The sequence below is a fragment of the Temnothorax nylanderi genome, unplaced genomic scaffold (genome assembly GCF_030848795.1).
Source record: "Temnothorax nylanderi isolate EJ_2023f unplaced genomic scaffold, tnyl_v1.0 TNYL_tig0532_pilon, whole genome shotgun sequence".
In the NCBI taxonomy this organism is placed as follows: Eukaryota; Metazoa; Arthropoda; class Insecta; order Hymenoptera; family Formicidae; genus Temnothorax; species Temnothorax nylanderi.
In genome coordinates, this window is record NW_027249594.1 from 1 (window position 1) to 110,000 (window position 110,000).

At 35.8% G+C, this 110,000-nt stretch overlaps 3 protein-coding genes and 3 long non-coding RNA genes across 12 annotated transcripts; 2 read left to right on the forward strand and 4 right to left on the reverse strand.

Moving 5' to 3' along the window:
• Window positions 1-31: 31 nt before the first annotated feature.
• On the forward strand, window positions 32-2,743 carry LOC139783699 (uncharacterized). Its single transcript, XR_011721349.1, has 2 exons — window positions 32-179; window positions 2,427-2,743. It is a non-coding gene; the product is annotated as an uncharacterized lncRNA (long non-coding RNA).
• An 18,073-nt stretch (window positions 2,744-20,816) lies between these two features.
• LOC139783698 (uncharacterized) lies at window positions 20,817-66,046 on the reverse strand. 6 transcript variants are annotated; one of them, XM_071722842.1, is made up of 6 exons: window positions 65,433-66,046; window positions 65,016-65,156; window positions 64,703-64,771; window positions 63,023-63,115; window positions 35,805-38,494; window positions 33,774-35,736 (listed from the first exon to the last, which is right to left on the reverse strand). In XM_071722842.1, exon 6 carries the CDS (start codon window positions 35,691-35,693, stop codon window positions 34,953-34,955), a length of 741 nt encoding a protein of 246 aa, XP_071578943.1. In that variant the 5' UTR covers window positions 35,694-35,736; window positions 35,805-38,494; window positions 63,023-63,115; window positions 64,703-64,771; window positions 65,016-65,156; window positions 65,433-66,046; the 3' UTR covers window positions 33,774-34,952. The 6 variants fall into 6 exon arrangements, 3 of the variants coding, with proteins under 3 accessions (XP_071578945.1, XP_071578943.1, XP_071578944.1); XM_071722844.1 differs by lacking the exons at window positions 33,774-35,736; window positions 35,805-38,494 and adding an exon at window positions 20,817-25,110; XR_011721346.1 differs by having other exon boundaries at window positions 33,774-35,977.
• A 3,170-nt stretch (window positions 66,047-69,216) lies between these two features.
• LOC139783700 (UDP-glycosyltransferase UGT5-like) lies at window positions 69,217-88,482 on the reverse strand. Its single transcript, XM_071722845.1, has 6 exons — window positions 88,191-88,482; window positions 87,750-87,980; window positions 83,363-83,779; window positions 70,776-70,998; window positions 69,981-70,200; window positions 69,217-69,718 (listed from the first exon to the last, which is right to left on the reverse strand). Exons 1-6 carry the CDS (start codon window positions 88,416-88,418, stop codon window positions 69,424-69,426), a joined length of 1,614 nt encoding a protein of 537 aa, XP_071578946.1. The 5' UTR covers window positions 88,419-88,482; the 3' UTR covers window positions 69,217-69,423.
• Window positions 74,924-80,373, reverse strand: LOC139783703 (uncharacterized). Its single transcript, XR_011721352.1, has 3 exons — window positions 77,624-80,373; window positions 77,376-77,391; window positions 74,924-74,997 (listed from the first exon to the last, which is right to left on the reverse strand). It is a non-coding gene; the product is annotated as an uncharacterized lncRNA (long non-coding RNA).
• Window positions 88,483-92,479: 3,997 nt separating the features above from the next.
• Window positions 92,480-95,695, forward strand: LOC139783701 (putative nuclease HARBI1). Its single transcript, XM_071722846.1, has 3 exons — window positions 92,480-92,954; window positions 94,369-94,606; window positions 94,680-95,695. The coding sequence occupies exons 1-3, from the start codon at window positions 92,578-92,580 to the stop codon at window positions 95,385-95,387; spliced, it is 1,323 nt and encodes a 440-aa protein (XP_071578947.1). The 5' UTR covers window positions 92,480-92,577; the 3' UTR covers window positions 95,388-95,695.
• Window positions 95,681-103,590, reverse strand: LOC139783702 (uncharacterized). 2 transcript variants are annotated; one of them, XR_011721351.1, is made up of 3 exons: window positions 103,093-103,590; window positions 102,894-103,018; window positions 95,681-96,215 (listed from the first exon to the last, which is right to left on the reverse strand). It is a non-coding gene; the product is annotated as an uncharacterized lncRNA (long non-coding RNA). The 2 variants fall into 2 exon arrangements; XR_011721350.1 differs by lacking the exons at window positions 102,894-103,018; window positions 103,093-103,590 and adding an exon at window positions 98,011-98,717.
• Between the last annotated feature and the right edge of the window lie 6,410 nt (window positions 103,591-110,000).

The window sequence follows — 110,000 nt, forward strand, 5'->3', positions numbered from 1 at the left end:
CGACCTAATAGCAGGGCGGGGTTGAGGGACAGTGATGGTAGAAATGGGATCCTGCGCGCGCATGCGCATACTCAGATCTTCCAACCGCGTACATACGTTAACGGTCCGACGGGCGCGCTACAGGCACGAACAGGCGCAGTTTTGGCGGGCAGATAGGAGCCATGAAAGGACGCGAGAAGGTAAGTAAATAATGTAATATTTATAGCAATAGTAGTAGTAGTAGTAGTAGTAGTAGTAGTAGTAGTAGTAGTAGTAATAGTGTATAGTGCAATATTAGCATTATTTTAATAATATGGAAGGAAATACTTCTAAAGGAGCCGTTAAGAAAGAGAGTAGTAGAAAGTTTAATTTTTCATGGCTAGATTTAGACATTTTTAAAGGATGGTTGGCTCCCCATTCCAATAATAATAAAGCCTTTTGTACTGCATGCCAAATTCCTATCACGTGTCACAAGTCATGTTTAATTAAACATTCAAAATCAGACAAACACGTGGAAAAGATAACTCAAAGCCTCAGTAATATCACTAATAACAATACCTGTAATTCGTCACTTTCACCTAAGGATAAAATAAAACGCGCCGAAATAAAATACTCAGCCTTTTTTGCAGAACATAGCGCCGCTTTTCAACTTTTAGACCATTTAATTCCTTTAATAAAAGATATTAACTTAGAGCCCGAACTTATGCAATCTCTTTCTCTAGGCCGTAAGAAATGTCAACAAATTGTCAAAAATGTAATTGCAAAACGCGAAACAGAAGAACTTACTAAAATTTTACAGACACATAAATTTTCAATTTTACTTGATGAAAGTACAGATATTGGAGATACAAAATTGCTTTGTTTATTGGTTAAATATGTTTCGCCTACAGATAAAAAAATAAAAACAAAATTACTTGAGTTAATATCATTAGATGCTAAAGATTGCAAAGCAAGTAAACTTTTTGAAACCTTTAAAATATTATTTGAAACAAAAGAAATTCCTTTAAAAAACATTGTTGGTATGGCTTGTGATAATGCTTCTGTTATGACAGGAGCTAATAATTCGTTTTTCTCGCGTTTAAAAACCGAAGCACCGGGTTTAATATTATTGAATTGCATCTGCCATTCATCTGCAATCATAGCCAGTAAAGCTTGTGAACAATTACCAAAATCGTGTGAACATTTAATTAGAGCTGTTGCTACATACATGTCCGGTAGTGCGAAGAGATGCGCAATTTTGGGCGAGTTTCAAGATTTTTTTAACGTTCAGAGACAAAAAATTCTTAAATTATCAACCACAAGATGGTTAGTGTTGCATAAATGCGTCGTAAGACTTCTCGATAATTGGGAAGTATTAAAACATTATTTCATGGTAGCCGTGCTAGAAGATAAATCACAATCCGCAGAAACTATTTTAACATATTTGAATGATAACACAATCAAAGCATATATATTATTTTTGAAATATTCCTTAAATTTCTTTAATTCTTTTAATGCTCTTTTTCAATCACGTGAACTTTTAATTCATAAATTATTTGTTAATTGCCAGACATTAGTTTCTCAGATAGCTGTCAATTTTATTACACCTGAGGCTTTGGATAATATCTCTTCACTTAATTTAGACGATGATACAAACATCCAAAATGTATATCTAGGATCCGACTGTGAAAAGTTTTTAAAAACAGAATGTGTAGACGTCGCGCAAGAAATTCGTGTTAGATGTTTGCAATTTTACAAAACGGCACTTAAAGAAATGCTTAAACGTTTTCCAACTAAAGATACCTTTTTCGAATATTTATCTTTTTTAGAACCGAAAATTGCACTTTATAACGAAAGTAGAATTAAAGTTAGAGATCTCTCGCATATTACAGCACAATTCGAAGGTGTCAATTTTTTAAATTTAGACTTTGAGTGGACAATTTTACCATCTAGATTTAGCAACGAAGAAAAGATTCAATTAGCTTCTTTGGAAGTTGATCAAATGTGGAAACAAATATTAGACCGTAAAGATTTTGATGGACAAAAATTATTTCCAGCTTTAGAATTATTAATTGAAATAATATTTTCTTTACCTCATTCTAATGCCGAAGCTGAGCGCATATTTTCAATGGTTACGGATATAAAAAATAAAAAACGAAATCGATTATTAAATGATGCTGTTTCCGCTATGTGTATAATCCGATCAAATTTTCAAGCCGAAAATATTAATTGTGTGACTTTTCAAGTCGATCCTACACATTTAAAATTACACAATAGTCAAAATTTGTACTCATATGTTAAAAAAACACGTGATAGTGCTTAAATTTATTTTTTATTTTTTGCATATTTTTTTCTTTTTTTTTGTGCAATAATTAAATTAGTTACATCTAGCCGAGATTTTCCTACTTATTGCTAGTCCTAATAATATTATCTTATTATATTGTACTAATAATTGTTTTGTTTTACAGATTATATTTATTCCATACGTAATATTATTATCTGGTGTTTTTTTAGTTTCGTTATAGATAAAATATGTAATTAATACAAGATATAATTTCTTTTTATCTTTTTTAAATTATATGTATTTGATTCTCAAGTAATGATTATTTATTTTACATATTAATTTTATATTTTAATTTGATTTGTGATAAACTTTTTATTTTGTACTTCTGTTATGTATGAATACTGGTAAGGTTTTTGGCAGTTTTCCTTACCCTTGCAACAAATGTTGGTATTCATTTAATAACTTCTGCCACATAAATTATTTGTTTTAAATTATACAAAACTTGTGTGTTTCTTTTTTACCTTCCCTTTTCAGAGCTTTTATTATTATAAAAGATAATGTTCTAAGAAATAAAGAATATTATGTATAAAAATAAATAAATATTTTTTTTAGTTTTTATACTTTACACATTACATTTATTTATATATTTTACTAATTATATTAATTATTTATAATGAGGAAATATTATTCGCCAGTGGAAAAATAACAGTAATAAGAATTCTTTGACTATAAATTCGAGTAATTTTCAAGTGTACATATTCTTACAAAGCATTCAATAGTCACGACAATGTAAAAAGAAAACGGAAATTGTTTACAATTACAAATAATTATAGTTAATAAAGGAAAGTCAAAAGTTACATGCTTTGTGCGTTGTAAAGAGATAGAACATGGTCAGTTATTAAAATGAGTAAAAATTGATTGTGTCAGGAAACACGTCTGCACACCACGGACAACACAATGAGCAATATGTAATAACAAAAATAGTTTATGACAAATAGAGGTTGCCTATGTAGAAGCTATTAACTTGTCATATATTGCTGTAAGATTTTCGGTGTCCTTTTGGAGGTTGATCGTCTGATTGTGTTTTTTAATTAAAAACATCTCTGCAATTTCTTTCTTTTTAATATGTTTTTCTTTATGTAAAATTTTTGTGTCAGACCAATTAAAATCGTGATTAAATTCGAGCCTGTGTTTACTTATTACTGAATGGTTGCTGACGTGCTTCCTTATATCAGATTTATGTTTTTTAATACGAGTTTCTAGGTGTCTCTTAGTTTGTCCTATATAAGTCGCGTCGCAGTCAGAACAATCGATTTTGTAAACTAATTCTATCTGTTTCATATCGTCAAGTCTGTCTTTTCCTCTTTTAATGACATTATTAAGCCTCTTAGGTACATTATAAACGACATCAAAGTCACGGTTATTTAGAATGTTACGGATACTTGCGCTGTAATTTTTTATGTAGGGAATGGTTCTAAATTTTCCCAAATTGTCGTTAATCGTATCATTAGTATCGTGTGTGGCATCGCGATAGTTAATGTCTTTAAATCGTTGGCTGACGAACCTGTTAATAACGTGTGTCGGGTAACAATTGTTTCGCAGGATTTCTTTTACAATTTCAATGGTCGTCGTATGAAACCTTTTGTCAGACAGTAAGACTGCACGATCCACCAAACCCGTGATTACATTTATTTTTTGATTTTCTGGATGATTCGACAAATAATTAATGTACCGTCCCGAGAAAGTTGGTTTACGATACCAATTTGTAATTAAATTATTGCCATTTCTGAGGACAGTAGTATCTAGGAAATTCAGCTCACTGTTATTTTTGATTTCGTAAGTGAATTTTAGTCGTGGGTGATAACTATTAAACACACTGAGTACTTCACTAATTTTCGTTCTTGAAATGATTGCAAATATGTCGTCAACATATCTGAGGAATATGGAGATTTTGAATTTTAAAATGCTGATGCAAGCTGTCTCTAAGTCATCCATGACTATGTCAGCAAGTATGGGTGAAAGTGGGGAACCCATAGGGCTGCCGAAGATTTGCTCATAAATCTGTCCATCAAAAATAAAATTTGTAGAACTCAAAATCAATTCTATGGCGTGTAGAAACTGCGACAGGCTAAATTTAGTTACCTGAGAGATATAATTTCATCTCTTTTCAATATCTTGTAACACTAATTCTACGGGAATATCGGTAAAAAGTGCCGTGACATCAAGTGAAACTAATACCTCGTTAGGTAAAATTGTGAGATTTTGGATTTTTTAGACAAATGACCAACTATCCTTAATGAAAGAGCCAGGTTTGGGAACAGACTTATGTAAAATTTCATGAAAGAAAGAAGCTATGTTGTATAACGGGCTACCAAGTGTTGATACAATAATACATAGTGGAGAACCGTTCTTATGTATCTTCGGCAACCCATAACACCGATTTGCGATCATTCCAAGAACGAAAATTGAAGTACTCAGTGTGTTTAATAGTTATCACCCACGACTAAAATTCACTTACGAAATCGAAAATAACAATGAGCTGAATTTCCTAGATACTACTGTCCTCAGAAATGGCAATAATTTAATTACAAATTGGTATCGTAAACCAACTTTCTCGGGACGGTACATTAATTATTTGTCGAATCATCCAGAAAATCAAAAAATAAATGTAATCACGGGTTTGGTGGATCGTGCAGTCTTACTGTCTGACAAAAGGTTTCATACGACGAACATTGAAATTGTAAAAGAAATCCTGCGAAACAATTGTTACCCGACACACGTTATTAACAGGTTCGTCAGCCAACGATTTAAAGACATTAACTATCGCGATACCACACACGATACTAATGATACGATTAACGACAATTTGGGAAAATTTATAACCATTCCCTACATAAAAAATTACAGCGCAAGTATCCGTAACATTCTAAATAACCGTGACTTTGATGTCGTTTATAATGTACCTAAGAGGCTTAATAATGTCATTAAAAGAGGAGAAGACAGACTTGACGATATGAAACAGATAGAATTAGTTTACAAAATCGATTGTTCTGACTGCGACGCGACTTATATAGGACAAACTAAGAGGCACCTAGAAACTCGTATTAAAAAACATAAATCTGATATAAGGAAGCACGTCAGCAACCATTCAGTAATAAGTAAACACAGGCTCGAATTTAATCACGATTTTAATTGGTCTGACACAAAAATTTTACATAAAGAAAAACATATTAAAAAGAAAGAAATTGCAGAGATGTTTTTAATTAAAAAACACAATCAGACGATCAACCTCCAAAAGGACACCGAAAATCTTACAGCAATATATGACAAGTTAATAGCGGCTACATAGGCAACTTCTATTTGTCATAAACTATTTTTGTTATTACATATTGCTCATTGTGTTATCCGTAACCGTGGTGTGCAGACGTGTTTCCTGACACAATCAATTTTTACTCATTTTAATAACTGACCATGTTCTATCTCTTTGCAACGCACAAAGCATGTAAGTTTTGACTTTCCTTTATTAACTATAATTATTTGTAATTGTAAACAATTTCCTTTTTCTTTTTAGTCATTACATGTGACATGCAGGGACATTGTAGTGACTATTGAATGCTTTTTAAGAATATGTACACTTGTAAAGGACTCGAATTAGAGTCGAAACGTCGTGTTGACTTTTAATTAAATTGCCAGTTATAGTCAAAGAATTCTTATTACTGTTAATTATTTATATGTATATATTTTTTATTTTATGCTAAATAATATTTAATTTTATATTTTGGATAATTATTATGATTATTTTCTTTTTAAGTCGTATATTTTAAATATTATACAATTTTATACATAAATAATAGTTGAGGGTCCATAAAATACCTTACTTTTCGCTACAGCACTGCTGTGATGACGTAATTTTCGTCATCGATGCGCGCGCAGGATCCCATTTCTACCATCACTGTGAGGGAGGGCAGCGCGGTACTTGGCGGGGTGACATGTGAATTATTAACTCAGTCAGTAACAATTAAAGAGCAACATTTATTAGGTAATAGAACAAGGGCCATGATGGCATTCACTAATAAGAAAAATGATGGCGCGGTTGATAACGCGGGCGTCAATTTCCAAATAACAAAACGATAGTAACTCAGACGCCAGAAAACACGGAGAATGAAGAAAATTTGTAAACGCGCGGAAGGCGTCGTTATTAAGCAAAATAATATCAGGAGAGATTCAAACTCACAAGATCGTCCAAGTCATATAAACTACGCAGGTAATAATAAGAGTATTAAACTGACGAATAATGTAGAACATCGGCGCACGTTATGACCGAATACGACATAATGAACGCGAAATAATAGCGTGAAATGCCGCGAAATGATAGTGCGCCACGCTCGGAGCGCGTGAACGCAAGGTCCAAACCCGTGCAGGGATTCTGTCACCAAACAATCTTAATCTAACGCAAGTAATAATCTTAATCTAACGCAGGGAATAATCTTAAACTAACGCAGAGAACGAACGTGACGCGAGTAATGTCCCAACGCAAGAGGGAACGAACGCAAGGTGTGATATCGCCGAGGATATCCTAACGCGAAGAATAAGGCGCCGAGGCGCTCGACGTAACGCGAAACACGATTCTAACGCGAGGAAGTATGCGGCATTACCGCAAGCAATACTATAACTAACGCGAAATTACCGATTTATCCTAACGCAGGAAACTGAGGTTAACGCAAGTGAGTCTGATCGAACGCAACACCCGCGATCGTCAGCGATCATCCAACGCGAAAAATGAAGCGCCGAGACACTTGGCATAACGCGAAATATTCAAATTAACGCGAGAAAGATTACGGAATTATCGCGAGTAATAACGAGACGCCATATTAGGTCGACGCGAATGGGATCTTAAGGCGAACAACATCCTAACGCGAATAATATCTCAACGCAGCCGATATCGCGAGGATAATCTAAGTGTCCGGACGCGAATTGCAAGTACGCAATCAAACCAACGCGAATAACCGTCTGATGCAATTAATATCGTGTGCGGAATCCAAGATTCGACCGGGCGAAATACTACGCACAACGAGACACGCGGTCGTGAACGCGAAGGGCGCGAGAAATGGCGTACTCGCGATATCGAACGTCGTCATTGACGCGCCTACCGCGATCTCCAGGAGTTCGTAGATTCCGATCGCGATCCCACGGCCACGAGACCATTCCGGTGCCCCTCGCTCTCGCTATCGATCGCTAAATACGCCTTGTCGGCGAATACGCTAATTATCGCGAATATTCCCGAGCGAGAGCGCGACCCGGGGAGCAGTGTCGTGGCTTTACATAGAACGTTACCGAGGCAACCTCACCGTGGGCTGATTCTCTCCCGAGGATCCTCGCCGTCGTCCCAAGGGTCGAGAAGATAGCTGCCGGGGTCGTATTAGACTCCGAATGCGACTCAAGTGCGAAGAGAGTACCGCGACTTAACTTCCGACGTGCGTCGGTTATCGAGGACGATCCAAGAATGCTCCCGAAATTTCGCTCGATGGCGGAATCGATAGCGCGCCCCACCCCGGGCGTACGCGGCTCCGCGACGTTGGAGCGCGGACCAATGAGGGGTGAGCTCGCAGGCTCGCAGTGGATTCTTGCGTAGGGCCGTGAATTACGGCTTTCCGCAGGGCGCTAAACGGCCCTTCGCTCGCGCGGCAATTTTTCCGGAATTCTTCCCGGCAGCGGACGGGACGTGTCTGCCTCCGCGTTCCTTCCTGTCGGTTCGGGAATGGTGGCCAACCATCCCGGGATCCGGTCAGTAGTGTGAGGAGGGCAGGTGAGCTGATTTCGCCCCGGCGTCCCGGGGCCCTGCCATTACGGGTCCGCCCGCCGCTGTGTCACGCGCCGCGCGCGTCTTCCTGCGCTCCGTCGCTCTCAGCGGCCCGCGAGTTATCGCTTCGATCCGCTTTTCGTCGTCCGATTTCTCGCCTTTGTCCCTTTCCGTCGACTCGGCTTCTGCTTCCTCTGCGTCCTCTCAGGAAACTCCGGGTCTCGGCTCGGTGAAGCGCCACGCAATAATACAAAATAAAAAAAAGGATTAGAATATCGTAACGCAATTATAATATGCCCCTGGAGATCTCGCATCGATTCGTTGAACCGTCCTCGGGCGTGAAAAAGGTCGCGAAACCCGCGCCTTGTGACGGCGGCGGGGCGCTGCAACGATGCAGCGAAACTGCAACGTCACAATACATAGTTTCATAACCGTAAAAAACCATTAAGAAACGTTTGAACAAAAATGTTTTTGAAACAATGATTTAAGAAATGTATTTTTTACATTTTTACAGTTAACAAAAATACCTATTTGTTAAATTTTTCCTTTTGTCCCCGCGGAAAACAGTTAAATATGAACTTTATATGGACCTTAATAAAATCTCCATTTAAATTTTATTTGATTTAAATTAATGCTGAATAACTGCATTAATATGGCTCATATTTGTTCTATATATAAAACTTAATTAAGAATATAAGAAGAAATGCCGATATACATTTCGATTAAAAATCTCGAACATATGAATACATGTCGTATATTCTTAATCGACGTGTATACTCGTACGTATGTTTCGTAGTATACAAAGTATATATACGTACTTCTTACAGTATCATTTCATCATCAAAATATTCGTATTTAATTTGGCTTAATAAAGATTTAATTAGCTAATATATTCAATTTAAATATTAATCTTATTGAAACCATATATGAAATTAATAAGTTGTACATTTTATTCAAATTTCATTAAATTCAAATAAAACTTTTATATGTTCTTAATATGTTGAATTCAAATAAGACCTTTATATGTTCTTAATAAGTTCTAAATCTAATTTAAATTTAATTAAATTCAAATAAGACCTTTATACGTTCTTAATGAGGCTTTTAAGGCACAGCGCGCGCGCACCTGGGGCTGGATCCTTGAATTTATTCGCAAGAAAAACGTATGCGGAAATTCTGCTCTTATAAAAAAGTTGCAAGTTGATTAACTAAAAGCCATGCGATCAACTTGCAACTTTTCTGTAAGAGTAGAATTTGCGCATACCTTTCTCTTGCGAATAAATTCAAAAATCCAGTCCCTGTTGTAGCTTGCCGAAATTTTGTGGTTTCAATCAACAGGCAATGTTTTTCAAACGTTTTGTAATATGTGTTTAAAACTGATTTTCAAATATTTTTCAAACGTTTAAAAAACATTGTCTGCTAATTAGGATAATAATGGGATTAGAGAATATGGTATCAACAGAGAATGAGTTATAAGATAAAAAAAAACGTTTATAAATTATAATTATTGTGTTTATATTGGTTTGCTTTAAATCCAGTGGTACAAAAAGAAGATAAGTAAACTTCTGATAAAATTAACGAAATGCGCAACACTTGCGCAGTAATCAAATACATAAAAACAAATATTAATCGCTAGCAACAAAAAGATTGATGCAGTTGCACAAAATATTAATCACCATAAAAACCAAGAATACAATTTGCTAGCTCAAAAGAATAAAAATAGAGACATTTTTTATATACTTAATCAAACTGAACCCTTATGGAAAAATACACTCAACTTTTGGTGTTAACCGTTAAAAAAACACCATAGAAAAACTCTTAAAGTTGGGTGTGATTTCGGACCAATTGAAGGTTAATCTTCAATTGGCGGTCCGAAATCACACCCAACTTTAAGAGTTTTTCTTCGGATGATGGTTAACCTTCAAGTGATAGTTAACCTTCAATTAATGATTAATCCTTAAAAAATGACGGTATAAACCCTAAAAATATGAACCCTCAAATGAAAGTAACAAATATGGCGTCCCAATGAGAATCTCTTAAGGAGGGTGGTTAGTCAAATCAATTTGATAAGAATTAGTTCAATGGAGAATATTCGTCTATGGGAATCTGTCGTCCATATATGCCAAAGTTGAAGATAATCGTCTGCATGGTTGTCGAGTAATTAATTATTGAAGTTATACTCTTGTCTCTCTCTTATACACGGGCGACACAGCAAAAATGTTACCTAACCTGTAATGTAACTGCTCGAAAGCATATTAAAAATGATAATAATTTAGTGAAAATAGGTGCAAATAACTCTTTACATATTTAGGAAAAACTTTCTCGAAGACTGAAATGATTCGTCTTTATAGTTATCAAGAAATTGTAAAAATAAAAAAAACAGGACCACATTTATTATTTCCACATTTCAATGTGGATAATAACGTATTTGGGTTTCAATTGTACAAACAACTCTTTTTAAACCTTAAGAAACAGCAATTAAATGCATTCCACATATTTATTTGCTAAAATTCGTTTATTTCACGCGACGAAAATCTAACCTATATGCTTTCCCCCTGCCGCGCCGCCTGCCTCGCACCGAGAACTAACCAACCTCCTTAAGAACTCCGCTCGCTGAACCGGATTCCTCGCCTCGATCCTCCCTCTCGGACGCTAGCTGCCGCAGCTCTCCCTTTCCTGGCGGTGAGCTCTCCCTGGTGATCCGACTCTCGCTCGGTTAGTCTCCAGAACACGCGCCGCAACGATCAATCCGTCAAAAAAGAAATAACGGACTCGACACGTTCGAAGAAACGCAAGCAAGTGCGGCCATGACACCTAACGAGTGAGGAAGGAGGCGGGGGCTCTTTGAGAGTGGCGACTCGCGCGTCGCGCCATCTAATGTGAAACGATCGGGCGTTGTAAAACGCGAAAAGAATTCGAGCGCAATATCTGAACAAATTATTTAATTTTTAATAAGTCCAATTATTAATATTTATTTTCATAATTGAACTTATTTTTTATTTTGATAAATGTAAATACAAATATCTTATTGTATTAATATTCAATATTAATAATTTAATTAGTTGCTTAATTTAACTTCTTGTTTAATAAATGAGCGGATGTAGTACTGAAAATGTACCTATTATATAATATTTTAATTTTCAAAATTGTCAAATTACAAACAGGAATTTTGTTGTGACTTTTACAGTTATAAAGTAACTATTTAATGGAAATGGAAGCCTAAAAAAATTAATATTGTAACGCAATTATTATAATGCTCAAATTATAAAATATTTACATTATCCATGTCTGCCAATACAATATAATTTTTTATTCATATTGCATTCTATATAATGGCAATGTTATTATATATTTGACAGGCAAATCAAAATAGCTTTGAATCGATATCGAAATGATGAAATATCCATGTCTTAACAGAAAATACATAATTTGCCTGTTTTTCGATACATATATATTTAAAATGATTAAAAACCCACATAGCATGCATATCAAAAAGACGTCCCGAAGATATCCCGAGAAGATATCCTATCTCCTAAATATATCTTCGGGATATCTTCTGGACGTCTTTTTGATATGCATGCTATGTGGGAAGCCAATGACCTACATAGCTAAAACTGAAATTATAAAATATATGTACGATGTAGACAGTATAAAATAATTAACATAATTAAACATGCAGATTTGTGGTTGATAATGACAAAATTCAATAATAAACCTATAACCTAACAGATTACAACGCAAGACTAACATAACTCGCAGGTTTATTAAAATCTTATGAATCACAATTTTTGATTAAATATGAATATATGATGGGTCAATGGGAACACTTTCAATTAAATAAAAATTTAATTTGGGTGTTAATTAACCCTTAAATGCCACACCTCTCAAGAATCTCGTAAATGACACATGGGGTCTAAAAGACCCCAGCATGAAAAATGTCTCCTTACTTATTGATTTTTTGATATTTAGTTATGAAAATTATTTTCAATGTTGTTCAAGGCTTAGAAAAGAGAATAAAATGCTTATATTCTTAAAATTTCAATTTCAACATAGTAGGGGAGACCGGGGCCTAACCGTCGCCGGGGTCTAAACGTCAAATCAAATATCTCGGAACCTGTATATTGTGCGAACTCGCTATTAACGTTGTAAACGCTGCTTATGGTACCCATGTAACCAACGGAGTTTCGGCAGGTTATCTGCCGTGTTATGATTTTTACGAGGGCAAACGTGTTTTCGGAAGGTGAAAGTGAAATTTTCTGCGCGTGGAAATTTTGTAATATCTGCAATAATATTTGCTCTCCAAATCTCAAAGTACATGATTATAAAGAGTAATGCATGCTGAACACGAATCCAGTGTAGTTTTTTCATTATCGTTGATGTCTAATATTTCGTGGGCGATCAAACCTGAAACTTGTGCTTGGGGCCTATCCGTCAGTAAGCACCCGGGATTTATCCGTCAGTCTCGTCACTGTGGCGCGCCGGGCGCACGACTTCGGCTCACGGCGATTTCAGGTTAGGTTTCCCTCGAGCGTGATTCTGTCTTCCCTTGCACGTGCGTCAGTTTGTATAGGAGGGAAATAGTACGCACGTATCGTCGCAAAACGGGTGTTTTGGCCGACCGAAAAGATGGCGGACCGTTGTTTTTGAGATCGCTCGCGCTCACGGCACGTCGGCGAGGTACGGCGAGGCACGGCACGGCTCTGAGATCCCGCGATTTCCGCGCGAGAGTTGACATGCCGCGCGCGCGGTAGATCGTCGTTGTTGGTCGTTGTGTCAGTGACAGTCGCGCGTGCGACCGCATCGTCCAGCGTTCGCACGTCTCGGCGTCATTGTCGCCGGCGTTGTAGTGGTGGTGGTATCGGTGGTGGTCGTCATCGTCGTCGTCGTCGTCGTCGTCGTCGTCGTCGTCGCCGGCGTTGTAGTGGTGGTGGTGTCGGTGGTGGTCATCGTCGTCGTCGTCGTCGTGGTGGTCATCGTCGTCGTCGTCGTCGTCGTCGTCGTCGTCATCGTCGTCGTCGTGGTGGTCGTGGCCGTCGTCGTCGTCGTCGTCGTCGTCGTGGTGGTCGTGGCCGTCGTCGTCGGCGCGTCGAGGAATCGGCGCGAGGACGCCGTCGAGTCGGTAAAATGGTCGCGCTCCACCGCGAGCTTTTCTAACCCCCCTGTCGCTATTTATCGCTCCCCCGCGAGAAACGCGGCTTGATTAGGTTGCTCGAGGGTCCGCGCTGATCCTATGGCACCGGAACGCCGTCACGCGTGTTCCCCGTGGTTGCCCGCGTTGACAATATGACGTGCCGTTGGGGAGTTTACGATTTGGTTAACCTCTGTATTCACGTGCCTAAATTGTTTTATGGAATAAGTAAAACAATTATTTTTTAATAAATTTTTATATTTTTCTCTTAAAAAACAATTATTAACATGTATCCTATCATTTTTCGGGCTTAGATGTATGTATATGTGTTGAAAATGCAGTGTGACGGATAAACCCTGGGGGGGTGACGGTTAAACCCCGGCATTTTTGAGATTTCAATTTTTGCACCGTTGTCGTTTTTGCTCTATACCGGTTAAACAAAGCGACGTAGATAAAAATTTCCTTAATAAATTTTGTAGCTAAAGGTTCACTCTTTACAGTGGTATACCACATTTAACTTCAATTATTTATTTTCTTGTTAAAAATCGGCACCGAAAAAAAACTGACGGTTAGGCCCCGGTCTCCCCTATAAAAAATTAAGATCGCCAACAGTTAAAATGTTGGCTCCAAAATCAAAAAAATTAAAAATTATAAATAAATAAATATGAGCTCCATATTTGGCGGGAACATTTAAAAATATATCATTCTAAAGGGTCTGGGGTCCGCTGGACCCCGGGTGGCATTTAAGGGTTAAAATTTTATTTGTTTCAAATACAAATAAAATTTGAACTCAGGATGGTTAGATGCTTATTAAATATTAATATGATCCATATATGCGCCTGGACAAGTTAAATCCAATATCAAGATCTTATTTAAATTTAATTTTGATCCAAATTTGGAACATATTTAAATTTAATTACTTTTATATCCAATATTTGGTTTTTATTTGAGTTTAATTTCGTTTATATAAATGACTAATATAAACCATATTTAAAACATATTTAACTCTTTTCCGCGGGTCTTAAAGTTGGGTGTGATTTCGGACCGCCAATTGAAGATTAACCTTCAAATGATGGTTAATCTTCAATTGGTCCGAAATCACACCCAACTTTAAGAGTTTTTCTATGGTGTTTTTTTAACGGTTAACACCAAAAGTTGAGTGTATTTTTCCATAACGGTTCAGTTTGATTAAGTATATAAAAAATGTCTCTATTTTTATTCTTTTGAGCTAGCAAATTGTATTCTTGGTTTTTATGGTGATTAATATTTTGTGCAACTGCATCAATCTTTTTGTTGCTAGCGATTAATATTTGTTTTTATGTATTTGATTACTGCGCAAGTGTTGCGCATTTCGTTAATTTTATCAGAAGTTTACTTATCTTCTTTTTGTACCACTGGATTTAAAGCAAACCAATATAAACACAATAATTGTAATTTATAAACGTTTTTTTAATCTTATAACTCATTCTCTGTTGATACCATATTCTCTAATCCCATTATTATCCTAATTAGCAGACAATGTTTTTTAAACGTTTGAAAAATATTTGAAAATCAGTTTTAAACACATATTACAAAACGTTTGAAAAACATTGCCTGTTGATTGAAACCGCAAAATTTCGGCAAGCTACAACAGGGGCTGGATTTTTGAATTTATTCGCAAGAGAAAGGTATGCGCAAATTCTACTCTTACAGAAAAGTTGCAAGTTGATCGCATGGCTTTTAGTTAATCAACTTGCAACTTTTTTATAAGAGCAGAATTTCCGCATACGTTTTTCTTGCGAATAAATTCAAGGATCCAGCCCCAGGTGCGCGCGCGCTGTGCCTTAAAAGCCTCATTAAGAACGTATTTTGATGATGAAATGATACTGTAAGAAGTACGTATATATACTTTGTATACTACGAAACATACGTACGAGTATACACGTCGATTAAGAATATACGACATGTATTCATATGTTCGAGATTTTTAATCGAAATGTATATCGGCATTTCTTCTTATATTCTTAATTAAGTTTTATATATAGAACAAGTATGAGCCATATTAATGCAGTTATTCAGCATTAATTTAAATCAAATAAAATTTAAATGGAGATTTTATTAAAGTCCATATAAAGTTCATATTTAACTGTTTTCCGCGGGACGTGGTTTACTTTAATTCACTACCCGGACTTGCGGGCGTAATAAGAATACGGACCAACGCGGTTTGTGCTCGGATTGTCGACTGCCCGCCGCTTATCCGAAGGGCGGGCCTTTTATCGCTCGGAGGTACTTCCTCGTTGCCGACTCAGCTGTCAGCGCTTTAGCTTCCGGGCTCGGGTCAGTAGCCTAGCGACCTGGTGAAGTCCGGAATGCCACCTCAGGTGTGCCCGAGTGGAAATTTAACCTCGCCGGCATCCAGTCACCAACTAGCAATACTAGTTTCCATAACGCCCCTGTCCAGTAATGTAACGCTTAGTTGTCTCATAGCGAGGTTAGAAAAACTATCTAGTTACTAGATAGCATTGTTAGGCAGCTACTAGACAATTATAAATTGTTTTTACTAGGCTAGATTAAAAATATATAAAAAAATTAATTTTTAACTTTTTTTATTGTTACATTTTTGCTAGATAAAGTTTTGCTACAACATTATATTAAATTTTGTAAGTTAAAATTTCCATTTACCAAAGGGATTCGAACTTGGTACTGTTGTTGGGCGCCCCGCTGCTGATGGGTGTCAGTCGTTCACTCTATCCACTACGCTATCGAGTATTAGTAATAATTGAGTTTAAATTCTCCTTATATGTTATAACGTAATATAAAAAATACAAATCTGAAATTTTTTCAAATTGCTAAGCAATATTTAATACCTTAAATGCTCAATACTGGGCGATTGCCTAGCGCCAGCATGATAGTTATGAAAAAACTATTCAAGAATGACATAACCTCACTGTTCGAATGCTAACAAATTTTTCATTGGTAGTGGCTAGACAACGGCTGGCTAATTTTTTTAGCTGTAAAATCAGATTGGCTAGATCAATTTCCACTCAGGTTGCTATAAGTACACAAAAGTTAACTATCCTATTAATTGACTAATATGAATCATATAGGTCTTAATTCTTCTCAAAATCACATTCCAATATAATATAGAATGACAGTAGTGAAGACGCTATCAAGAATGACATAACCTCACTTTTCGAATGCTAACAAATTTTTAATTAGTAGTGGCTAGACAATAGCTGGCTAATTTTTTGAAAGTTTCCAGCGCCATCGATTTACCGTGCAGGGGCTAGAAAAGTACTAGACAGCGAAGTTATTCAATGACATAACCTCACTGTTCAAATGCTAACAAATTTTTAATTACTAGTAGCTAGACAACGGCTGGCTAATTTTTTGAAAGTTTCCAGCGCCATCTATTCTAATATTTACCGTGCAGGGGCTAGGAAAATACTAGACAGCGAAGAATTATTTATAAATTATAGCTAGTGCTAAGCTAGTCAATGGCTAGGTAACATATCTAGCCTGCGTGATTCAGCCATTAGCTGTAAACTCAGATTGGCTAGACCAATTTCCACTCGGGTGTTTGGCAATTGCCGGAACTTGCGATGGCAGCTCGATGTTGCAACCAGGTCAACTCGACTTTCGTCTTACAACACTTTCAAAATTATAATTTGCTTTATTTTATATATATTATATCTTTATATAAACTTATATAAACTTCGGATTAAGGGCGACCTCACCGATTTCAATGACCTTGATATATGTTGTCAAGGTCATGACCCCGAGTAACCTTCAGAAGGTTTTAGCCGTCGCTCGTTATTCGTTAAAAAGTTATTAACAAAAAAAAGTTTGGAAAATATAGCAGTTATTTTGAGTATTGGAAAGCATAAATGACTAATATATATGTCGAAATAGATCACGCATACACTTTCCACGCGAAACGAGGTGCCACATGGGTTCGTGGCGTGCTTTACAAGCTCGTTTATATATATACATAATGAAACATTATATATTCTCTTTTCGTAATTATGCAGTAATTTGGACCACCCTCCGATTGCAACCGCATGCTTCCCAGTCGCAAGCCCCATATAAAGGGTACCCTGAGGGTTCCTCCGTAGGGGAGAAGTCGGCGGCAGCAACGACGGGACGACCACTCAGAGGCACCAGGACCGAGCGGCAGCAGGATCACGCTGCAGAGGACCACCGTCACCGTATGCGAGACGGTGACGATGACGACGGGGCCACGAGTGGACGTGCCGGACGAGAGGGACGACTCCGAGGACTTCGAAAGTCCGACATCCGGGGAAGAGTCCCAGGTGGACGAGGCTAAGGCCATTGATTAGGCGCTACGTAGCGTGATGCGTTCCGAGGGCGGACTAATAAAGTTACGAACCCGCCCGGCGCCATAATGTAAGTTAGGATAAGCTCGCCTCGAAAACGAGGTCCGCTGGGCAGCGGCCCAGTCGGTAGGTTTAAGTTTATAACCGGTCCACAGTCTTACGTTTTCTTTGGCGCGTAGTGCGCGGCTTGGCCAATTAAAGTTTTATTTGGATTTGGATGCGCGTGGACCACGATCAGGCGCAAGATATTAAGGCCATAAGCCACACACAATCTTCAGAAAGACCGCCGCGGTCACGAGCTCGCAGAAAACGCATGGTAGAGTGATCATGACGGGAGACGCGGAACCGCGGACACTAACCGACGGGAGAGGCTCCTCTGCCACATCGCGGCAACGCGAGAAGCAGGCAGGATCAAACAGCATTGAGATCCGAGCAACCGGAGGCAAGATAGGATACCATGGTCACGGACAACCGAAGCGAATGGGATGAGCGACCCAGAAATCACATGGGCCGTACCGCGAGAGCGCAAAACACGGGCAGAGCGAAACCGCGACGCGATCCGACCACTAGGGGGTAAGATAGCGCCGCAACCGTCATCCGCGGGAAAAACCCTGCGCTGCCACACCCGGGGAACCTAGGACACCCGGGGGACCAGTCGCCGTCGCGATCCGACCCGCCGATCAAAAGATACGCGAACGTGGTAGGCGAAAACCCCATCCGGACGTCGGCTACGAGGACAAAGGCCGGAATCGGGGTAGTAGGGCTCGGATAAGTAGGCAACGGGGGTAGCCGTCATTGGCGGGCACCGCAAGAACGACCTAGACATCTTCTCCGGGAAGTTGACCCGGATCCCGATGTTTCGACACAGGAGAAGGCGTGCGCGCGGGTAGGCGTCCCGAAAATCCGAATTCTGTAAGTAGTGGAAAACCACTACCCGGGATATAATAAAGTCCATTGTCAACAAGGGTATGCGAGCGGAATTTTCCACCGCGAACATCTGGCGCGGCCAAAACAGACAAACACCAGATGTTACTGCGTCGTTGTCCGCATTCCTGAAAGAGAAAGCGGCCGAGGCGCGATGGAGGGGGAAAAGGACCGTGAGTGGGGAGCCTGCGAATGGAACATTACTCGAGGCAGTCTCTCGTGGGCGCTCGAAGGTAGAACATATTCTCGCGCGTATCTCTCGGCGTGTCGCGTAAAGTCCGTGACAACGTACCGAAATACGAATAGCAATTAACCTCAGCGTCCGAAACAAACGGGAACGCCCGCGAAACGCGTTACTTTCGCCGAAACGAAAGGCGAACGGTCATTGTGCACCGAAAACCGAAACTTCGCACCGTGCGAGACGTGCGACCGCCATTTTGTGCGGGTTTGATAATTGTGAACAAGCATCTGTGTGAAACGATAATAAATGAAGCAGCATTTATGAAAATAAATCCAAATTGTCGATTACTTACCTTATACTTACCTGGACACGGGAGTGTCGGCCATCTTCCATAGGCGTTGATCTGGATCGGAGATAGTCATCGTTGCTTCATCAGTGGGAGTCGGAGAAGAGGCAGCCGTCGCGAAATCCTGAAAAAAGGCGATATTAATTAAGTTAGTTTACCCCAACACTTATACTTACCGCGGTCAGCCATCTTGAATACTCGTTGACTGGGGCCAGCGAATGAGGGCGATGATCCACGATTGGGCGATGGAGATTGGGCAGCGACATCGTGATTCTGAAAATTAAGTGTAATTAAGTGGATAATCGACACTTCCTACGGTGGTCACCTAACTTCGTCCTTGGTTGACCTTGGCGAGCAACAAGCAGCTGGGATCTGAGGCCGGGCGATGGGGATGAGGCACCCATGGAGAAACGCTGAAATTTTCATTAGTTAAACCAGATAGCTTACCACTTCGTCAAGATACTTACCTTCTCGGTGGATAGAGGACAAACCGAGTGGCGACCGATGACTTAGAGGGCATAAAATAGCGTCCCGTGACCCAATGTTGTATTGTTCGGTTACACGATGACCTTGACCTTGACATATGTTGTCAAGGTCACCCTCTTGAGTGAAGGAGTGAAGGAGTGAAGAACCTTCAGAAGGTTTTAGTCGTCGCTCGTTTTTATTAAACAGTTATTAACAAAAAAAGTTTCGGAAATATAGCAGTTATTTTAAGTATTGAGAGGCACACTGAAAAAAAGCTGTTGCTTCAATTAAAGTGCTATCACGGGGTGCCAACAACATAAATAGTTTATTCAATTGTATTATTATTAGACCCAATATTTGGATTATTAAATCAATAATTAAATTATTGGTTTAATAATCCAGATATTGGGTCTAATAATAATCAATAATTAAATTATTGGTTTAATAATCCAGATATTGGGTCTAATAATAATACAATTGAATAAACTACTTATGTTTTTGGCACCCCGTGATAGCATTTTAATTGAAGCAACAGCTTTTTTTTCTTAGTGCATAAATGACTAATATTACGTCTTTTTTTTTAAGTAGAGAATATCTCGTTTCGCGTGAAAGTTGCTGCTTTACCAAAACACAACATTTAAAGCAGTAAATTGTTGATAAATTGAAGTTTTTTTGTTAAAGCAGAGAATACTTTATTTCGCGAGAAAGTCGCTGCTTTACCAAAACAAGTAAATTTTCTTCTGAAGTAGAGAATACTTTATTCGTTGTTCATTGTTCTTCACTAGAACTCCAGTAGAACAAACACTAGATGACATAAAATATGTGTATTCAGGAAATTAATAGAGAATATATAATGTTTCATTATGTATATATATAAACGAGCTTGTAAAGCACGCCACGAACCCATGTGGCACCTCGTTTCGCGTGGAAAGTGTATGCGTGAACTATTTCGACATATATATTAGTCATTTATGCCTTCCAATACTCAAAATAGCTGCTATATTTTCCAAACTTTTTTTTGTTAATAACTTTTTAACGAATAACGAGCGACGGCTAAAACCTTCTGAAGGTCACTCGGGGTCATGACCTTGACAATATATATCAAGGTCACTGAAATCGGTGAGGTCGCCCTTAATCCGAAGTTTTACCGAAAATTGAACGATTAAAAAAGTTACCATATAATAGTTATTTTTAATTCCAAGCATAATTGTGCTTATCGTAATAATAATAATTTTTTAATTATCTTGTACATAATTTAAAAAAATTTAATTGCGAATATTTACAACTCTTTATTTACATATACATATTCAATTGTTAAAGAGAAAAGAATACATATAAATTAAAAAATATAATTTTATAGCAGAATGTTTCAAAGATTAAACTTATTTCAATTATTACTATATGTATGTCTACCAGATTTTGTTATTTTAAATTGTCTTGTGTAAGCATTGAGTGTGATTTTGAATAATTTTAAAATTAATGATAAAATAAAAAAAAGATGGAACTGTACAATCTAATAGCTTATAGGCAAATTCAAATTAATACAATTAATACAACGTACCTGACACGCCAGACTTTAGATCAATAAATGATGTTAGTTAACTGACGTTAATACGACGTACCTGAGACGTCAGACTTTAGACCAATAAATGATGTTAGTTAACTGACGTTAATACGACGTACCTAAGACGTCAGACTTTAGACTAATAAAAGATGTTAGTTAACTGAGTTTAACACGACGTACCTGAGACGTCAGCCTTTAGACTAATAAAAGACGTTAGTTAACTGACTTTGACACGATGTATCTGGTTCGTCAGTTTGTAGACCAGTACCTTGCAGCCGCTCACTTCGGGGAAGCAGCCGAGAGCGGGTGACACTCTGCGGGAAACGCGTAAGAAAGCGGAGGTAACAACCGAGCCGACTTTCGACGGCTGTGGAAGCCCAGGCAGCCGCATGGGCGCACAAACTCGCGTATTCCATTATGTCCCGTTTAAGAAAAAACGACGCCTGCGCGACAGCAAACGCATCCGGTGCAAGATGAGAACAAATCGCCCGGCGAGCACGAAAGGGAGACTCGTCGTGAGGAGTGGGCGTCAAATCCAGGCAACCATTCGGATTATCCATTTCCCCTCAGATTGAGACTGCGCATTGCCCATATGGCTATTTCTTCTCTTATTAGCATTTAAGTATCGCGTTAGGCCCATATGGCCATACGGAGTTATAGACCCATTAATAATTGCGCGCGCGGCCCACGGGGCCAATCTAGGCTAAGTATTTGGTTGAGTAGACCGCTGACCGGTTGACACATTTAATTTTGACGGTTCACTGTTTTGGATAAGGTTTATTTTAACGCACAAAGGTCGGCGTGGTAGTTCGTGCGTATATTAGGTGAACCGCGATAATCTCCAGGAATAAAGGTTCGGAAGTCTATCGCCCGGACCTGGGACACACGACTACAAGGTCGACGTCGTCGGCAGATCACCAGTTCCATGGTGGAACGACTTCTCCGAGAATAAAGGGCCGGAACATAGTCTACGGGACCTGGTAAACACGCCCATAAGGTCGGTGTCGTCGGCAGGTCACGGGTTCTTTCGTGGAGCATCATCCACAAGAACAAAGGTCAAAAACCATATCCGAAGGACCTGGTAGACACCGAAATAGGGTCGGCGTCGTTGGCAGATAAGTGGTTCTCTTTTGGAACACCTCCCACGAGAACAAAGGTCGGAATCGTAACTCTCGGTACCTGGTAGGCGAGCCTATAAGGTCGGCGCCGTTGGCAGACAAGTGGTTCTCTTTTGGAACATCTTCCACGAGAACAAAGGTCGAAATCACAACTCTCGGTACCTGGTATTGTATAATAAAGTAATAATAAAATAAAAACCACAAAGTTAACTACAATATGTTTGTTTCGCAACTTTATAATTAAAGTGGTGAATTTATAGTATAAGTGGATGTAGTTGCGTGTGATTATAGTTTTATGATAACTATTTCATGCAATGTTATAGCTATCAAGAAGATATCATTACAAGATTTTTGAACACTTTAAAGATGTACCTGTTTGTTAAGTACAAGCTCACGCATGAGCCTGGCCTCGTGATTTAGATGAGGAAGTAACACAATGCTAGGAAATTTGATTAGTAGAGAGATTGTGTATTTCGATTTAGTTCGCAATTCAATGTACTTACTCGCAGAAAAGTAGTCGTATAATAAACATAAAGAGAGATATTCAGATATCATACATAAAAGTAAGTTGTATCAAATATAATGAAAAAGAAATCATTAGTAAAGAAACAATCCTTTCTTTCGAAATGTTTTAAGAAACACGTTGGAATTCACCACTGTAAACTTATATCCAACAAAAAGATTCTTTGGAAGAAAAGTATTATCTCTGAATGGTCATATATCGCCATTCGTAATTTAGTACAGTGTAGCTCAACTTAATTATATCAAAGAAAGAATCGTTTATATCAAACAAACATATGAAATATCATACAAGAGAATATTATCACACAAATACATGAAATAATCATTGAAGTAATGCGTCAACCTTCTTTTATTCATAACATAATCCTCATTGGCATAATAATAATCAATATAGAATTTATCTATTGAACCGTAAAGAGATTCTTTTCACGTGATTAAAGAATGAATAAAGACAAGATAAGTTGAATAACTTATTCTGACTAATAGTAATAATATGCCTCCATTTATAGATTGACACATTAATTCTGAAACAAAGAAACAATATGCAAAAGTAAGGAATCGCAGAATAGTTCGACTCAGATTACAATAGAATAATTATATCGTAAGATATTGTCGATACGTAATCGAACGATTATCTTAATGACGCAGAAAACGTTATGTATAACGTGTCTCGAGTGCTACGAATGCACATACAATATTGAATACAAGTAAAGAGTGTAATTACGCTTCTCGTTTATCTCCTAATTAAAGACTATCGAATGATACAAGAGCAAATGTAACGCAGAATTCAAAGAAAGTATAACTTTAGAAAGTAATCTCGAAAGAATGCACTTAGAGATTTACGATAGTCGTTCGTTATTGAAATGGTTGCAACCACACAAAAAGAGAGAATGTAAAGGAATCTATACTGAGCTCAGTTTTACTAATTAACTTAAGATTGAAATGTACATAGCATCTCTGTGATTGAGAATGCTTTCCTCTAGACGTTCTCGAGAACTCTGTAAGTGAAAGTGAAACTATGAAAGGACCGTAGATCCCTCGTGTGACGTTAGACGAATATCTATCGTCCTCTCTTAATAGATCGAATGAAGTTACCTTTTTGTAGAGGCTTTCCTTGAATAAGGAATCTCGTCAGTAATAGATGGTCTCAATGACCAAGCCCGAAGGCTCTCTCGAATTGTCCGTAATGGCGTCCTTTAGTCAAGCCCGAAAGGCTTTCTAGACTGTTCCACAATGGCGTCGCTTGCGCAAGTCGTCCTTCCTTCACGTATTTCAGGCAGAAGATTTGTTTCCTCTCGGTATATCTGGATGCCGATCGTTGAAGATATTAATTTTACCGGCTCGCGTATTACAGTCAGAATGACTCTACGGACTCGTCTCTATAAAAAACTCGATCGAAAGATCTCGAACTAACGAATGCAGCGAACGTAGTATATGAATACAACTGTACGAGACGATGGTCGGACGACGAATGCCCGCTCGTCGAGCTGCACGCACGTTCCGACACGCTTACGCATGCGTGGTATCACACATCCCGCCCGTGATCCGCTGCTGCGACGCAACGCTCTCTGCGCTTCGCGCGCATTGATACATGCATTCACTAACGAAAGTAGTAGCGGTATAACTGCCTCCATCTGTTGAGGCTTCGCAGATTTACATTTAACGCATCAATTACTAACAGACGTCAGCCTATACACAATCTCTCTCTTTCTATTTAACTTCTTTTTAAAATTCTACTTTATCTTTAAACACTGTTATAGACAAGTACAGTTAATAGGGAAGCAGAAGATCGTCACTGTTCACTGGATCATCAAAGTCAAGCAACACGGGCGCAGTACTGTACTAGGATGGGTGACCGCCTTGAAAGAGCGGGGCTTATATGCACATGATATGTAAAAAGAAACAGTTAAAAAAGCGTTTTTTTTTCATAGATAAAGTAAAAGAACGTTTTTTTTATAAACGTTTATCAAGTGGACATTTTGACATTTTAATTTCATAAAAAACATTGTAGATTAAAAAGTTGTAGTCTATTTGACGACATTTTATGGTCAGTCTTGTGACTAAACTGCCATTCCAAGATGACGTCCAATTGTTCAAAATCTGACGTACTTTTATTTCGTCCCGGCAACGTCATTAATTACGTATTAGTGACGTCAATATATGACGTCACGGAGATGAGACAAAAGTACGTCATTTTTACAGCACTTTGACGTCATTTTATAACGTCGCAATCGTCAGAACATAACCAAAAAATGACGTTAAATAGACGTCACCTTGCTACCTGGGATGTAGCATAAAACTAACTTATTTTATTTTTCGTACAAATATTTTATCTATTTCAATCATCCTGATTTGTGATTGTACCCGACTTAATTCTAACAATAAACTCACGTATTTGCATCTAGAGAGCCACTTTATCTATATATATAAAGACAAATGTCCTGACTGACTGACTGACTGACTGACTGACTGATTCATTCATCAACGCCCAGCCCAAACCCCTGAACCTAGAAACATGAAATTTGGAGAGTGTATTCCTCTCATAACGTAAGCACCCACTAAGAAGGGATTTTTAGAAATTCGTCTCCTAACGGGGTGAAAAGGGTTAAAATCTATTTACACGGATTCGTTAATATCTCTTAGGCTCGATGAGATATCTACTACTCATTCGTTTATAGTGGGCCGAATTTTTACCAAAAATATATGAAATAGGGGTAGAATTTCCCGGGGAGTGCCATGATGTGTATAGTTTTTCGTTACCGATTTTCTGGAAACTGGTTTTTTTAATTTTTTTAATTTTTCGAGAAATAATTGACCGAATCTCATTCGTTAGTGGACCGAATTTTTACCAAAAGTATATGAAATAGGGGTAAAATTTTCCGGGGAGTGCCATAATGTGTATAGTTTTTTGTTACCAATTTTCTGGAAACCGGTTTTTCTAATTTTTCTAATTTTTCTAATTTTTCGGGAAATAATTGACCGAATCTCAAAGAATTATGGATCAAACAGGGGTAGAATTTTCCGGGGAGCGCTATAAAGTGTATAATTTTACGTTACCCCGATCTTACTATATATATATATATATAGATATATCGTTGAAAGTTGCAGGGATTGATCTAAGTGAGGACTGTTTCTCACATGGGCAGTTCTACGTGGCCTGCTCCAGGGTGAGCTCACCCAGCAGCCTGGTGATCTAAACACCTGAGGGGAGAACCACTAATGTGGTCTACAAAGAGGTCCTTAAATAGAAAAAAAGGTCGTAGATATTTTTTGCGTGATTTTTTTCACTACAATCTTCTCTTTTTTATTTCTTTACCAAATCCCAGACAGCACACGGATATCCGATGGATATCCATAAGACGTCCTTTAAGGATATTAAGGATATCCATAGGCTATCTGTTTTACGTCCTTCGGATATCCTATGGACGTCCATGGTATATCTGTTTATGAAATTGGTGGACATGCTTATATCCCTAAAACATGTCCACGGGATATCCGATGGACGTCCTATGGACATCCAGAATTCTGATTTACATTAAAAGGATAAAAACAATGAAATATATAAATATTTTAAAATAATATATTTATTTTAAAAATTATATAAAGTATATAATATACAATTGAAATTTTAAGACTTCCTCGACTTCTTTACGGTTTTCTGCTACTTTACATAGTAGAGCACTTCCTAAATAGAAAAAAAAACACAATACAGACATAATTATATATTTGAAACATAACTATAGTAATTATATAAAGCGCCGACAATACACATAAAAATTTACAAATATAAATACATGTACTAATAGAAATCAATGCTACCCCTTATGAAAAAGTAGTACTGGTTTTAATACTGGAAAAAGTATTGTTGAAAGTACTGGAGACATAAGTACTCAAAGTACTACTAAATTCGACCATACAGACTTCGTCAGTACTCCTTCCCAGTACTCATCCAATACTCATTCAGTACTCCCTTCAGTACTTCCTCTAGTGTGTACTCCCTCCAGTACTCCCTCTAGTACTTTCTCCAGTATTTCCCCCAGTACTCCCACCAGTACTCCCTCCAGTACTCCCTCCAGTACTCCCTCCAGTACTCTTTTAGTACTTATCGAATAATCGTGGGATACTAACGTGTGGTACAGGCGCAGTAAGGGAGAGTGGGCACCCTTGAACCACGTTTTTTCAAATTACATTAGATTTTTAATAACTTCATTATAATATAAATGAGACTATTCGATGTTTAATATAATAAACTTTGTTTGTAAATGATTTAAGAAGTAAATTTTTAGAAATATTTTGTAAAAATAATGATATTTCGATGGGGTCGATTGAGCCATAGCGTAGGGTACACTGTGACATGTAATGTGAAAGGTAGGGTACCCTGTGACACGTAGAAGAGATCTGTTTAAGTCCTGTTTATTACAAATCTTTGGTCAATTGAAAAACCAAGACAGTGCTAGAGAACCAATTTATCAATAATCGTGTCATATTTGTTTCATCAGATGACCTAAGAAATTGAAAACTGAAAACAAAGTCCTATAACCTCACTTTTTGTCGTAACCTAGCAGAGATCAACGAATATTGCCTCACAGCGACTCGATTACATGTGATCTGTAACTAAAGGGTGAAAAAAAGAGAAAATGAAAGTGTGGATATGATTATCGATGGAAATTATTTCATTTTATAGGAAAATTTAGGCACTAACATTTACTATTCCGCGATCAAAACACACTACGGAAACTCGCGCTGTCACGTAGGTAGGTTAGATAGTTCTGTAAGCGTGGCACAGAGGACCCCATCAACCTGCGTCACATTGGACCCCACTGAACATCGATATTATTTATCGTAAATATTTCAGATACAGAACAATTAAACGTTTTTGTGCGCACGTTGGTATTGAACCTAGATCCCGACGAACGTTTTATGAATTTTTTTAAATTGTAGAATCCCTAGAAATCCATACATATCAAAAAGTTATGACAAGTAAAAATTTATTTTGCAAGGCTCCAATTACATATCTGCCTTTAACTAAAGTATATATGCTTATTTCGGCATAATTTTTGATGGAAGTTATATGTTTTGAAAACGAAAGTTTTCATACCCACCGTCACTATTTTGCAGAACGTTAATACAGAAAACTTGCACTGTCACATTGGACCCCGTGGCTCAAGGGAGCCCATTCTCCCCTACTTACGCAGTACTATCCAAGTAGAACAAAAAGTCAAGATGATATCAAAATAACTCTCATATTGATAGTTTAGTGTGTTAATTTAGTATTTTATTAATTTAGTATTTCCAAGATACGTTACGAAAAAGTAGTACTAGCAATCAGTACTCAGTTCTGAGTGATCAGTACTCGTAGTATTGACAGTATTAGTATGTTAATACTCATGAATATTGCAGAATGGTCAGTACTGTGCCTATTAGTTTTTTACAGTACTGGCAGTACTATCATGATAGTACTCCGAATATTAATCTGATAAAGTACTGACCACTTCAATACTTTGAAGTACTAATGAGTATTATTGCTTGTAGTACTGCCAGTACTGTAAGCACTGACAGACACAGTACTGACCATTCTGCAGTATTCATGAGTATTAACATACTAATACTCTCAATACTAGGAGTACTGATCACTCAGTACTGAGTACTGATTGCTAGTACTACTTTTTCGTAAGGGACAGCATATACATATTAGATCTTGTTACTGTTCATTCAGTTAACAAAAGGCAATGCTGACATACAAAAGAGATAGTATTTGAAAATGCGTTTTTATATATTTGATGTTATTCAACAAGAGAGCAATGCAGATGTAGTAGTACAAAATATTTCTGACTAAACTGTGAAATGTACTACGTTTAAGCGAGCGTTACTTCTGTAGTAACTTAAGATAATTGACTCATTTACGCAGAGTAAATTATCGTAAGTGACCACAAAACCCCGTTTACGCGGAATTATAACACAGTATGTCTCATGCCATGATTGAGATTAGGTTATTCGATCTTATTGATTGTGAAAGCTGCATAGCAAATATATAGGTTTTAATAGGTTACTCTCTTATATCATTTACGATATAAAGCCAACGGCACATAATACAATTTTTATATGTAAAAATGAAAAAGGATTACCTTTGATATAAACGTATTTGGCGTGAGAACACTGAGAACGTGAGATCACAGACCCCGGCCACAGAATAGAAGGTAAGCAGAAAGAGAACGCGATCGGAATTACATGCAGATGGCGTTGGCATAGAAGGATAGCATATGGACATACAAACTTGTCCATTTTGGGATATCCCTAAAGTGTCCACAAAGGTATATCCTATGGATAGCTTTATAAGGTCTTTGGATATCCCGACAAGAAATAGACATAAAACGGACATCCATAGGATATCCTGTGCTGTCTGGGATGTTATATTTTGAATTTTACTTCATCGTTTTTTCCACATCAACATGCTTTGCTTTATTCAATTTTATATATATTCTTTCTTTATTAGTTTTCATTTACTTTTGCAAATACTTTTGCGTAGCACTGTGTTATTATATCACAAAACTATAAATAACTTTAAACATCTATCATATGATCTCAAAGAATAGGCGCGCAATACAATTGAAGTTTATTAGAGTCAAAATGGATTTAAAGTAATTAAATACCGTAGCAAAGTACATAATTTAGCAAAATTTGTGTTTTTACACGTTTTCAAAAGACATTACGTTTGTCTTAGACGGTAAAAAATATAATGTTTGTAAGAGAGACAATAACATGTCTGTAAAAGACACCATGTCTGTAAGAAACACCATGTTTGTAAGAGACATCATGTCTGCAAGAGACACCATGTCTGTAAAAAATTCTGTCAGTAAGAAACACCATGTCTGTAAAAAAATCTGTGTCTGTAAGAGACCCCTTATGAAAAAGTAGTACTGGTTTTAATACTGGAAAAAGTATTGGTGAAAGTACTGGAGACATAAGTACTCAAAGTACTACTAAATTTGACCATACTGACTTCGTCAGTACTCCTTTCCAGTACTCATCCAATACTCATTCAGTACTCCCTCCAGTACTCCCTCCAGTACTTTCTCTAGTACTCCCCCCAGTACTCCCTCTAGTACTCTCCCCAGTGTACTCCCTCCAGTACTCCCTTCAGTACTCTTTTAGTACTTATCGAATACTCGTGGGATACTAACGTGTGGTACAGGCGCAGTAGGGGAGAGTGGGCACCCTTGAACCACGTTTTTTCAAATCACATTAAAAATGATTTTTAATAACTTCATTATAATATAAATGAGACTATTCGATGTTTAATATAATTAACTTTGTTTGTAAATGATTTAAGAAGTAAATTTTCAGAAATATTTTGCAAAAATAATGATATTTCAAAATGCTGCGTTTGTCACAGTGGACCCCACGTGTGGGGTCGATTGAGCCATAGCGTAGGGTACACTGTGACATGTAATGTGAAAGGTAGGGTACCCTGTGACACGTAGTCTATTAACTCTTCTCTCTAGAAAAAGGAAAAACCAAGACTGTGCTAGAGAACCAATTTATCAATAATCGTGTCATATTTGTTTCATCAGATGACCTAAGAAATTGAAAACTGAAAACAAAGCCCTATAACCTCACTTTTTGTCGTAACCTAGCAGAGATCAACGAATATTGCCTCACAGCGACTCGATTACATGTGATCTGTAAGTGAAGGGTGAAAAAAAGAGAAAATGAAAGTGTGGATATGATTATCGATGGAAATTATTTCATTTTATAGGAAAATTTAGGCACTAACATTTACTATTCCGCGATCGAAACACACTACGGAAACTCGCGCTGTCACGTAGGTAGGTTAGGTAGTTCTGTAAGCGTGGCACAGAGGACCCCATCAACCTGCGTCACATTGGACCCCACTGAACATCGATATTATTTATCGTAAATATTTCAGATACAGAACAATCAAACGTTTTTGTGCGCACGTTGGTATTGAACCTAGATCCCGACGAACGTCTTATGCATTTTTTTTAAATTGTAGAATCCCTAGAAATCCATATTATACATATCAAAAAGTTATGACAAGTAAAAATTTACTATGCAAGGCTCCAATTACATATCTGCCTTTAACTAAAGTATACATATATGCTTATTTCGGCATAATTTTTTGATGGAAGTTATATATGTATTGAAAACGAAAGTTTTCATACCCACCGTCACTATTTTGCAGAACGTTAATACAGAAAACTCGCACTGTCACATTGGACCCCGTGGCTCAAGGGAGTCCACTCTACCCTACTTGCGCAGTACTATCCAAGTAGAACAAAAAGTCAAGATGATATCAAAATAACGTCATATTGATAGTTTAGTATGTTAATTTAGTATTTTATTAATTTAATATTTCCAAGATACGTTACAAAAAAGTAGTACTAGCAATCAGTACTCGTAGTATTGACAGTATTAGTATGTTAATACTCATGAATATTGCAGAATGGTCAGTACTGTACGTGCTTATTAGTTCTTACAGTACTGGCAGTACTATCCTGATAGTACTCCGAATATTAATCTGATAAAGTACTGACCACTTTAATACTTTGAAGTACTAATGAGTATTATTGCTTGTAGTACTGCCAGTACTGTAAGCACTGACAGACACAGTACTGACCATTCTGCAGTATTCATGAGTATTAACATACTAATACTCTCAATACTACGAGTACTGATCACTCAGTACTGAGTACTGATTGCTAGTACTACTTTTTCGTAAGGGACTACCCGCCGCACGCGGAGCAATGCCGTAACTGGGGTAATTACAAACGGGTTTTGCCTATTGTTTAAAATTATAATTTATGAAACCATAACTTTGCGTAAAATTGTTTTATTAAAAAAAATAATTTGTTTTCCTTATTTTTAACTACAATCAATATTTATTGCAGATCAAACATTTCAAATTCAATGGATTATATTACGGATCCCTCTGCAGAATGTCAAAGTCAAGAACCACCTGATTTGCACGTTCAAATATGTGAGGAAACGTGTGAGAAAGCAGCTGCACTTGATGAGTAATTATTTACTTTGGTTATATTATAATTGCATCTTACCATTTAAATATATATATTGACTTTTCTCTATAAAAATAATTTACAACAGAGACATTTTTAATAATTCTATTTTTAATTGCACACATTTCAATGCAGACCAAGCACTTCAAGTTTAACTGATTACATTATGGATCCTTCAGAACATCAAAGTCAAGAACTACTTGGTTTTCCCTTTCAATCCTTTGAACAAACGACTGAAGAAAAATGTGCAATTGATTCGCTTTGCTCATATTATACAATGTAATAATATGCAATAAGTAAAATATTAACATTTCTGCATAATTTACAACAGTAATATTTTAAATAATTTTATTTTTAATTACACTGCACATTCTTTAATGCAGACTAAGCACTTCAAGTTCAACCGGTTATATCATTGGATCCTTTTGCAAAACATCAAAGTCAAGAACCACTTGGTTTTACCTTTCAATCCTTTGAACAAACGACGGAAGAAACAGGCACAGTTGATTCGCTTTACTCATATTATACAACGTAATGATATGCAATAAGTTAAATATTGATTTTCCTAATATAATTTAAAACTGTGACATTTTTAATAATTGCTCTTTCATTTTTATTTTTAATTACACCATAATTCAATGCAAAACAAACCCTTCATGTTCAACGGATTATGATATGGATCACTTTGTAGAACGTCAAAGTCAAGAATCACTTGGTGTGCCTATTCTGTCATTTGAAGAAATGAGAAAAATATTAGACGTACTTAATGAGTAATTATTCGTTTTGTTTATATTATACAATGTAATAACACCTCATTAGTAAAATTTTGACTTTTCTGCACGAGGATAATTTACAACTGTTATATTTTCAAAAATTACTTTTTCGTATCTATTTTTAATCACATCATATTTTAATGCAGATTTGTGTATTATTTGTAATAAGCATTTTAAAGTCAGAAACTGTTTCTCTCCGAAAAATGTTAAAGTCAAGAACAACCTGAATTGTCTGTGACCCTATTCCATAACTCTTAACGATAGTTGCATTATCGTTATATTATCGTTGCACAGTTTCTTTATTATATATAATATCTGCGCTACGCAAGTATAACGAAACTGCGTCGTTAAGAGTTACAGAATCAGACCCCTGATTCATTATTTAAACGAACGAGAAAATAAAACCAGGCGCACTTAATGAATAATTATTCGTCTTGTTTATATCTCTTATCTCTTATATATATAAAAATGAATGTATGTATGTATGTTTGTCCGCTATGCAAATCTACAATTTTTAAATTAGAACAACCAAATTTGGTACTATCTCATGATACTCTAACTTAGATCGTAGACGTATTTTGAGAACCGCATCATTACCGATTTTTTGGGAAACTCGTTCCAAAATTTTTTTAATGTTTGTCTGTCTGTCTGACTGCGAACTACTCATTCATTAATGGACCGTTTTTCTGGAAACCGATGCCAAAATTTGTCTAATTTTTCGAGAATGGTATCGATGGGTTTAATTTTTCATTAATGGACCGATTTTTTTGAAAAAATGTATATATGTTTGTCCGATATGCAAATGTACAGTTTTCAATCGAATCTTAAAGAATTATATATGAAACAGGGGTAGAATTTTCTGGGGATAGCAATAATGTGTATTATTTTTTGTTAGCGATTTTTTGGAAATCGGTTCCGAAATTTTTCGGGAAATATACATAATTTTTATGGTCCCTTTTTTTCAAAAAAAAGTTTCATTTTTGACAAAAATGTTTTTTTGGGAAACCGGTTCCAAAATTTTTCTAATGTCTGTCTGTCTGACCGCGAACTACTTATTTATTAATGGACCGATTTTCTGGAAACCGGTACCAAAATTTGTCTAATTTGTCGGGGATGGTGTCGATAAAGAATAAATTAATATGAGAAAATAAAAATAAAAATAAAAAAAATAAAAAAGGGGCCTTCATACAAAATTGTCTAAAAAAAGGTCCCTTAAAAAAAAAAAATTGGGGGTAAATGTTACTATTTGGAGAAAAAACATCGTCTACTGTCTAATAAATTAGCCCGTAGAGGGTTTTGGGAAGGGGTCGAAGCGAGGGGAAAAGGTCTGTTGGGAAAGAATGTTTATTAGCATCAGTTGCGTTTAGAATTTGATGATCAATTTAATTTGTGATATTATTCTACTCTCACAGTTTTTAAATTAGAACAACCAAATTTGGTATATTATCTCATGATACTCTAACTTAGACCGTAGAGGGTTTTGGGAAGGAGTCTGAGCCCGGAGACAAAGGGCTCCCATACAAAATTGTCTAAAAAAAGTCCCTTAAAAAAAAATTTTTTTGGGGGGTAAATATTACTATTCGGGGAAAAGAAGGAAGAGCTTTTGAGCCCGCGCGAAGCGCGGGCGAAAAAGCTAGTCATAAAATATAATGACATGTGTTATTATTGAAATATTTCTATTTAATTTTAAATTATCTTTCCCCGCACAAAAATAATTTACAACAGTAATATTCCAAATAATTCTATTTTTAATTACACGATTTTAATGCAGACCAAGCACTTTAAGTTCAACGGGTTATGATATAAATCCCTCTTCAGAAAGTTGAAGTCAAGAATCATCTGCAAAACATCAAAATCAAGAACTACCCGCTTTGCCATTTCAATAATTTGAACGAACGACGGAAGAAACAGGCGCACTATAGATTTGTTTTCCTCATACTCTCAACGGGATTTGCCCGTTCATTCATTTGAACAAATGAGAAAAGAAAGAGGCGCATTTGATGAGTAATTATTTGTTTTGTTTATATCATACAGTATAATGATATCCTAGTAGTTAATGTTGATTTTTTTTCGCACAAGGATATTTTACAACTGAAATATTTTAAATAAATATTCTTTCTTTTCTGCTTCTTAATGACACACCACGAAAATAATACTTTTACTTAACGGTTTAGTAATACATTATTAAAACATTCTAAATACTATTATAATTGAAACGTTTATCGCATGTTCTGTTTTTAATTATTATATTATTATTCGATAGCACTACAGCCCAGGGCAGGCCATGGCCTCCCGAATTTTGGACCTCCAAACGTCCCGGTTCCAGTTGTTCACTCGCAGCAGTGCCTTCGCGTCACCACACTGTCCTCTCATCTGTTCCTCGGTCTTCCCCTCGGGCGGCCTTCCAAAAATCTCGTCTCCAGCACCCTCTTTGGCATCCTCCCCTCATCCAGTCGTTGCACATGCCCGGCCCATCTGAACCTCATGAGGCCTATATATGTGGATAGTTCGGGTGCCCCATATAGCTGGTACAGTTCGTGGTTATATCTGATTCTCTACATGCCATCTTTCTGTGTCGGGCCGTAGATTCTTCTCAGGACTTTCCTTTCGAATGCATCCAAAGCGTTTGCACTCCTCTGCGTGATCGACCATCAGGCTTCGCATCCATACGTAGCCACTACGTATTAGCGTTTTGTAGAGCAAGATTTTTGTATCTCTGCGTACGTCTCTCGATTTCATTATTGGTAACAAGGAGAAGTACTCCCTGTTTGCCACCTTGATTCTTGCCTGGACCTCTCTGGCTTCGTTATTGTCTGAGGTGATTATTGAACTCAGATATTTGAACTCCTCTACATTTTCAAATGTATAGCTTCCAAAGTTAGCTCTATGCCTTGGTCCGCCTCCTCTTCTTGACATAATCATCATCTTGGTTTTGTCCTCATTCACCTGTAGTCCAATTCTCCCCGCTGCCTCCTCCAATCTTCTGAAGGTTTTATGGAGTTCCAAAAAGGATCTTGCGAGGCAGTCTATATCGTCCGCGTAGGCTGTCAGCTGCTTGGATCTGTAGCAAAGCTCACCATTGACGTCCACTTCCGTTTCCCGCACTACTCCTTCTAGTGCCAAATTAAAAAGCATAGGAGCCAGCCCGTCTCCCTGTTTCAGTCCTCTGTCGAAGGCGAATTCCGCCCCAAGGTCTCCCTGAATTCTGACCGCGCAGGGTGATGAGTTCATGGTTTTTTTTGTCAGCCTGACTAGCTTTGGTGGAATTCCCAGATCCAGCATCGTGGTGTATAGCTTTTCTCTGTCTATGCTATCGTAGGCTTGTCTGAAGTCAACAAAGAGTTGGTATACGTCGATGTTGTATTCCCAGCACTTCCTCAGGGTTTGCCTTACTGTGTGAAGTTGATCTATTGTTGATCTGTTGTTTCGGGAACCTGCCTGATATTCTCTGTTTTTAATTATGCCGCATTTTAATTTTGCCTCATACACAAATGTTCCGAGTACCCCGGAGTCAACAATATCTCTTGCAGATGCTCTTATGTCGAAACCATAGAGTTGAACATTACCTCCATATAAAGAACAAAAGAACTGCAGGTTTATCTAATTGTAAGCAAGCAACAAGACAAAGAAGCGTTGATGAGTACTTATTTGATTTACTCATTATATTATGCAGCTTATTTTACATGGCATTATGTTTCTTCTTCTCACAATAATAATAAATTTGAAAAATTATCTTGATTATAAAAATCTTTAATGAATTACTATAATACGAAAATAAGATTATGCAATGATGACAATGATGATAATAACGATGACAACTATAAATCTAAGAATAATAGTTTTTATTTTTATAGTTTTATAGTATGCATAAGGGTAATTAACTTTTCAAATATCGATTAATTTTGTCTTTTTTGACTCTCCAGTAGGAGAGACCGGGGCTCGTTGGCACAAGAGGCAAGTTAACAATGCGTTCCGTTTATGTATTTATAGCGAAAGAAACAATTGAAAAGTTATCACAAAATATCTCTTTTATGACATAGGTACTTTTGTACTTGTTGTTGCGCGCGCGTGAGACCTGTTTGAGCATGTGATTTGCTACTTACAATGCTGATAGAAGGTAGATATATATTTACATTAATATTTTTATGTTGAAAAAAGCTACATCTAAAATGGTTTACAATTGTTTTTCTGTAACAGCATTTTGCTATTCGATCATTACAAAATAACTTTAAAAGATATAATTTTTATCAAGAAGTACATATCTGTTACCCGTTTTGTGTTTCTATTACGTTTTTATTAATTTAACATGGACTTTTGTCGCATAGCCAACTTACCCTACTATCGGGGCAAGTTGGCTACAATCAAGCATGTTCGTATTTCACTTATTACAAAGAAACTATACAAGTATACAGAAGCGTTCCTAGCATGAAAATGTAGAGAAAGGTTCTCTCTATCATATCAGTACTGTTTAATCATGATAATTAGTTGTTTAAAAATTTAAATGCCAAAATTGTGAAAACAATGCCAACGAGCCTCGGTCTCCCCTAAGTGTGAATTTTACACGTAAAATGGCGCATGGGGATAAATTACACCCTACATGGCCTACATTATAAATATATGCCATAAATATTAAACTAATTAATATTTTTTTTTGTTTTCTGTTTAATATTGTTCATTGTTGCACACATCTTAAAGTACAATATATTAACAGGTACTTAAATTTTTTTTTTAATAGTCGGATCTGTACTGGAGGGTTAATTATTCTATATATAAGTACAAAATAAAGACCATTTTTAGATTAATGGACAGAATTGTTGCGGATTCCGATACATATTTGTAGACGAGCAATACCGACTCACGTAAACGAAATAAAGTCGAAACGGACGCTATTAACGAGTAATTATTCACCTTATGTGGCACAACACAAAGGGAAGAATATATTACGAATTTAATATGTATTGACTTTTTATATAAAATTTTCCCTTTATTTTTTGTAAAAAATTTATATAATTTAAATAAATTTAAACGTTAGGGTAAATATTTCTCTTTATACAGCCAGCCCCAAATGACTTTTGACTGACCTTAATGTTGACCTTGACCTTCAAGAAGTTTATTAAAAAGTTATTAATAAAAGAAGTTTGGAAACTGTAACATAGTTTTCTGACACTGACCACTTTTCCCTCCGATAAACAATTAATGAGATACCTATTGTAAGCTAAATATTGAAAAAGTTACCAAGTTTTCCTTAAATATCTCAAAAAGTATAAGGCAAATAAAAAAATGTTTTAGACAAAAGTTGTTCAAATTAATAAGTAGAAAAAGATAATACAATAAAAAATGAAAGTTTTAATTTAAAAAATTTAACTTGGGCCCTCCTGGGCCCAGCACGGCCCTTGGACCTAAAATCCAATAAGATCGTCTATTGGCTCCTTTTGAACCTTCTAACTTTTATTTTAAACATATTCTTCCAATAACCAATACTTTCTGAAATAATCGGCCGTTCCGTAACTTTTGGTACGCAAGGTATACGCCATCGCTAAATATGCTCATATCAAGGCAGTCTCTTTTATAAACTATACGTAAGAGAAGCATAAATTTAGTTTAAATATTTATTTGTATGACATTAATGTTACAGAAGCTTGAAATATTTACAAAAGTTATAAAATATTCTCTTCCTTTCTTTTTTTTCTCTCTTCCTTCTTTCCTCACTCATCAACTCCATTACGGATTATTGTCCATAAGTACATAATAGTGTTAAGTAACGCGTACAATTGTAATATTTTAAATAATTATTTTTTTTCTATTTTTAATTACACCACATTTCAATATAGACCAAGCACTTCAAGTTCAACGGGTTATGTTATGGACTCCTCTGCAGAATAATAATAGCAAGCGACCCGTAATAAGCAAACTCTACGGAGATCTTAAAATACTTTACAATTTTAAAGTTAAAAAACTTTATTAAAATTAGACGGAAATTTTTTAAATTTTTAAATCTTTTTCGAAACATATTTGTTTGCTTAAAGTTCTTTTCAAAGAACAGATGAAACTAGAACCACATACATTAGTATTATGCCGAATACCTATGTAAAATAAATTTTGAAGTAAATGTATGAAAATTTCTAAATAGTGTCTGTAACGATTAATCGACTTTAAAAAAATCTGAATATTTAGAAATATTTAGTTGTGACAAGAATTTTCGAAAATAGATTTTTTTTAATTGTCTAAATTAATTATTTGCAAACTAATTTTATTAAAACAAATTTTTCGAAAGCCGATTTTCGAAATTAAAATAATGATATTTTCATAATCAGTTTAAGCAATTTAATAGAGCGCAAATAATCTTAAACATAAATCTAATATATTAGAGATTATAATCGAATTTAATTTATGTAAAAACTTAATATAATGAATATTACTAACAATAAGGAGACTACATAATAGTAAATAAACTCACTTGAGCAATATATTCAGTGCGCAGAAAAAGAAAACTAATTTGCTTTATCGACAAGAGGAGGACGCGGTAGACTAATCTCAGTTTTAATCCGCTTACACGTAATGATCGAAAATAAGTTGATATGTGTCCGAGTGTTTCGTTCAATATGTCTTATAAATAATACTTTTTAATGTTTGACATTTTAAGTGATCGGTAGTGTAGTTTATAAGTCTTAAAGAAAGATGCTAGTAAACTGTTGTATAACGCACTTGGTGAGCGTAAGAGTAGCGAGAATGCAGGATCAATACACTGTTAATTTTTTTGTTATTTTTATTTCTTTCTTAACTATTTAATATATAGATATATATTATTTAATAGAAATAAACATTTGGCACTGACCAAGTGCACTATATGGCGTTGCTTGCTAGTGTGCGTCTTCTTCTTTAAAATTTATAATAACCGATCGCTTGAAATTTTAAACAGTAAAAAGTACTATTTATAGGGCACATTAAATGAAATACTTGAACACGGATCAATTTATTTTCAATATACAGGGTGGGACACATGGTGCACTTGCACATCTCGAAAATTTGTAAATTATAAGTTGTACGAAAAATTATTATGCACAAAAGTTGCGTGACCTCGGGGGGGTTATTATATAATGTATACATATTTTTATAAGTGGAGGCGGTTAAAAAATTTCAAGGTCAACTTCGTTTTTTTAATTGGAATATTATATTTTTTGTGCTACTGTTAGGGGGTCTATACACGTACGAGTTTGGCTCGCAAGTCCGGTTCGGCGAGCTTGATTCGCGACCCGGACTCGAACGTTTTTTTTACCACACACGAAAGGAAAATGTGCGAATTTGACTCATCTGACGCCGAGCCCGGCTCGTGACATCCCATAAGGTGAAAAATAAACGAAATCAGCCATCTCGATGGATATTTCACAGACTTTGTCAATCTCTTCAAGAAACTGGTAATGTTATCAAGCGTAATCGTATAAAAGCTGCTACCAGTGAAGAAAATACTGTTGCTGTCTTACAATTAGCAAACGTAATGTACACTCCGCATGTTGGCATACGAGAGATTGCAGTCAGGAATTAGTCAACGAAGTATACTCCGAATTCTTCACGCTCACAAATTTTATCCGTATCATCTATCACTTCACCAAGAGCTACATGGAACAGACTTTGAAAACCGTGTTCGATTTTGCTAGTGGTTTTTGCATCAAATGCAAAATAATGATCGTTTTTTAACGTTTTATTTACGGATGAAGCTACGTTTACCGATTACGGACAAGTTAATTTAAGAAACATGCACTATTGGGTATTAAAGAACTCACCACCCTCACTGGATGAGAGAAATTGATCACTAACGACGACGGAGCATTAACGTGTGGTGTGGCCATACTCGGCAATCAAATAATTTAACCATACTTTATTGATGAACAATTAACGAGACAAAAATACGCAATTTTTTTAACGGAGATCTTATACCAATTTTATTGGAGGATGTACCACTAAATATTTGTTTAAAAATGTGGTACATGCATGATGGTTGCCCTGCACATTACGCACGAGAGTCAAGAGAAGCGTTGCATAGACAATTTCCAAATCGATAGATAGGTCGTGATGGAGAATTTTTATGACCACTTCGTTCACCAGATCTAACGCCATTAGATTATTTTTTGTGAGGTACATTGAAAGATACAGTGTATCGTGAGCCACCCACAACGGTAGAGAATATGAAAGATCGAATTCTCAAAACGTACGTGCAATAGACTTAATTCAAAAACAATTAATTCAGAGTGCTGTTTCGTCATTGACTAACAGATTATCATTGATTAACAGTCATTGTATTAAAAATGTTAACGCGGGCACCAATTCGAACACCTAATTTTTAATATTTCGTTTAATTCATGCTGCAATATATTATTAAGTTAAATATACAAAAAACTCACTAACTTTATTAAAATATTAAAACAGAAGCTATTTGTCGTATGTTTTCTCTATATTTAAGATACGTGACACCCAATCTAGAAACATGTGACAACCAACCCTGGGTATGGGGTAAGTTGTCACATTTGCACGATTTTGCTTAGAATTAGATAACTTTTTTGTGTATAAATATAATATATGTAAGTCTAATATTTTTTTCTTATACTAAAGGATGTAGCTACATTATAAAGTGATAGATAATTGCTCGCCCAGATGGTAACTCATGGGCGACGCACGCATCGATCGATCGCTCTAGGACTCATACTGACAGACAATCGATAGACAATTGATTGATCGCTGTACCATTGTACATATCTTTGTGAGGCGCACGCGCTCTCTATATTCTCTTTGCCACGTGCCGCGAGCACTCCTGTATTACTTTCATTCTCACTGTGTCTTTTGTAAAGAGAGCCGTCGCCGACTGTATAGCAATAAATCTTTTCTTTTCTTTATACGCAAAACCGGCCTTACTTTTTCAATGGTTATGGGCCCAGGGCGTTCAGAAGCGTAGAGGAAAAGATCGAGACCCTTGGAAAGCTAGGGGCTAGAAGATTATTGCAGACGAGAAGAAAATTCTGGAAGAAGGATCTAGAATGGCGAGTATCACAGAGAGTAAGCGCGAAGCCTTGATTGAGAAGCTGTCCGACAGAAATTATCGGACATGGAAAATCGAGATGAAATGGTTCTTAAGAGGTAAAGGACTACTAGATTATGCACTCGGAAAGGTAGAGCTAGACGATCAGGCTACTCCAGCAGATAGAAAGGCACATTGAGCCAACGAGGATAAGGCGATGGCGGCCATAGGTTTGAACCTCGAAATAGACCAGCAGATACACATAGAAGATTGCCGGAGCGCATTCGAGGGGCATGGCAAACGCTCGAACAGATCCATGAACCTAAATCAAGAGTGAGAATCATGCAGCTGAAAAAGGCGTTCTATCACTTACAAATGAAAAGTGAGGAGCACATGTCTTCATATGTCGCGAGAGCGAAAATCGCAGCCACTAATCTCAGAGATGCGGGAGCTGAGGTAAAAGACGAAGATCTAGCATACGCATTATTAGCTGGACTCCCAGACAGCTATGAAAATCTGAACATGGCGCTAGCAAGCTTACCAGATGACAAATTTACGTCGGTGAAAGTTAAAAGAGTTCTGTTAGCGGAATACGATAGACGACAATCCAGACTTGACGATAAAACAGAATTGCCAAAGGAAGCGTTAGCCACGAACAAGAAAGCTGAAGAAAAAAGGGCCAGAAATGCAGGTAACGAGAAACTCAAATCGTTTACTTGTTTCAATTGCAGGAAAGTTGGTCACTTTGCAAGAGATTGTCGATCGAGGAAGGATGGAAACTACAAAAAACCCGGCACGAAACAGAAGAAAGACTATGATGCGTTCCTCATGTCCTTAAATGTCGACATCGAAGATGTATGGATCTTAGACAGCGGATGCACACACCACGTGTGTAAGCGACGAGATTGGTTCACAAACTTTCGAGAAATGGATTCCGAGGTAATTAATACGGCAGCAGACCCGAGCAAACAAAGCGGAGCAACACTACGAGCCAAAGGTATGGGTGATATTTTTCTAAAAACGTCCGTCGCCAATGTAGAGAAAGGTATAGTTCTACGAGACGTTTATTACGTTCCAAATGTTAGAAAGAATTTGATGTCCGTATCGCAAATAGAAAGAAAAGGGAAAGAGCTATTAATAAGGGACGGAAAAGTAAAAATTAGAAATATCGATACTAAGCAAGTCGTATGTGAAGCGTATAGGCAGAGTGACTTATATATACTAAAAGTCGAGATAGATCGAAATGTGCCGAAAGATATATTAAAGGAAGCTAATGCCGTAAAAATTGACGTTAACAATTTGTGGCACCGAAGATTTTGCCATGTTAATAATAATACATTAAAAAAATTAACGGATTGCGTTGCTGGATTAGATGATGCGAAGATGGATAAATATACGTGTGAGGAATGCTGTATTGGAAAGGCTACAAAGGTCGCGTGCAAGAAATTGAAATCAAGACAATCAAGAGACGTATGCGAACTAATCCATTCGGATTTATGTGGCCCTATGCCCGTAAAATCGATAGGTGGAAGTAGATACTTCGTAACTTTCACGGACGATTTTTCACGAAATGTTACAGTAATGTGTATAAAATCCAAGGAGGAGGTTAAAACTTGCATACAAAACTACATCGCTAGAGTAGAGCGCGAGAGAGATAGAAAGATAAAAAGATTTCAAACAGATAATGGCCTAGAATATTGTAACAGAGAATTGTCGACATTTTTTAAATCCGTAGGCATCAAGCATGAAAGGTCAAATGTCGAGACGCCACAAATGAATGGAGTCGCTGAAAGGATCAACAGGACCCTGTTAGACTTGACAAGATCAATGCTTAAATCGGCGTGCTTGCCACAAAGGTTCTGGGCTGAAGCGGTGACCACTGCAGCTTATATCAAGAATAGAGTATGCCATTCGACAATAAATGATCAAATCCCGTTCACAGTGTGGACCGAGAGAGTACCGAGCGTACGTCACCTAAAGGTTTACGGTTGCCTAGCCTACGCGCGACTACCCGATCAGGGACGAAAGAAGCTCGACGACAGAGCGGTCGAATGCATATTCGTTGGTTACGCTACCCAGACGAGGGGATACCGATTGTGGTGCCTGCAGAAACGGGATGTTATTGTGACAAAGCACGTTAAATTCGCTAAAGACAAAACGGGATACGAGTGGATTCACAAAACGACATCGCAAGCATTCAAATACAACGAAGTCTGGTCCGAAAATGATCATGATTCGACTACGGAAGAGGTAGAGCCCGCGCGGGAATTAAAATCCTCAGGTGGCCGAAAGAAAAGTCCGGCGGAACTATCCGAAAAATCCGAAGAAGAAACGTGGAGCGTCCCCGAGGAACAAGAGATAGTGGGGGTGCGAGATTCAGAGAAAACTCCGAGAGGTAGACCTAAGAAGAAAATTCGCAATCCGTATGGGAGAAAAGGGAAGCCTAAGAATAAAGAAATTTAACGCATACTTGATGACGAATACTCAACTGATCCGAGTGATGTAGAAGCAAACCTAATAGAGATAAACAAGCCGCAGAATATCAATGAAGCATTAACCTCTCCACAAGCCAAACATTGGAAACGCGCCATTAAAGAAGAATTGAGCAGTTTGATGCAGAGAAGAACATGGGAGACTACTCAATTGCCAGAAGGAAAGAGATGCGTCGGCAGCAGGTGGGTTTTCAAGTTGAAGACAGACGCTGACGGAAAAATCACGAGATATAAAGCTAGACTAGTAGCGCGAGGCTTCGCCCAAGAAAAGGGAATCGATTACAATGAGACATATTCACCCGTGGCAAACATCTCAGTAATCAGGCTATTACTAGCATTATCAGTCGAACATCAGTGGCACACGACGTCAAGAACGCATACTTGTACGGAAAACTACGAGAGGAAATTTATATGAGGTTGCCGTCCCTTTGCAACGTTGAGGAAGGAGAAGTAGTCAAGCTATTGCGTCCGATTTATGGGCTGAAGCAATCGGGAAGGAATTGGAACGAGGAGCTAGACGAATTTTTCACTAAGATGGGATTTGAGAGACTGAAATCATCAAATTGCACTTACCGAAAGGGATGGCAGTAAATGTCTAGATTAAGGGCGACCTCACCGATTTCAATGACCTTGATATATGTTGTCAAGGTCATGACCCCGAGTGACCTTCAGAAGGTTTTAGCCGTCGCTCGTTATTCGTTAAAAAGTTATTAACAAAAAAAAGTTTGGAAAATATAGCAGCTATTTTGAGTATTGGAAGGCATAAATGACTAATAAATTTAAAGCAGATAATACTTTATTTCGCGAGAAAGTCGCTGCTTTACCAAAACACAACATTTAAAGCAGTAAATTGTTGATAAATTGAAGTCTTTTTGTTAAAGCAGAGAATACTTTATTTCACGAGAAAGTCGCTGCTTTACCAAAACACAACATTTAAAGCAGTAAATTGTTGATAAATTGAAGTCTTTTTGTTAAAGCAGAGAATACTTTATTTCGCGAGAAAATCGCTGCTTTACCAAAACACAACATTTAAAGCAGTAAATTGTTGATAAATTGTATATTGAATATATGTGAGTATTGGAAGGCATAAATGACTAATATATATGTCGAAATAGTTCACGCATATACTTTCCACGCGAGACAAGTTGTCACATGGGTTCATGGCGCGCTTTATAAGCTCGTTTATTGTATATCGCCACAAATATTCACACAGATGATCGACTAACTTTAACTTCTTTAATACCACCTCTACTTAAACGAGCTTGTAAAGCGCGTCACGAACCCATGTGGCACCTCGTTTCGCGTGGAAAGTGTATGCGTGAACTATTTCGACATATATATTAGTCATTTATGCCTTCCAATACTCAAAATAGCTGCTATATTTTCCAAACCTTTTTTGTTAATAACTTTTTAAAGAATAACGAGCGACGGCTAAAACCTTCTGAAAATCACTCGGGGTCATGACCTTGACAACATATATCAAGGTCATTGAAATTGGTGAGGTCGCCCTTAATCCAGACATTTACCGGGATGGCTAATAGTCGTTGTATACGTAGACGATATCTTCATATTTGCAAAGAAATTCGATAAAATTATAGAAGCGGTTGAAACTATCGCCAAGAGATATGAAATAAAGGACCTTGGAGAAATACATTATGCAGTAGGAGTAAAGCTGGATCGGGAGAAAACTAATACCGTGAAATTAACTCAAAGAGCCTACATCGAATCAATATTAGAAAAGTACAACATGCAAGAGTGCAAAGGAGCATCAACACCATTGGACCCAGGGATGAAGATAAGCAAAAGAGATTGCCCAGAGACACATGAAGAAAGGGAGAAAATGTCGCATATACCATACAGAGAATTAATAGGATCATTGATGTATCTGGCGCAGTGTACGAGACCGGATATTGCCTTCGCAACTTCGAAACTATCGCAGTATAATTCTAATCCTGGAAATGTTCACTGGCATCAAGCAAAGCACGTTTTACGATATTTGAGCAAAACCAGGGATCTTGGAATAGTATACGAAGCTGGAGGTGAACGGAAGATCCGAGTATATTGCGACGCGGACTGGGCTGGAGACGTAGACGATAGACATTCCTATTCTGGAGTCGTGGTGATGATAGGAGGAAGCCTCATTCATTGGCGGTCGACGAAACAAAATTGCCTGTCATCCTCCACAATGGAGGCAGAATACGTAGCGCTGTCGAGTGGGGTCAAGGAAATAATATGGTTAAACATGTTTTTGTCTGAACTTAAACTTTGTAATTATTTCACAAGTTTCCAAATATTCTGTGACAATAGAGCAGCGATAGATTTCTCCAAAAGCAGGGTGGAGAAAAACCGAACAAAGCACATTGACATCTCCTACCACATGGTGAGAGAAAAGGTCGAGGATGGACTGTTGGAATTACTATATGTGCCATCCAGCGAGAATCCGGCGGATGTGATGACCAAGGGATTAAAACGGGTCGCTCATAATCACTGCATGAGAAGGATGGGTCTGGACTTCGCAAAGTGGGGGATTGATAGATAATTGCTCGCCCAGATGGTAACTCATGGGCGGCGCACGCATCGATCGATCGCTCTAGGACTCATACTGACAGACAATCGATAGACAATCGATTGATCGCTGTACCATTGTACCTTTGTGAGGCGCAAGCACTCTCTATATTCTCTTTGCCACGTGCCGCGAGCACTCCTGTATTACTTTCATTCTCACTGTGTCTTTTGTAAAGAGAGCCGTCGCCGACTGTATAGCAATAAATCTTTTCTTTTCTTTATACGCAAAACCGGCCTTGGATTTTCATAAAGTAGTAGGGTAGAGCGGGGTCAAAAGTAACAATTTGACTTTAGAACTTGATTGTGGAAGAACTATTACAGAAAAAGACAAATTCTTGATACCCTAAGTTAATGTGATCATTTCACTATATGGAAATCCTCCTATTTAAATCTTGTGATAAACCAAATAAGAATTATTAATCAAAAACATAAACGAGGGAAAATGTTACAATCGCCCCCGACTCCGGGTCGGTTGCAACACTATAGGAAATCGATAGTAACAGTTTTAAATAATCAAAATAAAAAATGTTTATTCAATAAAAAATAATAATTTTTCTTATATTAACAAAAACAAACTAAATGAATATTCATATTCTCAACAAAAGAAGTAAAATAAAATCTTATTCTATTAAAACATAACTTCTTTATATCAATTATAGAAAACATTAACTTTGTTCATTTAATTATAAACATTTTTTGTTCTTATATTTTTAAATGATAGGAACACAATGTCTTTAAGGACTACCCTTATGAAAAAGTAGTACTGGTTTTAATACTGGAAAAAGTATTGGTAAAAGTACTGGAGACATAAGTACTCAAAGTACTACTAAATTCGACCATACTGACTTCGTCAGTACTCCTTCCTAGTACTCATCCAATACTCATTCAGTGTGTACTCCCTCCAGTACTCCCTCCAGTACTTTCTCCAGTATTCCCCCCAGTACTCCCCCCAGTACTCCCTCCAGTACTCCCTCCAGTACTTCCACCAGTACTCCCTCCAGTACTCTTTTAGTACTTATCGAATAATCGTGGGATACTAACGTGTGGTACAGGCGCAGGGGAGAGTGGGCACCCTTGAACCACGTTTTTTCAAATCACATTAAAAATAATTTTTAATAACTTCATTATAATATAAATGACACTATTCGATGTTTAATATAATAAACTTTGTTTGTAAATGATTTAAGAAGTAAATTTTCAGAAATATTTTGCAAAAATAATGATTTTTCGAAATGCTGCGTTAGTCACAGTGGACCCCACGCGTGGGGTCGATTGAGCCATAGCGTAGGGTACACTGTGACATGTAATGTGAAAGGTAGGGTACCCTGTGACACGTAGAAGAGATCTGTTTAAATCTTGTTTATTACAAATCTTTGGTCAATTGAAAAACCAAGACTGTGCTAGAGAACCAATTTATCAATCGTGTCATATTTGTTTCATCAGATGACCTAAGAAATTGAAAACTGAAAACAAAGTCCTATAACCTCACTTTTTGTCGTAACCTAGCAGAGATCAACGAATATTGCCTCACAGCTACTCGATTACATGTGATCTGTAACTAAAGGGTGAAAAAAAGAGAAAATGAAAGTGTGGATATGATTATGGATGGAAATTATTTCATTTTATAGGAAAATTTAGGCATTAACATTTACTATTCCGCGATCGAAACACACTACGGAAATTCGCGCTGTCACGTAGGTAGGTTAGATAGTTCTGTAAGCGTGGCACAGAGGACCCCATCAACCTGCGTCACATTGGACCCCACTGAACATCGATATTATTTATCGTAAATATTTCAGATACAGAACAATTAAACGTTTTTGTGCGCACGTTGGTATTGAACCTAGAATCCCTAGAAATCCATACATATCAAAAAGTTATGACAAGTAAAAATTTATTTTGCAAGGCTCCAATTACATATCTGCCTTTAACTAAAGTATATATGCTTATTTCGGCATAATTTTTTGATGGAAGTTATATGTTTTGAAAACGAAAGTTTTCATACCCACCGTCACTATTTTACAGAACGTTAATACAGAAAACACGCACTGTCACATTAGACCCCGTGGCTCAAGGGAGCCCACTCTCCCCTACTTACGCAGTACTATCCAAGTAGAACAAAAAGTCAAGATGATATCAAAATAACGTCATATTGATAGTTTAGTGTGTTAATTTAGTATTTTATTAATTTAGTATTTCCAAGATACGTTACGAAGAAATAGTACTAGCAATCAGTACTCAGTAGTGAGTGATCAGTACTCGTAGTATTGACAGTATTAGTATGTTAATACTCATGAATATTGCAGAATGGTCAGTACTGTGCCTATTAGTTTCTTACAGTACTGGTGACATGATAGTACTCCAAATATTAATCTAATAAAGTACTGACCACTTAAATACCCTTACGAAAAAGTAGTACTAGCAATTAGTACTCAGTACTGAGTGATCAGTACTCGTAGTATTGAGAGTATTAGTATGTTAATACTCATGAATACTGCAGAATGGTCAGTACTGTGTCTGTCAGTGCTTACAGTACTGGCAGTACTACAAGCAATAATACTCATTAGTACTTCAAAGTATTGAAGTGGTCAGTACTTTATCAGATTAATATTCGGATTACTATCATGATAGTACTGCCAGTACTGTAAGAACTAATAGGCACAGTACTGATCATTCTGCAATATTCTTGAGTATTAACATACTAATACCCAATCAGCAGACAATGTTTTTTAAATGTGTTTTTAATATTTATTTTTTATTAATTATACACTTGTACAATTCATTGTAAAAATAATATTTATTTAATGTTTATTAAATATTTATTTCACATTGATTACACAGGCACACAAAATAAAAAAAGTGGTCTGTTCTTTTGACCAGACCCACCTATCTTTATGTATTTTGAGTGATGCGAAATTGAAAAAGGGTATCTTTGATGGTCCTCAAATTCGAACTCTTTTTCGAGACGAAAATTTCATTATACAGATGAATGACACTGAAAAAGCAGCGTGGCAAAGTTTCAGGAATGTATCTCAGAACTTTTTAGGAAATGAGAGGAGTGAGGATTACCAGATTTTGGTTGAAGAGTTGTTGAAAAATTTTAAAAAGTTAGGTTGCTTGATGAATCTCAAATTGCACTTCCTACATTCTCATCTTAACTACTTTCCTGAAAACCTTGGAGACTACAGTGAAGAACAAGGAGAACGATTCCATCAAGATATACGTGAAATGGAATTTCGATACCAAGGAAGATGGGATATCAACATGATGGCAGATTACTGTTGGACACTAAAGAGAGAAACGAATCAGAATGGGAAGAAGAGAAAGAGAAACCCACTGCATAGGTCATTCGAAGAGAAAAGAGTTCGCTACAGGAGAAAAACAGTATAAGAAGAACATCAAAGTAAACCTGATTCCGTACAATTTGTTTTGAAGTAATTCATATCCATGACATTTTTTTCTGGATTTTTTACTATTCACGATTTTCATTTTTTTTTTAATTTGTGATTTTGCCAAATTTTTTTAGTAATGGAGCTCAACAAACTTCAGATTCGGAATCAGCGCATTAAAATACAAAAGAAACACACTTGATCCAGGTCAGAATAAATTTTTCCGAATTTTCTCGCACTTGTTAACGTGATTTTTCGCAATTTTTAGCTATTTTTTGCGATTTACTCGAAATTTTGAGGGTGTTTTGGCTAAACGGACTTCAGATTCGGATTCAGCGCGTCAAAATACAAAAGAAACACACTTGATCCAGGTCAGAAAAAATTTTTCCGAATTTTCTCGCACTTGTTAACGTGATTTTTCGCAATTTTTAGCTATTTTTTGCGATTTACTCGAAATTTTGAGGGTGTTTGGGCTAAACGGACTTCAGATTCGGATTCAGCGCGTCAAAATACATAAAGATAGGTGGGTCTGGTCAAAAGAACAGACCACTTTTTTTATTTTGTGTGCCTGTGTTATTTATTTGAAGTAATAATTTAGAAAAAATATTTATTAAACGTTTATTTAACGTTTATTTAATATTTGTTTTACATTAGTAAGTTATTTGCAATAATAAGTTAAAAAAACATTTATTTAACATTTATTCGACATTAATTTAATATTTATTTTATATTAATTATTCATTTGCAATAATGATTTTAAAAAACATTTATTTAATATTTATTCGACATTAATTTAATATTTATGTTACATTAATTATTTATTTGCAATAATGATTTTAAAAAACGTTTATTTAACATTTATTCGATATTAATTTAATATTTATTTTACATTACTTATTTATTTGCAATAATAATTTAAAAAAACATTTGTATAATATTTATTCGACATTAATTTAATATCAAGAGACACGGTAGTGTCTCGTGCCAAGTACACGCGGAGCGAGACCGACCGTGACTCTTTTACGCGACGCGACGGGTTGCGAGTACCCGAGATGTTGAGATCTCGATAACGAGTGAACGGATCAAGTTCTAAGTAGGCTTGATCGATAGTTTGGGGTCGAAAAGGGGGGGGGGGTATCTCTTATAATATTTTCCGCTACGAGCCCTACGAGCGGAGATATTGCGACGAAAAGTCCAAATGTGTGAAAATTTTATTTAAGATACTCCTCCTCCTCCTAACGCCGACGTCTTATGACATATATATAATCAGAAATGTCACTTTCACTTTTTCGACGCTGGCGGCGCAGGTATCGCCAGTTTCGATATCGCGCGCGTATTTCGATCGATCTAGTAGGTAAATTAAATTAGGTCGATAGACTTATCGGTCAGGAGGAAGATTTCTATTTAGGTAAATTAGGTATATATATAATACATATTGAGTCAATTGCTTCATGTTTATCTGTAGAGATTTCGTATTTTTACATCGTATTACCACCGCTGCCGGAAAAGAAGGTTCTCTACGCTTGGCAGAAAGTGCCGCTAGGGAATTTTTAAGTCGATTCTTATGAATCAAGCTTGAATTCGATGTCTAGGTATCCTAGGTTGCCGATGACGAGGTCCAGATAGTGTGCTTCATAGTTTTCGGTGTCCAGGTGTAATAATACGTTGAATTCAATGTCTACGTGTCCCAGGTTGCCGATGACGAGGTCCACATAGTGCGCCCCGTAGTATTCGGTGTTTACGCGTATTAATACTTTGAATTTGATGTCCACGTGTCCCAGGTTGCCGATTGCGGGATCCAGATAGTGCGTTTCATAGTTTTCGGTGTCCAGGTGTAATCGTACGTTAAATTCGATGTCTAGGTGTTCCAGGTTGCCGATGACGAGGTCCACATAGTGCGCTCCGTAGTTTTCGGTGTCTACGTGTATTAATACCTTGAATTCGATGTCCACGTGTCCCAGGTTGCCGATGACGAGGTCCACATAGTGCGCTCCGTAGTTTTCGGTGTCCAGGTGTAATCGTACGTTGAATTCGATGTCTAGGTGTCCCAGGTTGCTGATGACGAGGTCCAGATAGTGCGCTCCGTAGTTTTCGGTGTCTACGTGTATTAATACCTTGAATTCGATGTCCACGTGTCCCAGGTTGCCGATGACGAGGTCCACATAGTGCGCTCCGTAGTTTTCGGTGTCCAGGTGTAATCGTACGTTGAATTCGATGTCTAGGTGTCCCAGGTTGCTGATGACGAGGTCCAGATAGTGCGCTCCGTAGTTTTCGGTGTCTACGTGTATTAATACCTTGAAATTGATGTCTACGTGTCCCAGGTTGCCGATGACGAGGTTCACATAGTGCGCTTTGTAGTTTTTGGTGTCTAGGTTTATTAATAACTTTAAATCTGAATGTAGGACACGTAGATATCGAATTCGAGGTATTAATACACGTAGACACCGAAAACTACGGAGCGCACTATCTGGAACCCGTCATCGGCAACCTGGAACACGTGGACATCGAATTCAAGGTATTAATATACCTGGACACCGAAAACTATGGAGCGCACTATGTGGACCTCGTTATCGGCAACCTGGGACACCTAGACATCAAATTCAAGCTTGATTCATAAGAATCGACTTAAAAATTCCCTAGCGGCAGAATTAAAATTATGTCATGACATAATAAAAATCCGCTGAATTAAAATTATGTCTAGACATAATAAAAATTGGACGAATAATAGTAACCTTTCGAAAGTAGAGGTTTTAAGCTTGAAATTTAAATTTTATTCATTTTTAACAAAGTTACCGCTGCTCGAATTTTGCCTATTTTTAAAGATAAATTTAGTGTTCCTTCAATTTTTGTGAGAAATGTATAATTTACTTTTACTTAAATATTATTAATTTTTATGTATTTGTTGTTATTGCTAATTTTGTGAATAATTAAAAAATAAAAAATAAAAATGTTTTGCAGATCCTTGCTTAACACTACAAAATAGGTGATATCAGTACAAAATTACCTTTTTCAAAAAAGGTAAAAAAAAGTGCCAAGTACACGCAATGTATTTTGTAAATTCAATCAAAAAATATCTCACAAAATTGTTTCACAAAAATTGTCTCACAAAATTGTCTCACAAAAATTGTCTCACAAAAATTGTCTCACAAAATTATTAAATTACAAAATTGTTATTTTATTCAATCCAAGTGATATCTACCTCGAAAAAACCTAAATAACAAGTGGTATCTATTTAAAAAAAAAATACGTGAAATCTTTTAATACTGCGCCAATTACAAAGAGAGAATATATATGGGACAATCCACGTCACTTTTACCCCCCATCTGTCCAAAATTGGTATGGACGGATTTTAATGACTAAGGGCGGAAAATGTTCGTCTTGAAAAGAGCTTTCGAAAGGCGTGTGGCATATATGCGCAATTCAACATGGCGTCATAGTTATGGCTGCTTAAAGGGATAAATTCAAAATTTCAGATCCAACATGGGCAGATAAAACGGTGAAAAGTAACTAAATTCACGTGAAACTCAGTATTTGGGGGATTTTGGGGTCGCTGATTACGAATCTGAACGTAAAATTGTGAAATTCAAAATGGCGGATGCAAATATGAGAAACGGACGAAAATTCCAGTAAATGATCTGAAAACTCTTACTGGAGGGTTTTTTGGGTCGCTGATCACGAATTTGTAGCTAATTTGTTAAAAAACAACAGAAAAACCGTGTTAATTGAAATTCTACTCTTAGCGTTACCCAGAGATGACGGCGTGGACGTGGTAGAAATTCATCTCCTAGAGTAGAATTTTAATTAACACGGTTTTTCTGTTGTTTTTTAACAAATTAGCTACAAATTCGTGATCAGCGACCCAAAAAACCCTCCAGTAAGAGTTTTCAGATCATTTACTGGAATTTTCGTCCGTTTCTCATATTTGCATCCGCCATTTTGAATTTCACAATTTTACGTTCAGATTCGTAATCAGCGACCCCAAAATCCCCCAAATACTGAGTTTCACATGAATTTAGTTACTTTTCACCGTTTTATCTGCCCATGTTGGATCTGAAATTTTGAATTTATCCCTTTAAGCAGCCATAACTATGACGCCATATTGAATTGCGCATATATGCCACACGCCTTTCGAAAGCTCTTTTCAAGACGAACATTTTCCGCCCTTAGTCATTAAAATCCGTCCATACCAATTTTGGACAGATGGGGGGTAAAAGTGACGTGGATTGTCCCATATATATATATATACCTTAACAAAATTATTATTATATCACGAAATTGCGTTACCAAACTCAATCCAAGTGATATATACCTTAACAAAATTATATCACAAAATTGTTTTACCTAACTCAACCTAAGTGATATGTTATTTCAAAAAAATATATGAAATCTTTAAATTACGCCAACTACAAAGAGAATATATATATCGCTTTGAAAAATAATTGTAGTGCAACTACTCTTAAAAAATAAAACAAAATTGTGTTACCTAACTCAACCCAAGTGGTATGTATCTTTGTATTCCTGAGGATCTTTCTATCAACCCAAGTGGTAGTAGTTTTAATTCTCCTTGATAAAATTATAATATTACAAAGAATCATTTAATCATTTTAATCACAAAGAATTAAAGAGGTAACATTATAAAATAAAAATATTTAATTAAAATAAAATAAATAAATTTTTCTTGTAAAAAACTTGGCGCTGCTTTTTTAAAGTTTATCCAGACAAATTTGCATCGCGCATAAACATAAGCGTAAGAAATTGATTGGTTCATATATATGTGCAAAAGGAAATAGACCAATCCATCTCTTTATGCATATGCTTATGCACCTATGCAAGTTTGTCTAGATTAATCTTAAAAAAGCAGCGCCAAGTTTTTTACAAGAAAAATTTATTTATTTTATTTTAATTAAATATTTTTATTTTATAATGTTACCTCTTTAATTGTTTGTGATTAAAATGATTAAATGATTCTTTGTAATATTATAATTTTATCAAGGAGAATTAAAACTACTACCACTTGGGTTGATAGAAAGATCCTCAGGAATACAAAGATACATACCACTTGGGTTGAGTTAGGTAACACAATTTTGTTTTATTTTTTAAGAGTAGTTGCACTACAATTATTTTTCAAAGCAATATATATATTCTCTTTGTAGTTGGCGTAATTTAAAGATTTCATATATTTTTTTGAAATAACATATCACTTAGGTTGAGTTAGGTAAAACAATTTTGTGATATAATTTTGTTAAGGTATATATCACTTGGATTGAGTTTGGTAACGCAATTTCGTGATATAATAATAATTTTGTTAAGGTATATATATATATATATATTCTCTCTTTGTAATTGGCGCAGTATTAAAAGATTTCACGTATTTTTTTTTTAAATAGATACCACTTGTTATTTAGGTTTTTTCGAGGTAGATATCACTTGGATTGAATAAAATAACAATTTTGTAATTTAATAATTTTGTGAGACAATTTTTGTGAGACAATTTTTGTGAGACAAATTTGTGAGACAATTTTTGTGAGACAATTTTGTGAGATAATTTTTCGATTGAATTTACAAAATACATTGCGTGTACTTGGCACTTTTTTTTACCTTTTTTGAAAAAGGTAATTTTGATTATTTTACATTACTCATTCATTTGCAATAATAATTTGAAAAAACATTTATTTAATATTTATTCGACATTAATTTAATATTTATTTTACATTACTCATTTATTTGCAATAATGATTCAAAAAAATATTTATTTAATATTTATTCGACATTATTTTAATTCTTCGAGTGGGTGTCGGCCACCCAGACAAAAATTCAGGCCCGATATTTTTAAGATAGGCTTTAATAATCAATGTCCCTCCTCCTAAGATCCCTATGTTTGAGTCCTTCTCTCGAAGATGCGTACAGAAAGGCTTTAAGCCATGTCAGTTATGTTTGATAAACATTCGAAAGTTATTATAGATTGTGACCACCCGGGATGTGACCTCGATCGGTGTATATTTCTTATCGCGACCAAAAATTACAACATTTTTGTTCATCAAGCATTTCGGGTTCTGCATATTTTATTTGAAACACCCTTTTAAGATGTTTCATGAATTTTTACGTGCACATAATTAAATTGGAAATATGAGACTGAATCCATCTGGGTGCCGACCATCCAGTGTGGTCAAGGCGTATTAAAAAAAGAGGTGTGGCCTCGGGAGGGTTAATATTTATTTTACATAAATTATTTATTTGCAATAATGAATTGAAAAAAACATTTATTTAACATTTATTCGACATTATTTTAATATTTATTTTACATTAACTATTTATTTGCCATAATGATTTGAAAAAACATTTATTTAACATTTATTCGACATTAATTTAATATTCATTTCACATTAATTATTCATTTGCAATAATGATTTGAAACAACGTTTATTTAACATTTATTCGACAGTAATGTAATATTTATTTTACATTAATTATTTATTTGCAATAATGATTTAAAGAAACATTTACTTAACATTTATTTAATATTAATTTAATATTTACTTCAAATATTATTTTATATTAATTATTTCATTATAAGAGATGTTTTATTATTTTTCTGTTGTCGTTTTGCTCTATAAATGCCGTTTCGTGGCAAATTTCCGCGTCACGTATCTATGTATATAAAGCTGATACATATATTACCCACTCGGCATGTTATGTTGCTGAAATATTGAAATATTCGGAAACAATGCAGAAACACTTCATTAACATCTCACTTGCAACTATGCATCTAAAATATTTCAAAAATGTACCTGCACCATGTTTTTTGCAATATTGCATTAACAATATGTCTGAAATCTTTCAGAAAGTTGTTTACAATATTTATAAGTTTCTGTAATATTGCAAAAAAAATGTAGCAGATGCAATATTTCAGAAACATTTCCAAAGCACTACAAAAGCACTATTACGTTTACTTTGCACGAATAATATTTCTGTAACATATCAAACGCAACACCGCATCTAAAATACCTGTGAAAAATCTCCGAAAGATTGCGTCGGTAATGAAAAATTGAATTGCAGGCAGTGAATTTTCTACAATATTTCGGGAGAAATATTGCAGATGCAATGGTTTAGAAACATTTCTGATACGTGATAAAACTATTATTACGTTTGCATTGCACGCGTTATATTTTTGAATATTTCACATACAACATTGCATTTGTAATATTTCCGAAAAGTTGCTGACAGACTTTAGAACTTATAAAAAATTAAATTTATTATTATATAATTATTGCATTTTTTCTCTTTTATTAAGAATTTTCTGATATTCCAAATTTTGTCATATGGCATTTTTAATATAAAATATAAAATATTTAATAATATTTAATATAAAATAATATTCGACGCTGACTGGCAAAAAAGATTTATTCGTATATCTGTATTGTTAATATTGTTATGCGATAGCTTTATGCTCACCAAAATAAGCAAGTATAAGAAAGAAAGAAGCGTCAGAGTCAGAGAATCACCACTACCCTGTTTGATCATCGATGTCAAGCGACAAGGCGCCGGTATACTACTTGGATGGGTGACCGGTTGAGAGAGCGGATTTCTTCGGACAAACGCGCGACGGCTATATGCACATATACGGCTTAATATATTTTTTTTGTTCCTGTAATAAAATATTTTATTTTTCACATATCAACAAATAGTTTTTGCGTCAGTAAGAAAATTTTGTTTGCTAATACGAAACATTTTTTTAGTGTAAAATGTATTTGAAACATCTCTGAAGTGTTTCCGCAATATTTCGTAGATATATTTGAGAAATACTTCATAACATTGCCGAAATCTTTCAGCATGGTCGCATTTGAAATAATTGCGGACATTGAAACATTGTCGAAATGATGTAGAAACGGTCATGAAAAATTTCTGAAATATTAATGAAAGATGTAATATTTCAAATGAAATTTTGCAGAAATGCCTCTGAAATATTACATGCCGAGTGGGTATATATGTATGTGTGTGTTCAGATATTGCGCTCGAATTCCTTCGCGTTTTGCAAACACCCGATCGTTTCATTCAGATGGCGCGACGCGTGAGTCGCCACTTTCAAAGCGTCCCCACCTCTTTCCTCGCTCTCGTTCAGTGTCATGGCCGCTCTTGCTGCGTTTCTTCGGACGAGACGAGTACGTTTTCCTTCTTTCGTAACTAATTGAGCTAAGCGGCACGTATTCTGGAGACCAACCAAGCGAGATTCGACTTCCCAAGGAGAACTCACCGCCAGGAAAAGGAGAGCTGCGGCAGCTCGCGTCCGAGAGGGAGGATTGAGGCGAGGAGTCCGGTCCAGCGAGCAGGGCCCTTCCGATATTTTCATTTGGGACGCCATATTGGAAGATCGACATTGATCGTAGTAGTACAAGGGGCTCTGCAAGGTTAATTCTCGTCTTGAGATCTTGGAATTGCTCTCATTCTTGTGGCTCTGGTTTATATTCTAGCCCTAGAATTGATCTCGTAGACAAATGCAGAGGCCCCCTCTCTTTTCTTTTCTTTTCTTTTCTTACTTTGATTTCATTGATTTCAATCAGTAATCCAGACTCCTTAATTCCGTCCTGTAAGATCTGGTTAATTCTCGTCTTGAGATCTTGGAATTGCTCTCATTCTTGTGGCTCTGGTTTATATTCTAGCCCTAATGTAATTTTAATATATGCATTACAATTTTACACTGTCAAATAATAAATAATATTGTTTGATAATAATAACAACAGTATAGATAATAGTAACAATTTTATTACTTGACTTATTTCATTCTATTTTTGACAACTCGTATATATGTTACGGGCAATTTGATAAATTGGGCATTATGCATAATGGCCGGGCAATATGCATAATTCCCAATTTGTTCGGTCAAAATGATTAATAGAGAAGAATTAATCAAATTGCCCGGTCATTATGCATATTTCCCAATGCTAAATGGTCATTTTGATAAATCACCTTATTTGAGTTAATTTTCCCGGCAATCTTAAGCCCCTTGCACAATAGACGATAGCGATAGCGATAGCGACAGCGACAATGTTGCCAACAAAGGTATAACCTACATAGGTTAGATGACGCGCTTTAAAAGTATTTAACTGTTTAAAGCGCGTCACTAACCTATGTACAAGTTTAGCGACAGAATAGTTGCTTTTTTCAAAGTCATCAGAAAATTTTTTCCACCGAAAGAGAATACAACCGACAATAAGTAATAATTAATCCGTATTTGATAAATAAAAAAACCAAATATCCGAGTTTAGTGTTTTTTTCTTATTTTCTTAACGATATCTTAACAAATTCTAGCGACCCCCAAATTTTATCAACAGTTTTGGATTCGAGGGGCAAAAATACATAGAATTTACCTCTTTTCAATTGATTTCTCGTTGGGGCCCTAATTGTAGACATTTACCGAAAGTTGAAATTATAGACAGACTGCCATTCTTTTAGAAAGATATTTTAATATGTTAATCACATTTCCCACTTGTCTGTGGGCATTATGCATAATGACCGGTCAGTTTGATTAATTTGAACATTTTGGCTTTTATTATTCAAATGTCCCGAAAGAAGCGGGAATTATGCATATTGCCCGGCCATTATGCATAATGACCGAATTAATCAAATTGCCCGTAACATATACATTAATTGTGGCTAAGGTCTATACTATGTCATAGTGTAGATCTTAGCTACATTTCTGGCAAGTCAGTCCAAAGTATGCGGCTTTGTTCTCTATCCTTTTTATCTGTAGCAATTTTATTTCTTTTTATTTTTTAATTATTTTTTATGTATTATTTCTTATGTATCAGGTTTCTGAAGAAGACTAAGTATATAAAGTCGAAACGTAAAACGTTAATTGTATTTAAAATTTGTTTAATTAAACGAGATTTTGTTTTTAAATTTAAGTTAATGACCTTTTTATAACTCGAGAAAATCAGCCAGCCTTCCTGCCTATAGTTTATTTTGTGCTGTTAGTTTTTTTTTATTTAGTTATATTTTTTTCCATTAACACATTTGTTATAGTGATTGTGCAGTAGAAAATCTGAAAAAATAAATGTTTTTAAAGAGTAAAGATAATATATATTTTGAAATCTATGTATTTTATGTAAACATAACATTTAAATTTATTTGCAGTTTATTTTAGAACATGCCAAAAAACACCGTTTCATAAGCTTTCCAAGAAAGTTAAAAAGCAGAAAGTGAATGTTGAAGTTGTAGAAGAACTCAATTCAACAGATTCTTTAATTGAATTCGATCAATCGCATATTCAGCAAGCACATGCTTCCGTTAAAAGCCAAAGTTCCGTAATACCAGATTTTCTTCATAATCAAAAAGAATCTGAACTTTCTCATTATTCTTAACTTTTTCATCATTCTGAACTTCCTCACCATTCTGAATTTTCTAATAATTCTGATCATTTTGAGTACTCTGAACACTTTGATTTCGAGAATAACGATAATTATAGAGATATATTTAACATTAACAGACACACCGGCAACAATAACGAGGCTCATTCAGATGACAACGATGATAACTCTGAAAACTACGAGAATAGTGATGAGAACAATGAAAACCAAAAGAACGATGAGGAAAAAAATTTCCCATAAAGATATTTTACATGGGATATACTGTCCAGCTCTTGTTCATTTACGTAAGGTTAACATTTTCGGGTTTATCTACATGGGATTTCGGAGAGTAAAAGGTGACGCGTGACAAATATATAAAGATAAATATATTACATATAAAAGAAAAAAAAATATATAAATATCTATATATAAATAATATATAGATATTTGTATAGAAATATATTCAAATAAAATAATGAGAAAAATAAAATTTTAACATTTATTTTTTTAATTTTAATAAAGTACTTTGTTGTTTTAAAGCCTATCAATGAGCACACAATTAAGTTTATAAATAAAAAATGTTTCTTAACATTTATAAAACGTTTATTTTAGATTTTAAAAATAATTGTTTCACATTTGAAAGGTTGTTTAAATGTTTGAAACATCTTACGTTTGAAAAATGTTCTTTTAATACGAATACTAAGATTTTTATACAACTAATAATATTAATATATAAAAAAACAATTTTAAGATGTTTTTCAAATATTAAAAAAAAACTTTTTAAATGTGAAAGAAATATTTATTCAAATCTTAAATTAACGTTTTTCAAACGTTAAAAAAACATTTTAGAACACGTTAAAATAAACGTTTTTAAACACTAAAAAATGTCTTTTTAAACGTTAAAATAAACATTTTTTAAACATTAAAAAAACATTTTTCTTAAACGTTAAAATAAACGTTTTCAAACATTAAAAAAATGTTTTTTTAAATGTTAAAATAAATGTTTTTTCAATGAAAAAAAGGTCTGTTAACCCATTATTTTTAACATTTTTAAAAATGTTTTCAAAAATGTTTTCCAAATGTTTTTAAAAATATTTTTAAAAACATTTCTTTGCTGATTGGGTACTGTCAATACTACGAGTACTGATCACTCAGTACTGAGTACTAATTGCTAGTACTACTTTTTCGTAACGTATCTTGGAAATACTAAATTAATAAAATACTAAATTAACACACTAAACTATCAATATGACGTTATTTTGATATCATCTTGACTTTTTGTTCTACTTGGATAGTACTGCGCAAGTACTGCGCCTGTACTACACGTTAGTATCCCACGTATTCGATAAGTACTAAAAGAGTACTGGAGGGAGTACTGGAGGGAGTACTGGTGGGAGTACTGTTGGGAGTACTGGTGGGAGTACTGGAGAGAGTACTGGTGGGAGTACTGGAGGGAGTACTGAGGGGAGTACTGGAGGGAGTACTGGGGGGAGTACTGGGGGGAGTACTGGAGAAAGTACTGGAGGGAGTACTGGAGAAAGTACTGGAGGGAGTACTGGAGGGAGTACACACACTAGAGGAAGTACTGAAGGGAGTACTGAATGAGTATTGGATGAGTACTGGGAAGGAGTACTGACGAAGTCAGTATGGTCGAATTTAGTAGTACTTTGAGTACTTATGTCTCCAGTACTTTCACCAATACTTTTTCCAGTATTAAAACCAGTACTACTTTTTCATAAGGGTACTTTGAAGTACTAATGAGTATTATTGCTTGTAGTACTGCCAGTACTGTAAGCACTGACAGACACAGTACTGACCATTCTGCAGTATTCATGAGTATTAACATACTAATACTCTCAATACTACGAGTACTGATCACTCAGTACTGAGTACTGATTGCTAGTACTACTTTTTCGTAAGGGTAGTACAAATAAAAATTACTTTGAATCACAGTTGTTACAATCGTCCCGAATATGTTTTTGAACTTTGACTTAAAATTTTTAATAATAAAATGCCAAAAATGAATAAGTAATAATTATTATAATAAGCAAAAATAACGAAACTCAAATATAACCTAAAAGAAAAAATACTTACTTGCAGTGGATATATTATATTAAAAGTTTAAGATTGTTGGAAGAAACTACTTTACGGCCTCAAAAACATATTTTATTTATTGCACACGTCCACTCAATACCCAGGTCGCAGACGTTCTGAGACACGTTATAGCTTGTTCAGCTTCATCCGTTAATCAACAGAAGCATTCGCATCTATGCCTATAACTATAGATATTTGAGTTGTTACTTTCGCCCCGCGTTACTTTTGACCCCGCTCTACCCTACACGATATTATAAAATATTGCTATAACATTTTTTTTAAATCAGTATTTGAAAAATGTGACAACCAGCCTCGGTTTCCCCTATACACTATATTATGTAATGACCCCTTCAAAGTCATGAAATTTTCGTATATAACAATTTTTCGTACAACTTATAATTTACAAGTTTTTCGAGGTATATATTCACGATATGCAAGCAGATCAAAATCAATAATTAGTCAACCGTGTCCTCTTCTTGCTAAAAGCAATCTAACAGTTTTGTCTTTAATTTTATGATTTTTCGTAAAATTTGAAATGTTTGGCTAATTAAAAATTAAATTTTCGGTTACATCTAATTGTGCGTAGTCAAATATATAGTCGAAATATATGATATTTCGATTTTTCGCAAAAACTAACAGAAAATATCAGTATTTATAGTAGTTTTAATATTTATATAAATCTAAAAAACATGATAAAAACAAATGAGAATATAATTACCGAAAGTGTAAATTGGTTATCCAAATTAAACAAGCCACAAACTCTGATGCGCAACGGATGCGCCCATAGAAATACTCCCAATTCGGTTGTTTCCTAAAAGTAAAGAACATCGCAAAATATTGTCTTTGTAACTTTTCCATAATTAAAATATAAAAATGTCAATCATTTTTTATGTAGCTATTAAAAATAAGTTAATAAAAAAATGAGTAAAGTTAAGCTTTTGCAAATTTTAAACTTTACGAATTAAAATAAATAAAAATTGATCTTTATTCCATTTTAAGGTTTATATTTTAATAAAGATTTCAAACTATTTCTTCAAAATGTTTTATACATTTAATATAGAATTAAAAGATATTCGTAATCATGTTTAATAAAATTTTACGGAAAAGCCGTGACGGAAAAGTAATTTCGAATTGTTTAATGCATGTCTGCATACAAGATTGATTATAGCAGTACCATATATATATACAAATTGGCCCATTTTAATCTATAAATCAAAATATCTTGGAAATGAATTTGAGTTAATAAAATTGAACACATAAGTGTTGAAGGAGTTCAAAGGGATCGTCAAACCATCGCAAAAAAATCGATAGGTGGAAGAACCTTGGAGATTACAAGATTATCTTTGTTTTTTTAAATGGAATTTAGTTCTTCTTTTACTGTATGATGAACGAGAAGGCGAGATTCATTTATACCATATGTTTAACGTCTTATTAACAAACTTTTATAAATAAAATTAATTCGGATTTTAAATTAAATTTCAAGGAGTCCTATTTGTTCCATTATGCTATCTTTATCGTTTATGACTAGTTCTCTTTTATAACACGAAAGTTTTGTGTAATGGCCACTCAGATCGTTATGATTAAAATCTCTTTAAAGCTTTTATGTATAAACAAGTGTTTACAAAAATAGCGAAGCTATTACAGCATATTCTTAAAACCAAATCAAGTCAGAAAGTTCTATATCACTTTTCCCTCCGACAACAATTATCGAGCAGATAAGTATTGAAAAAGTTACCAAATTTTCCTTAAATGTCACAAAAAATATTAGTGAAATAAAAAAATGTTTTACACAAAAGTTGTTTAAATTAATTAATAGAAAAAGATGATATAAAAAAACATGAGGATTTCCATTTAAAAAATTAAAAGTGATCTTTACATGATTTTTGATGCCTACACCCCAGATTAAATGAATGTTACTATGTTATGTGTCCTTCAACTATAATCTAAGATATTTTTTGGTGAGATGCATACTTTCAGAGATAACCGCTTGTAACGCTTTAAATGCCCCACCCTGTATTAAACTATTTGGGATACGTTCCATTTAGCACTAGCAACACTCTTAGAATTATTTCATTTTTGTTGTTTAGCAAATGTTAAACAAGAACGGATGATGCTCACAAGCGTCACGAGCACCAAATGAAACCTACTCTTAAAATGTTACAAGCTATTATCTCTGAAAGTACGCGTCATAGCACAAATGTTTTACACAAAGGTTGTACCTATTGTCTGGAGAGGGACAAATAATGGTAAAATCAATTTTCGAAAAATCGATTTTTTAAGATAACATAATTAAATATATATCGTTGCCACAATACGCACGCATGCGCGCACGCACGCACATGCACAACATATTTATACCGTATATTTTAGTAGTGCGTTACATACAAATTTTACTCACAGTCGAAAAGTTACTATGTTTGAATGCGGAAGTTTCTGCCGAGAATATTATACTCGCCAACGCGTTCGCCTATAACACAATTGTACGCAGCATTAAAAAGATTATTACACCAATTTCGCTTATCAGCATTATATTTGCAATATGTATACTAATACCTGATTGCATGTCAAATAACAGATGCGACTTATAGCAATAATTTGAAGTGATACAAGTATCACATACGGGATATAAAATAGCAGCATGTTGTTAAGTGGAATATATTTTCCATTAAAAACAATGGCGAAGACATTAGTTGTAATCTCTATTAACATACACGTGATCCAAGTGAGCAACTGTGGGTTGTAATAAGAAGTGAGACGATTTGTTGCATCGTGAAGATAACGATGTAACCGCTGGAGATTCACGATGGCAAGCCCGTCGGCAAATAATCTGATATTGATGTCAACAGTCATCCCTGTGTATATATAATTTTTTATTAAGATCATTTATTATATACCATAAACATACACGCGTATGCGCGTGATAAATATGCCTAATATATTATATGTATATATTAATATATATAGATAAAAAGTATTTTATTTTTAATCTAAATATTAATTTAGATATTTAGGAACATTCATCAATTTTAATATAAGTTGTTAATAATAGCATTTGAAAATCGTCATTGATTAAGTTAACTTGATTCGATTTATTCAACGGTTTCGAATTGATCAATTGACAATAATACCAATCAATCCATGACACAGTCTGTTGAGACGATGAAATCTGCGACGCAATGCATCGTATAAGAAGTAAAATTTCGCGATTTCCATGGAGAACGATATTCGTGTTACGCATTTTATCATAAATGCAAACAAAACTGTTTTGGTTAAAGTTTTGTTTCTAGCACTAAATATTATCATTAGTAAGATAGGTGTGAACCAAGCGCCGAAGATCAATATCATAATCAGCCATTGCATATGGTGATTCTTTCGTTTGTCATCAGTGCACCAATGATAATGTTGTATTAAATTATCGAATTTACGAGTTGTGGATATAGTACGTTCAAATTCCATATGTCGCGGACACGACAACAATGCCGTTAGAATCATATAGGAAGACCGGCTGTATCGATACAATTGTTGCAGAACACATCCCACATTAGTCTCACACTTGTTAGTTAAATAAGTGTTAAATGTATAATATGCTCCAGCGCAATACATGCCGCACGCGATCAGTGAGTACACTGCCAGTGGGTGAAAATTTTTGAATATCGATAATTCATCGATCGTGTGTGGATGACAGCCACAAAGGCGCGATATGTATAGCAACCATCGACAATTTTCCAGCATGATTTCACAAGAACTGACTTTGTTGCTATGATCATTGCTAACATATCACTATGTTTCACTCATGGTGGCGATAGAGCGCAGATAAATCTGTTTATTACTTCAAACGGGGCTAATAACAGTAATTTGTCTCTATTGCGTGTAGATCTCAGAGATAGTGATAAAATACTGCGAAATTTCTCACAATGTTTCTCTTTCACGATTCCAAGCTGATCGAAAAAGAGAAACATGCGAGCATTAAATTGTTTCTCTATTTGTTGAATTACAATTAGCTCTTTTAAAATGTCCTTTTCTATATAATAGCGATAACATTTTGTAACTATTGTGCCGTGATACATGTATAACAATCAGATAGCTGAAACACACGCAACCATGTAATTGCGAGCAACGATTGCTCGTAATTGATTCCATGCAATCGTTATCTTCATCATTTTTGTTACTATTAATAGTATTATTGATAAAACTACATAGTTATGACAACCGCACCGATTTAAATGACCATTACACATATATTATCAAGGATGTGGATGGGGCTAAAAGATTAGCCATCGCTGTATTAAAAAGTTATTAGCAAATAAAATAAACCATACAAACGTATTTTAAATGCTGTAATTTACGTATTATCTGCAGATCATTACGAGTTCTATGTTATTTGCATAAATTACGTACGTAAATGAACAAAATGAGCATTTATTTCCACTGCAAAAAATTCTAATCTAACCCAATTGTCTTTCTAATTTGAAATTAAGTTTTGGTTTGTTAGAATTTGTTTGAGGCGTGCAGGAAGAGAGTCTCTTTCTCCGCCCAAGCACTTAGGGAAGACCAGAGCTAAACGTAACATTTTGCTCATTTGAGTTGATATCTTCGATTTACTTGTTTATATATAAACTTTTTTTCTTTTATAAGATAAATACATGCTTTATTTACATTATGATATGGATAAAATTTATCCACATTTTATAATTACGTAGAAAAATCAAATTTTATGAAGATCGAGATTTTTTACGATTGTCCCTACCCCTAGGGTTGATTGTAACAGAGCTCAAGGTTGATTTTAACAAGGTAAAATAAAATAAAGACAAACATATAATCAATGTAGCGAAACGTTTTATTTTTTAAAAACTTTTTTAAAATAGTTCTGGACATTTTTAATTATTTTAAACAGACGTTGCTAAACCTCTATTTGTTTTTCTTTTTCATATATTCGGCATTCTAAAATAATAATAAGAATATTTTTATAAAAGAAATGTATATATAAATAAATAGAAATCAACACCAATAACAATTATTATTTTTGGGACAAAAGTAACAGACTATTACTTTTGTCCCGACTTATATGTATATCTTAATTAACATCTGATTCACGAAAAAGAATTAAATGGTAAGATCACCATATGTAGATAATTTTTTTGTGGTAAGATCATTATTTATATATGGGGCATTCCATGCCAACTCAAACCGATGATTGTCCTCGACTATTTTTTATTTGGCCGAAATTTTTTTGTGTTTTCATACTAAATGAAAGTAGCTTCCATGATTTTTTTTAGATTTTTATCTATACTCATGCTTAAGTGGATTTAAAAAAGAAAATGCAGTTACAATTTGGAAAATTTCAAATGCCTGTAACTTTAAGAAGAAAAAAGATATTGTAAAAAATAAGGTAGTCTTTTTTTTCGTTTTTCACTGTACTTTTCGAAGAAAATATCGCGAAACAAAGTATTCTCTGCTTTAACAAAAAAACTTCAATTTATCAACAATTTACTGCTTTAAGGTGGTCCTTTCGCCGACACAGCTAGTCAAGTAACAGTCCGTCATGAGGTAATTGAAAACAAACATATTGACAAACATTACACAACATCCCAATAATTATAATAATATAACATGATTTTACACGCATGATTTAATCGTATTTAATTATTTACTAATTTAAAAAATATCACAATAGTAGTGCGGTTGGACTCGTTTTAGGTTAGGTCAGGCATGACAGTACGGGCTGCGTCGGAAGCATCTCAAGCATCACTCGGGTGTGCTCCCTTCTCCTTCTAATTTGCTGAGATAGAAGGAGAGGGGAGTGTGCTCGTGTGCGCTCGGGTGACGTTTCCGAACGCAGCCGTCGCAGCCACGAGTAAAGCAATATGCGATTGGATCCACTACTTATTTAACCTCATATATCAGAGCAAAACATTCGGCAAGCCCTTATTTTCAAGGTACGTACGAAATCCGGAAACTTCAGGGAATATTTTAAGACATGAATAATGTATTCATCTGATCGCTAAGTATATGTATTATTTGTTGAAAACCTCGGCCGTGGCGATTTGCATCATTCTATCTTTCTCGTTCATTAGATGTAAACAAGGATAGAATGACAATAGCACGCTCCGCGAACGCACATTTAGATTGACTTATTTCTTGTAAAGTGTCGGTAACCTCACCTGATTTTTCGTACACATGCCCCTTATTACTGTATATTTAACATATATCAAATTTAGGTACCTATCTAATACTTGTTCTCACGAAAGGACTACCTTAAATGTTGTGTTTTGGTAAAGCAGCAACTTTCACGCGAAACGAGATATTCTCTACTTAAAAAAAAAAGATGTAATATTAGTCATTTATGCACTAAGAAAAAAAAGCTGTTGCTTTAATTAAAATGCTATCACGGGGTGCCAAAAACATAAGTAGTTTATTCAATTGTATTATTATTAGACCCAAAATATCTGGATTATTAAACCAATAATTTAATTATTGATTATTATTAGACCCAATATCTGAATTATTAAACCAATATTTTAATTATTGATTTAATAATCCAAATATTGGGTCTAATAATAATACAATTGAATAAACTATTTATGTTGTTGGCACCCCGTGATAGCACTGCTATATTTCTCAAACTTCTTTTATTAATAACTTTTTAATAAACAACGACCGCCGGCTAAAACCTTTTGAAGGTCACTCAAGATGACGACCTTGACAACATATGTCAAGGTCAAAGTCATTGGTGAGGTTTGATCTTTTATGGATATTAACCCATTATTTAAACAAACGGATATGTGTCTCTTTACATTCAAGTTAATAGAATTCTAAAAAATATTTACATTTGCGTAAATATTTAAATAAAAATATTTCTACACAATAATGTGTTATTTTATTTAATGTCAGAGAGGAGCTTTTATACATATGTACATAAAAAATATTTTATTAAATGTTTTAATATTTACCATATATAATCTCGATTTAATTTACAATTCATCAGTATAACATAATTTATTATTAATTACAATATAAATGCAATTAATACATTTTCTATATTTGCGTTATATTCACTTATTCTTTACATTAACATTATATCCAGCAACTGCACGCAAAGCCTGTTAATGTTTCTACGACTTACGCTTGTTTGCTCTTGCGTAATTTAGATGCGGTGTACATATAATTATAATAAAAATTAATCAATAGCTTTATTACAAAGAATATACTTAACAATGTTATAAGGAAATTAAGGAACAAAAATGCGTAGACATCAATCAGATTTTGTTCCATCCAGCTCTGAGATCTCAGCGGCGTTACTAAAGTTCCATTTGGATGGCGGACGGTGTATTCAATGCTCCAAACAGCTAAATCTAATGGCGGTATTGGCCGATCCCGGAATTCGCTGGATAATCGTTTCATGTTTCTCGTATAACTGTAGGTACAAAAAATGTATTACTATTAATGATGAAAAACTACGCATATTAATTAAAGGAATAGCCAAATATGACAAGATACATAAACAGAAAAGCAAAATTTTATAATTTATTATTTTGTAAACAATTGTTTTTACAGGAATTTTTAAATAGACTGTACCATATTAAACATTAGAGTTTAAACATTACTTGTAATGTAGCTAAATTGTTAATATTTACTACTTAAATAATAATTATTAAAACATGATCGAAATATAATACCTTTCATTGTAAAGTACTTCTTCAATTGCGTGTAATAAAGACTGCGTGGACAAAGTTTTAATGTCCAAGTATATGCCAACACCTTTAGCTACTAATATTCTTGTGTTGGATTTTTGATCCATAAAAAATGGCATTACGATCATTGGTACACCTTTCCAAATAGCTTCATGCGTACTCAGAAGACCACCGTGTGTCCAGACTGCTTTTACATTTTTATGAGCTAAACATAAAGATATATTATAATAAATATTAACTCTCAAAGATTTTATTAGCCGTATATGTCCCGATTAAACTAATAAGGTGATAAACTTTTCAATCAACTATTTTGTTGCCTGTACATCATTTTGAAATAAAAAACAAACTTTATATTGTAATAATAACTACTCTCTTATTATAAAGAAATTATAATATATATTTATATATTTGTAATAATTAAAAACTGAAATTGTTTATAATATAATAGTTGCGAAAAAATTATGAAATAAAACAAAAGAGAGCTAAAACTTGTTTAAAAGAATGTTTTACGTTGATAAAAGAATATAAAGCAATATATAGTCAATTAAACAAATGTTACGAAAATATATACAGAGGGTTCGGTAATAATCGCCGGACCTCTTGTACGCAAGTAGAGTGATGAGTTAAACCGAGTAGAAAAGTCCTCTACCATTTTGCGAAATTCGCAAATATTTGGGAATGGGACATCTCTTCTCGCCGCGCCCTTCTACTATAGTAGAACCGGACACCCTATATATCTCTGCATGTTTCTCGTATTTTCCTAGGAATTGAAAAACGTACATAAAACTTCGCTTTGAGGCATCCATTTCACAATCATTACATTGTCCGGTATTTCAAATGGCACTTCAATATCTAGCTTCCACAGCACTCGTTGCTTCAGTTTCGACAGAGCAAGTATAACGGCTTTAATCTTGTCTAGGCCGACATTTTTCCAGTTTACAATTGTTCCCAACGATATTACGATAGCTCCATTCTTTGCTCCGTCAAGAAATACGCGCACATCCTGCAAAATAATGGTGAACTATAAACATATCAATAATATACAAAAATATGTATCTTAATGAATATAAAAATATAATCGTATAAGTAACCGATTTTTAAATAGATTATATCTAAGCAGAAATTATATTATTAAATTTATTTTAATAAGATTCATACGACATTTTTTTATAAGTTATTGTTATAAATAGAATATTATTATAAAAAATATTTTTACGTTTTTAACACTGCGCGGACACCGTGTTTTTGGAGCACTCACCCGGCAAACCTTGAGACTTTTAAGGGGATGCTGTAGTGGCAGTAATTACCGACATTTTTTTGAACACACAAAACTTTGAATTGGCTTTACGGAATTAAAAAAACTTTTTTACATAATTAAAGTACGCACAAAAACGGCGGAGGGTGCTGCAGTCGATTTTACATCAAAAACGAAAAAAAATTTCTGCACATAGAGCTGTCACTGACGACAATATTTGCTTAATACAAAAATACTGCAGTTTATATATACAAAATGAGATTACAGCACTCTTAGGGAAAATATTTAAGAACAATATCGTGCAATTAGAACTAAGATAAAAGTCTAGAAAAAAAGTTATATGTGTCCAACTTTTATATATGCAAAAGCACATGCAGGTTGATATGATGAGTAGTATTGCGTGTAGCGAGAGATGGCGCAGCAATCGAACAAGGACAGATGTATAATGAGGGTTTTTTAAGAGTTTATACGCTTTCAAACTTTATAAGAACGCTTACACAACGCCGTTGAGTTTTGAACGCTTCCGGAACGCTTATAAAACGCTGTATATAACGTTTCATAAAAGTTCTGGAATGCTGAGGCAACGGTTTTCAGAGAACGCTCAGTAAACGCTGAAACGCATTCGTGCAGAGAGTTTGCTGTCAGACTTTTCAAACGTTTAGCAAATGCTTTTCCCAACGCCGTAAGACAAGCGTTTTCACTCCGTTCAGCAAACGCTCTTCCGATGTGGCGAATTGTAGAGGCGCAGTGAACGTTTTGTAAGGCGTTAACGCAAACGGCTTGGAAACGCCCAAGAAACGCTTTTCCCGACTCCGTAACACAAGCGTTTTCCCTCCGTTCAGCAAACGTTCTTCTAACAATGCCGCTAGGCGGCGCATCTTTCTCGCATTTAAAATACATCCAGCCGCGTATATAAGCAGACCCCCTGCGAGGAGAAAAGAAGAATAAATCGCGGTGGAGCATACTCGGTTATCGCATTATCCAGGCTTGTCTTCGACTCTGCGAATTCTGAGTCTTGTGAGTGCTGTGCCGACAAGGGCTACCTTGGTGTTGCTGGGGGAGCGGACGGCTGGACGGCGGAGCCAGCGCGGTGTCTCCGGAGAAGCAGGTGACTGGACACCCCTCCAAATTGGAGGGCAAGAAGACAACAAGGCTGCCGCTTAAGCGACAGGCTGAAGAGGACTCTTCCAGCCATTCCGGCTTGGAAAAATTACCCCGCGTCGAAACCGACTCTCCTTTACAAGGTAAATTTAATACATCTAATCGCTTCCAATGCCTGGCAGAGACGATAGATTTACTTGAGAGAGATGAGGAGAATTGCGTAGATCAGACAAAAAATGAGCATGTGAGTAGATTAACTAATCGCGACGAAGAATCGATAGAAAATTCAGACGAACATAAGGCAACTAGAAAACCCTCCCCCCCCGATCTATCTTGCAACTAGAATTCATGACTATGCAGAATTTGCGAATCAACTGTGTTTGAAACTAAGATAGAATATTCAAAGATAAAGTAGGACGCTTAAAGAGATTGTGTATTCGTCGATAACATAGATCGCAAAAGTTGGTAAGGAGGGCGACAGTGGTAGCGACCGCTACTACTTCATACGAGTTAGTGTATTACTACGCGCAAGCGGCGCATGCCGCGTGGAAACCGGAAATCGAGACGGTTCGAGAGAGCGTAACAGCGCATGCGTTAGTAAGAACGTGCGTGCCAGCGGCGAGGCGAGTCGCATTCGTGTCCGGTCCGTCCTACTGAGCACATCGTCACGTACTCGTGTATTGTAAATTCGAGATTGTTCGCGAAGTTCGTGCGAATAGAATCATTACTAAGCAATCCTGCTTCCATTGTCAATCCGTTACATGCAATGATCGATTGTATTATTTACGAACGGATCGCTTTACATTTCAACGAGAATATTGGATCCGGCACGCTTGATTCAACAGAGAGAGAGATAGATATCATCGTCACTGCAACTACGTCGATGTTCGAGACGAAGAACGACGGCCATTATACTACGTCGATGTTCGAGACGAAGGACGACGGCCATTATACGTAACTTGAGAATGATCATTCCATATCTATCAATCCGACGATATGGGACTATTGTGATTTGGTCGGACTGACCATCATTTTGAGAACATAATCTATACGATTTGGATGATTAAGGTAACATTTATCTTTGCTTTAACGTTGAGAGACGAGCATTCGTCCATAGTGGAGACTGCTAGATTTACTTCTAGCACGGGAAAAAGGACTCAAAATCCTTTCCCTCATTTCAGACTCACGAGTTAACAAGACGTGGATTCATATTTAAAGAATCCAGCCTGCTATTATTATTTTCATGAGAAAGCATATTGATAAAGATACTGAGCTCAGATTAACGTAATTTATTGTCATTATGGTGAGATTGCAATCCACTTTATTATTCCTTGATTCATATACCGAATCATTTAATGATCGAGTCAAAGTGTTTAACACTAAGTTTATGAAACACTTCAAATGAATCTGTGCTATTCTAACACTTATATGCGTGACAAATTAGAGATATTCCGTTTACGTTCATGGATGTTGCTAATAATTCTCTGCGTTCATTAGAGTTATTCGGATTTGCGCTGTCATCTCGTCTATCAAGCGAGTCGTATTACATTCTTTATTTAATATAAGTAAATCATACCATCGAGGCATTACCTGCTTCGTCTCTTGTCTTTAAAATATTTGAGTTATAAACGTATACATTGCGTTACGTATTAATCACTTTACGAGTATAAGTTCAATTGCGTTTTCTTCTAACATACATTCGAAATTAGTCATTACCGTATATTATTAGTCTATTCTTTGCGATATAATTCTTTCTATATTTTGTGTTCTTTGAATTGAATTGATGAGTCAATTATTATTTACAAGAGCTATTCTATCAGAGTTAATTAATACTTAATAGCTCATCATTTTACATACTGCTTAAACGCACGGATTAGTGTCTGAAGGAATTAATCAATTGATTAAGAAGTTCTTCATATAACTTATAACAGAGTGAACGAGTTGACCCATTAGTTTAATACTGAACATTGTTTGCTATATGTGTATATTTATGCCTATGTATTATATTCTCTTGATTGTGTTGGCAAAATGAGGATTCTTTCTTTGATAACGATTTGAAACTAGTTATATTTGCCTACGTCAATACTTTTCAGAAAGGATAAACTGAGATAATTAATGTTCTTACAGGATTGTTCATAAATAAGAAAAGGATATTTACTACTTTTACGAAGTATTGAATAAGAATAACAGACTCATTGAAAGGATCTTTCTACCTTAATTATTTCTTTGCTTTGTATTCATTCACAGCTCGTATTTATGTTCAACATTCGGGCAGATAACATACACTTTGAATTGTAAAACCACTATACATCATATTGTGAACTTGGTTCGAATACACAATCTCAAATACAGTACATCAATTTAGTTTTGTTTAAGGCTTCCTTCACTAAATCATAAGACCTGGCTTCTGCGCGAGCTAGTGCACTAAACAAACTGAAACAAAGTGTCGGTGAAAATTTTCATTTAAAATATCTTGGCAATCAAATTAAAATACAGTTTTTAAAATTAAATGATTTTGTCGGGTTTAAGAAATTTGCAATAGACAAAAAGTACGCGTTCCATACCTATTCACTCCCAGAGGATAAGACTATTACCGTAACCTTGAAAGGCCTTCCAAATATTCCAAACTTAACGGTCTCCAATGAACTAAAAAAATTTGGAATTGAAATCAACTCGTGTGCACAACTTAATGACAAAAGTAGCATATACGCTACATATAAAATTAACTTAAGCGCTAAATTCTCACTCACTCAACTTAGAAAAATCCGATATTTATTCTATTCGAGAATCTACTGGGATAAGTTTATTAACCGCAAAATCATTCTACAATGCTTCCGTTGCCAAGCGTTTGGCCATACGTCAGCCAATTGTTTCAAAAAACCAAGGTGTGTTAAATGTGCAGAGAATCATCTAACATCGGATTGTAAAAAAGATTTAAATACTCCGGCCAAATGCTGTAATTGTTCGGGGGAGCACCCAGCTAGCTATTCAAAATGCCTGTCTTATCTAAAATTCTTAGAAAAACGGACGACTACTCGCCCGTCTGGCTTGTCGCTGCATGAACCAAATAAAAATTTGCATGACAAAGAAACTTCTGGCACACGGCGTAAATCTATGTTTTAAAACCTAATTGGTCACGACTTTCCTTTGTCGGGCGGATCGACTGTCTCAACGAACAAACATGTTTATTCGCCACCAAAAACATATGCTGAGGCCTTGAAACATACAAACGTACCAAACAAGATATCAAGTAACTTTACACACACAGACGATATAGCCGATTTTAACGGCTTAATCTTTGAAATTAAAAAGCTAAGTCAACTAGTAAACATAAAATCGATGTTTAATATTATACGTGAGCTTAATAAAAAACTAGCAGCATGCACTGATGGATTTAGCAAATTACAGATGTTTGTTGAGGCAGCCGATCTTATAAATTAAAAATGATTCCTTCTCCCTCTCCCCTAAGGATTTGTTTGTGGAACGCCACAAGCTTAAATAATAAAGAACTTGAACTAAACCATTTCATGTGTGCTAATAACATTGATATAGCCTTAATAACCGAAACGTGGTTGCATCCTGGTACCAAGTTAAAATTTTCCGGTTTTGATATTATCCGCTCGGACGCACCACGCGTTATAGCGGGAGGATTAGCGATCATCATTAGTAAGTCTCTGCGTTATCATACTTTTCCTATCCCTGACATAGATGGATGCGAAGTTCTTTTAATAAAACTGCTATCGGGCCTGAGCTTGACGTTGGGGGTTACTTACATCTCTCTTAAGAAGAACTTTGACTTTAATAAATTTAATGCGATTTTTCAAGATTTGTCGAATGACAAGATTCTAATAGGCGGTGATTTTAATGCTAAGCACCGCTGCTGGAACAATTTCAGTAATGACAGTAGAGGCATCAAACTGCTAAATTATACAAATAAAAACAATATTAGCATTATGCATAGTTCAACATATTCGCATAAGATGCCCCACAGGCGTCCTTCTAACATTGATCTTTTCGTAGCTAAAAATCTGAATTACGATTATACTTGTGTAACAGCGAACGAACTTTCCTCCAATCATCTTCCTGTACTTCTGAATCTTGAGAAATCGCAAATAGAGAGAAAATTCAACCAATCTCGTAAAGTTAATTGGGAAGCTTTCAATTCTGCTACCAACAAGTGGAGATTAAGGCATAGTCTGCAGAGCCAAGAAGAGATTGATATTTATATTCGCGATTTGCAACAGTTTCTCTGTGGAGCCTTCAAAAAGGTCTCCGAAGTACAAAACTTCAACTTCAGTCATATAACGTCTGATCCCTCTACAGCCTCTGAAATAAATAAGCTCATCAAACTTCGTAATTATTACAGAAGGAAATACCAGCATGCTGATCTCGATAAGCATAAGCATTATCAAAATATACTTAATACCATCATACAAAATAAATTAAGCGAAGTAAAAAATAAAAAATGGGCTGAGTGCTTAAAAAATGCGAAAGTTAGCGATAATAGCATTTGGGGACTGTGGAAGGTTCTACAGAGAAATAAAACACCCGCACCACCGTTTGATCTCGGTAACAACACATACGTGTACGATCCAAAGGAAAAAGCAGAATTACTGGCGCAAAACTTCCAAAAAATTTATCAGGAAGCAGACAGCCTGGTATCTCCACACGAAAACATCGTAAATAAATACGTTGAACATCTAGACGAAAAGACCCCGCAATGCGATTTGAAATTCATAACCTCGCCTGATCTCTAATATTATTAAATCCTTTCCTAACAACAAAGCTCCAGGCTCAGACAAGGTCACAACTGTTATGCTTAAAAAATCATTTTTTAAAATCGTTCTTCAGATCTACTATATTATTTTAAGCTCATTTCGTTTGTATTACTTTCCATCATGTTGGAAGACGGCAAAGATTCTCGCTTTCCCCAAGCTGGGCAAGGCACAAACATCACCAATAAATTACAGACCCATCAGCCTCCTAAGCTCTTTGAGTAAAGTGTATGAAAGAGTTCTGCTTACCCAGATTGATGCCTTCCTGTCAACAAATAATATCATAATTAACGAGCAGTTCGGTTTTAAGTCTCGTCATTCTACAATTCAACAATTGCTTAGAGTCACAGAATTCTTTGCAATGGAAATTAACAAGAAAAGAAATTCAGCAATGCTATTATTTGACATTCAAAAAGCATTTGACTCAGTCTGGCACAAGGCTTTGTTATATAAATTAAACACTCTTAGCATGCCGGAATACATAATTAAAATCTTACGCTCTTATCTAAGGAATCGCTATTTTACAGTCACTTTTGAGGGAGAATCTTCCTCCGTTTGCAAAGCTATGTCTGGTGTTCCTCAGGGCTCCATATTGGGGCCAATTCTCTTCAACATATTCATTAACGACATTCCCAAAGACCCGAAAACAGAATTGGCAATCTATGACACTGCCGTGTATACTTCTTCTTGGAGTCCGGCTTTGCTCGTCAGCAGATTGCAAAAGCATGTTGATGCCATCGTCCAATTCTTTCGGGATTGGAGGATGACAATCAATAATGAGAAAACCGAGGCGATAATCATAACTCGTAAAAAATTTCCTAAACCTCCTTCTATAAGGATGTCAAATTTTAAAGTCCCTTGGGCTAATAAAGTTAAATATCTTGGAGTCAATATTGATACGCAACTGAAATGGAAACCTGCCATAGACGAAAGAATCTGTAAAACACAGGGTGCCCTTAGAAAATTATACCCTCTTATTAAAGGGAAGAGCGATCTCAAATTAGAATATAAAATTATGTTATATAAGACTTGTGCCAGAACCGTTTTACTATATGCAGCTCCGGTCTGGGCGGCAGCTCACAAATCGCATATCAAAAGAATTCAAATCATGCAGAACAAATTTCTTCGCATCATCGTTAATATTTCTAGAACGCGCATCTCCGATTTGCATACACAAACACAAGTAGAGTATGTTAATAAAGTTATTTATGGGATGATCACTAAAGGCTATAAACCTGATCACGAAAATCCTCTCATCAGCAACATCGGAAATTATAGCACAGATAAAATTCCAATGACTATTAGATGCAAGCTACTTAAACATTATTTAGATTCAATGTAAATATATCCTTTTCCTTTTCCTTTTCCCCTCTTTCTCTCCTCAAAGCCAGGTTTACAGGTAATGTGTCATGGGTTTTTTGTAAATTTTTTCCCAATACTTACACTCGGAAAATAAACTGCTTTTCCATAATGCATTCTATATGTAAAATACTAATACATGTATGTTTTATGCAGGTAATAAGTTTGTTCCTGGGTACTGCAAGAGAAAGTTAAAGGATCCTAAAAAAAAAACTGCGAAAAGCAGATTTTAACATTTAACGCTCTTTACGCCGTTTCTTCTAACGACAAGAGTAAACGCCCGTTAAACGCTCAATAGAAGCTGCACGCAGTTTTCAATGATAAAAGCAAACGCTTTCGACTTATTAAACGCTTAACAGAGGATCTCTAAATGTTTTAAAGAACTCTCAGCAAACGTCATACGTCATGTAAACGCTGTGCAAACTCTCAAAAACGCTATATACAAACGCCTTTCAAACGCTGCAGCGTTGCAATTTCCGCTTTACGAACTCTCTACTGACCGTTTCTAAACTCTCAACGAACTTCCGCAAACGCTCATGTAAACGCTGTGCAAACTCTCAAAAACGCTATATACAAACGCCTTTCAAACGCTGTAGCGTTGCAATTTCCACTCTACGAACTCTCTACTGACCGTTTCTAAACACTCAATGAACTTCCGCAAACACTCACGTAAACGTCAAACAAACGTTTATAAAACTTCTCATTTTCGCCAGGGGGCCATGGTATCCGCGCAGTGTTAAGTTTAGCAATATGTCTTGCAATATTTATCCTTTGCCTGTAATTCACTGATTTTTCTAAACACTAGACACCACAGACGCGCGCTTCGCGCGCACTATTTAGCTTTAACATTATGCTATTACTATTACACTATTAACTTCTTGATACACACAACTGTCAAAATATACGATAACAGCTGCAAATGAAGTAAGCGCAGCGAGAAAACCAATTGGCATCGCGAAAAAGCGACAACAATAAACTTCGATAGATTCGAGTATCGACTTTACATCTCTTTTTTAGATATGGACTAGAACACTACAAGTGCGCGCTACGCGCGCGCCATTCAGATTTTTCATTACAAACAGAAGCGACACGAGTGAAAGACGCCGCGATGCAAAATTCGAGACAACCAATCAGCATCGCGGAAAAGAGGCCTCAATTCTTCGATACAAATGAATTTCACTCAGTTAACATGCCATTTTTAAGATTGGATTAATTAACCCTCCGTCAATCGTCATTTTTTTACTAATGCTGTCAGCCATCTGGGGGGCTTTTAAGTCCATCCTATGTTATTTTTATGTTCTAGGCTTTCAAAAAATCAAAAAAAGTTCTGAGTTACTTGTCAACATTTCTACGACAATATCCAATAGGTTTATAACCAAATATTAAACCAAATTGTTTATAAAAAATAAAATTTGAACATAAATGAGAAAAAATGGAAATTTATTTAAAAATTTATAACTTTGCAACAAATAAATATTAACAAAAATGATTGCAGAGTTTTGTACTTCAGACTATGACCTTTCAAAAGAATCTAGTCTTTTTTGGATCGACTCCAAAAAGTATAATTATTTTAACAAATAAAAATAGTGAAATTTTAGAAAGGTTTATTGGTATGCTAAATACAGAGAAAAATAAAGTTTAACTTTCTTTTCCTTAAAAATAAATTTTTATTGTAAAAAATTGTTAGTTATATAAAGTATATATTATTACAAATATATATATAAAAGATAATTATAAATAACAAGTAAAAAAATAAAAATAAAAAAGTATTGTTCGACGTTCCTCTTCGCCATTTTATAAATAATACTCTACTAACAATAAGAATAGAAGTGTTTTAATTAGCAAAAACTATTTGAAATATAGTGAAAAAACAAAAAAAAACAACATTTACTTACGCCGTCTATTTGGGTCGTTTAGAACACTTAATTTTGCTAGGTCGTTGTTTGAACATGCATTGACAGAAATCGGCGTCACCACGGCAGCGAAACCTCTCTACTGTAAACTTTTTTTTAGGGGGGAATACCAAACACCGCCTCCTTCTCTCCACGATAAAATGCACAAAAGAAATTTTGGGTTTTTAAAGCCCCAGATTATAAAATTGAATAATAAATAAAAATTATATTATAACATACGATTGTTATTTATTTAATTATAAAGATGTTGGAAATATAGCATACATACATAGGTATTTTTCCCAAAGTTTTATTTAAATCAAACAAGTATTACAATAAAAAAAGAGAAAACTCTGATTCAAGAGGTGGCAAGTAAATTTTCGAGCGTTTCAAAATATCGTATTAATGTTCTTCAACTTGAGAAGTAAATCAAAGTGACGTATCATTAGTTAAAAGAAACGTTTCTGTTACTATACGACATGTTATTTTGAGGAACAACAGTAATTTATTGTAATAAAATGACTGAAATCTCAAACGTATACAGGGATGGGGTATGTTGGCTCATATCAAGGCACGCTTAGCTTGACTTGTTGCCGCGCGCGTGAGATCTGTGTGAGTATGTGATTTGCTACCTACAGTGCTGATAGAAGCTAGATATATATTTATATTAATATTTTTATATTGAAGAAAGTTACATCTAAAATAGTTTACAATTGTTTTTCTGCAACAGCATTTTGCTATTCGATCATTACAAAATAACTTTAAAAGATACAATCTGTATCAAGAAGTACATATCTGTTACCCGTTTTGTGTTTCTATTACGTTTTCATTAATTTAACATGGACTTTTGGTCGCATAGCCAACTTACCCTACTATCGGGGCAAGTTGGCTACAATGCAGAATGTTCGTATTTCACTTATTACAAAGAAACGATACAGTATACAGGAGCGTTCCTGGCATGAAAATGTAGAGAAAGGTTCTCTTTATCATATTAGTACTGTTTAAGGGGATCCTAAACTGACCCAAATTACCGACAATTGCAGTCAAAGCTCGTTCTTTGAAACGGCTTTATAGATCGCAAAATCCTTTTACAGGAGTAAAGTATAGGTACTAATGAAGAGTGGGATTATAAAAAATTAGTGATAATTGAAAAAAAATGTAAAAATGCTGTCACCTCATAACCTTATTTTCTAATATAAACAGTTGTATAAGTTATATGTACGAAAGGAAATGTTCCCACTCTTCAGAATACGTGCACAAACAATAACGTACCTTTGAAATTGAGATTGAAAGCCTGGAAAAAAAATTAGAGCTTTGAAGAAATCGTGCATATTTTCCACAAAAATATACACGCAGGCTAGTAAGCAGAGATGGCGCAGCAATCGAAACAAGGACAGATGCCTCTCGTTAGACAAGGACAGATATAGATATATGACATAGAAAACAGGATTAGACATGTTGACATTACCGACATCGAGGAAGTTCGGCCTTCGCTTTAGGATCCCCTTAATCATGATAACTAGTTGTTTAAAAACTCAAATGCCGAAATTGTGAAAACAGTGCCAACAAGCCCCGGTCCCCCCACGTTTGATTTCAGTCATTTTATTACAATAAATTACTGTTGTTCCTCAAAATAACATGTCGTATAGTAACAGAAACTTTTCTTTTAACTAATAATACGTCACTTTGATTTTCTTCTCAAGCTGAAGAACATTAATACGATATTTTGTAACGCTCGAAAATTTACTTGCCACCTCTTGAATCAGAGTTTTCTCTTTTTTTATTGTAATACTTGTTTGATTTAAATAAAACTTTGGGAAAAGTACCTATGTCATAAAAGAGATATTTTGTGATAACTTTTCCATGGTTTCTTTTGCTATAAATACATAAACGGAACGCCTTGCCAACTTGTCCCTTGTGCCAACGAGCCCCGGTCTCCCTTACACATGTAATGTATATATGCAAATTGTATAAGAAATAAAAGCGCATCCAAAAACTCTTATAAATTTGGAATTGTACAAGAAATTATCGATTTATTAAAAACAAAATTGGTAAGTGTTAATATTAATGGCGATTTCAAAGACCTCACCGATTTCAAAGACCTTGACATATATTGTCAAGGACACGGCTCTGCTTAACTTGCATAAAGTTTTAGTTGTCGCTCGTTTTTGTTAAAAAGTTATATTATTAACCAAATAAATTTAAATGTTTAAAAAATATAACAGTTATCCTTAGTATTGCAAGACAAATGATTAATATGTACGTGGAAGTGTAGTAGATTCATGAGCGGAGAAGAGGTTTTGCCCCTCTTCTTGCACCACTCTCCAGAAACCCACACCCTTTTTATAAGATAATTGTATCTTAAAAATAAAATTTCAGATAAGTTTTTAACCTTCCACGCAAAGCGAGGACCATTTCACCCCACTCACCGCTAACAGGACGTTGAAAACCCACGTGGAACCGTGCATAACAGATATCGATTGGCGTGTAAGAGGGTAAAGACAGAAAAATTCAGCAAAATAAAAATACCTCCTTAAATATATATGGTGTTGTAAAAAATTATGTTCTGTTAAATTTTTTTGTTAATGACTTATAATAATTACAACGAATAACAATGACTAAAATCTTTTGAAAGTTACTCAGGGTCCTTGATAATATTTATCAAAGTCTTTAAAATCGATGAGGTCGCCATTAATATTAATATTTGCCACAAAATTAAACATTTTTCTGATCTAATTATTTATTCAAAATCTTGCTAATTAGAATAGTATTTGTTACAATATCCTGAATATAGCGGAACAATCTGTGCAACAAGAGATGATAAGTCCTAGTCCGAAAATCTTTGAATACTAAATAATAATAGACAATAATTTGACCAGAGTTTCGTTAAAATTACATTTCAGTATACACAATTTTTTTGTTAATATTCTTATCGTAGTTTTTGTTAAATTGTGTTTCTTAAGTAAGAAGTATAATTTCTCTTACCTCAGGATATGTTACGACTACTTCGCCGGTAATTGGTTGCACGGCCTGGGCATTCAGTCCTGCGATCTCCAGAGTGTTCGGCGGCAATGGAATTGCAGGTTCGAACGCAGGATGACTATTAATTAGTACTATATTAATTCTGTCTTTTTCTATTTCATGTAATGGCCTGATTGCATGGCCTATATATTCCTCCGAAAGTCGTTGAATAACAGCGAAGTAATAGTAATGTCGTATCAGATTATCGACAATGTAATATAGAGCATTCCATGTTCTCAGCCACAAACCTCCAGGTTTTGCAATGGCTGCATGTGTATATGGTCGAACAGTCGGATAACTTGGACCACCGATATAATCCTTAAGCCAAGGTGCAGAACCATATGGAATATAACCTACTATAGGTGGCTTACCTTTAGCAACCTGAAAGAACAGTACCTATAGGCTGCGTTCGGAAACGTCACCCGAGTGCACACGAGTATACTCCCTTCTCTTTCTATCTCAGCGAGTTAGAAGGAGAAGGGAGTATACCCGTGTGTACTCGGGTGACGTTTCCGAACGCAGCCCTACAGATAATGGAAGGAGCTAAAACTGAATACTTATTATTTTGCAATAAATAAACAAAATAAAATATGTGAATCCGACAAACCAAGTTGGCTCACGGTTTTTCGATGTTCATATCGGAAAAGACGTTATATATTGCCAGTCACGGTCGATTTAAGAATTACTTTAATTAAAATAAAATATATTAAGTACTATTTTGCGGAAAAGAGTCGTCACTTTTATTAGCAGATAATACAAAAATAATAATGTAATTGAAGTTTGGAGCGTTCTTAAAGCAAAAATTAAATATTTTCCCTAATAAAAAAATTATAAAAAGAAATATTTATATATATATATATATATATATATGTATATAAAACAATAAAATTACAACAAAATAACAAATTAAAAAGTAATAAAGAAATGACAAAAGATAAAAAAAATGAAATTTTCTCGAAAACGATGATTCCTGCGTTTTGTGCCAAAATGTACAAATACTTATGAGGGCAATCTTTATATAATCCATTACGTTAAAGAAAAAATAGTTTAGTAACAGCCAGAGCCCGAAAGTTATCCGTTTAGTCCGAAGTATCAGGGCATACTTGTATATGTACGAGAAATTTGTAACGATTATTCCTGCATTTTGTACAAAAATATACAAGTGCGAAAACAATTTTTAAGATCCACAACGCGTTATGAGAATAATTAGTAATTAGTAACAGTCGAAATCCGGAACTACTCCGTTTTATACGAAGTATTCGTACTTATACATATGTAAGAAAAATTTCTAACGATTCTTCCTGTGTTTTATGTCATAAAATGTACAAGTGCGAGGACAACTTATCAATAATTACTTAATAATAATAAAACGCTACTAATATAACATTTATATTAAAATTATATTGTTAGCTAAATATAACTTTAAACAATTACATTTTTAAATAAATTAAATAAATATCCTACATTAAAATATTATCTAAATTTTCTAAATAAATCACATAAATAGACATTTCAGCTTTTATTTTTAGAAAATGATAGAACAAGATTAATAATTTAGAGGACATATGTTCGAGTTAGGAGTGTAAAAAGTAGAAACAATTAACTATTAGGAATTTTTTATTTTATACGTGCCAATAAACTATAATTTTCTTACTATCATTAATCTTAGAGATTGTCCTCTCAAAATGTACATTTTAGTACAAAACGCAAAAACAATTATTAAAAATGTGTTGTTTTACATATGCAAGTACGCGCGGATACATCGTAAATATTAAGCGAAGCACTTCCGGAACTCAACTTTTACAAACTATTTTTTTTATAACGCAAAGGATCTTAAAAATTGTTCTCGAACACAAACATTTTGTCACAAAAGGAACAATCGTTAAGAATTTTTCTTACATATACAAAACGCAAAGATACTTCGCAATAAAAAAAAAGCTTCCGAAATTTGGCTGTTAACCCATTAACGACCAAGATCGTTGATTTTTCAACATATTTTTGAACCTCGATCATTTTTATGCCTGTAACAGAGGAATAAATGGATCAACGTTAGTGTTCCTTATATTTTCGGGTATGCTCTAACAGAATTTGGGCTTAGAATAGAGAATTTCCAACTACAAAATTAAATATGGCGGCCTCTGTACAAAGAAATGAGAAAAAATTGTTCATTTTTAATGTTTATGATTTTTTTTCGGACTGAAATCGCGTAGAAATCTGGAATATCGCTCAATCATCGGTGCACAAAATTGTTGAAGTTTAACAGGAATTTTTTTTATATTCATGTTGATGACTTTTCCTTCCAAAATGGCGGTTAGAACGTAAAAATGTCCCCAAAATTAGAGTTTTTCGCTAATATTTCTTATTTATTACATTATTTAATGCTTATTATGAGTTCAAATGATAATTATCGAGTCTTCTAACGATGGTTGACGCAATAATCAATTTTCAAAATGGCGGGTCCGATATGGCGGCCCCAAAATGGCTAAGACTCAGTTATTTCTTGTATTTTGCGACAAATTTTTTATTTCTATGAACATCTTATAGATAGAAATCATAGGTAGGAAAAGTCATCAACATGAATATCAAAAAAATTCCTGTTAAACTTCAACAATTTTGTGCACCGATGGTTGAGCGATATTCCAGATTTCTGCGCGATTTCAGTCCGAAAAAAAATTATAAACATTAAAAATGAACAATTTTTTTTCATTTCTTTGTACAGAAGCCGCCATATTTAATTTTGTAGTTGGAAATTTTCTATTCTGAGCCCAAATTCTGTTAGAGCATACCCGAAAATATAAGGAACACTAACGTTGATCCATTTATTCCTCTGTTACAGGCATGAAAATGAGGTTCAAAACATGTTGAAAAATCAACGATCTTGGTCGTTAATGGGTTTATACAACCAAATTGTGTTTCAAGTCTGACGATTTGTCGCCGCGCAGTTTACTATGGTTGGAATAATATTTGTCTATTAAAAATAATTTAACACAAACATCCTGTTACGGCTTTCCTTGCCCTATTCTTTATACTGAATTTTAATCCTCGGAGCCATTTAAAAATTATTTAGTTTATATAAGTTTATATAAGCATATTATTTATGTATATAGTTATGTATGAAGTTTGGTGCGTCCTAAAAGCAAAAATTAAAAGCTTCAATTTAAAAAATAAGAAAAAGAAATCTATTTTCATATAAAACAAAAAATTAATTTAAAATTAATAAAAAGTAATGAAAAATAAAAGAGGTCGCAGACTATTTTCTTTTGACATAAAACGCAAAAACAATTGTTAAGAATTCTTATTATATATATGGAAGTATACGCGGATACTTCGAACTAAACGGAGCACTTCCAGGGCTCGACTGTTAATACTGTTATTTTTCGAACGTAATAAACTAAATAAACATTAAAATTTATCCTCGCGCTTATACATTTTAGAAAAAACGCAGGAATCATCTTTTCGTGAAAATTATATTCTACGACCTCTTTTATTTTTTATTATTTTTTATTAATTTTAAATTAATTTTTTGTTTTATATAAAAATAGATTTCTTTTTCTTATTTTTTAAATTAAAGCTCTTAATTTTTGCTCTTAGAACGCACAAACTTCATACATAACTATATATATATATATATATATATACAGTGCCTACCGAAAGTTCCGGGCCACCTAAATAATTTGTGAATGGTTTGAAATATAGGATTGAAATTTATAGGGATACAATGGGATCACAAAGTCTATTATTTAACCACAAAAACACCCACCACCACACCCCCGGGGGACGGGGGGAGGGGGGAGCCAAAAAATCTTAAATGGCATGTGGGGTTGAGTGAGGGCTCGTTCGAAAGGGCTTTCCGAGACGAAAACAACGCGATGTTGCCGAGGTCTCTACAATTTTTTTTCGCAGTTATGATTATTTGAACATTTCTATTGAGATTTTGCGATAGCGAGGGCCCACGGCGACAACAGAAGAAAGATAAGGCTTCACGCGAGCACGCGCGTTCCTGTGTGTGTGTGTGTTTACTAGTACATTAGTTTAATCATTACCTGATTAGCTTAAATACACTATTTGATACGCGTATCAAACAATCGATGTAGACTAGCACAATAGCCCCGGGACCGAGCATGTTATATTTATACGTATACGGCATTGAGAAGCGCGCCATGCTCTCCCCACTTTGTCGCTCTCCCCACGCGTCTATGCGCGGAGGACTAATGTTCTCTCGTGGAATGGAGTATAGACACTTTTAATTTGCTACGTAAACACACTTGATTTATAAGGCAACTTCGCTAAGTTGCTTGCAGTTTAAAAATAGACTAAATAATTAAAGTTCACTAAAGTTGATTGACTTTACCTCCCATAATCCATAGAAACATTGAGTTAAAGCAATGTCCTGCACTATAACATCAAACTCGATAGTTTTAATCATTTCCAAAAGCTCTTTCGCTGCTTTAGTATTTGTCATTGTGTCACATGCGTGAATACCCCACTGATATGTAAAATACGCCGTATAAAGTACGCTGTACTGTTCCCATTCAACTGGGTTATAATCCTCAGCTTCTTCATTAGTTTGCAAATCGAAAACCTGAGAATAATAAGTACATTACTAGCCATACAGGAGAAGAGATATAAAAATATGATAAATTAGCATCTCCGAAAGCATATCTTATATAAAAGAGAAAATATTTTAAAATAAAAAAGTAATATTTTTTGTTATTTGTTTTATAAATTGCAAATAATTGATTTATGTCTCTCAGAATGTTTCCAAATTTGAAATTTCATAACATTTACTCACGGCGTACGTCAAATTCTGCGCAAGTTTTCCTTTAACCTTAGTCTCATGTATGCTGATTGAGTGTACATGATGGCCTTTGCGAAGCAGTCCTTTAACCAAATGCTCTGTCCAGATGTGATGGCTAGTCGACTGAATAGGCTCTATTACTAAAATCGACAATGGTTTCGACGCTATCACGAGATCACCTATTAAGATATAACAAATAAACAAAATGACACGACTTAACATTATTGTTGCGCAAAACTTCTCGCGTGGTCTCTCAATCAGACGATAAGACCGAATGTATCAGCATGCTTAGTATAGCATTCCCCCTCTCCTCATTTTGAGATAATAGCGTTCATCATAACATCACTTTATCTAACAGGCTAATAATATTGGATTTTCTCGACAACTTAGCTGTACAATCATAAAAATAAGAAGAAGAAAAATACATAAACGAATCATTAATAATATGTACATGTATATGTAAGTATTGTAGATAGTACGCAGTATCTATTCACTCCTTATTGCTATTATTACTGAAATTGAATGACGACATTCACATGCAAGATAATTATTCAATCAGTGTTGGTTACGTAATACATGATTGGTCATTATAGGGGAGAGTTTCCAAGTAGCAAAGTGACGTCAGAAGACGACATAATGACTATTTTTAGTCATTTTTTATCTATGCCCAAGTAGCAAAGTGACGTCAGAAGACGACATAATGACGTCTATTTTTAGTCATTTTTGGTCTATGACGTCGGCGACTAATAATAGACGTTCATAAGACGTCATTTCTTAGACCATCTGAAGACGTCATTTTAAAGGCGTCTTAAAGTCCAAATAAGGTCTTTTTGTAATATAACTATTTTTACTTCTTAATATTGTATAATAAAGTAATAATAATATAAAAACCACAAAATTAACTACAATATGTTTGTTTCGCAACTTTATGATTGAAGTGGTGAATTTATGGTATAAGTGGATGTGGTTGCGTGTAATTATAGTTTTATGATAACTATTTCATGCAGTGTTATAGCTATCAAGAAGATATTATTACAAGATTTTTGAACATTTTAAAGATGTACCTGTTATAGACAAGTACATCAGTTAATAAGGAAGCATCAGGGTCAGAAGATCGTCACTGTCCACTGGATCATCGAAGTCAAGCAACACGGGCGCGGTACTGTACTAGGATGGGTGACCGCCTTGAGAGAGGAGCGGGGCTATACGCACACGATATGTAAAGAAACAGTTAAGAAAGCGTTATTTTTCCTAGCTAAAGAAAGAGAACGTTTTTTTATAAACGTTTATCAAGTGGACATTTTAACATTTTAATTTCATAAAAAACATTTAAGAACATTTATAGAAACCGGTAAGTCGTACGACAGCGGTATTAGACCGTCGTGAGACAGGTTAGTTTTACCCTACTGATGACCAGTCATTGCGATAGTAATCCTGCTCAGTACGAGAGGAACCGCAGGTTCGGACATTTGGTTCACGCACTCGGTCGAGCGGCCGGTGGTGCGAAGCTACCATCCGTGGGATTATGCCTGAACGCCTCTAAGGCCGTATCCTCTCTAGTCAAAGGTGGCAATGATATCTCTAGGAGTCTCGTGAGTCGAAAGGCTCAAAACAATGTGACACACTACTAGTACATTGGTCCTATTTTTGCCGTCAATAAGACGTCAAAAAATGACGGCTCATGGACGTGACATATCGACGTCATTTTCGGGTCTCATGAGACCCTATTTAGGACGTCTAATTGGTCATTTTATGACCAAAATTTAATGCCATTTTAACGTCATTTTGCTACTTGGGTTGCCGAATGCTTAAGTTCTTTTTTATTATATTTCCCATTTGGTAGTGATGTGTACGCAAATAAACGTTGGAAATTGTAGCTTGATGTTTCAGGCACCTAGTATTACATGTTTAACCTTTTACCAATAACAAATTAATTTGTTATTTTGTAACATGCCGCATGTAAGTCTTTTTGTAACATGCTGCAAAAGGTACCTATGGGTTTTTTAAATCATACCTCCTTGAAAGTATCGAATTTATTAACAAAAATAGTTAAAAATATAAGATTAATGAAAGGAATCACTAACTTATACTATTTTATCAAAAAATAATTTATCAAAAAAAAAGGATTAAGGGGGTAGACAACCTTGACAAGCAAAAAAATAGACTTTTTTTTTAAGTTAAATATTTAAGAAATAAAAAATATTGAGTATTTAAAACTTTGGTATTTAAAACCACATAATTCTATATTCTTTTATGGTTATTGTTAAAATGAATCATTAAAAAATATTAATATATATAAGAACGGGAGTTATCGGTAATGAACAGAAGCAGTTCTGTAGCTAGTAATAGACCTGAAATCTCGAAAATGGCTCCAATAATTTCTTTTAAAAATTTTTTAGAAGGTGAAAACAATATCTAAAATGTATTTGAAGCAAAATTTAAAAAAAAATTTTTTTTTAATTTTATTAAAGAAAATGCAATTTTATAGGGGAGACCGGGACGAAATCGTGACTATTTTTTCGGTGCCGATTTTTAACAACAAAATAAATAATTTTAGTAAAATGTGGTATACCGTTGTAAAGAGTGAACCATTGGCTACAAAATAAGAACATTTTTGGTCTACGTCGCTTTGTTCACCTGGTAAAAAAATTTTACTAGATTCGTGTTCAGCATGCATTACTCTTCAGAATCACTTATTTCGAGATTCGGAGAGAAAATAATATTTAAAATTTTTGACGCGCAAAAAATTTTACTTTTGACCTCCAAAAACACGTTTGCCTTAATGAAAATTACAACATGGCATATAATCTCACTAAACTCCGTTGGTCACATGGGCACCATAAGTAGTGTTTACAATATTAATGGCGAGTTCACACAACATACAGATAATTGTAGTGACGACTCCGCCCCGGTGACGACTCCGCTCCGGTCTCCCCTATTCTCTGCTTTAACCAAAAATATACTTTGTATTTATACTTGGTTAAAGCAGCTAGAGAATATATTCTCTGTTTTAACCAAAAGCATAAACAGTTATAACTAACGTATTCTCTACAATTAAAACCACAAACTTGAGAAGACTACATTAATTTCATAACCTGTCAAGTCATCAACTTTAAGGAGGCTCTTACCTCGATCATAAAACGACAGATCTTTATGAAATTAAATTATGTTGTAAAGTGAACCACAACGAACCGATGCCCAAAACTTTAGCATAGGTTGACGATAAAAATTTTAAAAATATCAGTATTGAAATTCGCATTTTTAACACAGGGCATATGGTAAACACTAAAATTTTTACCGGAAGTGATGTATTTTCTTGGCAAGTTTGCGAGCCAGGTAAACAAAAAACTAAGGAATTGTAGTTAAAATAATAATCTTTCTAATGATAAGAAGAAAACTTGGTGTTGACGATGAGTTATAAAAGATATTGTAGTTTTAATATGACGTACGACAGGTTAGGCGAATGATCTTCCGAGTGTCAAAATCGCGTGAAGTTTCAAATGTTGTATTACACGTAAATAAGTAAAATGCGTTTTTTAAACATCTATATAAACAATAAGTTTCAATTATTTGCCAATCAAACCTTGAAAATCAAAAAGTAAACAATGTTAATTATTCTTTCTAACCTCACTTGCACATGTCTTTTCTCTGCGCTGTATGGTAGCGGCATAATTATTCTCTCGCGCATTGACAACCTTTATTTTCGAGAATTTTCCTTTCATTTTCCCTCTCAGCATTCTCACGTTATATCTTTCTTTTGGCTCCATCTCTTCATCGCATTAATCGCTACAACGCTACACGGCTACACCTCACTTAGCTACAGACTGCTGCAGACGACGTTGTAACACGCGCATGTTATTATTCTGTTCTTTAGCACTGACGTAGTCAACTGACTTATTGTATAAATTTTAATATTTACACTAATAGAACATATAACTTACTCTTACACTATGTAAAAATCATTATTTATTTTTTTATTTAATTTTCCGATAATTTTATAACCAATTATTAATGATAATTTTTCGGTTGCTACATTGATTAGAGCAGCCGGGTAAGAGCCTCCTTAACGATTAAAGGGGCCTTTTCATGCTGACGCTCGACGCTTGATTTGGGCGTCAAAACTGGTCACGTGACCAACTTCATAGGTAGAAGGCGAAATAGCAAATATGCGAGCGTCAACGTTTGTTTGAACGTCAATTTAGCATCAACGAGCGTTTTCTCGAAGCATTGTGGCTATCAACGAGGTTATTCAAATTTTATCGTTTTATTTACTTGCTCTTTAATAAGCGCGCATAAATAATCTTTTATTCTGCAATTAAAAATTGCTTTTAATTAAGTAATTTTGAGTACAGTGAGTGATTTGTGACATCATACACATATAATGTCCAGTGTATATAAATATCAAGCATGGATTACTCAATGTCAGAAAATTATTGACGAAGCAAGAAAACAGAAAACGTGGCGAAAGAGAGTTGGAGCGGCTCTTATTATCAATGAAATTATGAGACTGAAGAAAAAGAGAGCTTACAAAAAAAAGCGTTTTTGGGTTCATCCATTCTTTCAACTGCGACACATTCATGGATTTTATGAAGCCCTATTTCCTACACTTTCCTTGCATGGAGACAAATTCGAAAATTATTTGCGTATGACAACAATTCAATTTGAAGAATTACTGTATTTAGTTGGCCCTCTTATTTCCAAACAGAATGCAATAAGAGAGTCTATACCTGCTGCAGCACGATTGGCTATGACATTGAGGTGGGTCTTTTAAAACAATTTTAATATATTCCCGGGAAAAAAGTTTATATATAATTATATATAATTATATATAATTATATATAAATATATATAATTATATATAATTATATATGAAATTTGGTCCTTTTATATGAAATTATATATAGGTCCATATATGATTATATATGGACATATATAATTCCAAATATAACTAGATATGAACAATAGATCATATATATGCACTCATATATGGGTCCATATAAGATTCACATAGAAGCGTACTGTCTGTCAAATTTTAAATACGAGAAACGACCCGGAAAAAAATGTTTATATACAATTTTATCTAATTATATATAACTTTGTAGATATAATTATATATTGATTTTGACCTGATCTAATTATATATAAATAGATAAAATTGTATATGATTATATGTAATTAGATCAAACTATGCATACTTCATATATATATATATATATATATATATATATATATATATATAAATGATCAGATATAATTATATATTTTTGGATACAATTTACAATTAGATCAAATCTTTAATGGGTCCATTTTTGTGGTAAATATGTAGAATTAAAAGTGAAATGATTTATTCCATATATTATAACTTGGCACTGCTTGGGACAGTGCCATGTCTCTTGATACCGTTTTTATACTACTGTTCGTCAAATTTTAAATACGAAAAACGAATCCTATCGAATGCCATCTATTGGATAATCCAAATTTAAAGTTTATATATGATTATTATTATTATTATTTACTCAAAGAAAAGTTTTAATATAATATTGTATAATTCGATGTAGAGTTATACATATCTTGATATAATTATTATACATGTAATTATTATCATGTAATTCTGATATCTACTATCTAGCGAAACCACTGCCAAGGGAACGGGCTTGGAAAAATTAGCGGGGAAAGAAGACCCTGTTGAGCTTGACTCTAGTCTGGCACTGTAAGGAGACATGAGAGGTGTAGCATAAGTGGGAGATGGCAACATCGCCGGTGAAATACCACTACTTTCATCGTTTCCTTACTTACTCGGTTAGGCGGAGCGCGTGCCCCGAGGGCTTCGTGCCCCGGCGGTCACGGTGTTCTAGAGCCAAGCGTGTCAGAGTGGCGTGAGGCCTCGCGGCCGATCGCCGTTAATACTCCCGCGTGATCCGATTCGAGGACACTGCCAGGCGGGGAGTTTGACTGGGGCGGTACATCTGTCAAAGAATAACGCTGGCCTTTTTGGTATATGAATTATACATGATTCATATTTATATATAATTATATATGATCATATAGAGACAAAATTCATATATAATTGCATTATATATAATCATATATATTTATATATATGATTATATATAATCTTTTTTTTCCTGGGTTACTTTCGATTGTTTAAATAAAATAAATGATCTGTATCCAGATATTTAGCGACCGGTGACTGTATGACTTCCACTTCTTATCAATATCTTGTTGGCCTCACTACAGTGAGTAACATCATTCAAGAAACCTGCAAAGCACTTTGGACTTGTCTCAGCAAGGAAGTATTGCCGTATCCATTAAAAACAATAGATTGGTTAAATATTGCTCAAGAGTTTGAAAACCAATGGCATTTCAACCATTGCATAGGTGCTATTGACGGGAAACATGTCGTAATCCAGGTGTGTACAAATATTATAGATATTGAACTGCATCGTATTGAACTGCATTGTTGAATAATAATATTTACTGCAGTGTCCTAATAATGCTGGTTCTGCATACTATAATTATAAAAATAGTCATAGCATTGTATTGCTGGGGATCTGTGACGCCAATTACTTGTTCACATTCGTTGACATTGGTGCCTATGGTCGACGTAGCGATGGTGGAATTTTCAAAGATTCACTAATGGGCCAGAAATTTAACGAGAAAAAAATAAACTTACCGGAACCCGAACCACTGACTGTTGATGGAATGCCTTTGCCATACGTTCTCGTAGGCGACGAAGCATTCCAATTGACTGATTACTTACTCCGGCCGTATCCTGGTAAAGGAGGTCTTAACCCAGATCGAAACATTTTTAACTACCGTATAAGCCGTGCTCGAAGAACAATAGAAAATTCTTTTGGAATATTAGTTTGTCAGTGGAGAATTTTAAAGAAACCTATCGAAACTACTGTAGATAACACAATAAACATGGTTCACGCTATCATATGTCTTCATAATTGGCTTCGAAAACGTGATAATCGAAACGAGTACATTCCACCAAACATGGTCGATCAATATGGTCTTAATGGTTTAATTCCCGGACTTTGGAGACAAGAAATGGAGAATTCGGCATTACAAGATATTACTGTACGTGGTAATAATAACAGTAGTCGATATGCCGCAGCCATTAGAGAAGAATTTTGTGATTTTTTCACTGGGGAAGGAGCTGTTCCCTGGCAGTATAATCGCGAATAAAATTAATTGATTGTAAGCTTATTAATTGTGAATTGTATAATTTTCCAAAATTGTAAATTTGAATGTCAACAAGTGTATTTTTTTCATTTATAACTAGGTGTGTGTGTGTGTGTGTGTGTGTGTGTGTGTGTGTGTGTGTGTGTGTGTGTGTGTGTGTGTGTGTGTGTGTGTGCCCGCAACTTTGTTCTCGTTGAAATCGGATTTAATACTAAACCTAATCAAACCCGATTCGAAAATTACAAACAAAGCACCTCTTACTATTTTATTATATGTAGAAATGACAAAATAAAAAATACAATTAAATTTGACACTTTTATTGCACGTTTCAATGTAACGCATTAACATTTTTTGCTTTTTTTACATATAAATAATATACTTTGAAGAAAAATAACGAATAGGGGAGACCGAGGCTCGTTGGCACAAGAGGCAAGTTGGCAATGCGTTCCGTTTATGTATTTATGCCAAAAGTGTGAAAACAATGTCAACGAGTCCCGGTCTCCTCTATAATATAAATTTAAAGTATTAAAACTATGTTAAAAACAACAAATTTTTATGGCGTTTCTTCAATATTCTCTTCCATCAATCGAATGTGAACCATTTCTACAATGTTTAAAAGTGTTTGCATCCGTCTTCTATATGATATTCGGCGCAATTGCAGCCCTGCTGCATGCAACATGGAATCAACCTCATCTTGTTGCGGGGAAGCAGGTAAAATAATATTTGGGTTTTCTCTACACATCGCATCAGCGATTCTGTTGATTGCACTTACAGCTTCTTCAGTATCTTTGGGTGTATTTTTACGCTATCTTTTTCGTGTCTCTGTTGAAGCTGTAACATTTCCGGGAAAAAAAGATTATATATAATTATATATAATTATATATAAATATATATGATTATATATGATTATACATTTTGACATATTATATATAAGTTTATATAATTTATATATAAATTATATATAAGAAGCATTTATCTTTGCATTCTCGCGATGTAAATTATATATGATTATATATAATTATATAAAAACTTTAAATTCGGATTATCCAATAGATGGCATTCGATAGGATTCGTTTCTCGTATTTAAAATTTGACAGACAGTGGTATAAAAATGCCTCACGTCATCTAAATTCGAATATGCACATCGCAATTCAAAACTTTTCAATAGAATTTTCCTTTTTAAAAAGAAAGCTTAGTGTATAGGATACAAACAACTTGCATGGGACAGTTACTTATTGTATCCTTAGCAGAAGACGACACATCTTTCGATGTAGTTTAAAACAAATCGCGAGAATGCAAAGATATTGAATGCCGAGAAAAATCTTAAATTTAAATCATGCAAGATTGTCACTATTATTGTACTTAATTCGTGAGTATCACGTATGTCAATGGATATGCAGATTTTCGATAATAAAAATTTGTTATACGATGTATATACCAGAATAAATCAAAATTCGCAGAAAATGTTACACAGGGATGTACCATAATTGCGAAATCATTCGCTGTCAGGTCAAGTGCGTCAACCCAGGCTTTTCGAATTGCAAGTTAATGCAATCGATATACATTCTCCGTATAAAAAAATACATTCTCTGAATACTTAATCACTAAAAAATATTGTGATAATAATTAATCGAATAATTTAAAAAGCAATTAAGATTTTGCCAGTGTCTGTTTGTGACTATTTATCAGTGGTATATATCATAATGCTGTACGATGCGATAATTGCGCGTATATTAATTTACTGAAAATATGCCGAAGCCCGAGATTGTTATTAGAAGAAACGTCAAGGCTGATTTGATCGCTGATAACTGACTCATCTGCGCTGAACCGTCTCATTTCCGCATGTACGATAGAAATGAAATGGATCGCGCATCGTTTTGTATGACCGACGACGCGGATGTATGCACTATGGTGATTTATTGATCCACAATCCGGGCAAACGACGCACTGAAAAACTGTTTTTGTATAATGCTCTCGCGTTCCGTTTGGTATTAATCCATTTATCATAAATCGAATTCTGTAAATTCCCAACTACCCAACAATTGCGATCACATCAAATTTAGACGAGTTATTTTATACATATAGTCTTGGATTTAATATAAATCACGAACCGGTGTTACATTTTTATTTTTCAGCGGACAATTCTTAATTTGCATGAACTACTATATTAAAGTGTTTCTCACTCGACATCCTCATCTTCATCTTTCTACATTAAAATTCCTGATTAAATATTCCCTTATATATATAATTATATATGATCATATAGAGACAAAATTCATATATAATTGCATTATATACAGGGTGATCCGAAACTATCGTTTGTCCTTAAAATGTCGTATTCCTGACTTAATTTTGAGACGATTTTTCCTTTACCAAAACTTTATCCGAAGCTTAGTTTTTGAGTTATTACGAGAAATATTCAGCGAATTACGGAACGAGTACGGAAGGTAGGCAGGGGCGGCGCGACTCACCGTCCGACGCGGGTGATTATGTGGGGTGCTCGCTGCGATCAGTGATCGGTGCTTGCTACACGCGATGGATGTACACACGATACGCGTACACACACACACACACACACACACACACACTCACACACACACACAATTACTCACTCATTCATTCTTACCTTGCAGAGATTCGATGTCTTCATACTGCTGATGAATATTTGCTTCATGACCGTTGATGTCAATGAGACGTTCCCATGACACGCCGAGTAATTCTCAGTCATCGAACGATTAATCGGTAATAATTAACAGCGATAAACCGGTAGATTTGCTTATTAATCTTATCGGTCAAGTGCGTGAGTAAATCCGTGAACGTGTCGATACGTGATACAATTTGTCAAAGAAAAAACTTCTCGCGTATTAGAAGTTTATTCTTTGACAAATTGTATCACGTATCGACACGTTCACGGATTGACTCACGCACTTGACCGATAAGATTAATAAACAAATCTACCGGTTTATCACTGTTAATTACTACCAAATAATCGTTCGATGACTGAGAATTACTCGAAGAAAGAAACACATTACGCACAATCACATCACAGTAAAAGGAAAACTTCTACTTGATTACATCACAGTAATTAAGTAGAAGTTATCCTTTTTTTATTAATTGTCACGTAATCAACACTTTTACGAATTTACTCGCGCACTCGATCATAAACAATTACGGTTAATGCAATTAATTACTACCGATTAATTAATTATTACTTTAAGAAAGATCACTTTAAGAAAAATCACTTTAAGAAAGAAACGCGTTAAATACTTGACTGCACAGCGCACGTTAACACGATGCTCGATGCGGAGCACTTCTCGACGACGACAACAAACAGTCAACAGGTTATGTTGGTACTAGCGCTGCCGAACGTAAACATGTGACATTATGGAGGATTCACACTGCGTTCGATTGCGTCTCCATCACGCGTGATTGGCACGAGACACATGTCTTGTGATTAGCTGAAACCTCCGCGGTACTTACGAAAACGTGTAGTATTACTGCGAACACAAGATGTTCCACGTAGAAATGTGTTGGTCGCTCTGAAAAGAGCGAATTTATCTTTGGTCGCTCTGAGAAGAGCGGATTGGTTTGAAATTGAAAAAATTTTATAACAGGTGCTCAAAATGACCACCATCCATTCTAACGCAAGCTCTCATGCGTTTTAATAAATTTCTTTCGACGTTCTCCATCATTTCTTCGTCGATGGCCCAAATAGCATGTCGCAATCTTGTATCTAAATCATCGACATCCTGGGGAAGCGTTTTATAAACTTTTTCCTTACAATATCCCCATAAAAAGAAATCTAAAGGATTGAGATCCGGAGATCTTGCGGGCCAACGTATCGGACCGTACCGACCCATCCAGCGTCCAGGAAAGTGCTCGTTCAAGTAATTGGTAACAATTCTGGCGTTGTGTGGCCCAGCACCGTCTTGTTGAAACACAATCTTGTTTCTCTCCAATAATGGAACTTCTTCTAAGAAATCTGGTAGATTATCTCTTAAAAGTTCCACGTATGTTTGGCCAGTTAAAATATCCGGAAGAACAATCGGACCAAGTATTTGAGTTCCCATTATTCCAGCCCACAGATTTATCTTCCAGCGAGTTTGGAAGCTTCTGGGTCGCGTAACTGCGGGATTTTCATCGCTCCAAAAATGCATATTATGCGAATTAAAATGTCCTTCTCGTGTGAATAATGATTCATCGCTGAATATCACACGAGAAGAGAATCTGGGATCTCGATCTACTTTTCTCAGAAAGTCTTCGCAGAACGTTCTTCTTGCACGATGATCTCCTGCTTCCAAATGTTGCACGCGTGTGTAGTGAAATGCGTGCAACTTTTCTTCTTTGAGTACTCTTTGCACGGTTCCATAGGATAAATTGAGTTCTCGAGCAACCACCCGAATACTCGTTTCAGGATTATGCTCGAAAGCACGTACAACTTGTACCATGTGCCGCAAATTTCTCGCCTCGCGATCTCTCCCAGTTTCGTGCATGTTTGGAAGGACATTGCCAGTCTCGTATAATCTTTGAGCTGCTCGAAGTATGACGGGAGCCGACGGATGTCTTTCTCGATTTGGATACAATTCGGCGTACCGTCTTGCAGCTACGTAATACTGTCCGTGACACTCGCCAAGTGCCATCAGCATGTCGTAATATTCTTCGTTTGTGTATCGTACTGCCATATCGTCCTCTTAACGCTTCTAATAATCGAGGGATTATTGATTCCAGTGTCGATCGCTCTATCCTATTTATACGATCTTCGCGGGGGTCGATATCCCCTCCCCGCGACCCGCGACGAATAGCGAGTTTCGCGGGTCGCGCGATGCGCGTCGCGTGGGCGTCGCGTGGACCCACGCGACTCGCGAAACTCGCTATTCGTCGCGGGTCGCGGGGAGGGGATATCGACCCCCGCGAAGATCGTATAAATAGGATAGAGCGATCGACACTGGAATCAATAATCCCTCGATTATTAGAAGCGTTAAGAGGACGATATGGCAGTACGATACACAAACGAAGAATATTACGACATGCTGATGGCACTTGGCGAGTGTCACGGACAGTATTACGTAGCTGCAAGACGGTACGCCGAATTGTATCCAAATCGAGAAAGACATCCGTCGGCTCCCGTCATACTTCGAGCAGCTCAAAGATTATACGAGACTGGCAATGTCCTTCCAAACATGCACGAAACTGGGAGAGATCGCGAGGCGAGAAATTTGCGGCACATGGTACAAGTTGTACGTGCTTTCGAGCATAATCCTGAAACGAGTATTCGGGTGGTTGCTCGAGAACTCAATTTATCCTATGGAACCGTGCAAAGAGTACTCAAAGAAGAAAAGTTGCACGCATTTCACTACACACGCGTGCAACATTTGGAAGCAGGAGATCATCGTGCAAGAAGAACGTTCTGCGAAGACTTTCTGAGAAAAGTAGATCGAGATCCCAGATTCTCTTCTCGTGTGATATTCAGCGATGAATCATTATTCACACGAGAAGGACATTTTAATTCGCATAATATGCATTTTGGAGCGATGAAAATCCCGCAGTTACGCGACCCAGAAGCTTCCAAACTCGCTGGAAGATAAATCTGTGGGCTGGAATAATGGGAACTCAAATACTTGGTCCGATTGTTCTTCCGGATATTTTAACTGGCCAAACATACGTGGAACTTTTAAGAGATAATCTACCAGATTTCTTAGAAGAAGTTCCATTATTGGAGAGAAACAAGATTGTGTTTCAACAAGACGGTGCTGGGCCACACAACGCCAGAATTGTTACCAATTACTTGAACGAGCACTTTCCTGGACGCTGGATGGGTCGGTACGGTCCGATACGTTGGCCCGCAAGATCTCCGGATCTCAATCCTTTAGATTTCTTTTTATGGGGATATTGTAAGGAAAAAGTTTATAAAACGCTTCCCCAGGATGTCGATGATTTAGATACAAGATTGCGACATGCTATTTGGGCCATCGACGAAGAAATGATGGAGAACGTCGAAAGAAATTTATTAAAACGCATGAGAGCTTGCGTTAGAATGGATGGTGGTCATTTTGAGCACCTGTTATAAAATTTTTTCAATTTCAAACCAATCCGCTCTTCTCAGAGCGACCAAAGATAAATTCGCTCTTTTCAGAGCGACCAACACATTTCTACGTGGAACATCTTGTGTTCGCAGTAATACTACACGTTTTCGTAAGTACCGCGGAGGTTTCAGCTAATCACAAGACATGTGTCTCGTGCCAATCACGCGTGATGGAGACGCAATCGAACGCAGTGTGAATCCTCCATAATGTCACATGTTTACGTTCGGCAGCGCTAGTACCAACATAACCTGTTGACTGTTTGTTGTCGTCGTCGAGAAGTGCTCCGCATCGAGCATCGTGTTAACGTGCGCTGTGCAGTCAAGTATTTAACGCGTTTCTTTCTTAAAGTGATTTTTCTTAAAGTGATCTTTCTTAAAGTAATAATTAATTAATCGGTAGTAATTAATTGCATTAACCGTAATTGTTTATGATCGAGTGCGCGAGTAAATTCGTAAAAGTGTTGATTACGTGACAATTAATAAAAAAAGGATAACTTCTACTTAATTACTGTGATGTAATCAAGTAGAAGTTTTCCTTTTACTGTGATGTGATTGTGCGTAATGTGTTTCTTTCTTCGAGTAATTCTCAGTCATCGAACGATTATTTGGTAGTAATTAACAGTGATAAACCGGTAGATTTGTTTATTAATCTTATCGGTCAAGTGCGTGAGTCAATCCGTGAACGTGTCGATACGTGATACAATTTGTCAAAGAATAAACTTCTAATACGCGAGAAGTTTTTTCTTTGACAAATTGTATCACGTATCGACACGTTCACGGATTTACTCACGCACTTGACCGATAAGATTAATAAGCAAATCTACCGGTTTATCGCTGTTAATTATTACCGATTAATCGTTCGATGACTGAGAATTACTCGGCGTGTCATGGGAACGTCTCATTGACATCAACGGTCATGAAGCAAATATTCATCAGCAGTATGAAGACATCGAATCTCTGCAAGGTAAGAATGAATGAGTGAGTAATTGTGTGTGTGTGTGTGTGTGTGTGTGTGTGTGTGTGTGTGTGTACGCGTATCGTGTGTACATCCATCGCGTGTAGCAAGCACCGATCACTGATCGCAGCGAGCACCCCACATAATCACCCGCGTCGGACGGTGAGTCGCGCCGCCCCTGCCTACCTTCCGTACTCGTTCCGTAATTCGCTGAATATTTCTCGTAATAACTCAAAAACTAAGCTTCGGATAAAGTTTTGGTAAAGGAAAAATCGTCTCAAAATTAAGTCAGGAATACGACATTTTAAGGACAAACGATAGTTTCGGATCACCCTGTATAATCATATATATTTATATATAATTAATAGATATATAATCTTTTTTCCGGGTTATAATAATCATAATCATAATCATTATTGTAATTATTATTAATATTATTATTTACATTAGAAAGTCTATGAATGTCCCATACCTGACGCCAGACTGCAATCTTCGTCAGCATCTCTGTCGACATCGTTTGATGTACCTGCATCGACAATAATTTCGACTTCTCGAGAATCCTCGCAGACAGAATTCCGACTGACATTTGTTTGAGTTCTACAAACGAAATAGTAATAATTATAATTAACGAAACCAACACTTTATTAATATTTGAAGGAAGCAAGTTTTACGGTCGTATCAGGCAAGAATCACGTAGAAAATTCATCACGTCGTAATGCTTCCATTTTTCCTTGGGTTCAATCCTTGCGGAACCGCTGGCATGCTGCTCTGTTTGAATAATTTTTCTATACGTGTCTCGCAAACTTTTAAATTTTTTTTGAATTTCTGCTGCGTTCAGTTTGCCTATAAAGATAAAATACAAAAAAAATTTGACAATTATTTCGAAAATGGGCCCCACCTTAGATTTTTTTTATTTTTAGATATATCATTTTTGACGTCATTTAGAGCAATTCATTGCATGATTACGTACGACTCTTTTAAAGAATTTAAAATACTGGAAACACCACTAAAAAGAAACGCGTTAATAAATATATAGTACCTCAAGAGTGACGTGAAAAGCTATTAAAAATATGAATCATACATTGATGGATAAGATTAGCTAGAACACAAATGTAATAACACAAAAAAGTCGGTTAAAAAAAAACGCCCGGGCGAAGCTCCGTGTAACCAGCTAGTTATATATATTGTATATATATATGGTGGGGTAAAAACCACTGTGGTGTGTAAGTCAAATTTTTGAAAATATTTCCTTGTGTGCATAGATATAATCTGTATAATATATAAATTGCATTATATATATATATATATATATATATATATATATATACATGTACATATACATGCATACACACATATATATTGCAATTGCATACCCTTAAGAAAAAGAACTGAGCAGTTGCACCAGTAACTGATGAAGTTGAATCAGTAACTTGTGATGTTCTATCAGTGACTGAATACGAGAGTCAGTTACTGGTAATGCTTTTCAGTTGACGTCCAGTTTTAATAATCAGTTTCTACAATACTGGTTAGACACTGAGTGTTGTCATCAGTAACTGATGACTGGACCTCAGTTTTTTTTAACGGTTTGTCAGATACTGATTATATTCTTCAGTTGACACCCAGTTTTAATAATCAGTTTCTACATTACTCTAAAAACTGGTTAGACACTGATTGTGAGTGTTGCCATTAGTAACTGATGACTGGTCCTCAGTTTTTTTAACGGTTTGTCAGATGCTGATTATGTTCTTCAGTTGACGCCCAGTTTTAATAATCAGTTTCTATATTAATCTAAAAAACTGGTTAGACACTGAGTGTTGCCATCAGTAACTAATGACTGGTCCTCAGTTTTTTTTAACGGTTTGTCAGATACTGATTATGTTCTTCAGGCAAGTTTATAGAACTGGTGAAAGTTCAATTGATTCAATTGATCAACCGAACAACATGGAAGTTCTATCAGTTACTGATCAATATAAAACTGAATAAAACTGGACCAATATTGACCAGTTCTTTTAACAGTAACTGGTACAACTGTTCCTTTTATCAGTAACTTGTTTCAATATACTGATCGTGCTGTCATCAGTTACAATAATCAGTTATCCACCAGTTAGTGCCCAGTTTTTTTAATCAGTAACTAGTATAACTGTTTCTTTTATCAGTAACTTGTTTCAATAAACTGATCGTGCTGTCATCAGTTTCAATAATCAGTTATCCACCAGTTAGTGCCCAGTTTTTTAATCAGTTTTGACTGCATTTTTTCTTAAGGGTATTGTTTGAAATAACATGAAAAAAGGAAATTTGACAATTGTGACGTGACATTTGTCGCGTCCTCCACCCAGACGGTAGCTCGGCCGAGGGGAAGGTCGGGGATGGCGCCTCGGCCCGAGTCGGGGGAGGGCGATTTGCGTTAACTAATCTTTTAGCTAAGTTCCGTAGGGAAAACCGGTGGTGCCGGAGAACGAGATCAGCGAGAAGATGTAACGACAAAAGTCGCGACGAGGGAAGGACGGGCGCAGGGAGGACGCACGGCGGAGTGGTCGGCCGACGGGCGGGCTACCGGGACCTGCCGCGAAGGAAGCGCCGAAAACGCCTCGCACAGCACGATACGGCCCCGCCGCGGCAGAACTACGGGCGTGCCACCGCGACTGCAGCGCGGGTGGACGACCCAAGCACACCCCGACGGCGACGAGAGGGCCGAGCGGCGCCGCCACAGCCTGGCCAGCCGGGCGGGAAACCGCGAGGGGCCCACGCACGCACGCCGCAGCTTACTCGAACGGCCCGCGGAAAGTGGCGGAAGTCGTCGGTAGCGTCGCGAGCAGGGCGACACACACCCAACCAATCGGCGGGGCGGAAGGACCGCGAGCGTGAGGGCGCGCGGGGGCCCAACGTAGTTCCGCCGAGCCGACCGCTCCACACTGTCGAATCAGCCGTTGACGAGGAGCCATCCCAGGACGAGCGCCCCGACGCCGCCGAGCCGCAGCGAGCAGCAATTGTGTAAGATCTCCACTCCGGTGCCACCACGTAATTAAGGGCTCGATCTCGGTCGCGACCGGGCGCCAGTAAATGTCGATACCGATTCGATTACCGTGTGAATCGGCCTGATTAACTGTTGCCTGTAGATACCGGCTCCCGTTGCGTGGGCGCCGGTCAGCTGATCGCGGCTATTAGCCGGAACCGCGGGCGCGTGGCCGGCCGAGATCGTCGCCAGAGAACTTGTCAGGAGCCCTCCTCGAAGGCTCGCGTGATCGACAGTCAATTCGCGGTCGGTGTATTGTGTATTTCGTGAATCGTGAGCAAGGACGTGCCGCGAGCGGCGCGTTCCGGCCGATACGGCGTTTAGTGTTGCGTATTTGTGAGTACCGGTGCTCCTCGTGCGCGGAGGAGTGCCGCCCGTTTCGAGAGATATTGCGTCGGGCATGTATCGCGTATATTGCGTGTTCGAGTTTACGGTATTGCGTATGCGCGGCCGACTGTGCATTCGTGTTCGATGTGTAGCGCCGGGGTTTTGGGAGGGGTTGCGTATGCGGATTGAGGATATTTGCACGGAGCAAGTTACCGCTTTTCCGCGACCGTACGGGTTGAGAGTGCCGAGCTCGCTTAAGAGCCTCGCGGGTATTTTACGCCGTCCGTTCGGACAAGTCTTATCGCGCTCGCTCGAAGGGAGAGAGCCTCGCGGACCTCTATTAAGCTGGACCCCCCACCAGCGCAAATCAAGTTCGCACTAGGTCAAAAATTTAGTGCTATTTAGGTGCTAATTAAGTGCCCTAGTCCGAATTTTGGTGCTCGAACGGTTTAGCAGGAAATCACGTAAAAAATGGGGGGGTCCAGCTTGCCATTAAGCTGGACCCCCCCATATCAGAAAATAAAAAACAAGTACACTATAATTTAGTGCTAATTAAGTGCTAATTAAGTGCCCTAAAATAACGATAAAATATTGACAGATTATAACATTTATTTAAATATACAACTAAATATTGAACACAGTACCGTCGCGGTCGACACAAACACTTAAAAAACTTGCTGCATGAATATATTCGTTACTAAAATGATCGAAAACATATATTATCAAAATATTCCCAAATCTGAGTTTATTGCTAACAGTAAAACAATTACGATAATTAACTTAGACCAGCCATTGGCGCTGAGTACTAAGTTCCGTCACCTGATCGTCTACGAATTAGTTGCTCGCATGATTATAGTATTAAAATAATTTTCATACATTGTACTTTAAAAGAATATCACGATTCGAAGCGCGCCGCGCTCCATGGATAAATTAATTAATTTCAACGCTATGCAGCTAGCACTAAATTCGAATCGTGATATTTTCTTAAAGTACAATGCCTCAGGATTACTTTGGGACCATAATAACGCAAGCACCTAATTCTTTGACGATTCAGTAACGAACTTTAGAGCGCGGCGCGCGCATTCCATGGGTTAATTAATTAATTTCAACCTTTTGCAGCTAGCACTAAATTCGAATCGTGATATTTTCTTAAAGTACAATGCCTCAGGATTATTTTAGGACCATAATAACGCAAGCACCTAATTCTTTGACGATGCAGTAACGAATTATAGAGCGCGGCGCGCGCGCTTCATGAGTTAATTAATTAATTTCAACCCTTTGCAGCTAGCACTAAATTCGAATCGTGATATTTTCTTAAAGTACAATGCCTCAGGATTATTTTAGGACCATAATAACGCGAGCACCTAATTCTTTGACGATGCAGTAACGAATTATAGAGCGCGGCGCGCGCGCTTCATGAGTTAATTAATTAATTTCAACCCTTTGCAGCTAGCACTAAATTCGAATCGTGATATTTTCTTAAAGTACAATCCCTCAGGATTATTTTAGGACCATAATAACGCGAGCACCTAATTCTTTGACGATGCATAGCGTTGAAATTAATTAGTTTATCCGCGAAGCGCGCACGCCGCGCTCTAAAGTGCGTTACAGAATCGTCAAAGAATTAGGTGCTCGCGTTATTATGGTCCTAAAATAATCCTGAGGGATTGTACTTTAAGAAAATATCACGATTCGAATTTAGTGCTAGCTGCAAAGCGTTGAAATTAATTAATTAACTCATGAAGCGCGCGCCGCGCTCTATAATTCGTTACTGCATCGTCAAAGAATTAGGTGCTCGCGTTATTATGGTCCTAAAATAATCCTGAGGGATTGTACTTTAAGAAAATATCACGATTCGAATTTAGTGCTAGCTGCAAAGCGTTGAAATTAATTAATTAACTCATGAAGCGCGCGCGCCGCGCTCTATAATTCGTTACTGCATCGTCAAAGAATTAGGTGCTTGCGTTATTATGGTTCTAAAATAATCTTGAGGCATTGTACTTTAAGAAAATATCACGATTCGAATTTAGTGCTAGCTGCAAAAGGTTAAAATTAATTAATTAACCCATGGAATGCGCGCGCAGCGCTCTATAATTCGTTACTGCATCGTCAAAGAATTAGGTGCTCGCGTGTTTTTGGTCCCAAAATAATCCTGAGACATTGTACTTTAAGAAAATATCACGATTCGAATTTAGTGCTAGCTGCAAAGCGTTGAAATTAATTAATTAACTCATGAAGCGCGCGCGCCGCGCACTATAATTCGTTACTGCATCGTCAAAGAATTAGGTGCTTGCGTTATTATGGTCCTAAAATAATCCTGAGGCATTGTACTTTAAGAAAATATCACGATTCGAATTTAGTGCTAGCTGTATAGTGTTGAAATTAATTAGTTTATCCGCAAAGCGCGCGCGCCGCGCTCTAAAGTGCGTTACAGAATCGTCAAAGAATTAGGTGCTCGCGTTATTATGGTCCTAAAATAATCCTGAGGGATTGTACTTTAAGAAAATATCACGATTCGAATTTAGTGCTAGCTGCAAAGGGTTGAAATTAATTAATTAACTCATGAATTTCGCGCGCAGCGCTCTATAATTCGTTACTGCATCGTCAAAGAATGAGGTGCTCTCGTTATTATGGTTCTAAAACAATCCTGAGGGATTGTACTTTAAGAAAATATCACGATTCGAATTTAGTGCTAGTTGCAAAAGGTTGAAATTAATTAATTAACTCATGAATTTCGCGCGCAGCGCTCTATAATTCGTTACTGCATCGTCAAAGAATTAGGTGCTCGCGTTATTATGGTCCTAAAATAATCTTGAGGGATTGTACTTTAAGAAAATATCACGATTCGAATTTAGTGCTAGCTGCAAAGGGTTGAAATTAATTAATTAACTCATGAAGCGCGCGCGCCGCGCTCTATAATTCGTTACTGCATCGTCAAAGAATTAGGTGCTCGCGTTATTATGGTCCTAAAATAATCCTGAGGGATTGTACTTTAAGAAAATATCACGATTCGAATTTAGTGCTAGCTGCAAAGGGTTGAAATTAATTAATTAACTCATGAATTTCGCGCGCAGCGCTCTATAATTCGTTACTGCATCGTCAAAGAATTAGGTGCTCGCGTTATTATGGTTCTAAAACAATCCTGAGGGATTGTACTTTAAGAAAATATCACGATTCGAATTTAGTGCTAGCTGCAAAAGGTTGAAATTAATTAATTAACCCATGGAATGCGCGCGCCGCGCTCTAAAGTTCGTTACTGAATCGTCAAAGAATTAGGTGCTTGCGTTATTATGGTCCCAAAGTAATCCTGAGGCATTGTACTTTAAGAAAATATCACGATTCGAATTTAGTGCTAGCTGCATAGCGTTGAAATTAATTAATTTATCCATGGAGCGCGGCGCGCTTCGAATCGTGATATTCTTTTAAAGTACAATGTATGAAAATTATTTTAATACTATAATCATGCGAGCAACTAATTCGTAGACGATCAGGTGACGGAACTTAGTACTCAGCGCCAATGGCTGGTCTAAGTTAATTATCGTAATTGTTTTACTGTTAGCAATAAACTCAGATTTGGGAATATTTTGATAATATATGTTTTCGATCATTTTAGTAACGAATATATTCATGCAGCAAGTTTTTTAAGTGTTTGTGTCGACCGCGACGGTACTGTGTTCAATATTTAGTTGTATATTTAAATAAATGTTATAATCTGTCAATATTTTATCGTTATTTTAGGGCACTTAATTAGCACTTAATTAGCACTAAATTATAGTGGACTTGTTTTTTATTTTCTGATATGGGGGGGTCCAGCTTAATGGCAAGCTGGACCCCCCCATTTTTTACGTGATTTCCTGCTAAACCGTTCGAGCACCAAAATTCGGACTAGGGCACTTAATTAGCACCTAAATAGCACTAAATTTTTGACCTAGTGCGAACTTGATTTGCGCTGGTGGGGGGTCCAGCTTAATAGAGGTGCCTCGCGGACATGCGGCGATCACGCACCTCGTGCGTGTGTTAGGCGCCGGCTCTATTATCGCGGTGCTACCGAACATCGGTACCGCCTCCGCTCCTGAATTCCGACCATACTGTGCATTATGTGAAATACATCTCTATCGTTATTATTTGCTACCATTTATTTTGTGTGTTGATTGCGTTGCGTCCCCTCTCCACCGTCACCCTCGTATCACGGAACTGCGCCCTGAGCTCGCGCCGAGGTCGTAAGAACAAACATTGTCG

Coding starts and splice junctions, on each gene's coding strand:
- LOC139783698 (XM_071722842.1), bottom strand. CDS start 35,693: ATGCTGGATCTGGGAATTCCACCAAAGCTAGTCAGGCTGACAAAAAAA.
- LOC139783700 (XM_071722845.1), bottom strand. CDS start 88,418: ATGTTAAGTCGTGTCATTTTGTTTATTTGTTATATCTTAATAGGTGAT. Junction 83,780..87,749: donor GTTTCTATGGATTATGGGAG/GTAAAGTCAATC, acceptor CTGTTCTTTCAG/GTTGCTAAAGGTAAGCCACC. Junction 70,999..83,362: donor TAGTCGTAACATATCCTGAG/GTAAGAGAAATT, acceptor ATTATTTTGCAG/GATGTGCGCGTATTTCTTGA.
- LOC139783701 (XM_071722846.1), top strand. CDS start 92,578: ATGTCCAGTGTATATAAATATCAAGCATGGATTACTCAATGTCAGAAA. Junction 92,955..94,368: donor CGATTGGCTATGACATTGAG/GTGGGTCTTTTA, acceptor ATCTGTATCCAG/ATATTTAGCGACCGGTGACT. Junction 94,607..94,679: donor GGAAACATGTCGTAATCCAG/GTGTGTACAAAT, acceptor TATTTACTGCAG/TGTCCTAATAATGCTGGTTC.